Genomic DNA, 144,179 nt, shown 5'->3' with positions numbered 1-144,179 from the left:
CTGTATGTCTCTTCCAAGGGGCATTTAAACTGTCTTGTTGAGCTACATCGACCTCCACCGCTTTTCCAATTGGCATTTAAAACGTCTTGTTAAGCTACTGCGACCTGCACTTCTCTTCCAAGGGGCATTTAAACTGTCTTGCTGAGCTACAGCGACCTCCACCGCTCTTACAAGGGGCATTTAAACTGTCTTTTTAAGCTACTGCGACCTGCACGTCTCTTCCAATGGGCATTTAAACTGTCTTGTTTAACTACTGCGATCTCCACCGCTCTTCCAAGGGGCATTTAAAACGTCTTGTTAAGCTACTGCGACCTGCTCGTCTCCTCTAAGGGGCATTTAAACCGTCTTGTTAGGATACTGTAACCTCCACCACTTTTCCAAGTGGCATTTAAAACGTCTTGTTAAGCTACTGCGAACTGCACGTCTCTTCCAAGGGGCATTTAAACAGTCTTATTAAGCTACTGCGACCTGCACATCTCTTCCAAGGGGCATCTAAACTGTCTTGTTAAACTACTGTGTCCTGCACGTTTCTACCAAGGGGCATTTAAACCATCTTATTAAGCTACTGCGACCTGCACGTCTCTTCCAAGGAGCATTTAAACTGTCTTGTTAAGCTACTGCGACCTGCACGTCTCTTCCAAGGGGCATTTAAACCGTCTTGTTAAACTACTGTGACCTGAACGTTTCTAACAAAGGGCATTTAAACCGTATTATTAAGCTACTGCTACCTGCACGTCTCTTCCAAGGGGACATTTAAACCGTCTGGTTAAGCTACTGCGACCTGCACGTCTTTTCCCTGGGCTATTTAAAACGTCTTGGTAAGCTACTGCGACCTGCAAGCCTCTTCCAAGGGGTATTTAAACCGTCTTGTTAAGCTACTGCGACCTCCACCGCTCTTCCAAGGGCCATTTAAACCGTCTTGGTAAGCTACTGCGACCTGCAAGCCTCTTCTAAGGGGTATTTAAACCGTCTTGTTAAGCTACAGCGACCTGCACGTCTCTTCCAAGGGGCATTTAAACCGTCTTGTTAAGCTACTGCGACCTGCTCGTCTCTTCTAAGGGGCATTTAAACCGTCTTGTTAAGCTACTGCGACCTGCACGTCTCTTCCAAGACGCATTTAAACCGTCTTGTTAAGCTACTGCGACCTGCACGTCTCTTCCAAGGGGCATTTAAACCGTCTTGTTAAGCTACTTCGACCTCCACTGCTCTTCCAAGGGTCATTTAAACCGTCTTGGTAAGCTACTGCGACCTGCAAGCCTCTTCTAAGGGGTATTTAAAATGTCTTGCTAAGCTACTGCGACCTGCACTTCTCTTCCAAGGGGCATTTAAACCGTCTTGTTAAGCTACTGTGACCTGAACGTCTCTTCCAAGGGGCATTTAAACCGTCTTATTAAGCTACTGCGACCTGCACGTCTCTTCCAAGGGGCATTTAAACTGTCTTGTTAATCTACTGCGACCTCCACCGCTCTTCCAATTGGCATTTAAAACGTCTTGCTAAGCTACTGCGACCTGCACGTCTCTTCAATGGGGCATTTAAACCATCTTGTTGAGCTACTGCGACCTGCATGTCTCTACCATGGGCCATTTAAACCATCTTGGTAAGCTTCTGTGACCTGCAAGCCTCTTCCAAGGGGCATTTAAACTGTCTTGTTAAGCTACTGCGATCTGCACGTCTCTTCCAAGCGGCATTTAAGCCGTCTTGTTAAGCTACTGCGACCTCCACCGCTCTTCCAAAGGCCATTTAAACCGTCTTGGTAAGCTACTGCGACCTGCAAGCCTCTTCTAAGGTCTACTTAAACCTTCTTGTTAAGCTACTGCGACCTGCACGTCTCTTCCAAGGGGCATTTAAACTGTCTTGTTAAACTACTGCGACCTGCACGTCTCTTCCAAGGGGCATTTAAACTGTCTTGTTAAGCTACTGCGACCTCCACCGCTCTTCCAAGGGGCATTTAAACCGTCTTGTTAAGCTACTGCGACCTGCTCGTCTCTTCTAAGGGGCATTTAAACCGTCTTGTTAAGCTACTGCGACCTGCACGTCTCTTCCTAGAGGCATTTAAACTGTCTTGTTAAGCTACTGCGACCTGCACGTCTCTTCAAGGGGGCATTTAAACCGTCTTGTTGAGCTACTGCGACCTGCATGTCTCTACCATGGGGCATTTAAATCGTCTTGGTAAGCTACTGCGACCTGCATGTATCTTCCAAGGGGCATTTAAACAGTCTTGTTAAGCTGCTGCGTCCTGCATGTCTCTTACAAAGGGCATTTAAACTGTCTTGTTAAGCTACTGCAACCTCCACCACTCTACCAAGTGGCATTTAAACCGTCTTGTTAAACAACTGTGATCTGAACGTTTCTACCAAGGGGCATTTAAACCGTCTTATTAAGCTACTGCGACCTGCACGTCTCTTCCAAGGGGCATTTAAACCGTCTTGTTAAACTACTGCGACCTGCACGTCTCTTCCAAGGGGTCATTTAAACCATCTTGTTAAGCTACTGCGACTTGCACGTCTCTTCCAAGGGTCATTTAAACCGTCTTGTTAAGCTACTGCAACCTGCACGTCTCTACCAATGGTCATTTAATACGTCTTTTTAAGCTACTGCGACCTGCATGTCTCTGCCAAGGGGCATTTAAACCATCTTTTTAAGTTACTGCGACCTGCACGTCTCTTCCAAGGGGCATTTAAACAGTCTTGTTAAGCTACTGCGACCTTCACGTCTCTTCCAAGGGCCATTTAAACCGTCTTGGTAAGCTACTGCGACCTACAAGCCTCTTCCAAGGCGCATTTCTACCGTCTTGTTAAGCTACTGCGACCTGCACGTCTCTTCCAAGGGGGATTTAAAACATCTTGTTAAGCTACTGCGACCTGCACGTCTCTTCCAAGGGGCATTTAAACTGTCTTGTTAAGCTACTGCGACCTCCACCGCTCTTCCAAGGGGCATTTAAACCGTCTTGTTAAGCTACTGCGACCTGCACGTCTCTTCCAAGGGGAATTTAAATTGTCTTGTTAAGCTACTGCGACTTGCACTTCTCTTCCAAGGGACATTTAAACGGTCTTGTTAAGTTACTGTGACCTCCACCACTTTTCCAAGGGGCATTTAAACCGTCTTGTTAAGCTAATGCGAATTGCACGTCTCTTCCAAGGGGCATTTAAACTGTCTTGTTAAGCTACTGCGACCTTCAATGCTCTTCCAAGGGGCATTTAAACCGTCTTATTAAGCTACTGCGACCTGCACATCTCTTCCAAGGGGCAATTAAACTGTCTTGTTAAGCTACTGCGACCTGCACGTCTCTTTCAAGGGGCATTTAAACCGTCTTGTTAAGCTACTGCCAACTGCACGTCTCTTCCAATGGGTATTTAAGCCGTCTTGTTAAGCTACTACGACCAGCATGTCTCTACCAAGGGGCATTTAAACAGTCTTGTTAAGCTACTGCGACCTGCACGTCTCTGACAAGGGGTCATTTAAACAGTCTTGTCAAGCTGCTGTGACCTGCATGCCTTTTCCAAGGGGCATTTAAACAGTCTTGTTAAGCAACTGCGACCTGCACGTCTCTTCCATTGGGCATTTAAACTGTCTTGTTGAGCTACAGCGACCTCCACCGCTCTTACAAGTGGCATTTAAACTGTCTTGTTAAGCTACTGCGACCTGCACGTCTCTTCCAAGGGGCATTTAAACGGTCTTGTTAAGCTACTGCGACCTCCACCGCTCTCCAAGGGGCATTTAAACCGTCTTGTTAAACTACTGTGACCTGAACGTTTCTACCAAGGGGCATTTAAACCGTCTTATTAAGCTACTGCTACCTGCACGTCTCTTCCAAGGGGACATTTAAACAGTCTTGGTAAGCTACTGCGACCTGCAAGCCTCTTCCAAGGGGCATTTAAACTGTCTTGTTAAGCTACTGCGACCTGCACGTCTCTTCCAAGCGGCATTTAAGCCGTCTTGTTAAGCTACTGCGACCTCCACAGCTCTTCCAAGGGCCATTTAAAACGTCTTGTTAAGCTACTGCGACCTGCTCGTCTCTTCCAAGGGGCATTTAAACTGTCTTGTTAAGCTACTGCGACCTGCACGTCTCTTCCAAGGGGCATTTAAACTGTCTTGTTAAGCTACTGCGATCTCCACCGCTCTTCCAAGGGGCATTAAAACCGTCTTGTTAAGCTACGGCGACCTGCACGTCTCTTCTAAGGGGCATTTAAAACGTCTTGTTAAGCTACTGCGACCTGCACGTCTCTTCCAAGGGGCATTTAAACCGTCTTTTTAAGCTACTGCGACCTCCACCGCTCTTCCAAGGGCCATTTAAACCGTCTTGGTAAGCTTCTGCGATCTGCAAGCCTCTTCTAAAGGGTATTTAAAACGTCTTGCTAAGCTACTGCGACCTACACGTCTCTTCCAAGGGGCATTTAATCCGTCTTGTTAAGCTACTGTGACCTGAACGTCTCTTCCAAGGGGCATTTAATCCGTCTTATTAAGCTACTGCGACCTGCACGTTTCTTCCAAGGGTCATTTAAACTGTCTTGTTAATCTACTGCGACCTGCACGTCTCTTCAATGGGGCATTTAAACCGTCTTGTTGAGCTACTGCGACCTGCATGTCTCTACCATGGGCCATTTAAACCGTCTTGTTAAGCTACTGTGACCTGCAAGCCTCTTCCAAGGGGCATTTAAACTGTCTTGTTAAGCTACTGCGACCTGCACGTTTCTTCCAAGCGGCATTTAAGCCGTCTTGTTAAGCTACTGCGACCTCCACCGCTCTTACAAGGGCCATTTAAACCGTCTTGGTAAGCTAAAGCGACCAGCAAGCCTCTTCTAAGGGGTATTTAAACCGTCTTGTTAAGCTACTGCGACCTGCACGTCTCTTCCAATGGGCATTTAAACTGTCTTGTTAAGCTACTGCGACCTGCACGTCTCTTCCAAGGGGCATTTAAACAGGCTTGTTAAGCTACTGCGACCTGCACGTCTTTTCCAAGACGCATTTAAACCATCTTGTTAAGCTACTGCGACCGGCACGTCTCTTCCAAGGGGCATTTAAACCGTCTTGTTAAGCTACTGCGACCTCCACCGCTTTTCCAAGGGCCATTTAAACCGTCTTGTTAAGCTACTGCTACCTGCTCGTTTCTTCTAAGGGGCATTTAAACCGTCTTGTTAAGCTACTGCGACCTGCACGTCTCTTACAAGACGCATTTAAACCGTCTTGTTAAGCTACTGCGACCTGCACGTCTCTTCCAAGGGTCATTTAAATCGTCTTGTTAAGCTACTGCGACCTCCACCGCTCTTCCAAGGGCCATTTAAACCGTCTTGTTAAGCTACTGAGACCTACACGTCTCTTCCAAGGGCCATTTAAACCGTCTTGGTAAGCTACTGCGACCTGCAAGCCTCTTCTAAGGGGCATTTAAACCGTCTTGTTAAGCTACTGCGATCTGCACGTCTCTTCCAACGGGCATATAAACTGTATTGTTAAACTATTGGGACCTGAACGTTTCTACCAAGGGGCATTTAAACCGTCTTATTAAGCTACTGCGACCTGCACGTCTCTTCCAAGGGGCATTTAAACCATCTTGTTAAGCTACTGCGACCTGCACGTCTCTTCCAAGGGGCATTTAAACCGTTTTGTTAAGCTACTGTGACCTGCACGTCTCTTACAAGACGCATTTAAACTGTCTTGTTAAGCTACTGCGACCTGCACGTCTCTTCTAAGGGGCATTAAAATCGTCTTGTTAAGCTACTGCGACCTCCACCGCTCTTCCAAGGGGCATTTAAACCGTCTTGTTAAGCTACTGCGACCTGCTCGTCTCTTCTAAGGGGCATTTAAACCGTCTTGTTAAGCTACTGCGACCTGCACGTCTCTTACAAGACGCATTTAAACCGTCTTGTTAAGCTACTGCGGCCTGCACGTCTCTTCCAAGGGGCATTTAAATCGTCTTGTTAAGCTACTGCGACCTCCACCGCTCTTCCAAGGGCCATTTAAACCGTCTTGTTAAGCTACTGCGACCTGCACGTCTCTTCCAAGGGCCATTTAAACCGTCTTGGTAAGCTACTGCGACCTGCAAGCCTCTTCTAAGAGGCATTTAAACCGTCTTGTTAAGCTACTGCGATCTGCACGTCTCTTCCAATGGGCATTTAAACCGTCTTGTTAAGCTACTGTGACCTGAACGTCTCTTCCAAGGGGCTTTTAAACCGTCTTATTAAGCTACTGCGACCTGCACGTCTCTTCCAAGGGGCATTTAAACTCTCTTGTCAAGCTACTGCGACCTGCACGTCTCTTCCAAGGGGCATTTAAACTGTCTTGTTAAGCTACTGCTACCTCCACCGCGCTTCCAAGGGGCATTTAAACTGTCTTGTTAAGCTACTGCGACCTGCTCGTCTCTTCTAATGGGCATTTAAACCGTCTTGTTAAGTTACTGCGACCTGCACGTCTCTTCCAAGACGCATTTAAACCGTCTGGTTAAGCTACTGCGACCTGCACGTCTCTTCCAAGGGTCATTTAAACCGTCTTGTTAAGCTACTGCGACCTCCACCGCTCTTCCAAGGGCCATTTAAACCGTCTTGGTAAGCTACTGCGAGCTGCAAGACTCTTCTAAGGGGTATTTAAACCGTCTTGCTAAGCTACTGCGACCTGCACGTCTATTCCCAGGGGCATTTAAACTGTCTTGTTAAGCTACTGCGACCTGCATGTCTCTTCAATGGGGCATTTAAACCGTCTTGTTGAGCTACTGCGACCTGCATGTCTCTACCATGGGGCATTTAAACCATCTTGGTAAGCTACTGCGACCTGCACGTATCTTCCAAGGGGCATTTAAACAGTCTTGTTAAGCTGCTGCGTCCTGCATGTCTCTTACAAAGGGCATTTAAACTGTCTTGTTAAGCTACTGCAACCTCCACCGCTCTACCAAGTGGCATTTAAACAGTCTTGTTAAACTACTGTGACCTGAACTTTTCTACCAAGGGGCATTTAAACCGTCTTATTAAGCTACTGCGACCTGCACGTCTCTTCCAAGGGGCATTTAAACCATCTTGTTAAGCTACTGCGACCTGCACGTCTCTTCCAAGGAGCATTTAAACCGTTTTGTTAAGCTACTGTGACCTGCACGTCTCTTCCAATGGGCATTTAGACTGTCTTGTTGAGCTACAGCGACCTCCACCGCTTTTCCAATTGGCATTTAAAACGTCTTGTTAAGCTAAAGCGACCTGCACGTCTCTTCCAAGGGGCATTTAAACTGTCTTGTTGAGCTACAGCGACCTCCACCGCTCTTACAAGGGGCATTTAAACTGTCTTGTTAAGCTACTGCGACCTGTACGTCTCTTCCAAGGGGCATTTAAACTGTCTTGGTAAGCTACTGCGACCTGCAAGACTCTTCTAAGGGGTATTTAAACCGTCTTGCTAAGCTACTGCGACCTGCACGTCTCTTCCAAGGGGCATTTAAACTGTCTTGTTAAGCTACTGCGACCTGCACGTCTCTTCAATGGGGCATTTAAACCGTCTTGTTGAGCTACTGCGACCTGCATGTCTCTACCATGGGGCATTTAAACCATCTTGGTAAGCTACTTCGACCTGCACTTATCTTCCAAGGGGCATTTAAACTGTCTTGTTGAGCTACAGCGACCTCCACCGCTTTTCCAATTGGCATTTAGTACGTCTTGTTAAGCTACTGCGACCTGCACGTCTCTTCCAAGGGGCATTTAAACTGTCTTGTTGAGCTACAGCGACCTCCACCGCTCTTACAAGGGGCATTTAAACCGTCTTTTTAAGCTATTGCAACCTCCACCGCTCTTCCAATGGCCATTTAAACCGTCTTGGTAAGCTACTGCGACCTGCAAGACTCTTCTAAGGGGTATTTAAACCGTCTTGCTAAGCTACTGCGACCTGCACGTCTCTTCCAAGGGGCATTTAAACTGTCTTGTTAAGCTACTGCGACCTGCATGTCTCTTCAATGGGACATTTAAACCGTCTTGTTGAGCTACTGCGACCTGCATGTCTCTACCATGGGGCATTTAAACCATCTTGGTAAGCTACTGCGACCTGCATGTATCTTCCAAGGGGCATTTAAACAGTCTTGTTAAGCTGCTGCGTCCTGCATGTCTCTTACAAAGGGCATTTAAACTGTCTTGTTAAGCTACTGCAACCCCCACCGCTCTACCAAGTGGCATTTAAACCGTCTTGTTAAACTACTGTTACCTGAACGTTTCTACCAAGGGGCATTTAAACCGTCTTATTAAGCTACTGCGACCTGCACGTCTCTTCCAAGGGGCATTTAAACCATCTTGTTAAGCTACTGCGACCTGCACGTCTCTTCCAAGGGGCATTTAAACCGTTTTGTTAAGCTACTGCGACCTGTATGTCTCTTCCAAGGGGCATTTAAACTGTCTTGTTGAGCTACATCGACCTCCACCGCTTTTCCAATTGGCATTTAAAACGTCTTGTTAAGCTACTGCGACCTGCACTTCTCTTCCAAGGGGCATTTAAACTGTCTTGCTGAGCTACAGCGACCTCCACCGCTCTTACAAGGGGCATTTAAACTGTCTTTTTAAGCTACTGCGACCTGCACGTCTCTTCCAATGGGCATTTAAACTGTCTTGTTTAACTACTGCGATCTCCACCGCTCTTCCAAGGGGCATTTAAAACGTCTTGTTAAGCTACTGCGACCTGCTCGTCTCCTCTAAGGGGCATTTAAACCGTCTTGTTAGGATACTGTAACCTCCACCACTTTTCCAAGTGGCATTTAAAACGTCTTGTTAAGCTACTGCGAACTGCACGTCTCTTCCAAGGGGCATTTAAACAGTCTTATTAAGCTACTGCGACCTGCACATCTCTTCCAAGGGGCATCTAAACTGTCTTGTTAAACTACTGTGTCCTGCACGTTTCTACCAAGGGGCATTTAAACCATCTTATTAAGCTACTGCGACCTGCACGTCTCTTCCAAGGAGCATTTAAACTGTCTTGTTAAGCTACTGCGACCTGCACGTCTCTTCCAAGGGGCATTTAAACCGTCTTGTTAAACTACTGTGACCTGAACGTTTCTAACAAAGGGCATTTAAACCGTATTATTAAGCTACTGCTACCTGCACGTCTCTTCCAAGGGGACATTTAAACCGTCTGGTTAAGCTACTGCGACCTGCACGTCTTTTCCCTGGGCTATTTAAAACGTCTTGGTAAGCTACTGCGACCTGCAAGCCTCTTCTAAGGGGTATTTAAACCGTCTTGTTAAGCTACTGCGACCTCCACCGCTCTTCCAAGGGCCATTTAAACCGTCTTGGTAAGCTACTGCGACCTGCAAGCCTCTTCTAAGGGGTATTTAAACCGTCTTGTTAAGCTACAGCGACCTGCACGTCTCTTCCAAGGGGCATTTAAACCGTCTTGTTAAGCTACTGCGACCTGCTCGTCTCTTCTAAGGGGCATTTAAACCGTCTTGTTAAGCTACTGCGACCTGCACGTCTCTTCCAAGACGCATTTAAACCGTCTTGTTAAGCTACTGCGACCTGCACGTCTCTTCCAAGGGGCATTTAAACCGTCTTGTTAAGCTACTTCGACCTCCACCGCTCTTCCAAGGGTCATTTAAACCGTCTTGGTAAGCTACTGCGACCTGCAAGCCTCTTCTAAGGGGTATTTAAAATGTCTTGCTAAGCTACTGCGACCTGCACTTCTCTTCCAAGGGGCATTTAAACCGTCTTGTTAAGCTACTGTGACCTGAACGTCTCTTCCAAGGGGCATTTAAACCGTCTTATTAAGCTACTGCGACCTGCACGTCTCTTCCAAGGGGCATTTAAACTGTCTTGTTAATCTACTGCGACCTCCACCGCTCTTCCAATTGGCATTTAAAACGTCTTGCTAAGCTACTGCGACCTGCACGTCTCTTCAATGGGGCATTTAAACCATCTTGTTGAGCTACTGCGACCTGCATGTCTCTACCATGGGCCATTTAAACCATCTTGGTAAGCTTCTGTGACCTGCAAGCCTCTTCCAAGGGGCATTTAAACTGTCTTGTTAAGCTACTGCGATCTGCACGTCTCTTCCAAGCGGCATTTAAGCCGTCTTGTTAAGCTACTGCGACCTCCACCGCTCTTCCAAAGGCCATTTAAACCGTCTTGGTAAGCTACTGCGACCTGCAAGCCTCTTCTAAGGTCTACTTAAACCTTCTTGTTAAGCTACTGCGACCTGCACGTCTCTTCCAAGGGGCATTTAAACTGTCTTGTTAAACTACTGCGACCTGCACGTCTCTTCCAAGGGGCATTTAAACTGTCTTGTTAAGCTACTGCGACCTCCACCGCTCTTCCAAGGGGCATTTAAACCGTCTTGTTAAGCTACTGCGACCTGCTCGTCTCTTCTAAGGGGCATTTAAACCGTCTTGTTAAGCTACTGCGACCTGCACGTCTCTTCCTAGAGGCATTTAAACTGTCTTGTTAAGCTACTGCGACCTGCACGTCTCTTCAAGGGGGCATTTAAACCGTCTTGTTGAGCTACTGCGACCTGCATGTCTCTACCATGGGGCATTTAAATCGTCTTGGTAAGCTACTGCGACCTGCATGTATCTTCCAAGGGGCATTTAAACAGTCTTGTTAAGCTGCTGCGTCCTGCATGTCTCTTACAAAGGGCATTTAAACTGTCTTGTTAAGCTACTGCAACCTCCACCACTCTACCAAGTGGCATTTAAACCGTCTTATTAAACAACTGTGATCTGAACGTTTCTACCAAGGGGCATTTAAACCGTCTTATTAAGCTACTGCGACCTGCACGTCTCTTCCAAGGGGCATTTAAACCGTCTTGTTAAACTACTGCGACCTGCACGTCTCTTCCAAGGGGTCATTTAAACCATCTTGTTAAGCTACTGCGACTTGCACGTCTCTTCCAAGGGTCATTTAAACTGTCTTGTTAAGCTACTGCAACCTGCACGTCTCTACCAATGGTCATTTAATACGTCTTTTTAAGCTACTGCGACCTGCATGTCTCTGCCAAGGGGCATTTAAACCATCTTTTTAAGTTACTGCGACCTGCACGTCTCTTCCAAGGGGCATTTAAACAGTCTTGTTAAGCTACTGCGACCTTCACGTCTCTTCCAAGGGCCATTTAAACCGTCTTGGTAAGCTACTGCGACCTACAAGCCTCTTCCAAGGCGCATTTCTACCGTCTTGTTAAGCTACTGCGACCTGCACGTCTCTTCCAAGGGGGATTTAAAACATCTTGTTAAGCTACTGCGACCTGCACGTCTCTTCCAAGGGGCATTTAAACTGTCTTGTTAAGCTACTGCGACCTCCACCGCTCTTCCAAGGGGCATTTAAACCGTCTTGTTAAGCTACTGCGACCTGCACGTCTCTTCCAAGGGGAATTTAAATTGTCTTGTTAAGCTACTGCGACTTGCACTTCTCTTCCAAGGGACATTTAAACGGTCTTGTTAAGTTACTGTGACCTCCACCACTTTTCCAAGGGGCATTTAAACCGTCTTGTTAAGCTAATGCGAATTGCACGTCTCTTCCAAGGGGCATTTAAACTGTCTTGTTAAGCTACTGCGACCTTCAATGCTCTTCCAAGGGGCATTTAAACCGTCTTATTAAGCTACTGCGACCTGCACATCTCTTCCAAGGGGCAATTAAACTGTCTTGTTAAGCTACTGCGACCTGCACGTCTCTTTCAAGGGGCATTTAAACCGTCTTGTTAAGCTACTGCCAACTGCACGTCTCTTCCAATGGGTATTTAAGCCGTCTTGTTAAGCTACTACGACCAGCATGTCTCTACCAAGGGGCATTTAAACAGTCTTGTTAAGCTACTGCGACCTGCACGTCTCTGACAAGGGGTCATTTAAACAGTCTTGTCAAGCTGCTGTGACCTGCATGCCTTTTCCAAGGGGCATTTAAACAGTCTTGTTAAGCAACTGCGACCTGCACGTCTCTTCCATTGGGCATTTAAACTGTCTTGTTGAGCTACAGCGACCTCCACCGCTCTTACAAGTGGCATTTAAACTGTCTTGTTAAGCTACTGCGACCTGCACGTCTCTTCCAAGGGGCATTTAAACGGTCTTGTTAAGCTACTGCGACCTCCACCGCTCTCCAAGGGGCATTTAAACCGTCTTGTTAAACTACTGTGACCTGAACGTTTCTACCAAGGGGCATTTAAACCGTCTTATTAAGCTACTGCTACCTGCACGTCTCTTCCAAGGGGACATTTAAACAGTCTTGGTAAGCTACTGCGACCTGCAAGCCTCTTCCAAGGGGCATTTAAACTGTCTTGTTAAGCTACTGCGACCTGCACGTCTCTTCCAAGCGGCATTTAAGCCGTCTTGTTAAGCTACTGCGACCTCCACAGCTCTTCCAAGGGCCATTTAAAACGTCTTGTTAAGCTACTGCGACCTGCTCGTCTCTTCCAAGGGGCATTTAAAACGTCTTGTTAAGCTACTGCGACCTGCACGTCTCTTCCAAGGGGCATTTAAACCGTCTTTTTAAGCTACTGCGACCTCCACCGCTCTTCCAAGGGCCATTTAAACCGTCTTGGTAAGCTTCTGCGATCTGCAAGCCTCTTCTAAAGGGTATTTAAAACGTCTTGCTAAGCTACTGCGACCTACACGTCTCTTCCAAGGGGCATTTAATCCGTCTTGTTAAGCTACTGTGACCTGAACGTCTCTTCCAAGGGGCATTTAATCCGTCTTATTAAGCTACTGCGACCTGCACGTTTCTTCCAAGGGTCATTTAAACTGTCTTGTTAATCTACTGCGACCTGCACGTCTCTTCAATGGGGCATTTAAACCGTCTTGTTGAGCTACTGCGACCTGCATGTCTCTACCATGGGCCATTTAAACCGTCTTGTTAAGCTACTGTGACCTGCAAGCCTCTTCCAAGGGGCATTTAAACTGTCTTGTTAAGCTACTGCGACCTGCACGTTTCTTCCAAGCGGCATTTAAGCCGTCTTGTTAAGCTACTGCGACCTCCACCGCTCTTACAAGGGCCATTTAAACCGTCTTGGTAAGCTAAAGCGACCAGCAAGCCTCTTCTAAGGGGTATTTAAACCGTCTTGTTAAGCTACTGCGACCTGCACGTCTCTTCCAATGGGCATTTAAACTGTCTTGTTAAGCTACTGCGACCTGCACGTCTCTTCCAAGGGGCATTTAAACAGGCTTGTTAAGCTACTGCGACCTGCACGTCTTTTCCAAGACGCATTTAAACCATCTTGTTAAGCTACTGCGACCTGCACGTCTCTTCCAAGGGGCATTTAAACCGTCTTGTTAAGCTACTGCGACCTCCACCGCTTTTCCAAGGGCCATTTAAACCGTCTTGTTAAGCTACTGCGACCTGCTCGTTTCTTTTAAGGGGCATTTAAACCGTCTTGTTAAGCTACTGCGACCTGCACGTCTCTTACAAGACGCATTTAAACCGTCTTGTTAAGCTACTGCGACCTGCACGTCTCTTCCAAGGGTCATTTAAATCGTCTTGTTAAGCTACTGCGACCTCCACCGCTCTTCCAAGGGCCATTTAAACCGTCTTGTTAAGCTACTGAGACCTACACGTCTCTTCCAAGGGCCATTTAAACCGTCTTGGTAAGCTACTGCGACCTGCAAGCCTCTTCTAAGGGGCATTTAAACCGTCTTGTTAAGCTACTGCGATCTGCACGTCTCTTCCAACGGGCATATAAACTGTATTGTTAAACTATTGTGACCTGAACGTTTCTACCAAGGGGCATTTAAACCGTCTTATTAAGCTACTGCGACCTGCACGTCTCTTCCAAGGGGCATTTAAACCATCTTGTTAAGCTACTGCGACCTGCACGTCTCTTCCAAGGGGCATTTAAACCATTTTGTTAAGCTACTGTGACCTGCACGTCTCTTACAAGACGCATTTAAACTGTCTTGTTAAGCTACTGCGACCTGCACGTCTCTTCTAAGGGGCATTAAAATCGTCTTGTTAAGCTACTGCGACCTCCACCGCTCTTCCAAGGGGCATTTAAACCGTCTTGTTAAGCTACTGCGACCTGCTCGTCTCTTCTAAGGGGCATTTAAACCGTCTTGTTAAGCTACTGCGACCTGCACGTCTCTTACAAGACGCATTTAAACCGTCTTGTTAAGCTACTGCGGCCTGCACGTCTCTTCCAAGGGGCATTTAAATCGTCTTGTTAAGCTACTGCGACCTCCACCGCTCTTCCAAGGGCCATTTAAACCGTCTTGTTAAGCTACTGCGACCTGCACGTCTCTTCCAAGGGCCATTTAAACCGTCTTGGTAAGCTACTGCGACCTGCAAGCCTCTTCTAAGAGGCATTTAAACCGTCTTGTTAAGCTACTGCGATCTGCACGTCTCTTCCAATGGGCATTTAAACCGTCTTGTTAAGCTACTGTGACCTGAACGTCTCTTCCAAGGGGCTTTTAAACCGTCTTATTAAGCTACTGCGACCTGCACGTCTCTTCCAAGGGGCATTTAAACTCTCTTGTCAAGCTACTGCGACCTGCACGTCTCTTCCAAGGGGCATTTAAACTGTCTTGTTAAGCAACTGCTACCTCCACCGCTCTTCCAAGGGGCATTTAAACTGTCTTGTTAAGCTACTGCGACCTGCTCGTCTCTTCTAAGGGGCATTTAAACCATCTTGTTCAGTTACTGCGACCTGCACGTCTCTTCCAAGACGCATTTAAACCGTCTGGTTAAGCTACTGCGACCTGCACGTCTCTTCCAAGGGTCATTTAAACCGTCTTGTTAAGCTACTGCGACCTCCACCGCTCTTCCAAGGGCCATTTAAACCGTCTTGGTAAGCTACTGCGAGCTGCAAGACTCTTCTAAGGGGTATTTAAACCGTCTTGCTAAGCTACTGCGACCTGCACGTCTATTCCCAGGGGCATTTAAACTGTCTTGTTAAGCTACTGCGACCTGCATGTCTCTTCAATGGGGCATTTAAACCGTCTTGTTGAGCTACTGCGACCTGCATGTCTCTACCATGGGGCATTTAAACCATCTTGGTAAGCTACTGCGACCTGCACGTATCTTCCAAGGGGCATTTAAACAGTCTTGTTAAGCTGCTGCGTCCTGCATGTCTCTTACAAAGGGCATTTAAACTGTCTTGTTAAGCTACTGCAACCTCCACCGCTCTACCAAGTGGCATTTAAACAGTCTTGTTAAAGTACTGTGACCTGAACTTTTCTACCAAGGGGCATTTAAACCGTCTTATTAAGCTACTGCGACCTGCACGTCTCTTCCAAGGGGCATTTAAACCATCTTGTTAAGCTACTGCGACCTGCACGTCTCTTCCAAGGGGCATTTAAACCGTTTTGTTAAGCTACTGTGACCTGCACGTCTCTTCCATTGGGCATTTAGACTGTCTTGTTGAGCTACAGCGACCTCCACCGCTTTTCCAATTGGCATTTAAAACGTCTTGTTAAGCTAAAGCGACCTGCACGTCTCTTCCAAGGGGCATTTAAACTGTCTTGTTGAGCTACAGCGACCTCCACCGCTCTTCCAATGGGACATTTAAACTGTCTTGTTAAGCTACTGCGACCTGTACGTCTCTTCCAAGGGGCATTTAAACTATCTTGGTAAGCTACTGCGACCTGCAAGACTCTTCTAAGGGGTATTTAAACCGTCTTGCTAAGCTACTGCGACCTGCACGTCTCTTCCAAGGGGCATTTAAACTGTCTTGTTAAGCTACTGCGACCTGCACGTCTCTTCAATGGGGCATTTAAACCGTCTTGTTGAGCTACTGCGACCTGCATGTCTCTACCATGGGGCATTTAAACCGTCTTGTTAAGCTACTGCGACCTGCACTTATCTTCCAAGGGGCATTTAAACTGTCTTGTTGAGCTACAGCGACCTCCACCGCTTTTCCAATTGGCATTTAAAACGTCTTGTTAAGCTACTGCGACCTGCACGTCTCTTCCAAGGGGCATTTAAACTGTCTTGTTGAGCTACAGCGACCTCCACCGCTCTTACAAGGGGCATTTAAACCGTCTTGTTAAGCTACTGCGACCTCCACCGCTCTTCCAATGGCCATTTAAACCGTCTTGGTAAGCTACTGCGACCTGCAAGACTCTTCTAAGGGGTATTTAAACCGTCTTGCTAAGCTACTGCGACCTGCACGTCTCTTCCAAGGGGCATTTAAACTGTCTTGTTAAGCTACTGCGACCTGCATGTCTCTTCAATGGGACATTTAAACCGTCTTGTTGAGCTACTGCGACCTGCATGTCTCTACCATGGGGCATTTAAACCATCTTGGTAAGCTACTGCGACCTGCATGTATCTTCCAAGGGGCATTTAAACAGTCTTGTTAAGCTGCTGCGTCCTGCATGTCTCTTACAAAGGGCATTTAAACTGTCTTGTTAAGCTACTGCAACCCCCACCGCTCTACCAAGTGGCATTTAAACCGTCTTGTTAAACTACTGTTACCTGAACGTTTCTACCAAGGGGCATTTAAACCGTCTTATGAAGCTACTGCGACCTGCACGTCTCTTCCAAGGGGCATTTAAACCATCTTGTTAAGCTACTGCGACCTGCACGTCTCTTCCAAGGGGCATTTAAACCGTTTTGTTAAGCTACTGCGACCTGTATGTCTCTTCCAAGGGGCATTTAAACTGTCTTGTTGAGCTACATCGACCTCCACCGCTTTTCCAATTGGCATTTAAAACGTCTTGTTAAGCTACTGCGACCTGCACTTCTCTTCCAAGGGGCATTTAAACTGTCTTGCTGAGCTGCAGCGACCTCCACCGCTCTTACAAGGGGCATTTAAACTGTCTTTTTAAGCTACTGCGACCTGCACGTCTCTTCCAATGGGCATTTAAACTGTCTTGTTTAACTACTGCGATCTCCACCGCTCTTCCAAGGGGCATTTAAAACGTCTTGTTAAGCTACTGCGACCTGCTCGTCTCCTCTAAGGGGCATTTAAACCGTCTTGTTAGGATACTGTAACCTCCACCACTTTTCCAAGTGGCATTTAAAACGTCTTGTTAAGCTACTGCGAACTGCACGTCTCTTCCAAGGGGCATTTAAACAGTCTTATTAAGCTACTGCGACCTGCACATCTCTTCCAAGGGGCATCTAAACTGTCTTGTTAAACTACTGTGTCCTGCACGTTTCTACCAAGGGGCATTTAAACCATCTTATTAAGCTACTGCGACCTGCACGTCTCTTCCAAGGAGCATTTAAACTGTCTTGTTAAGCTACTGCGACCTGCACGTCTCTTCCAAGGGGCATTTAAACCGTCTTGTTAAACTACTGTGACCTGAACGTTTCTAACAAAGGGCATTTAAACCGTCTTATTAAGCTACTGCTACCTGCACGTCTCTTCCAAGGGGACATTTAAACCGTCTGGTTAAGCTACTGCGACCTGCACGTCTCTTCCAAGACGCATTTAAACCGTCTTGTTAAGCTACTGCGACCTGCACGTCTCTTCCAAGGGGCATTTAAACCGTCTTGTTAAGCTACTGCGACCTCCACCGCTCTTCCAAGGGTCATTTAAACCGTCTTGGTAAGCTACTGCGACCTGCAAGCCTCTTCTAAGGGGTATTTAAAACGTCTTGCTAAGCTACTGCGACCTGCACTTCTCTTCCAAGGGGCATTTAAACCGTCTTGTTAAGCTACTGTGACCTGAACGTCTCTTCCAAGGGGCATTTAAACCGTCTTATTAAGCTACTGCGACCTGCACGTCTCTTCCAAGGGGCATTTAAACTGTCTTGTTAATCTACTGCGACCTCCACCGCTCTTCCAATTGGCATTTAAAACGTCTTGTTAAGCTACTGCGACCTGCACGTCTCTTCAATGGGGCATTTAAACCATCTTGTTGAGCTACTGCGACCTGCATGTCTCTACCATGGGCCATTTAAACTGTCTTGTTAAACTACTGCGACCTGCACGTCTCTTCCAAGGGGCATTTAAACTGTCTTGTTAATCTACTGCGACCTCCACCGCTCTTCCAAGGGGCATTTAAACCGTCTTGTTAAGCTACTGCGACCTGCTCGTCTCTTCTAAGGGGCATTTAAACCGTCTTGTTAAGCTACTGCGACCTGCACGTCTCTTCCTAGAGGCATTTAAACTGTCTTGTTAAGCTACTGCGACCTGCACGTCTCTTCAATGGGGCATTTAAACCGTCTTGTTGAGCTACTGCGACCTGCATGTCTCTACCATGGGGCATTTAAATCGTCTTGGTAAGCTACTGCGACCTGCATGTATCTTCCAAGGGGCATTTAAACAGTCTTGTTAAGCTGCTGCGTCCTGCATGTCTCTTACAAAGGGCATTTAAACTGTCTTGTTAAGCTACTGCAACCTCCACCACTCTACCAAGTGGCATTTAAACCGTCTTGTTAAACAACTGTGATCTGAACGTTTCTACCAAGGGGCATTTAAACCGTCTTATTAAGCTACTGCGACCTGCACGTCTCTTCCAAGGGGCATTTAAACCATCTTGTTAAGCTACTGCGACCTACACGTCTCTTCCAAGGGGCATTTAAACCGTTTTGTTAAGCTACTGTGACCTGCATGTCTCTTCCAAGGGGCATTTAAACTGTCTTATTAATCTACTGCGACCTCCACCGCTCTTCCAATTGGCATTTAAAACGTCTTGTTAAGCTACTGCGACCTGCACGTCTCTTCCAAGGGGCATTTAAACTGTCTTGTTAAGCTACTGCGACCTGCACGTCTCTTCAATGGGGCATTTAAACCGTCTTGTTGAGCTACTGCGACCTGCATGTCTCTACCATGGGCCATTTCAACCGTCTTGTTAAGCTACTGCGTCCTGCTCGTCTCTTCTAAGGGGCATTTAAACCGTCTTGTTAGGCTACTGTAACCTCCACCACTTTTCCAAGTGGCATTTAAACCGTCTTGTTAAGCTACTGCGAACTGCACGTCTCTTCCAAGGGGCATTTAAACAGTCTTGTTAAGCTACTGCGACCTGCACGTCTCTTCCAAGGGGCATTTAAACTGTCTTGTTAAACTACTGTGTCCTGCACGTTTCTACCAAGGGGCATTTAAACCATCTTATTAAGCTACTGCGACCTGTACGTCTCTTCCAAGGGGCATTAAAACTGTCTTGTTAAGCTACTGCGACCTGCATGTCTCTTCCAAGGGGCATATAAACCGTCTAGTTAAACTACTGTGACCTGAACGTTTCTAACAAGGGGCATTTAAACCGTCTTATTAAGCTACTGCTACCTGCACGTCTCTTCCAATGGGACATTTAAACCGTCTGGTTAAGCTACTGCGACCTGCACGTCTTTTCCAAGGTCCATTTAAACCGTCTTGGTAAGCTACTGCGACCTGCAAGCCTCTTCTAAGGAGTATTTAAACCATCTTGTTAAGCTACTGCGACCTCCACCGCTCTTCCAAGGGCCATTTAAACCGTCTTTGTAAGCTACTGCGACCTGCAAGCCTCTTCTAAGGGGTATATAAACCGTCTTGTTAAGCTACTGCGACCTGCACGTCTCTTCCAAGGGGCATTTAAACTGTCTTGTTAAGCTACTGCGACCTGCACGTCTCTTCCAAAGTGGCATTTAAACAGTCTTATTAAGCTACTGCGATCTCCTCCGCTCTTCCAAGGGGCATTTAAACCGTCTTGTTAAGCTACTGCGACCTGCTCGTCTCTTCTAAGGGGCATTTAAACCGTCTTGTTAAGCTACTGCGACCTGCACGTCTCTTCCAAGACGCATTTAAACCGTCTTGTTAAGCTACTGCGACCTGCACGTCTCTTCCAAGGGGCATTTAAACCGTCTTGTTAAGCTACTGCGACCTCCACCGCTCTTCCAAGGGCCATTTAAACCGTCTTGGTAAGCTACTGCGACCTGCAAGCCTCTTCTAAGGGGTATTTAAAACGTCTTGCTAAGCTACTGCGACCTGCACGTCTCTTCCAAGGGGCATTTAAACCGTCTTGTTAAGCTACTGTGACCTGAACGTCTCTTCCAAGGGGCATTTAAACCGTCTTATTAAGCTACTGCGACCTGCACGTCTCTTCCAAGGGGCATTTAAACTGTCTTGTTGAGCTACTGCGACCTGCATGTCTCTACCATGGGCCATTTCAACCATCTTGTTAAGCTACTGCGACCTGCTCGTCTCTTCTAAGGGGCATTTAAACCGTCTTGTTAGGCTACTGTAACCTCCACCACTTTTCCAAGTGGCATTTAAACCGTCTTATTAAGCTACTGCGAACTGCACTTCTCTTCCAAGGGGCATTTAAACAGTCTTGTTAAGCTACTGCGACCTGCACGTCTCTTCCAAGGGGCATTTAAACTGTCTTGTTAAAATACTGTGTCCTGCACGTTTCTACCAAGGGGCATTTAAACCATCTTATTAAGCTACTGCGACCTGTACGTCTCTTCCAAGGGGCATTAAAACTGTCTTGTTAAGCTACTGCGAAATGCATGTCTCTTCCAAGGGGCATATAAACCGTCTTGTTAAACTACTGTGACCTGAACGTTTCTAACAAGGGGCATTTAAACCGTCTTATTAAGCTACTGCTACCTGCACGTCTCTTCCAATGGGACATTTAAACCGTCTGGTTAAGCTACTGCGACCTGCACGTCTTTTCCAAGGTCCATTTAAACCGTCTTGGTAAGCTACTGCGACCTGCAAGCCTCGTCTAAGGGGTATTTAAACCATCTTGTTAAGCTACTGCGACCTCCACCTCTCTTCCAAGGGCCATTTAAACCGTCTTTGTAAGCTACTGCGACCTGCAAGCCTCTTCTAAGGGGTATATAAACCGTCTTGTTAAGCTACTGCGACCTGCACGTCTCTTCCAAGGGGCATTTAAACTGTCTTGTTAAGATACTGCGACCTGCACGTCTCTTCCAAAGGGGCATTTAAACTGTCTTGTTAAGCTACTGCGATCTCCACCGCTCTTCCAAGGGGCATTTAAACCGTCTTGTTAAGCTACTGCGATCTGCTCGTCTCTTCTAAGGGGCATTTAAACCGTCTTGTTAAGCTACTGCGACCTGCACGTCTCTTCCAAGACGCATTTAAACCGTCTTGTTAAGCTACTGCGACCTGCACGTCTCTTCCAAGGGGCATTTAAACCGTCTTGTTAAGCTACTGCGACCTCCACCGCTCTTCCAAGCGCCATTTAAACCGTCTTGGTAAGCTACTGCGACCTGCAATCCTCTTCTAAGGGGTATTTAAAACGTCTTGCTAAGCTACTGCGACCTGCACGTCTCTTCCAAGGGGCATTTAAACCATCTTGTTAAGCTACTGTGACCTGAAAGTCTCTTCCAAGGGGCATTTAAACCGTCTTATTAAGCTACTGCGACCTGCACGTCTCTTCCAAGGGGCATTTAAACTGTCTTGTTAATCTACTGCGACCTCCACCGCTCTTCCAATTGGCATTTAAAACGTCTTGTTAAGCTACTGCGACCTGCACGTCTCTTCCAAGGGGCATTTAAACTGTCTTTTTAAGCTACTGCGACCTGCACGTCTCTTCAATGGGGCATTTAAACCGTCTTGTTGAGCTACTGCGACCTGCATGTCTCTACCATGGGCCATTTAAACCGTCTTGTTGAGCTACTGCGACCTGCACGTCTCTTCCAAGCGGCATTTAAGCCGTCCTGTTAAGCTATTGCGACCTCCACCGCTATTCCAAGCGCCATTTAAACCGTCTTGGTAAGCTACTGCGACCTGCAAGCCTCTTCTAAGGTGTATTTAAACCGTCTTGTTAAGCTACTGCGACCTGCACGTCTCTTCCAAGGGGCATTTAAACTGTCTTGTTAAGCTACTGCGACCTGCACGTCTCTTCCAAGGGGCAATTAAACTGTCTTGTTAAGCTACTGCGACCTCCACCGCTCTTCCAAGGGACATTTAAACCGTCTTGTTAAGCTACTGCGACCTGCTCGTCTCTTCTAAGGGGCATTTAAACCGTCTTGTTAAGCTACTGCGACCTGCACGTCTCTTTCAAGACGCATTTAAACCGTCTTCTTAAGCTACTGCGACCTGCAAGCCTCTTCTAAGGTGTATTTAAACCGTCTTGTTAAGCTACTGCGACCTGCACGTCTCTTCCAAGGGGCAATTAAACTGTCTTGTTAAGCTACTGCGACCTCCACCGCTCTTTCAAGGGCCATTTAAACCGTCTTGGTAAACTACTGCGACCTGCAAGCCTCTTCTAAGGGGTATTAAAACCGTATTGCTAAGCTACTGCGACCTGTACGTCTCTTCCAAGGGGTATTTAAACTGTCTTGTTAAGTTACTGCGACCTGCACGTCTCTTCAATGGGGCATTTAAACCGTCTTGTTGAGCTACTGCGACCTGCATGTCTCTACCATGGGCCATTTAAACCGTCTTGGTAAGCTACCGCGACCTGCAAGCCTCTTCCAAGGGGCATTTAAACTGTCTTGTTAAGCTACTGCGACCTGCACGTCTCTTCCAAGCCTCATTTAAGCCGTCTTGTTAAGCTACTGCGACCTCCACCGCTCTTCCAAGGGCCATTTAAACAGTCTTGGTAAGCTACTGCGACCTGCAAGCCTCTTCTAAGGGGTATTTAAACCGTCTTGTTAAGCTACTGCGACCTGCACGTCTCTTCCAAGGGGCCTTTAAACTGTCTTGTTAAGCTACTGCGACCTGCACGTCTCTTCCAAGGGGCATTTAAACTGTCTTGTTAAGCTACTGCGACCTCTACCGCTCTTCCAAGGGGCATGTAAACAGTCTTGTTAAGCTACTGCGACCTGCTCGTCTCTTCTAAGGGGCATTTAAACCGTCTTGTTAAGCTACTGCGCCTTGCACGTCTCTTGCAAGACGCATTTAAACCGTCTTGTTAAGCTACTGCGAACTGCACGTCTCTTCCAAGGGGCATTTAAACAGTCTTGTTAAGCTACTGCGACCTCCACCGCTCTTCCAAGGGCCATTAAAACCATCTTGGTAAGCTACTGCGACCTGCAAGCCTCTTCTAAGTGTATTTAAACCGTCCTGCTAAGCTACTGCGACCTGCACGTCTCTTCCAAGGGGCATTTAAACTGTCTTGTTAAGCTACTGCGACCTGCACGTCTCTTCAATGGGGCATTTAAACCGTCTTGTTGAGCTACTGCGACCTGCATGTCTCTACAAGGGGCATTTAAACTGTCTTGGTAAGCTACTGCGACCTGCACGTATCTTCCAAGGAGCATTTAAACAGTCTTGTTAAACTGCTGCGTCCTGCATGTCTCTTACAAAGGGCATTTAAACTGTATTGTTAAGCTACTGCAACCTCCACCACTCTACCAAGTGGCATTTAAACCGTCTTGTTAAACTACTGTGACCTGAACGTTTCTACCAAGGGGCATTTAAACCGTCTTATTAAGCTACTGCGACCTGCACGTCTCTTCCAAGGGTCATTTAAACCATCTTGTTAAGCTACTGCAACCTGCACGTCTCTTCCAAGGGGCATTTAAACCGTTTTGTTAAGTTACTGTGACCTGCATGTCTCTTCCAAGGTGCATTTAAACCGTCTTGTTAAGCTACTGAGACCTCCACCGCTCTTCCAAAGGGACATTTAAACCGTCTTGTTAAGCTACTGCGACCTGCACGTCTCTTCCAGGGGCCGTTTAAACCGTCTTGGTAAGCTACTGCGACCTGCAAGCCTCTTCTAAGGGGCATTTAAACCATCTTGTTAAGCTACTGCGATCTGCACGTGTCTTCCAATGGGCATTTAAACCGTCTTGTTAAGCTACTGTGAATTGAACGTCTCTTCCAAGGTGCTTTTAAACAATCTTGTCAAGCTACTGCGACCTGCACGTCTCTTCCAAGGGGCATTTAAACTGTCTTGTTAATCTACTGCGACCTCCACCGCTCTTCCAGTTGGCATTTAAAACGTCTTGTTAAGCTACTGTGACCTGCACGTCTCTTCCAAGGGGTATTTAAATTGTCTTGTTAAGCTACTGCGACTTGCACTTCTCTTCCAAGGGACATTTAAACGTTCTTGTTAAGCTACTGCGACCTGCACGTCTCTTCAATCTGGCATTTAAACCATCTTGTTAAGCTACTGCGACCTGCACGTATCTTCCAAGGGGCATTTAAACCGTCTTGTTAATCTACTGCTACCTGCATATCTCTACCAAGGGGCATTTAAACCATCTTGTTAAGCTACTGCGACCTGCACGTATCTTCCAAGGGGCATTTAAATAGTCTTGTTAAGCTGCTGCGACCGGCATGTCTCTTCCAAATGGCTTTTAAACTATCTTGTTAAGCTACTGCGACCTACAAAGCTCTTCCAAGGGGCATTTAAACCGTCTTTTTAAGCTACTGCGACCTGCACGTCTCTTCCAAGGGGCGTTTAAACCGTCTTGTTAAACAACTGCGACCTGCACGTCTCTTCCAAGGGGCATTTAAACCATCTTGTTAAGCTACTGCGACTTGCACGTCTCTTCCAAGGGTCATTTAAACCGTCTTGTTAAGCTACTGCGACCTGCACGTTTCTACCAATGGTCATTTAAACCGTCTTGTTAAGCTACTGTGACCTGCATGTCTCTGCCAAGGGGCATTTAAACCGTCTTTTTAAGCTACTGCGACCTGCACGTCTCTTCCAAGGGGCATTTAAACCGTCTTGTTAAGCTACTGCGATCTGCACGTCTCTTCCAATGGGCATTTAAACGGTCTTGTTAAGCTACTGTGAACTGAACGTCTCTTCCAAGGGGCTTTTAAACCGTCCTATTAAGCTACTGCGACCTGCACGTCTCTTCCAAGGGGCATTTAAACTGTCTTGTCAAGCTACTGCGACCTGCACGTCTCTTCCAAGGGGCATTTAAACTGTCTTGTTAATCTATTGCGACCTCCACCGCTCTTCCAATTGGCATTTAAAACGTCTTGTTAAGCTACTGCGACCTGCACGTCTCTTCCAAGGGGCATTTAAACTGTCTTGCTAAGCTACTGCGACCTCCACCGCTCTTCCGAGTGGCATTTAAACCTTCTTGTTAAGCTACTGCGACCTGCACGTCTCTTCCAAGGGGCATTTAAACTGTCTTGTTAAGCTACTGCGACCTCCACCGCTCTTCCAAGGGGCATTTAAATTGTCTTGTTAAGCTACTGCGACCTGCGTGTCTCTTCCAAGGGGCATTTAAATTGTCTTGTTAAGCTACTGCGACTTGCACTTCTCTTTCAAGGGGCATTTAAACCGTATTGTTAAGCTACTGCGACCTGCACGTCTCTTCCAAGGGGCATTTAAATTGTCTTGTTAAGCTACTGCGACCTACACCGCTCTTCCAAGGGGCATTTAAACCGTCTTGTTAAGCTACTGCGACCTGCACTTCTCTTCCAAGGGACATTTAAATGGTCTTGTTAAGTTACTGCGACCTGCACGTCTCTTTAATGGGGAATTTAAAAAGTCTTGTTAAGCTACTGCGACCTGCATGTCTCTACCAAGGGGCATTTCAACCGTCTTGTTAAGCTACTGCGACCTGCACGTATCTTCTAAGGGGTATTTAAATTGTCTTGTTAAGCTACTGCGACCTGCATGTCTCTTCCAAAGGGCATTTAAACTGTCTTGTTAAGCTACTGCGTCCTACACCGCTCTTCAAAGGGGCATGTAAACCGTCTTGTTAAGCTACTGCGAACTGAACGTCTCTTCCAAGGGGCATTTAAACCGTCTTGTTAAGCTAATGCGACCTGCACGTCTCTTTCAAGGGACATTTAAACTATCTTATTAAGCTACTGCGACCTGCATTTCTCTTCCAAGGGGTATTTAAACTGTCTTGCTAAGCTTCTGCGACCTCCACCGCTCTTCCATGGGGCATTTAAACCAACTTGTTAAGCTACTGCGACCTGCACGTCTCTTCCAAGGAGCATTTAAACTGTCTTGTTAAGCTACTGCGACCTCCACCGCTCTTCCAAGGGGCATTTAAACCGTCTTGTTAAGCTACTGCGACCTGCACGTCTCTTCCAAGGGGCATTTAAATTGTCTTGTTAAGCTACTGCAACCTCCACCGCTCTTCCAAGGGGCATTTAAACCGTCTTGTTAAGCTACTGCGACTTGCACTTCTCTTCCAAGGGGCATTTAAACCGTCTTGTTAATCTACTGCGACCTGCATATCTCTACCAAGGGGCATTTAAACTGTCTTGTTAAGCTACTGCGACCTGCACGTATCTTCCAAGGGGCATTTAAATAGTCTTGTTAAGCTGATGCGACCTGCATGTCTCTTCCAAAGGGCATTTAAACTGTCTTGTTAATCTACTGCGACCTGCATATCTCTACCAAGGGGCATTTAAACCGTCTTGTTAAGCTACTGCGACATGCACGTATCTTCCAAGGGGCATTTAAATAGTCTTGTTAAGCTGCTGCGACCTGCATGTCTCTTCCAAAGGGCATTTATACTCTCTTGTTAAGCTACTGCGACCTACAAAGCTCTTCCAAGGGGCATTTAAACCGTCTTTTTAAGCTACTGCAACCCGCACGTCTCTTCCAAGGGGCGTTTAAACCGTCTTGTTAAACTACTGCGACCTGCACGTCTCTTCCAAGGGGCATTTAAACCATCTTGTTAACCTACTGCGACTTGCACGTCTCTTCCAAGCGACATTTAAACCATCTTGTTAAGCTACTGCGACCTGCACGTCTCTTCCAAGGGGCATTTAAACCATCTTGTTAAGCTTCTGCGACCTGCACGTCTCTACCAAGGGTCATTTAAACCGTCTTGTTAAGCTACTGCGACCTGCACTTCTCTACCAATGGTCATTTAAACCGTCTTGTTAAGCTACTGCGACCTGCATGTCTCTGCCAAGGGGCATTTAAACCATCTATTTTAGCTACTGCGACCTGCACGTCTCTTCCAAGGGGCATTTAAACAGTCTTGTTTAGCTGCTGCGACCAGCACGTCTCTTCCAAGGGGGATTTAAAACATCTTGTTAAGCTACTGCGACCTGCACTGCACGTCTTTTCCACAGGGCATTTAAACAGTCTTGTTAAGCTACTGCGACCTCCACCGCTCTTCCAAGGGGCATTTAAACCATCTTGTTAAGCTACTACGACCTGCACGTCTCTTCCACGGGGCATTTAAACCATCTTGGTAAGCTACTGCGACATGCAAGCCTTTACTAAGGGGCATTTAAACCCTTTTGTTAAGCTACTGCGACCTGCATGTCTCTTCCAAGGGGCATTTAATCTGTCTTGTTAAGCTACTGCGACCTCCACCTCTCTTCCAAGGGGCATTTAAACCGTCTTGTTAAGTTACTGTGACCTGCACGTCACTTCCAAGGGGCATTTAAACCGTCTTGTTAAGCTACTGCGATCTGCATGTCTCTTCAAAGGGGCATTTAAACCGTCTTGTTAAGCTACTGCGAATTGCACGTCTCTTCAAAGGGGCATTAAAACTGTCTTGTTAAGCTACTGCGACCTTCAACGCTCTTCCAAGGGGCATTTAAACCATCTTATTAAGCTACTGCGACCTGCACGTCTCTTCCAAGGGGCAATTAAACCATCTTGTTAAGCTACTACGAACTGCACGTCTCTTTCAAGTGTCATTTAAACCGTCTTGTTAAGCTACTGCGACCTGCACGCCTCTTCCAATGGGTATTTAAGCCTTCTTGTTAAGCTATTGCGATCTGCATGTCTCTACCAAGGGGCATTTAAACAGTCTTGTTAAGCTACTGCGACCTGCACGTCTCTGACAACTGGCATTTAAACAGTCTTGTTAAGCTGCTGTGACCTGCATGTCTGTTCCAAGGGACATTTAAACTGTCTTGTTAAGCTACAGCGACCTCCACCGCTCTTCCAAGGGGCATTTAAACTGTCTTGTTAAGCTACTGCGACCTGCACGTCTCTTCCAAGGGGCATTTAAACTGTCTTGTTTAGCTACTGCGACCTCCACCGCAGCTTCCAAGGGGCATTTAAACCGTCTTGTTAAACTACTGCGACCTGCACGTGTCTTCCAAGGGTCATTTAAACCGTCTTTTAAAGCTACTGCGACCTGCACGTATCTTCCAAGACGCATTTAAACCATCTTTTTAAGCTACTGCGACTTGCAAGCCTCTTCCAAGGGGCATTTAAACTGTCTTGTTAAGCTACTGCGACCTGCACTTCTCTTCCAAGCGGCATTTAAACCGTCTTGTTAAGCTACTGCGACCTCCACCGCTCTTCCAAGGGCCATTTCAACTGTCTTGGTAAGCTACTGCGACCTGAAAGCCTCTTCTAAGGGGCATTTAAACCGTCTAGTTAAGTTACTGCGACCTGCACGTCTCTTCCAAGGGGCATTTAAACCGTCTTGTTAAGCTACTGTGACCTGAACGTCTCTTCCAAGTGGCATTTAAACCGTCTTATTAAGCTACTGCGACCTGCACGTCTCTTCCAAGGGGCATTTAAACTGTCTTGTCAAGCTAATGCGACCTACACGTCTCTTCCAAGGGGCATTTAAACTGTCTTGTTAATCTACTGCGACCTCCACCGCTCTTCCAATTGGAATTAAAACGTCTTGTTCAGCTACTGCGACCTGCACGTCTCTTCCAAGGGGCATTTAAACTGTCTTGTTAAGCTACTGCGACCTCCACCGCTCTTCCAAGTGGCATTTAAACCGTCTGGTTAAGCTACTGCGACCTGCACGTCTCTTCCAAGGGGCATTTAAACCGTCTTATTAAGCTACTGCAACCTCCACCGCTCTTCCAACTGGCATTTAAACCGTCTTGTTAAGCTACTGCGACCTGCACGTCTCTTCCAAGGGGCATTTAAACCGTCTTGTTAAGCTAATGCGACCTGCATGTCTCTTCCAAGGGACATTTAAACCATCTTATTAAGCTACTGTGACCTGCACGTCTCTTCCAAGGGTTATTTAAACTGTCTTGTTAAACTTCTGCGACCTCCACCGCTCTTCCATGGGGCATTTAAACCATCTTGTTAAGCTACTGCGACCTGCACGTCTCTTCCAAGGGGCATTTAAATGGTCTTGTTAAGCTACTGCGACTTGCACTTCTCTTCCAAGGGACATTTAAACGGTCTTGTTAAGCTACTGTAACCTCCACCGCTCTTCCATGGGGCATTTGAACCATCTTGTTAAGAGACTGCGACCTGCACGTCTCTTCCAAGGGGCATTTCAACTGTCTTGTTAAGCTACTGCGACCTCCACCGCTCTTCCAAGGGGCATTTAAACCGTCTTGTTAAGCTACTGCGACCTGCATGTCTCTTCCAAGGGGCATTTAAATTGTCTTGTTAAGCTACAGCGACCTGCACGTCTCTTCAATGGGGCATTTAAACCATCTTGTTAAGCTACTGCGACCTGCATGTCTCTACCAAGGGGCATTTCAACGGTCTTGTTAAGCTACTGCGACCTGCACGTATCTTCCAAGGGGTCATTTAAACTATCTTATTAAGCTACTGCGACCTGCACGTCTCTTCCAAGGGGTATTTAAACTGTGTTGTTAAGCTTCTGCGACCTCAACCGCTCTTCCATGGGGCATTTAAACCATGTTGTTAATCTACTGCGACCTGCACTTCTCTTCAATGGGGCATTTAAACCATCTTGTTAAGCTACTGCGACCTGCATGTCTCTAACAAGGGGCATTTCAACGGTCTTGTTAAGCTACTGCGACCTGCACGTATCTTCCAAGGGGCATTTAAACTATCTTATTAAGCTACTGCGACCTGCACGTCTCTTCCAAGGGGTATTTAAACTGTCTTGTTAAGCTTCTGCGACCTCAACCGCTCTTCCAAGGGGCATTTAAACAGTCTTGTTAAGCTACTTCGACCTGCACGTCTCTTCCAATGGGCATTTAAACCGTCTTGGTAAGTTACTGCGACATGCAAGCCTTTACTAAGGGGCATTTAAACCCTTTTGTTAAGCTACTGCGACCTGCATGTCTCTTCTAAGGGGCATTTAATCTGTCTTGTTAAGCTACTGCGACCTCCACCTCTCTTCCAAGGGGCATTTCAACCGTCTTTTTAAGCTACTGCGACCTGCACGTCTCTTCCAGGGGGCATTTAAACCTTCTTGTTAAGCTACTGCGACTTGCACGTCTCTTCCAAGGGGCATATAAACTGTCTTGTTAAGCTACTGCGACCTTCAACGCTTTTCCAAGGGGCATTTAAACCATCTTATTAAGCTACTGCGACCTGCACGTCTCTTCCAAGGGGCATTTAATCCGTTTTGGTAAGCTACTGCGACCTGCAAGCCTATTCCAAGGCGCATTTAAACCATCTTGTTAAGCTACTGCGACCTGCACATCTCTTCCAAGGGGCAATTAAACCATCTTGTTAAGCTACTACGACCTGCACGTCTCTTTCAAGGGGCATTTAAACCGTCTTGTTAAGCTACTGCGACCTGGATGTCTCTTCCAATGGGTATTTAAGCCTTCTTGTTAAGCTACTGCGACCTGCACGTCTCTGACAAGTGGCATTTAAACAATCTTGTTAAGCTGCTGTGACCTGCATGTCTGTTCCAAGGGGCATTTAAACAGTCTTGTTAAGCTACTGCGACCTGCACGCCTCTTCCAAGGGGCATTTAAACTGTCTTGTTAAGCTACAGTGACCTCCACCGCTCTTAAAAGGGGCATTTAAACAGTCTAGTTAAGCTACTGTGACCTGCATGTCTCTTCCAAGAGGCATTTAAACTGTCTTGTTAATCTGCTACGACCTCCACCGCTCTTCCAATTGGCATTTAAAACGTCTTGTTAAGCTACTGCGACATGCACGTCTCTTCCAAGGGGCATTTAAACTGTCTTGTTAAGGTACTGCGACCTCCACCGCTCTTCCAAGTGGCATTTAAACCGTCTTGTTTAGCTTCTGCGACCTGCACATCTCTTCCAAGGGGCATTTAAACTGTCTTGCTAAGCTACTGCGACCTCCACAGCTCTTCCAAGGTGCATTTAAACCATATTGTTAAGCTACTGCGACTTGCACATCTCTGCCAAGGGGCATTTAAATTGTCTTGTTAAGCTACTGCGACTTGCACTTCTCTTCCAATTGACATTTAAACGGTCTTGTTAAGCTACTGTAACCTCCACCACTTTTCCAAGGGGCATTTAAACCGTCTTGTTAAACTACTGCGACTTGCACGTCTCTTCCAAGGGGCATTTAAACTGTCTTTTTAAGCTACTGCGACCTTCAATGCTCTTCCAAGGGGCATTTAAACCGTCTTATTAAGCTACTGCGACCTGCACATCTCTTCCAAGGGGCAATTAAACCGTCTTGTTAAGCTACTGCGACCTGCACTTCTCTACCAAGGTTCATTTAAACCGTCTTGTTAAGCTACTGCGACCTACACGTCTCTACCAATGGTCATTTAAACCGTCTTGTTAAGCTACTGTAACCTGCATGTCTCTGCTAAGGGGCATTTAAATCGTCTTTTTAAGGTACTGCGACCTGCACTTCTCTTCCAAGGGGCATTTAAACAGTGTTGTTAAGCTGCTGCGACCAGCATGTCTCTTCCAAGGGGCATTTAAACAGTTTTGTTCAGCTACTGCGACCTGCACGTCTCTTCCAAGGGCCATTTAAACCGTCTTGGTAAGCTACTGCGACCTGCAAGCCTCTTCCAAGGCCCATTTATACCGTCTTGTTAAGCTACTGCGACCTGCACGTTTCTTCCAAGGGGGATTTAAAACATCTTGTTAAGCTACTGCGACCTGCACGTCTTTTCCACGGGTCATTTAAACAGTCTTGTTAAGCTACTGCGACCTCCACCGCTCTTCCAAGGGGCATTTAAACCATCTTGTTAAGCTACTGCGAACTGCACGTCTCTTCCAAGGGGCATTTAAACCGTCTTGGTAAGCTACTGCGACATGCAAGCCTTTACTAAGAGGCATTTAAACCCTTTTGTTAAGCTACTGCGACCTGCACGTCTCTTCCAAGGGGCATTTAATCTGTCTTGTTAAGCTACTGCGACCTCCACCTCTCTTCCAAGGGGCATTTCAACCGTCTTGTTAAGCTACTGCGACCTGCACGTCACTTCCAAGGGGCATGTAAACCGTCTTGGTAAGCTACTATGATCTGCATGTCTCTTCAAAGGGGCATTTAAACCGTCTTGTTAAGCTACTGCGACTTGCACGTCTCTTCCAAGGGGCATTAAAACTGTCTTGTTAAGCTACTGCGACCTGCAACGCTCTTCCAAGGGGCATTTAAACCATCTTATTAAGCTACTGCGACCTCCACCGCTCTTCCAAGGGCCATTTCAACTGTCTTGGTAAGCTACTGCGACCTGCAAGCCTTTTCTAAGGGGCATTTAAACCGTCTAATTAAGTTACTGCGACCTGCACGTCTCTTCCAAGGGGCATTTAAACTGTGTTGTTAAGCTACTGTGACCTGAACTTCTCTTCCAAGTGGCATTTAAACCGTCTTATTAAGCTACTGCGACCTGCACGTCTCTTCCAAGGGGCATTTAAACTGTCTTGTCAAACTAATGCGACCTGCACGTCTCTTCCAAGGGGCATTTAAACTGTCTTGTTAATCTACTGCGACCTCCACCGCTCTTCCAATTGGCATTTAAAACGTCTTGTTAAGCTACTGCGACCTGCACGTCTCTTCCAAGGGGCATTTAAACTGTCTTGTTAAGCTACTGCGACCTCCAACGCTCTTCCAAGTGGCATTTAAACCGTCTTGTTAAGCTACTGCGACCTGCACGTCTCTTCCAAGGGGCATTTAAACCGTCTTATTAAGCTACTGCAACCTCCACCGCTCTTCCAAGTGACATTTAAACCGTCTTGTTAAGCTACTGCGACCTGCACGTCTCTTCCAAGGGGCATTTAAACTGTCTTGTTAAGCTAATGCGACCTCCACCGCTCTTCCAAGGGGCATTTAAACCGTCTTGTTAAGCTACTGCGACCTGCACGTCTCTTCCAAGGGCCTTTAAATGGTCTTGTTAAGCTACTGCGACCTGCACTTCTCTTCCAAGGGACATTTAAATGGTCTTGTTAAGTTACTGCGACCTGCACGTCTCTTCAGTGGGGCATTTAAACCATCTTGTTAAGCTACTGCGACCTGCACGTCTCTTCCAAGGGGCATTTCAACTGTCTTTTTAAGCTATTGCGACCTCCACCGCTCTTCCAAGGGGCATTTAAACCGTCTTGTTAAGCTACTGCGACCTGCACGTCTCTTCCAAGGGGCATTTAAATTGTCTTGTTAAGCTACTGCGACTTGCACTTCTCTTCCAAGGGACATTTAAAAGGTCTTGTTAAGCTACTGCGACCTGCACGTCTCTTCAATGGGGCATTTAAACCATCTTGTTAAGCTACTGCGACCTGCATGTCTCTACCAAGGGGCATTTCAACCGTCTTGTTAAGCTACTGCGACCTGCACGTATCTTCCAAGGGCCATTTAAATAGTCTTGTTAAGCTGCTGCGACCTGCATGTCTCTTCCAAAGGGCATTTAAACAGTCTTGTTAAGCTACTGCGACCTACACCGCTCTTCCAAGGGGCATTTAAACCGTCTTGTTAAGCTACTGCGAACTGCACGTCTCTTCCAAGGGTCATTTAAACCGTCTTGTTAAGCTAATGCGACCTGCACGTCTCTTTCAAGGGACATTTAAACTATCTTATTAAGCTACTGCGACCTGTACGTCCCTTCCAAGGGGTATTTAAACTGTCTTGTTAAGCTACTGCGAACTCCACCGCTCTTCCATGGGGCATTTAAACCATCTTGTTAAGCTACAGCGACCTGAACGTCTCTTCCAAGGGGCATTTAAACTGTCTTGTTAAGCTACTGCGACCTCCACCGCTCTTCCATGGGGCATTTAAACCATCTTGTTAAGCTACTGCGACCTGCACGTCTCTTACAAGCGGCATTTAAACTGTCTTGTTAAGCTACTGCGACCTCCACCGCTCTTCCAAGGGGCATTTAAACCGTCTTGTTAAGCTACTGCGACCTGCACGTCTCTTCCAAGGGGCATTTAAATTGTCTTGTTAAGCTACTGCGACTTGCACTTCTCTTCCAAGGGACATTTAAACGGTCTTGTTAATCTACTGCGACCTGCATATCTCTACCAAGGGGCATTTAAACCGTCTTGTTAAGCTACTGCGACCTGCACGTATCTTCCAAGGGGCATTTAAATAGTCTTGTTAAGCTGCTGCGACCTGCATGTCTCTTCCAAAGGACATTTAAACTGTCTTGTTAAGCTACTGCGACCTACAAAGCTCTTCCAAGGGGCATTTAAACCGTCTTTTTAAGCTACTGCGACCTGCATGTCTCTGCCAAGGGGCATTTAAACCATCTTTTTAAGCTGCTGCGACCTGCATGTCTCTTCCAAGGGGCATTTAAACAGTCTTGTTAAGCTACTGTGACCTGCACGTCTCTTCCAAGGGGCATTTAAACAGTCTTGTTAAGCTGCTGCGACCTGCATGTCTCTTCCAAGGGGCATTTAAAAAGTCTTGTTAAGCTACTGTGACCTGCACGTCTCTTCCAAGGGCCATTTACACCGTCTTGGTAAGCTACTGCGACCTGCAAGCCTCTTCCAAGGCGCATTTATACCATCTTGTTAAGCTACTGCGACCTGCACGTCTCTTCCAAGGGGGATTTAAAACATCTTATTAAGCTACTGCGACCTGCACGTCTCTTCCAAGGGGGATTTAAAACATCTTGTTAAGCTACTGCGACCTGCACGTCTCTTCCAATGGGTATTTAAGCCTTCTTGTTAAGCTACTGCGACCTGCATGTCTCTACAAAGGGGCATTTAATCTGTCTTGTTAAGCTACTGCGATCTGCACATCTCTTCAAAGGGGCATTTAAACCGTCTTGTTAAGCTACTGCGACCTCCACCTCTCTTCCAAGGGGCATTTCAACCGTCTTGTTAAGCTACTGCGACCTGCACGTCTCTTCCAAGGGGCATTTAAGCCGTCTTGTTAAGCTACTGCGATCTGCACATCTCTTCAAAGGGGCATTTAAACCGTCTTGTTAAGCTACTGCGACTTGCACGTCTCTTCCAAGGGGCATTTAAACTGTCTTGTTAAGCTGCTGCGACCTTCAACGCTTTTCCAAGGGGCATTTAAACCATCTTATTAAGCTACTGCGACCTGCACGTCTCTTCCAAGGGGAAATTAAACCATCTTGTTAAGCTACTACGACCTGCACGTCTCTTTCAAGGGGCATTTAAACCGTCTTGTTAAGCTACTGCGACCTGCACGTCTCTTTCAATGGGTATTTAAGCCTTCTTCTTAAGCTACTGCAACCTGCATGTCTCTACCAAGGGGCATTTAAACAGTCTTGTTAAGCTACTGCGACCTGCACGTCTCTGACAAGTGGCATTTAAACAGTCTTGTTAAACTGCTGTGACCTGCATTTCTGTTCCAAGGGGCATTTAACCCCTTAATAACATCTGACGTACTAATACGCGTCTGTGCCCTGGGATTTAAGAGCCAGACCCGTATTAGTACGTCATGGCGATCGCGCGCGCACACAGGCTGTGCGGGCGCGATCGCCGCCGGGTGTCAGCTGATTGTCACAGCTGACACCCGGTACTATGTGCAGGGAGCGGTCACGCACCGCTCCCAGCACATTAACCCCCGCGATGCTGCGATCGAAGTCGATCGAAGTCGATCGCGGCATTGCGGGGGCAAGGGGAGGTGATCGCCGATACTCACCTCCTCTTCCGGCTTCCAGCGCAGTCTGCAAAGGCTTCCCGGGTGTTGCCATGACGACCCGATGTCGTCATGACAACATCCGGGTCACCAGAGAGCAGGAAGATTGCTTGGACATGCGCAGTGCATCTCCAAGCAATCTTCACACTGTGCACTTCTGACAGCCTTCATGGCATAGGGATGGTGCTCCATTCCTGTGCCATGCAGGCGATCAGAAAAAAAAAAGTGAAAGTCCCAGAGTGGGACAAAGTAATAAAGTGTATAAACTGTGTGAAAGTGGGAAAAAAAAAAAAAAAAAATGTGCAAAAATATTATAAAAAAATAAAAAAAATAATACACCAAAAATAAAAATATAATGTACCCATCAATAAATATTATTATAAAAAAAATAAAAAAAAAACAATAAAAGTACACATATTTGGTATCGCCGCGTCCGGAACAACCTGACCTATAAAACTGTCCCACTAGTTAACCCCTTCAGTGAACACGGTAAAAAAAAAAAAAAAAAAAACAAGCAAAAAACAATGCTTTATCACCATACCGCCAAACAAAAAGTGGAATAACACGCGATCAAAAAGACGCATATAAATAAAAATGATACCGCTGAAAACGTCATCTCGTCCCGCAAAAAACAAGCCGCCATATAGCTCCATCAGCCGAAAAATAAAAAAGTTATAGCTCTCAGAATAAAGCGATACTAAAAAATATTTTTTTCTATAAAATAGCTTTTATTGTGTATAAGCGCCAAAACATAGAAAAATTATACAAATGTGGTACCGCTGTAAACGTACTGACCCAAAGAGTAAAGCTGCCTCATCAATTTTACCACACGCGGAACAGAATAAAAAAAAAAAAAAAAAAACAATTCCTGAATTGTTGGTTTTTGTTTATTCTGCCTCCCAAAAATCGGAATAGAAAGCGATCAAAAAATGTCACGTGCCTGAAAATGGCACCAATAACAACGTCAAGTCATCCCGCAAAAAACGAGCCGTCACATGACTGTCTGCCAAAATTTGGAAAAATTATAGCTCTCAAAATATGGCGATGCAAAAACTAGATTTTACAAAAAATGCGTCTTTTAGTGTGTGACAGCTGTCAGTCATAAAAACCCCATATGATTCTGGCATTGCTGTAATCACACCGACCCGAAGAATAAAGTCGTCTAATCACTTATACCGCACAAGGAACGGCGTCAAAAATAAACTCTTGAGTTAGGATTGGGCTAGGGTTAGGGCTGGGTTTGGGGCTAGGGTTGTGCTGGGGCTAGGGTTGTGCTGGGGCTAGGGTTGTGCTGGGGCTAGGGTTGTGCTAGGGTTAGGGCTGGGGTTGGGATTTTTTTCAAAAGTAAGAAAAAAAGATGACGATATGGCGACTAGTGTTGAGAGCAAGTGCTCGCTACTTGAGTTTGCATCGGGTGCTCTGGTATGCATTTAGTATCGTGGGTATTTGAGTGACATGCTCGAGTCTCTGCCCCATATGCTTCGCGGCCAAAAAACTTTACGGGGAATGCCTGCCATGCACGAGCAATCCCCGCATGTTTTTTTTTGGGTGTCTAATAACCGTGAAACATGCGGAGCAGGGACTCGAGCATGTCACTCGAGCACACGCTGTACATGGTGCATACCTGAGTACCCGATGCAAACTCAAGTAGCGAGCACTTGCGCTCAAGAATAATGAAAACTTATTCAATATGATGACCTAATGTAAACAAATAATGTGCCGTACCTCTGGGTTCAAAATGTTCACTATACACCTTAATAAAATCTTTGAGGGGTATAGTTTCCAAAATGGGGACACTTGTGGGGGAGCTCCACTGTTTAGGCACATCACGGGCTCTCCAAACGCGACATGGTGTCCGCTAACAAATTGAATGGAAAATCGGCTCAAATTGTTAGCGGACGCCATGTTGCGTTTGGAGAGCCCCTGTGTGTCCAAACATTGGAGCTCCCCCACAAGTGACCCCATTTTGGAAACTAGACCCCCCAAGGCACCTATCTAGATGCATAGTGAGCACTTAGAACCCCCAGGTGCTTCACAAATTGATTCGTAAAAATGAAAAAGTGAAAATAAAACACTTTTTCATTTTTATGAATCAATTTGTGAAGCACCTGGGGTTCCAAGTGCTCACTATGAATCTAGATAGGTGCCTTGGGGGGTCTAGTTTCCAAAATGGGGTCACTTGTGGGGGAGCTCCAATGTTTGGGCACACAGGGACTCTCTAAATGCAACATGGTATCCGCTAACAAATTGAATGGAAAATCGGCTCAAATTGTTAGCGGACACCACATTGCGTTTGGAGAGCCCCTCTGTGCCCAAACTTTGGAGCTCCCCCACAAGTGACCCCATTTTGGAAACTAGACCCCCCAAGGCACCTTTCTAGATGCATAGTGAGCACTTGGAACCCCCAGGTGCTTCACAAATTGATTCGTAAAAATGAAAAAGTGAAAAAAAAAACACTTTTTCATTTTTATGAATCAATTTGTGAAGCACCTGGGGTTCCAAGTGCTCACTATGAATCTAGATAGGTGCCTTGGGGGGTCTAGTTTCCAAAATGGGGTCACTTGTGGGGGAGCTCCAATGTTTGAGCACACAGGGACTCTCCAAATGCAACATGATATCCGCTAACAAATTGTCGGCTCAAATTGTTAGCGGATATCATGTTGCATTTGGAGAGTCCCTGTGTGCCCAAACATTGGAGCTCCTCCACAAGTGACCCCATTTTGGAAACTAGACCCCCCAAGGCACCTATCTAGATGCATAGTGAGCACTTGGAACCCCTAGGTGCTTCACAAATTAATTCGTAAAAATGAAAAAGTGTTTTTTTTTTCACTTTTTCATTATTACGAATCAATTTGTGAAGCACCTGGGGGTTCCAAGTGCTCACTATGCATCTAGAAAGGTGCCTTGGGGGGTCTAGTTTCCAAAATGGGGTCACTTGTGGGGGAGCTCCAAAGTTTGGGCACAGAGGGGCTCTCCAAACGCAATGTGGCGTCCGCTAACAATTTGAGCCGATTTTCCATTCAATTTGTTAGCGGATACCATGTTGCATTTAGAGAGTCCCTGTGTGCCCAAACATTGGAGCTCCCCCACAAGTGACCCCATTTTGGAAACTAGACCCCCCAAGGCACCTATCTAGATGCATAGTGAGCACTTGGAACCCCTAGGTGCTTCACAAATTGATTCGTAAAAATGAAAAAGTGTTTTTTTTTTCACTTTTTCATTATTACGAATCAATTTGTGAAGCACCTGGGGGTTCCAAGTGCTCACTATGCATCTAGAAAGGTGCCTTGGGGGGTCTAGTTTCCAAAATGGGGTCACTTGTGGGGGAGCTCCAAAGTTTGGGCACAGAGAAGCTCTCCAAACGCAATGTGGTGTCCGCTAACAATTTGAGCCGATTTTCCATTCAATTTGTTAGCGGATACCATGTTGCATTTAGAGAGTCCCTGTGTGCCCAAACATTGGAGCTCTCCCACAAGTGACCCCATTTTGGAAACTAGACCCCCCAAGGCACCTATCTAGATGCATAGTGAGCAGTTGGAACCCCCAGGTGCTTCACAAATTGATTCATAAAAATGAAAAAGTGTTTTTTTTTTCACTTTTTCATTGTTACGAATCAATTTGTGAAGCACCTGGGGGTTCCAAGTGCTCACTATGCATCTAGATAGGTGCCTTGGGGGGTCTAGTTTCCAAAATGGGGTCACTTGTGGGGGAGCTCCAATGTTTGGGCACACAGCAGCTCTCCAAACGCAACATGGTGTCGCTAACAATTTGAGCCAATTTTGCGTTAAATTTGTTAGCGGACACCATGTTGCATTTAGAGAGCCGCTGTGTGCCCAAATATTGGAGCTCCCCCACAAGTGACCCCATTTTGGAAACTAGACCACCCAAGGCACCTATCTAGATGCATACTGAGCACTTGGAACCCTCAGGTGCTTCACAAATTGATTCATACAAATGAAAAAGTGTTTTTTTTTTCACTTTTTCATTGTTACGAATCAATTTGTGAAGCACCTGGGGGTTCCAAGTGCTCACTATGCATCTAGATAGGTGCCTTGGGGGGTCTAGTTTCCAAAATGGGGTCACTTGTGGGGGAGCTCCAATGTTTGGGCACACAGGGACTCTCTAAATGCAACATGGTGTCCTCTAACAAATTTAACGGAAAATCGGCTCAAATTGTTAGCGACACCATGTTGCGTTTGGAGAGCCGCTGTGTGCCCAAACATTGGAGCTCCCCCACAAGTTACCCCATTTTGGAAACTAGACCCCCCAAGGCACCTATCTAGATGCATTGTGAGCACTTGGAACACTCAGGTGCTTCACAAATTGATTCATAAAAATGAAAAAGTGTTTTTTTTTTTCACTTTTTCATTGTTACGAATCAATTTGTGAAGCACCTGGGGGTTCCAAGTGCTCACTATGCATCTAGAAAGGTGCCTTGGGGGGTCTAGTTTCCAAAATGGGGTCACTTGTGGGGGAGCTCCAAAGTTTGGGCACACATGGGCTCTCCAAACACAACATGGCGTCCGCTAATTATTCAAGCAAATTTTACAATCAAAAAGTCAAATAGCGCTCCTTCCCTTCCGAGCCCTGCCGTGCGCCCAAACAGTATTTTTTCCCCAAATATTGGGTATCTGCGTGCCCAGGGGAAATTGCACAACAAATTTTGGGGTCCATTTTTTCTTGTTACCCCTGTGAAAATAAAAAAAATTGGGTCTAAATTAACATTTTTGTGAAAAAAGTTAAATGTTCATTTTTTTCTTCCACATTCAAAAAATTCCTGTGAAGCACCTGAAGGGTTAATAAAGTTCTTGAATGTGGTTTTGAGCACCTTGAGGGGTGCAGTTTTTAGAATGGTGTCACTTTTGGGTATTTTCTGTCATAAAGACCTCTCAAAGTGACTTCAAATGTGATGTGGTCCCTAAAAAAATGGTTTTGTAAATTTTGTTGGAAAAATGAGAAATCGCTGGTCAACTTTTAACCCTTATAGCTCCCTAACAAAAAAAAATTTTGGTTCCAAAATTGTGCTGATGTAAAGTAGACATGTGGGAAATGTTATTTATTAACTCTTTTGTGTGACATATCGCTCTGATTTCAGGGCTTAAAAATTCAAATTTTGAAAATTGCAAAATTTTCAAAATTTTCGCCAAATTTCCGTTTTTTTCACAAATAAACGCAAGTGATATCGAAGAAATTTTTCCACAATCATGAAGTACAATATGTCACGAAAAAACAATCTCAGAATCAGGGGGATCCGTTGAAGCGTTCGAGAGTAATTACCTCATAAAGTGACAGTGGTCAGAATTGTAAAAATTGGCCCGGTCATTAACGTGCAAACCACCCGCGGGGCTTAAGGGGTTAAACAGTCTTGTTAAGCTACTGCGACCTGCACGTCTCTTCCAAGGGGCATTTAAACTGTCTTGTTAAGCTACAGCGACCTCCACCGCTCTTACAAGGGGCATTTAAACTGTATTCTTAAGCTACTGCGACCTGCACGTCTCTTCCAAGGGCCATTTACACCGTCTTGGTAAGCTACTGCGACCTGCAAGCCTCTTCCAAGGCGCATTCATACCGTCTTGTTAAGCTACTGCGACCTGCACGTCTCTTCCAAGGGGGATTTAAAACATCTTGTTAAGCTACTGCGACCTGCACGTCTTTTCCACGTGGCATTTAAGCAGTCTTGTTAAGCTACTGCGACCTCCACCGCTCTTCCAAGGGGCATTTAAACCATCTTGTTAAGCTACTGCGACCTGCACGTCTCTTCCAAGGGGCATTTAAACCATCTTGGTAAGCTACTGCGACATGCAAGCCTTTACTAAGGGGCATTTAAACCCTTTTGTTAAGCTACTGCGACCTGCATGTCTCTTCTAAGGGGCATTTAATCTGTCTTGTTAAGCTACTGCGACCTCCACCTCTCTTCCAAGGGGCATTTCAACCGTCTTGTTAAGCTACTGCGACCTGCACGTCTCATCCAAGGGGCATTTAAACCGTCTTATTAAGCTACTGCGACCTGCACATCTCTTCCAAGGGGTAATTAAACCGTCTTGTTAAGCCACTGCGACCTGCACGTCTCTTTCAAGGGGCATTTAAACCTTCTTGTTAAGCTACTGCGACCTGCACTTCTCTACCAAGGGTCATTTAAACCGTCTTGTTAAGCTACTGCGACCTGCACGTCTCTACCAATGGTCATTTAAACCGTCTTATTAAGCTACTGTGACCTGCATGTCTCTGCTGAGGGGCATTTAAACCGTCTTTTTAAGCTACTGCGACCTGCACGTCTCTTCCAAGGGGCATTTAAACAGTCTTGTTAAGCTGCTGCGACCAGCATGTCTCTTCCAAGGGGCATTTAAACAGTCTTGTTAAGCTACTGCGACCTGCACGTCTCTTCCAAGGGCCATTTAAACCGTCTTGGTAAGCTACTGCGACCTGCAAGCCTCTTCCAAGGCCCATTTATACCGTCTTGTTAAGCTACTGCGACCTGCACGTCTCTTCCATGGGGGATTTAAAACATCTTGTTAAGCTACTGCGACCTGCACGTCTTTTCCACGGGTCATTTAAACAGTCTTGTTAAGCTACTGCGACCTCCACCGCTCTTCCAAGGGGCATGTAAACCATCTTGTTAAGCTACTGCTAACTGCACGTCTCTTCCAAGGGGCATTTAAACCGTCTTGGTAAGCTACTGCGACATGCAAGCCTTTACTAAGGGGCATTTAAACCCTTTTGTTAAGCTACTGCGACCTGCACGTCTCTTAGAAGGGGCATTTAATCTGTCTTGTTAAGCTACTGCGACCTCCACCTCTCTTCCAAGGGGCATTTCAACCGTCTTGTTAAGCTACTGCGACCTGCACGTCACTTCCAAGGGGCATTTAAACCGTCTTGGTAAGCTACTATGATCTGCATGTCTCTTCAAAGGGGCATTTAACCCGTCTTGTTAAGCTACTGCGACTTGCACGTCTCTTCCAAGGGGCATTAAAACTGTCTTGTTAAGCTACTGCGACCTGCAACGCTCTTCGAAGGGGCATTTAAACCATCTTATTAAGCTACTGCGACCTCCACCGCTCTTCCAAGGGCCATTTCAACTGTCTTGGTAAGCTACTGCGACCTGCAAGCCTCTTCTAAGGGGCATTTAAACAGTCTAGTTAAGTTACTGCGACCTGCACGTCTCTTCCAAGGGGCATTTAAACCGTGTTGTTAAGGTACTGTGACCTGAACTTCTCTTCCAAGTGGCATTTAAACCGTCTTATTAAGCTACTGCGACCTGCACATCTCTTCCAAGGGGCATTTAAACTGTCTTGTCAAGCTAATGCGACCTGCACGTCTCTTCCAAGGGGCATTTAAACTGTCTTGTTAATCTACTGCGACCTCCACCGCTCTTCCAATTGGCATTTAAAACATCTTGTTAAGCTACTGCGACCTGCATGTCTCTTAAAAGGGGCATTTAAACTGTCTTGTTAAGCTACTGCGACCTCCACCGCTCTTCCAAGTGGCATTTAAACCGTCTTGTTAAGCTACTGCGACCTGCACGTCTCTTCCAAGGGGCATTTAAACTGTCTTGTTAAGCTAATGCGACCTGCACGTCTCTTCCAAGGGACATTTAAACCATCTTATTAAGCTACTGTGACCTGCACGTCTCTTCCAAGGGGTATTTAAACTGTCTTGTTAAACTTCTGCGACCTCCACCGCTCTTCCATGGGGCATTTAAACCATCTTGTTAAGCTACTGCGACCTGCACGTCTCTTCCAAGGGGCATTTAAACTGTCTTGTTAAGCTACTGCGACCTCCACCGCTCTTCCAAGGGGCATTTAAACCGTCTTGTTAAGCTACTGCGACCTGCACGTCTCTTCCAAGGGGCATTTAAATTGTCTTGTTAAGCTACTGCGACTTGCACTTCTCTTCCAAGGGACATTTAAACGGTCTTGTTAATCTACTGCGACCTGCATATCTCTACCAAGGGGCATTTAAACCGTCTTGTTAAGCTACTGCGACCTGCACGTATCTTCCAAGGGGCATTTAAATAGTCTTGTTAAGCTGCTGCGACCTGCATGTCTCTTCCAAAGGACATTTAAACTGTCTTGTTAAGCTACTGCGACCTACAAAGCTCTTCCAAGGGGCATTTAAACCGTCTTTTTAAGCTACTGCGACCTGCATGTCTCTGCCAAGGGGCATTTAAACCATCTTTTTAAGCTGCTGCGACCTGCATGTCTCTTCCAAGGGGCATTTAAACAGTCTTGTTAAGCTGCTGCGACCTGCATGTCTCTTCCAAGGGGCATTTAAAAAGTCTTGTTAAGCTACTGTGATCTGCACGTCTCTTCCAAGGGCCATTTACACCGTCTTGGTAAGCTACTGCGACCTGCAAGCCTCTTCCAAGGCGCATTTATACCGTCTTGTTAAGCTACTGCGACCTGCACGTCTCTTCCAAGGGGGATTTAAAACATCTTATTAAGCTACTGCGACCTGCACGTCTCTTCCAAGGGGGATTTAAAACATCTTGTTAAGCTACTGCGACCTGCACGTCTCTTCCAATGGGTATTTAAGCCTTCTTGTTAAGCTACTGCGACCTGCATGTCTCTACAAAGGGGCATTTAATCTGTCTTGTTAAGCTACTGCGACCTCCACCTCTCTTCCAAGGGGCATTTCAACCATCTTGTTAAGCTACTGCGACCTGCACGTCTCTTCCAAGGGGCATTTAAGCCGTCTTGTTAAGCTACTGCGATCTGCACATCTCTTCAAAGGGGCATTTAAACCGTCTTGTTAAGCTACTGCGACTTGCACGTCTCTTCCAAGGGGCATTTAAACTGTCTTGTTAAGCTGCTGCGACCTTCAACGCTTTTCCAAGGGGCATTTAAACCATCTTATTAAGCTACTGCGACCTGCACGTCTCTTCCAAGGGGAAATTAAACCATCTTGTTAAGCTACTACGACCTGCACGTCTCTTTCAAGGGGCATTTAAACCGTCTTGTTAAGCTACTGCGACCTGCACGTCTCTTTCAATGGGTATTTAAGCCTTCTTCTTAAGCTACTGCGACCTGCATGTCTCTACCAAGGGGCATTTAAACAGTCTTGTTAAGCTACTGCGACCTGAACGTCTCTGACAAGTGGCATTTAAACAGTCTTGTTAAACTGCTGTGACCTGCATTTCTGTTCCAAGGGGCATTTAAACAGTCTTGTTAAGCTACTGCGACCTGCACGTCTCTTCCAAGGGGCATTTAAACTGTCTTGTTAAGCTACAGCGACCTCCACCGCTCTTACAAGGGGCATTGAAACTGTCTTGTTAAGCTACTGCGACCTGCACGTCTCTTCCAAGGGCCATTTACACCGTCTTGGTAAGCTACTGCGACCTGCAAGCCTCTTCCAAGGCGCATTCATACCGTCTTGTTAAGCTACTGCGACCTGCACGTCTCTTCCAAGCGGGATTTAAAACATCTTGTTAAGCTACTGCGACCTGCACGTCTTTTCCACGTGGCATTTAAGCAGTCTTGTTAAGCTACTGCGACCTCCACCGCTCTTCCAAGGGGCATTTAAACCATCTTGTTAAGCTACTGCGACCTGCACGTCTCTTCCAAGGGGCATTTAAACCATCTTGGTAAGCTACTGCGACATGCAAGCCTTTACTAAGGGGCATTTAAACCCTTTTGTTAAGCTACTGCGACCTGCATGTCTCTTCTAAGGGGCATTTAATCTGTCTTGTTAAGCTACTGCGACCTCCACCTCTCTTCCAAGGGGCATTTCAACCGTCTTGTTAAGCTACTGCGACCTGCACGTCTCTTCCAAGGGGCATTTAAACCATCTTATTAAGCTACTGCGACCTGCACATCTCTTCCAAGGGGTAATTAAACCGTCTTGTTAAGCCACTGCGACCTGCACGTCTCTTTCAAGGGGCATTTAAATCTTCTTGTTAAGCTACTGCGACCTGCACTTCTCTACCAAGGGTCATTTAAACCGTCTTGTTAAGCTAATGCGACCTGCACGTCTCTACCAATGGTCATTTAAACCGTCTTATTAAGCTACTGTGACCTGCATGTCTCTGCTGAGGGGCATTTAAACCGTCTTTTTAAGCTACTGCGACCTGCACGTCTCTTCCAAGGGGCATTTAAACAGTCTTGTTAAGCTGCTGCGACCAGCATGTCTCTTCCAAGGGGCATTTAAACAGTCTTGTTAAGCTACTGCGACCTGCACGTCTCTTCCAAGGGCCATTTAAACCGTCTTGGTAAGCTACTGCGACCTGCAAGCCTCTTCCAAGGCCCATTTATACCGTCTTGTTAAGCTACTGCGACCTGCACGTCTCTTCCAAGGGGGATTTAAAACATCTTGTTAAGCTACTGCGACCTGCACGTCTTTTCCACGGGTCATTTAAACAGTCTTGTTAAGCTACTGCGACCTCCACCGCTCTTCCAAGGGGCATGTAAACCATCTTGTTAAGCTACTGCTAACTGTACGTCTCTTCCAAGGGGCATTTAAACCGTCTTGGTAAGCTACTGCGACATGCAAGCCTTTACTAAGGGGCATTTAAACCCTTTTGTTAAGCTACTGCGACCTGCACGTCTCTTAGAAGGGGCATTTAATCTGTCTTGTTAAGCTACTGCGACCTCCACCTCTCTTCCAAGGGGCATTTCAACCGTCTTGTTAAGCTACTGCGACCTGCACGTCACTTCCAAGGGGCATTTAAACCGTCTTGGTAAGCTACTATGATCTGCATGTCTCTTCAAAGGGGCATTTAACCCGTCTTGTTAAGCTACTGCGACTTGCACGTCTCTTCCAAGGGGCATTAATACTGTCTTGTTAAGCTACTGCGACCTGCAACGCTCTTTCAAGGGGCATTTAAACCATCTTATTAAGCTACTGCGACCTCCACCGCTCTTCCAAGGGCCATTTCAACTGTCTTGGTAAGCTACTGCGACCTGCAAGCCTCTTCTAAGGGGCATTTAAACAGTCTAGTTAAGTTACTGCGACCTGCACGTCTCTTCCAAGGGGCATTTAAACCGTGTTGTTAAGGTACTGTGACCTGAACTTCTCTTCCAAGGGGCATTTAAACCGTCTTATTAAGCTACTGCGACCTGCACATCTCTTCCAAGGGGCATTTAAACTGTCTTGTCAAGCTAATGCGACCTGCGCGTCTCTTCCAAGGGGCATTTAAACTGTCTTGTTAATCTACTGCGACCTCCACCGCTCTTCCAATTGGCATTTAAAACGTCTTGTTAAGCTACTGCGACCTGCATGTCTCTTAAAAGGGGCATTTAAACTGTCTTGTTAAGCTACTGCGACCTCCACCGCTCTTCCAAGTGGCATTTAAACCGTCTTGTTAAGCTACTGCGACCTGCACGTCTCTTCCAAGGGGCATTTAAACCGTCTTATTAGGCTACTGCAACCTCCACCGCTCTTCCAAGTGGCATTTAAACCGTCTTGTTAAGCTACTGCGACCTGCACGTCTCTTCCAAGGGGCATTTAAACTGTCTTGTTAAGCTAATGCGACCTGCACGTCTCTTCCAAGGGACATTTAAACCATCTTATTAAGCTACTGTGACCTGCACGTCTCTTCCAAGGGGTATTTAAAGTGTCTTGTTAAACTTCTGCGACCTCCACCGCTCTTCCATGGGGCATTTAAACCATCTTGTTAAGCTACTGCGACCTGCACGTCTCTTCCAAGGGGCATTTAAACTGTCTTGTTAAGCTACTGCGACCTCCACCGCTCTTCCAAGGGGCATTTAAACGGTCTTGTTAAGCTACTGCGACCTGCACGTCTCTTCCAAGGGCCTTTAAATGGTCTTGTTAAGCTACTGTGACCTGCACTTCTCTTCCAAGGGACATTTAAACGGTCTTCTTAAGCTACTGTAACCTCCACCGCTCTTCCATGGGGCATTTGAACCATCTTGTTAAGCTACTGCGACCTGCACGTCTCTTCCAAGGGGCATTTCAACTGTCTTTTTAAGCTACTGCGACCTCCACCGCTCTTCCAAGGGGCATTTAAACCGTCTTGTTAAGCTACTGCGACCTGCACGTCTCTTCCAAGGGGCATTTAAATTGTCTTGTTAAGCTACTGCGACTTGCACTTCTCTTCCAAGGGACATTTAAAAGGTCTTGTTAAGCTACTGCGACCTGCACGTCTCTTCAATGGGGCATTTAAACCATCTTGTTAAGCTACTGCGACCTGCATGTCTCTACCAAGGGGCATTTCAACCGTCTTGTTAAGCTACTGCGACCTGCACGTATCTTCCAAGGGCCATTTAAATAGTCTTGTTAAGCTGCTGCAACCTGCATGTCTCTTCCAAAGGGCATTTAAACTGTCTTGTTAAGCTACTGCGACCTACACCGCTCTTCCAAGGGGCATTTAAACCGTCTTGTTAAGCTACTGCGAACTGCACGTCTCTTCCAAGGGTCATTTAAACCGTCTTGTTAAGCTAATGCGACCTGCACGTCTCTTTCAAGGGACATTTAAACTATCTTATTAAGCTACTGCGACCTGCACGTCCCTTCCAAGGGGTATTTAAACTGTCTTGTTAAGCTTCTGCGAACTCCACCGCTCTTCCATGGGGCATTTAAACCGTCTTGTTAAGCTACTGCGACCTGCACGTCTCTTCCAAGGGGCATTTAAACTGTCTTGTTAATCTACTGCGACCTCCACCGCTCTTCCAATTGGCATTTAAAACGTCTTGTTAAGCTACTGCGACCTGCATGTCTCTTAAAAGGGGCATTTAAACTGTCTTGTTAAGCTACTGCGACCTCCACCGCTCTTCCAAGTGGCATTTAAACCGTCTTGTTAAGCTACTGCGACCTGCACGTCTCTTCCAAGGGGCATTTAAACCGTCTTATTAGGCTACTGCAACCTCCACCGCTCTTCCAAGTGGCATTTAAACCGTCTTGTTAAGCTACTGCGACCTGCACGTCTCTTCCAAGGGGCATTTAAACTGTCTTGTTAAGCTAATGCGACCTGCACGTCTCTTCCAAGGGACATTTAAACCATCTTATTAAGCTACTGTGACCTGCACGTCTCTTCCAAGGGGAATTTAAACTGTCTTGTTAAACTTCTGCGACCTCCACCGCTCTTCCATGGGGCATTTAAACCATCTTGTTAAGCTACTGCGACCTGCACGTCTCTTCCAAGGGGCATTTAAACTGTCTTGTTAAGCTACTGCGACCTCCACCGCTCTTCCAAGGGGCATTTAAACCGTCTTGTTAAGCTACTGCGACCTGCACGTCTCTTCCAAGGGCCTTTAAATGGTCTTGTTAAGCTACTGCGACTTGCACTTCTCTTCCAAGGGACATTTAAACGGTCTTCTTAAGCTACTGTAACCTCCACCGCTCTTCCATGGGGCATTTGAACCATCTTGTTAAGCTACTGCGACCTGCACGTCTCTTCCAAGGGGCATTTCAACTGTCTTTTTAAGCTACTGCGACCTCCACCGCTCTTCCAAGGGGCATTTAAACCGTCTTGTTAAGCTACTGCGACCTGCACGTCTCTTCCAAGGGGCATTTAAATTGTCTTGTTAAGCTACTGCGACTTGCACTTCTCTTCCAAGGGACATTTAAAAGGTCTTGTTAAGCTACTGCGACCTGCACGTCTCTTCAATGGGGCATTTAAACCATCTTGTTAAGCTACTGCGACCTGCATGTCTCTACCAAGGGGCATTTCAACCGTCTTGTTAAGCTACTGCGACCTGCACGTATCTTCCAAGGGCCATTTAAATAGTCTTGTTAAGCTGCTGCAACCTGCATGTCTCTTCCAAAGGGCATTTAAACTGTCTTGTTAAGCTACTGCGACCTACACCGCTCTTCCAAGGGGCATTTAAACCGTCTTGTTAAGCTACTGCGAACTGCACGTCTCTTCCAAGGGTCATTTAAACCGTCTTGTTAAGCTAATGCGACCTGCACGTCTCTTTCAAGGGACATTTAAACTATCTTATTAAGCTACTGCGACCTGCACGTCCCTTCCAAGGGGTATTTAAACTGTCTTGTTAAGCTTCTGCGAACTCCACCGCTCTTCCATTGGGCATTTAAACCATCTTGTTAAGCTACTACGACCTGAACGTCTCTTCCAAGGGGCATTTAAACTGTCTTGTTAAGCTACTGCGACCTCCACCGCTCTTCCATGGGGCATTTAAACCATCTTGTTAAGCTACTGCGACCTGCACGTCTCTTACAAGCGGCATTTAAACTGTCTTGTTAAGCTACTGCGACCTCCACCGCTCTTCCAAGGGGCATTTAAACCGTCTTGTTAAGCTACTGCGACCTGCACGTCTCTTCCAAGGGGCATTTCAATTGTTTTGTTAAGCTACTGCGACTTGCACTTCTCTTCCAAGGGACATTTAAACGGTCTTGTTAATCTACTGCGACCTGCATATCTCTACCAAGGGGCATTTAAACCGTCTTGTTAAGGTACTGCGACCTGCACGTATCTTCCAAGGGGCATTTAAATAGTCTTGTTAAGCTGCTGCGACCTGCATGTCTCTTCTAAAGGGAATTTAAACTGTCTTGTTAAGCTACTGCGACCTACAAAGCTCTTCCAAGGGGCATTTAAACCGTCTTTTTAAGCTACTGCGACCTCCACCTCTCTTCCAAGGGGCGTTTAAACCGTCTTGTTAAACTACTGCGACCTGCACGTCTTTTCCAAGGGGCATTTAAACCATCTTGTTAAGCTACTGCGACTTGCACTTCTCTTCCAAGGGTCATTTAAACCGTCTTGTTAAGCTACTGCGACCTGAACGTCTCTACCAATGGTCATTTAAACCGTCTTGTTAAGCTACTGCGACCTGCATGTCTCTGCCAAGGGGCATTTAAACCATCTTTTTAAGCTACAGCGACCTGCACGTCTCTTCCAAGGGGCATTTAAACAGTCTTGTTAAGCTGCTACGACCTGCATGTCTCTTCCAAGGGGCATTTAAACAGTCTTGTTAAGCTACTGTGACCTGCACGTCTCTTCCAAGGGCCATTTACACCGTCTTGGTAAACTACTGCGACCTGCAAGCGGGCATTGATAATGTCTTTTTATTCCACTGTGACCTCTACCACTCTTCCAAGGGGCATTAAAACTGTCTTGTTAAGCTACTATGTACTCCACGTCTCTTCCAGGAGGCATTGATATTGTCTTTTTATTCCACTGCGACCTCCACCACTCTACCAAGGGGCACTGATATTGTCTTTTTATTCCACTGCGACCTCCACCACTCTTCCGAGGGGCATTAAAACCGTCTTGCTAAGATATTGTGACCTCCACGTCTCTTTCATGGGGCATTGATATTGTCTATTTATTCCACTGTAACCTCCACCACTCTTCCAAAGGGCATTAAAACCGTCTTTTTAAGCTACTTTGACCTCCACGTCTCTTCGAAGGGGCCTTAAAACAGTCTTGTTAAACCTCTCTGATTTCCATAACTCTTCCAAGGGGCATAATAACCATCTTGTAAAGCTACTGTGACCTCCACGTTTCTACCACGGGGTATTGGTATTGTCTTTTTATTCCACTGCGACCTCCACCACTCTTCCAAGGGGCATTGATATTGTCTTTTTAATCCATTGCGACCTCCACCACTCTTCCAAGGGGCATTGATATTGTCTTTTTATTCCACTGCGACCTCCACCACTCTTCCAAGGGGCATTAAAACCGTCTAGTAAGCTACTCTGACCTCCAAGTCTCTTCCATGGGGCATTGATATTTTTTTATTCCACTGAAACCTCCACCACTTTTCCTAGGGGCATTAAAACCGTGTTGTTAAGCTACTGTGACCTCCATGTCTCATCCAAGGGCCATTAAAAGCGTCTTGTCAAACTGCTCTGAATTCGACAGCTTTTTCAAGGGGCATTAAAACCGTCTTGTTTTGCTACTGTGACCTCCACGTCTCTTCCACGGGGCATTGATATTGTTTTTTTATTCCACTGCGACCTCCACCACTCTTCCAAGGGTCATTAAAACAGTCTTGTTAAGCTACTGTGACCTCCACGTCTCTTCTATGTGGCACTGATATTGTTTTTTTATTGCACAGTAATCTCCACCGCTTTTCCAATGGCATTAAAGACGTCTTGTTAAGTTTCTGTGACCTATACGTCTTTTCCACGGGGCATTGATATTGTCTTTTTATTCCACTGCGACATCCACCACTTTTCCAAGGGGCATTAAGACCGTCTTGTTAAGATACTGTGAGATCCATGTCTCTTCCAGGGGGCATTGATATTGTTTTTTGGTCCAAAGTGACCTCCACCACTCTTCCAAATGGCAATAAAACCATCTTGTTAGGCTACTGTGACCTCCACGTCTCTTCCACGGGGCATTGATATTGTCTTTTTATTCCACTGTGACCTCCACCACTCTTCCAAGGGGCATTAATAATGTCTCTTTATTCCACTGTGACCTCCACCACTCTTCCAAGGGGCATTAAGACCGTGTTGTTAAGCTACTGTGACCTCCACGTCTCTATCATGAGCAATTGATATTGTTTTTTTCTCCACTGTGACCTCTGTCACTCTTCCAAGAGGCATTAAAACCAACTTGTTAAGCTTCTATGACCTCCACGTCTCTTCCACGGGGCACTGATATTGTCTTTTTATTCCACTGCGACCTCCACCACTCTTCCAAGGGGCATTGATATTGTCTTTTTATTCCACTGCAACCTCCACCTCTCTTTCAAGGGGCATTAAAACTGTCTTGTCAAGCTACAGTGACCTTTACGTCTCTTCCACCGGACATTGATATTGTCTTTTTATTCCACTGCGACCTCCACCACTCTTCCAAGGGGAATTAAAACCAACTTGTTAAGCTACTGTGACCTCCTCGTCTCTTCCTCGGGGCGTTGATATTGTCTTTTTATTCTACTGCGACCTCCACCACTCTTCCAAGGTGCATAGATTTTGTCATTTTATTTCACTGCCACCTCCACCACTCTTCCAAGGGCCATTATAACTGTCTTGTTAAGCTACTGTGACATCCACGTCTCTTCCATGGGGCATTGATATTGTCTTTTTATTGCACAGTAACCTCCACCTTTCTTCCAAGGAGCATTAAAACCATCTTGTTAAGCTTCTGTGACCTCCACGTCTCTTCCAAGGGGCATTAATATTGTCTTTTTATTCCACTGCAACCACCACCACTCTTCCATGGGTCATTGATATTGTCTTTTTATTCCACTGCAACCTACACCACTCTTCCAAGGGTCATTAAAACCTACTTGTTAAGCTCCTTTGACCTTCATGTCTCTTCCACGGGGCATTGATATTGTCTTTTTATTTCACTGTAACCTCCACCACTCTTCCAAGGGGCATTAAAACTGTCTTGTTAAGCTACTGTGACCTGCACGTCTCTTCCCCAGGGCATTGATATTGTCTTTTTATTTCAATGAGACCTCCACCACTCTTCCAAGGGGCATTGATATTATCTTTTTATTCCACTGCTACCTCCACCACTCTTCCAAAGGGTATTAAAATGTTCTTGTTAAACTACTGTGACCTCCAAGTCTCTCCCACGGGGAATTTATATTGTCTTTTTATTCTGCTGTGACGTCCACCTCTTTTCCAAGGTGCATTAAAATCATTTTGCTAAGCTACTGTGACCATCACGTCTCTTCCACGGGGCATTAAAATTGTCTTTTTATTCCACTGTATCCTCCACCACTCTTCCAAAGGACTTTAAAACCGTCTTGTTAAACTACTCTGACCTCCACGTCTCTTCCATTGGGCATTGATATTGTCTTTTTATTCCACTGTAACCTCCGCCACTCTTCCAAGGGGCATTAAAACCATCTTGTTAAGCTACTGTGACATCCACGTGTCTTCCACGTGGCACTGATATTGTCTTTTTATTCCACTGTAACCTCCACCACTCTTCCATCGGGCGTTAAAACTGTTTTGTTAAGCTACTGTGACCTCCATGTCTCTTCCAAGGGTCATTGATATTGTCTTTTTATTCAACTGCGAACTCCACGACTCTTCCACGGGTCATTGATATTGTCTTTTTATTCCACTGCAACCTACCCAACTCTTCCAAGGGACATTAAAACCTTCTTTTTAAGCTACTGTGACCTCCATGTCTCTTAAACGGGCCATTGATATTGTCTTTTTATTCCACTGTAACCTCCACCACTGTTCCAAGGTGCATTAAAACTGTCTTGTTAAGCTACTGTGACCTCCACATCTTTTCCACTGGGCATTGATATTGTCTTTTTATTCCTCTGCGACCTCCACCGTTCTTGAAAGGGGCATTGATAATGTCTTTTTATTCCACTGCGACCTCCACCACTCTTGCAAGGTGCATTAAATCCATCTTGTTAATTTACTGTGACTTCCAAGTCTCTTCCACGGGGCATTGATATTGCTTTTTAATTCCACTGCGACATCTACCACTCTATCAAGGGGCATTGATATTGTCTTTTTATTCCACTGTGACCTCCACCACTCTTCCATGAGGCATTAAAACCGTCTTGTTAAGCTACTGTGACCTCCACGTCTCTTCCACGGGGCATTGATATTGTTTTTTAATTCCACTGCGACATCTACCACTCTACCAAGGGGCATTAATATTGTCTTTTTATTCCATTTCGACCACCACCACTCTTCCGAGGGGAATTAAAACCGTCTTGCTAAGATACTGTGACCTCTACGTCTCTTTCAAGGGGTATTGATATTGTCTTTTTGTTCCACTGTAACCTCTATCAGTTTTCCAACTGGCATTAAAAGAGGCTTGTTAAGCTACTGTGACCTCCACGTCTCTTCCATGGGTCATTGATATTGTCTTTTTATTCCCCAGCGACATCCACCAACCTTCCAAGGGGCATTAAGAATGTCTTGTTAAGCTACTGTGACCTCCACGTCTCTTCCAGGGGGCATTGATATTGTTTTTTTGTTCCAAAGTGACCTCCACCACTCTTCCAAATGGCCTTAAAACCATCTTGTTAGGCTACTGTGACCTCCACGTCTCTTCCACGGGGCATTGATATTGTCTTTTTATTAAACTGCGACCTCCACCACTCTTCCAAGGGGCATTGATAATGTCTTTTTATTCCACTGCGACCTCCACCACTCTTCCAAGGGGCATTAAAACTGTCTTGTTAAGCTACTGTGTACTCCACGTCCCTTCCATGAGGCATTGATATTGTCTTTTTATTCCACTGCGACATCCACCACTCTTCCAAGGGGCACTGATATTGTCTTTTTATTCCACTGCGACCTCCACCACTCTTCCGAGGGGCATTAAAACCGTCTTGCTAAGATATTGTGACCTCCACGTCTCTTTCATAGGGCATTGATATTGTCTATTTATTCCACTGTAAGCTCCACCACTCTTCCAAAGGGCATTAAAACCGTCTTTTTAAGATACTGTGACCTCCACGTCTCTTCGAAGGGGCATTAAAACCGTCTTGCTAAACCTCTGTGAATTCCACAGCTCTTCCAAGGGGCATTAAAACCAGCTTGTAAAGCTACTGTGACCTCCACGTTTCTACCACGGGGTATTGGTATTGTCTTTTTATTCTACTGCGACCTCCACCACTCTTCCAAGGGGCATTGATATTGTCTTTTTAATCCATTGCGACGTCCACCACTCTTCCACGGGGCATTGATATTGTCTTTTTATTCCACTGCGACCTCCACCACTCTTCCAAGGGGCATTAAAACCATCTAGTAAGCTACTCTGACCTCCAAGTCTCTTCCATGGGGCATTGATATTTTTTTATTCCACTGAAACCTCCACCACTTTTCCTAGGGGCATTAAAACCGTGTTGTTAAGCTACTGTGACCTCCATGTCTCATCCAAGGGCCATTAAAAGCGTCTTGTCAAACTGCTCTGAATTCGACAGCTTTTTCAAGGGGCATTAAAACCGTCTTGTTTTGCTACTGTGACCTCCACGTCTCTTCCACGGCGCATTGATATTGTTTTTTTATTCCACTGCGACCTCCACCACTCTTCCAAGGGTCATTAAAACAGTCTTGTTAAGCTACTGTGACCTCCACGTCTCTTCTTTGTGGCACTGATATTGTTTTTTTATTGCACAGTAATCTCCACCGCTTTTCCAATGGCATTAAAGACGTCTTGTTAAGTTTCTGTGACCTATACGTCTTTTCCACGGGGCATTGATATTGTCTTTTTATTCCACTGCGACATCCACCACTTTTCCAAGGGGCATTAAGACCGTCTTGTTAAGATACTGTGAGATCCATGTCTCTTCCAGGGGGCATTGATATTGTTTTTTTGTTCCAAAGTGACCCCCACCACTCTTCCAAATGGCATTAAAACCATCTTGTTAGGCTACTGTGACCTCCACGTCTCTTCCACGGGGCATTGATATTGTCTTTTTATTCCTCTGTGACCTCCACCACTCTTCCAAGGGGCATTAATAATGTCTCTTTATTCCACTGTGACCTCCACCACTCTTCCAAGGGGTATTAAGACCGTGTTGTTAAGCTACTGTGACCTCCACGTCTCTATCATGGGGCATTGATATTGTTTTTTTCTCCACTGTGACCTCTGTCACTCTTCCAAGAGGCATTAAAACCAACTTGTTAAGCTTCTATGACCTCCACGTCTCTTCCACGGGGCACTGATATTGTCTTTTTATTCCACTGCGACCTCCACCACTCTTCCAAGGGGCATTGATATTGTCTTTTTATTCCACTGCAACCTCCACCTCTCTTTCAAGGGGCATTAAAACTGTCTTGTCAAGCTACAGTGAACTTTACGTCTCTTCCACCGGACATTGATATTGTCTTTTTATTCCACTGCGACCTCCACCACTCTTCCAAGGGGAATTAAAACCAACTTGTTAAGCTACTGTGACCTCCTCGTCTCTTCCTCGGGGCGTTGATATTGTCTTTTTATTCCACTGCGACCTCCACCACTCTTCCAAGGTGCATAGATTTTGTCTTTTTATTTCACTGCCACCTCCACCACTCTTCCAAGGGCCATTATAACTGTCTTGTTAAGCTACTGTGACATCCACGTCTCTTCCATGGGGCATTGATATTGTCTTTTTATTGCACAGTAACCTCCACCTTTCTTCCAAGGAGCATTAAAACCATCTTGTTAAGCTTCTGTGACCTCCACGTCCCTTCCAAGGGGCATTAATATTGTCTTTTTATTCCACTGCAACCACCACCACTCTTCCATGGGTCATTGATATTGTCTTTTTATTCCACTGCAACCTACACCACTCTTCCAAGGGTCATTAAAACCTACTTGTTAAGCTCCTTTGACCTTCATGTCTCTTCCACGGGGCATTGATATTGTCTTTTTATTTCACTGTAACCTCCACCACTCTTCCAAGGGGCATTAAAACTGTCTTGTTAAGCTACTGTGAACTGCACGTCTCTTCCCCAGGGCATTGATATTGTCTTTTTATTTCAATGAGACCTCCACCACTCTTCCAAGGGGCATTGATATTATCTTTTTATTCCACTGCTACCTCCACCACTCTTCCAAGGGGTATTAAAATGTTCTTGTTAAACTACTGTGACCTCCAAGTCTCTCCCACGGGGAATTTATATTGTCTTTTTATTCTGCTGTGACGTCCACCTCTTTTCCAAGGTGCATTAAAATCATTTTGCTAAGCTACTGTGACCATCACGTCTCTTCCACGGGGCATTAAAATTGTCTTTTTATTCCACTGTATCCTTCACCACTCTTCCAAAGGACTTTAAAACCGTCTTGTTAAACTACTCTGACCTCCACGTCTCTTCCATGGGGCATTGATATTGTCTTTTTATTCCACTGTAACCTCCGCCACTCTTTCAAGGGGCATTAAAACCATCTTGTTAAGCTACTGTGACATCCACGTGTCTTCCACGTGGCACTGATATTGTCTTTTTATTCCACTGTAACCTCCACCACTCTTCCATTGGGCGTTAAAACTGTTTTGTTAAGCTACTGTGACCTCCATGTCTCTTCCAAGGGTCATTGATATTGTCTTTTTATTCAACTGCGAACTCCACGACTCTTCCACGGGTCATTGATATTGTCTTTTTATTCCACTGCAACCTACACAACTCTTCCAAGGGACATTAAAACCTTCTTTTTAAGCTACTGTGACCTCCATGTCTCTTAAACGGGCCATTGATATTGTCTTTTTATTCCACTGTAACCTCCACCACTGTTCCAAGGTGCATTAAAACTGTCTTGTTAAGCTACTGTGACCTCCACATCTTTTCCACTGGGCATTGATATTGTCTTTTTATTCCTCTGCGACCTCCACCATTCTTGAAAGGGGCATTGATAATGTCTTTTTATTCCACTGCGACCTCCACCACTCTTGCAAGGTGCATTAAATCCATCTTGTTAATTTACTGTGACTTCCAAGTCTCTTCCACGGGGCATTGATATTGCTTTTTAATTACACTGCGACATCTACCACTCTATCAAGGGGCATTGATATTGTCTTTTTATTCCACTGTGACCTACACCACTCTTCCATGAGGCATTAAAACCGTCTTGTTAAGCTACTGTGACCTCCACGTCTCTTCCACGGGGCATTGATATTGTTTTTTAATTCCACTGCGACATCTACCACTCTACCAAGGGGCATTAATATTGTCTTTTTATTCCACTTCGACCACCACCACTCTTCCGAGGGGAATTAAAACCGTCTTGCTAAGATACTGTGACCTCTACGTCTCTTTCAAGGGGTATTGATATTGTCTTTTTGTTCCACTGTAACCTCCATCAGTTTTCCAAAGGGCATTAAAAGAGGCTTGTTAAGCTACTGTGACCTCCACGTCTCTTCCACGGGTCATTGATATTGTCTTTTTATTCCCCAGCGACATCCACCAACCTTCCAAGGGGCATTAAGACCGTCTTGTTAAGCTACTGTGACTTCCACGTCTCTTCCAGGGGGCATTGATATTGTTTTTTTGTTCCAAAGTGACCTCCACCACTCTTCCAAATGGCCTTAAAACCATCTTGTTAGGCTACTGTGACCTCCACGTCTCTTCCACTGGGCATTGATATTGTCTTTTTATTAAACTGCGACCTCCACCACTCTTCCAAGGGGCATTGATAATGTCTTTTTATTCCACTGCGACCTCCACCACTCTTCCAAGGGGCATTAAAACTGTCTTGTTAAGCTACTGTGTACTCCACGTCCCTTCCATGAGGCATTGATATTGTCTTTTTATTCCACTGCGACATCCACCACTCTTCCAAGGGGCACTGGTATTGTCTTTTTATTCCACTGCGACCTCCACCACTCTTCCGAGGGGCATTAAAACCGTCTTGCTAAGATATTGTGACCTCCACGTCTCTTTCATGGGGCATTGATATTGTCTATTTATTCCACTGTAAGCTCCACAACTCTTCCAAAGGGCATTAAAACCGTCTTTTTAAGATACTGTGACCTCCACGTCTCTTCGAAGGGGCATTAAAACCGTCTTGTTAAACCTCTGTGAATTCCACAGCTCTTCCAAGGGGCATTAAAACCAGCTTGTAAAGCTACTGTGACCTCCACGTTTCTACCACGGGGTATTGGTATTGTCTTTTTATTCTACTGCGACCTCCACCACTCTTCCAAGGGGCATTGATATTGTCTTTTTAATCCATTGCGACGTCCACCACTCTTCCAAGGGGCATTGATATTGTCTTTTTATTCCACTGCGACCTCCACCACTCTTCCAAGGGGCATTAAAACCGTCTAGTTAAGCTACTCTGACCTCCAAGTCTCTTCCATGGGGAATTGATATTTTTTTATTCCACTGAAACCTCCACCAATTTTCCAAGGGGCATTAAAACCGTGTTGTTAAGTTACTGTGACCTCCATGTCTCTTCCAAGGGGCATTAAAACAGTCTTGTCAAACCGCTCTGAACTCGACAGCTTTTCCAAGGGGCATTAAAACTGTTTTTTTATGCTACTGTGACCTCCACTTCTCTTCCACGGGGCAGTGATATTGTCTTTTTATTCCACTGCGACCTCCACCACTCTTCCAAGGGTCATTAAAACAGTCTTGTTAAGCTACTGTGACCTCCACGTTTCTTCCACGGGGCATTGATATTGTCTTTTTATTCCACGGCGACGTCCACCACTCTTCCAAGGGTCATTGATATTGTCTTTTTATTCCACTGTGAGCTCCACCACTCTTCCAAGGGGCTTTAAATCCGACTTGTTAAGCTACTGTGACCAGCACGTCTCTTCTATGGGGCACTGATTTTGTTTTTTTATTGCCCAGTAATCTCCACCACTTTTCCAAGGGGCTTTAAAGACGTCTTGTTACGTTTCTGGAACCCATACGTCTTTTCCACAGGGCATTGATATTGTTTTTTTATTCCACTGCGACCTCCACCACTCTTCCAAGGGTCATTAAAACAGTCTTGTTAAGCTACTGTGACCTCCACGTCTCTTCTATGGGGCACTGATATTGTTTTTATATTGCACAGTAATCTCCACCGCTTTTCCAATGGCATTAAAGACGTCTTGTTAATTTTCTGTGACCTATACGTCTTTTCCACGGGGCATTGATATTGTCTTTTTATTCCACTGCGACATCCACCACTTTTCCAAGGGGCATTAAGACCGTCTTGTTAAGATACTGTGACATCCATGTCTCTTCCAGGGGGCATTGATATTGTTTTTTTGTTCCAAAGTGACCTCCACCACTCTTCCAAGGGGCATTAATAATGTCTCTTTATTCCACTGTGACCTCCACCACTCTTCCAAGGGGCATTAAAACCGTGTTATTAAGCTACTGTGACCTCCACGTCTCTATCAGGGGGCATTGATATTGTTTTTTTCTCCACTGTGACCTCTGTCACTCTTCCAAGAGGCATTAAAACCAACTTGTTAAGCTTCTATGACCTCCACGTCTCTTCCACGGGGCACTGATATTGTCTTTTTATTCCACTGCGACCTCCACCACTCTTTCAAGGGGCATTGATATTGTCTTTTTGTTCCACTGCAACCTCCACCTCTCTTTCAAGGGGCATTAAAACTGTCTTGTCAAGCTACAGTGATCTTTACGTCTCTTCCACCAGACATTGATATTGTCTTTTTATTCCACTGCGACCTCCAACACTCTTCCAAGGGGCATAGATTTTGTCTTTTTATTCCACTGCCACCTCCACCACTCTTCCAAGGGGCATTATAACTGTCTTGTTAAGCTACTGTGACATCCACGTCTCTTCCATGGGGCATTGATATTGTCTTTTTATTGCACAGTAACCTCCACCTTTCTTCCAAGGAGCATTAAAACCATCTTGTTAAGCTTCTGTGACCTCCACGTCTCTTCCAAGGGGCATTAATATTGTCTTTTTATTCCACTGCAACCACCACCACTCTTCCATGGGTCATTGATATTGTCTTTTTATTCCACTGCAACCTACACCACTCTTCCAAGGGTCATAAAAACCTACTTGTTAAGCGCCTTTGACCTTCATGTCTCTTCCACGGGGCATTGATATTGTCTTTTTATTTCACTGTAACCTCCACCACTCTTCCAAGGGGCATTAAAACCGTCTTGTTAAGCTACTGTGACCTCCACGTCTCTTCCCCAGGGCTTTGAAATTGTCATTTTATTTCAATGAGACCTCCACCACTCTTCCAAGGGGCATTGATATTATCTTTTTTTTCCACTGCTACCTCCACCACTCTTCCAAGGGGTATTAAAACGTTCTTGTTAAACTCCTGTGACCTCCAAGTCTCTCCCACGGGGAATTTATATTGTCTTTTTATTCTGCTGTGACGTCCACCACTTTTCCAAGGTGCATTAAAATCATCTTGCTAAGCTACTGTGACCATCACGTCTCTTCCACGGGGCATTGAAATTGTCTTTTTATTCCACTGTATCCTCCACCACTCTTCCAAAAGACTTTAAAACCGTCTTGTTAAACTACTCTGACCTCCACGTCTCTTCCTTGGGGCATTGATATTGTCTTTTTATTCCACTGTAACCTCCGCCACTCTTCCAAGGGGCATTAAAACCATCTTGTTAAGCTACTGTGACATCCACGTGTCCTCCACGTGGCACTGATATTGTCTTTTTATTCCACTGTAACCTCCACCACTCTTCCATCTGGCGTTAAAACTGTTTTGTTAAGCTACTGTGACCTCCATGTCTCTTCCAAGGGTCATTGATATTGTCTTTTTATTCAACTGCGAACTCCACGACTCTTCCACGGGTCATAGATATTGTCTTTTTATTCCACTGCAACCTACACAACTCTTCCAAGGGACATTAAAACCTTCTTGTTAAGCTACTGTGACCTCCATGTCTCTTAAACGGGCCATTGATATTGTCTTTTTATTCCACTGTAACCTCCACCACTGTTCCAAGGTGCATTAAAACTGTCTTGTTAAGCTACTGTGACCTCCACATCTTTTCCACTGGGCATTGATATTGTCTTTTTATTCCTCTGCGACCTCCACCATTCTTGAAAGGGGCATTGATAATGTCTTTTTATTCCACTGCGACCTCCACCACTCTTCCAAGGTGCATTAAATCCATCTTGTTAATTTACTATGACTTCCAAGTCTCTTCCACGGGGCATTGATATTGTTTTTTAATTCCACTGCGACATCTACCACTCTACCAAGGGGCATTGATATTGTCTTTTTATTCCACTGTGACCTCCACCACTCTTCCATGAGGCATTAAAACCGTCTTGTTAAGCTACTGTGACCTCCACGTCTCTTCCACGGGGCATTGATATTGTTTTTTAATTCCACTGCGACATCTACCACTCTACCAAGGGGCATTAATATTGTCTTTTTATTCCACTTCGACCTCCACCACTCTTCCGAGGGGAATTAAAACCGTCTTGCTAAGATACTGTGACCTCTATGTCTCTTTCAAGGGGTATTGATATTGTCTTTTTGTTCCACTGTAACCTCCATCAGTCTTCCAAAGGGCATTAAAAGAGGCTTGTTAAGCTACTGTGACCTCCACGTCTCTTCCACGGGTCATTGATATTGTCTTTTTATTCCTCAGTGACATCCACCAACCTTCCAAGGGGCATTAAGACCGTCTTGTTAAGCTACTGTGACCTCCACGTCTCTTCCAGGGGGCATTGGTATTGTTTTTTTGTTCCAAAGTGACCTCCACCACTCTTCCAAATGGCATTAAAACCATCTTGTTAGGCTACTGTGACCTCCACGTCTCTTCCACGGGGCATTGATATTGTCTTTTTATTAAACTGCGACCTCCACCACTCTTAAAAAGGGGCATTGATAATGTCTTTTTATCCCACTGCGACCTCCACCACTCTTCCAAGGGGCATTAAAACTGTCTTGTTAAGCTACTGTGTACTCCACTTCTCTTCCATGAGGCATTGATATTGTCTGTTTATTCCACTGCGTCCTCCACCACTCTTCCAAGTGGCACTGATATTGTCTTTTTATTCCACTGCGACCTCCACCACTCTTCCGAGGGGCATTAAAACCGTCTTGTTAAGATACGGTGACCTCTACGTCTCTTTCACGGGGTATTGATATTGTCTTTTTGTTCCACTGTAACCTCCATCAGTCTTCCAAGGGGCATTAAAACCGTCTTGTTAAGCTACTGTGACCTCCACGTCTCTTCCACAGGGCATTGATATTGTCTATTTATTCCACAGCGACATCCACCACCCTTCCAAGGGGCATTAAGACCATCTTGTTAAGCTACTGTGACCTCCACGTCTCTTCCAGGGGTCATTGATATTGTTTTTTTGTTCCAAAGTGACCTCCACCACTCTTCCAAATGGCATTAAAACCATCTTGTTAGGCTATTGTGAACTCCACGTGTATTCCACAGGGCATTGATATTGTCTTTTTATTAAACTGCGACCTCCACCACTCTTCCAAGGGGCATTGATAATGTCTTTTTATTCCACTGCGACCTCCACCACTCTTCCAAGGGGCATTAAAACTGTCTTGTTAAGCTACTGTGTACTCCACATCCCTTCCATGAGGCATTGATATTGTCTTTTTATTCCACTGCGACATCCACCACTCTTCCAAGGGGCACTGATATTGTCTTTTTATTCCACTGCGACCTCCACCACTCTTCCGAGGGGCATTAAAACCATCTTGCTAAGATATTGTGACCTCCACGTCTCTTTCATGGGGCATTGATATTGTCTATTTATTCCACTGTAACCTCCACCACTCTTCCAAAGGGCATTAAAACCGTCTTTTTAAGATACTGTGACCTCCACGTCTCTTCGAAGGGGCATTAAAACCGTCTTGTTAAAACGCTCTGAATTCCACAGCTCTTCCAAGGGGCATTAAAACCAGCTTGTAAAGCTACTGTGACCTCCACGTTTCTACCACGGGGTATTGGTATTATCTTTTTATTCCACTGCGACCTCCACCACTCTTCCAAGGGGCATTGATATTGTCTTTTTAATCCATTGCGACGTCCACCACTCTTCCAAGGGGCATTGATATTGTCTTTTTATTCCACTGCGACCTCCACCACTCTTCCAAGGGGCATTAAAACCGTCTAGTTAAGCTACTCTGACCTCCAAGTCTCTTCCATGGGGAATTGATATTTTTTTATTCCACTGAAACCTCCACCACTTTCCCAAGGGGCATTAAAACCATGTTGTTAAGCTACTGTGACCTCCATGTCTCTTCCAAGGGGCATTAAAACCGTCTTGTCAAACCGCTCTGAACTCGACAGCTTTTCCAAGGGGAATTAAAACCGTTTTGTTATGCTACTGTGACCTCCACTTCTCTTCCACGTGGCATTGATATTGTCTTTTTATTCCACTGCGACCTCCACCACTCTTCCAAGGGTCATCAAAACAGTCTTGTTAAGCTACTGTGACCTCCACGTTTCTTCCACGGGGCATTGATATTGTCTTTTTATTCCACGGCGACGTCCACCACTCTTCCAAGGGTCATTGATATTGTCTTTTTATTCCACTGTGAGCTCCACCACTCTTCCAAGGGGCTTTAAAACCAACTTGTTAAGCTACTGTGACCTCCACGTCTCTTCTATGGGGCACTGATATTGTTTTTTTATTGCCCAGTAATCTCCACCACTTTTCCAAGGGGGTTTAAAGATGTCTTGTTACGTTTCTGGAACCCATACGTCTTTTCCACAGGGCATTGATATTGTCTTTTTATTCCACTGCGACATCCACCACTTTTCCAAGGGGCATTAAGACCGTCTTGTTAAGCTACTGTGACCTCCACGTCTCTTCCAGGGGGAATTGATATTGTTTTTTTTGTTCCAAAGTGACCTACACCACTCTTCCAAATGGCATTAAAACCATCTTATTAGGCTACTGTGACCTCCACGTCTCTTCCACGGGGCATTGATATTGTCTTTAAATTCCACTGCGACCTCCACCACTCTTCCAAGGGGCATTGATAATGTCGTTTTATTCCACTGCGACCTCCACCACTCTTCCAAGGGGCATTAAAACCGTGTTGTTAAGCTACTGTGACCTCCACGTCTCTATCAGGAGGAATTGATAATGTTTTTTTCTCCACTATGACCTCTGTCACTCTTCCAAGAGGCATTAAAACCAACCTGTTAGGCTTTTATGACCTCCACGTCTCTTCCACCGGGCACTGATATTGTCTTTTTATTCCACTGCACCCTCCACCTCTCTTCCAAGGGGCATTAAAACCGTCTTGTCAAGCTACAGTGACCTTTACGTCTCTTCCACCGGACATTGATATTGTCTTTTTATTCCACTGCGACCTCCACCACTCTTCCAAGGGGAATTAAAACCATCTTGTTAAGCTACTGCGACCTCCAAGTTTCTCCCACGGGGAATTTATATTGTCTTTTTATTCTGCTGTGACGTCCACCACTTTTCCAAGGTGCATTAAAATCATCTTGCTAAGCTACTGTGACCATCACGTCTCTTCCACGGGGCATTGAAATTGTCTTTTTATTCCACTGTATCCTCCACCACTCTTCCAAGGGGCATTAAAATCATCTTGTTAAGCTACTGTGAACTCCACGTGTCTTCCACGTTGCACTGATATTGTCTTTTTATTCCACTGTAACTCCACCACACTTCCAAGGGGCGTTAAAACTGTTTTGTTAAGCTACTGTGACCTCCATGTCTCTTCCAAGGGTCATTAATATTGTCTTTTTATTCCACTGCGAACTCCACGACTCTTCCTCGGGTCATTGATATTGGTTTTATATTCCACTGCAACCTACACAACTCTTCCAAGGGACATTAAAACTTTCTTGTTAACCTACTGTGACCTCCATGTCTCTTAAACGGGGCATTGATATTGTCTTTTTATTCCACTGTAACCTCCACCACTCTTCCAAGGGGCATTAAAACTGTCTTGTTAAGCTGCTGTGACCTCCACTTCTTTTCCACGGGGCTTTGATATTGTCTTTTTATTCCTCTGCGACCTACACCACTCTTGAAAGGGTCATTGATAAAGTCTTTTTATTCCACTGCGACCTCCACCACTCTTCCAAGGGGCATTAAATCCATCTTGTTAATTTACTGTGACTTCCAAGTCTCTTCCACATGGCATTGATATTGTTTTTTAATTCCACTGCGACATCTACCACTCTACCAAGGGGCATTGATATTGTCTTTTTATTCCACTGTGACCTCCACCACTCTTCCATGAGACATTAAAACCGTCTTGTTAAGCTACTGTGACCTCCATGTCTCTTTCACGGGGCATTGATATTGTCTTTTTGTTCCACTGTAACCTCCATCAGTCTTCCAAGGGGCAATAAAACCGTCTTGTTAAGCTACTGTGACCTCCACGTCTCTTCCACGGGGCATTGATATTGTCTTTTTATTCCACAGCGACATCCACCACCCTTCCAAGGGGCATATAGACCGTCTTCTTAAGCTACTGTGACTTCCATGTCTCTTCCAGGGGGCATTGATATTGTTTTTTTGTTTCAAAGTGACCTCCACCACTCTTCCAAATGGCATTAAAACCATCTTGTTAGGGTACTGTGACCTCCACGTCTCTTCCACGGGGCATTGATATTGTCCTTTTATTCCACTACGACCTCCACCATTCTTCCAAAGGGTCATTGATAATGTCTTTTTATTTCACTGCGACCTCCACCACTCTTCCAAGGGGCATTTAAACCATCTTGTTAAGCTACTGTGTACTCCACGTCTCTTCCACGAGGCATTGATATTGTATTTTTATTCCACAGCGACCTCCACCACTGTTCCAAGGGGCACTGATATTGTCTTTTTATTCCACTTCGACCTCTACCACTCTTCCGAGGGGAAATAAAACCGTCTTGCTAAGATACTGTGACCTCTACGTCTCTTTCACGGGGTATTGATATTGTCTTTTTGTTCCACTGTAACCTCCATCAGTCGTCCAAGGGGCATTAAAACCTTCTTGTTAAACCACTCTGAACTCCACAGCTTTTCCAAGGGGCATTAAAACCGTCTTGTTAAGCTACTGTGACCTCCATGTCTCTACCAAGGGGCATTGATATTGTCTTTTTATTCCACTGCAACCTCCACCACTCTTCCAAGGGGCATTAAAACCATCTTGTTAAGCTACTGCGAACTCCTCGTCTCTTCCAAGGGGAATTAAACCATCTTGTTAAACCACTCTGAACTCCACAGATCTTACAATGGGCATTAAAACCGTCTTGTTAAGCTACTGTGACCTCCACCTCAATTCCATGAGGCATTGATATTGTCTTTTTATTCCACAGCGACATCCACCACCCTTCCAAGGGGCATTAAGACCGTCTTGTTAAGCTACTGTGACCTCCACGTCTCTTCCAGGGGGCATTGATATTGTTTTTCTGTACCAAAGTGACCTCCACCACTCTTCCAAATGGCATTAAAACCATCTTTTTAAGCTACTGTGACCTCCACGTCTTTTACAAGGGGCACTGAAACCATCTTGTTAAACCACTCTGTACTCCACATCTCTTCCAAGGGGCATAAAAACCGTCTTGTAAAGCTACTGTGACCTCCATGTCTCTTCCTTGGGGAATTGATATTGTCTTTTTTTTCCACTGCGACTTCCACCACTCTTTCATGGGGCATTAAAACTGTCTTGTTAAGCTACTGGGACTTCCACGTCTCTTCCACGGGGCATTGATATTGCCTTTTTATTCCATAGTGACCTCCACCACTCTTCCAAGGGGTATTAAAACCGTCTTGTTAAGCTACTGTTACCTCCATGTATCTTCCCGTGGGCATTGATATTGTCTTTTTATTCCACTGTAACATCCACCACTTTTCCAAGGGTCATTAAAACCATCTTGTTAAGCTATTGTGACCTTCACGTCTCTTCCACAGGGTATTGATATTGTCTTTTTATTCCACGTCTCTTCCACAGGGCATTAATATTGTCTTTTTATTCCACTGCGACCTCCACCACTCTTCCAAGGGGCATTGATTTTGTCTTTTTATTCCACTGCGACCTCCACCATTCTTCCAAGGGGCATTATAACTGTCTTGTTAAGCTACTGTGACATCCACATATCTTCCATGGGGCATTGATATTGTCTTTGTATTGCACAGTAACCTCCACCTTTCTTCCAAGGGGCATTAAAACCATCTTGTTAAGCTTCTGTGACCTCCACGTCACAGAAGCTTCCAATGCCAAGGGGCATTAATATTGTCTTTTTATTCCACTGCGACCACCACCACTCTTCCATGTGTCATTGATATTGTCTTTTTATTCCAGTGCAACCTACACCACTCTTCCAAGGGGCATTAAAACCTACTTGTTAAGCTATTGTGACCTTCATGTCTCTTCCACGGGGCATTGATATTTGTAACGGGTCTGGGAGGTGGAACCTCTGAGCTACTATACAAGGGGGCGGTCCTTGTAAGGGAGCGGGTGGCGACCAGGGTAGACGGGCAGGCAGTCACAGCAGGTGACTGGGACAGTCTCTGAATGAACGGACAGGAGGTCACGGCAAGTGACCGGGACAGTCTCTGGATGAACGGGCAGGAGGTCACGGCTAGTGACCGGGGCAGTCTCTGGATGAACGGGCAGGAGGTCACGGCAAGTGACCGGGGCAGTCTCTGGATGAACGGGCAGGAGGTCACGGCAAATGACCGGGGCAGTCTCTGGGTAAAGGATTGGTACGACCTGTGGCGGCAGATGATAGACGTGAGCTCCCAGGTGAGCAGGCGAGAGTCTCTGGATAATCGGGTGGTCACAGCATGTGACGGCGGAGCCTCCAGGAAGACCAACAGACAGGTAGCAGATGAGCGCTCCCAGGTGAGCGGGCAGGAGTCTCTGGACAAGCGGGTGGTCACAGCACGTGACGGCAGAGCCTCCTGGTAGGCTAGCAGACAGGCAGCAGATGAGCGCTCCCAGGTGAGCGGGCAAGCTGGTCCTTAGACAGACTGACAGGAGTTGGAAGGCAGACCGTCGGACCTCAGGCAAGCAGGCAGGTAGAAGATGTGTGCTCCCAGGTGAGCGGGCAAGCTGGTCCTTAGACAGACTGACAGAAGTTGGAAGGCAGACCGTCGGACCTCAGGCTAGCAGGCAGGTAGCAGGATATCAGGCAGGAATTAGACAGTAGACTGGCAGGAATCTGGCAGGAATCTGTCAGGTATCTGGCAGGTATCTGGCAGGTAACTGGCAACGGGACCTGAGGGCTGAAGCAGAGTAGTGAACAGTGCTACAACATTGCTCGGGCACCTCCATTTTGGAGGAGGTGCCTTTTATATGGGAGGTCCTCCGGCAATTGGCCAGGGACTCCTTAGGACGGCGCGTGCGGTCCCTTTAAGAGAGGGGGAGCGCGCGCGCGTGTGCCCTAAGCACACTGCCGGGGAAGGAGCGCGTGCCGGAAGCAGCGGGGAGAGAAGCGCTGGAGGACGCCGCGCCAGGAGCGGGGAGGTGAGAGGGACGGCGTCTCTGCCTAGAACGGGGCAGAGACGCCGATGCTACATTACCCCCCCCTTTAGGCCCCCTCTTTTTTTGGCCAGAAAGAAATTTCTCAAGGAGAAGCGGGGCGTTGATGTTCTCCCTGGGTTCCCAAGTTCTCTCCTCAGGACCAAACCCCTTCCAATCAACCAGAAAAAAGGTTTTTCCTCTTACCCTCTTGGAGGCCAGAATACTCTTTACCTCAAAGATGTCATCAGCGGAAACCAGAGCAGGAGGGGCACCTGGATTTTTGGAAAAAAAGTTAAAGACAACGGGTTTGAGGAGAGATACGTGGAAGGAGTTGGGGATCCGTAGGGTGGCCGGGAGTTTTAATTTGTAGGCCACAGGGTTAATTTGCCTGAGGACTTCGAAGGGGCCGATGAATCGAGGACCCAACTTGTAGGAGGGTACTTTGAGCCGCACATGTTTGGATGAGAGCCAAACCTTGTCTCCCGGACGGAATTTGGGCGGATCCAGACGTCTCTTATCAGCATATTTCTTCATCCGCTCAGAGGAGAGAAGAAGAGCGGACCTGGTGCTCTCCCAAATAGTAGAAAATTCGCTGACAAGAGACTCCGCAGCAGGGTTGTCCACAGAAACGGAGACAGGAAGTGGAATCCGGGAATGTTGGCCACCGACTATAAAGAAAGGGGATTTGGAAGAGGACTCGCTCTCATGGTTGTTATAAGAGAACTCGGCCCATGGTAGGAGATCCACCCAGTCCGAGTGGTGAGCATCAACGAAGTGCCGGAGGTAGCTGGACAAGATCTGATTGATCCGCTCCACTTGACCATTGGACTGAGGGTGGTAAGCGGAGGAGAAATCCAGGGTAATGTCCAGCAGCTTACATGTGGCTCTCCAGAAGCGAGAGGTGAACTGAACCCCACGATCCGACACGATGTGGAGGGGCAGACCATGGAGACGGAAGATGTGACGGATAAAGTCTTTAGCCAGCTCGGGTGCAGACGGAAGACCAGGCAGGGGAATGAAGTGGGCCATCTTAGAAAAACGGTCAGCGACAACCCAAATGACAGTACAACCGGCAGAAACTGGAAGGTCGGTGATAAAGTCCATAGCGATGTGTTGCCAAGGAGCAGCAGGTACGGGAAGGGGCAGGAGATGGCCGGCAGGTAGATGTCGGGGAACTTTGTTACGGGCACAGGACGAACAGGCCGCGACGAAGTCTACCACGTCCTTACGCAGGGTAGGCCACCAGTAATGCCGGGTAATTAGTTGGAAGGTCTTCTTTTGGCCAGCATGGCCAGCTAGTTTAGAAGAATGTCCCCAGCGAAAAACCCTCTCCCGATCTGGCACAGCTACGAACGTCTTACCTGGTGGAAGACGAGTCAGATCCAAGGGGGCCACATTCATCACCTTGGAGGAGTCGATGATGTGCGTAGGTTCCTCCTCTTGATCGGAGGACAGGAAGGACCGGGACAAGGCATCAGCTTTGACGTTCTTGTCCGCCGGACGGAAATGAAGAATGAAGTCAAAGCGGGCAAAAAACAACGACCACCGGGCCTGGCGAGGATTGAGTCTCTGGGCATTTTGGAGATATGCCAGGTTTTTGTGATCCGTGTAGATAATTACCGGGTAGAGAGCCCCTTCAAGCAGATAGCGCCACTCTCCCAGTGCCAATTTGATGGCTAGCAATTCCCGGTCTCCAATGGAGTAGTTGCGCTCCGACGAGGAGAAGATTTTGGAGAAGAAGCCGCACGTTACCATTCTCCCGGTAGAAGACTTCTGGGTGAGCACCGCTCCGGCTCCGGAGGAGGAGGCATCAACCTCCAGGTAGAATTGTTTATTACAGTCCGGACGGTGCAGGACGGGAGCAGAGGCGAAGGCTTTCTTTAGGGAAAGGAAGGCCTCCTCGGCTTCAGGCGACCATGTCCTGGGGTTAGCCCCCTTACGGGTAAGTGCAGATATGGGAGCAGTCCGAGACGAGAAGTGTGGGATGAAAAGACGATAATAATTAGCGAAGCCCAGGAATCGCTGTATCGCCTTCAAACCTTCAGGACGAGGCCATTTTAGAACGGAAGAGAGCTTCTCGGGATCCATTTGCAGACCTGTTTGGCAGATCACATAGCCCAAGAACGGAAGGGAGGTCTGATCGAAGAGGCACTTCTCGTATTTGGCGTAAAGGTGGTTCTGCCGAAGCCTAAGCAGGACCTGCCGAACATCCCTCCGGTGTGTGGGGAGATCCGGAGAGAAGACCAAGATATCGTCCAGGTATACCACTACGCAGGAGTACAGGAGGTCACGGAAGATGTCGTTGACTAGTTCCTGAAAGACCGCGGGAGCATTACACAGACCGAAGGGCATCACAAGGTACTCGTAGTGACCGTCCCGGGTATTGAATGCCGTCTTCCACTCGTCTCCTTGACGGATACGGACCAGATTATACGCTCCTCATAGATCCAGCTTGGAGAAGATCCTGGCGCCCTTGAGACGGTCAAACAATTCGGAGATGAGTGGGAGGGGATATTTGTTTTTTACCGTGATGAGATTGAGTCCTCTGTAGTCAATACAGGGACGTAGCGAGCCGTCTTTCTTTTTGACAAAGCAGAATCTGGCTCCAGCCGGGGAGGTAGATTTTCGGATAAATCCCCTAGCCAGATTCTCTTCAATGTACTCAGACATGGCTCGGGTCTCGGCTGCAGACAACGGGTAGATACGCCCACGGGGAGGAGTGGTGCCAGGTACCAGGTCGATCGGGCAATCGTATGGCCTATGGGGTGGCAACGTCTCAGCTTCCTTTTTACCGAAGACGTCCGCATAGGGCCAGTAGGGAGCCGGGAGACCAGGTAAGTTAGCTGGAGTAGGCTGAGGGCGAAGTGGACGGACCGGGACCAGGCAGGTCCTATGGCAGTCAGGACCCCATCGGAGTACTTCACCGGACCGCCAGTTCAATACGGGTTCATGTGTCTGGAGCCAAGGTAGACCTAGCAACAGGGAGTGAGAAAGTCCGGACAGCACATGGAATGAGATCTCCTCAGAGTGCAGCATTCCCACCTGCAGGGTTATGGGTTCGGTGACGAGCAGGATGGTCTCCGAGAGAAGTCTTCCATCCACGGAGGCGACTGACAATGGTTCAGCCAGGGACTTGGTGGGAATATGGTATCTCTCTACCAGAGACTGGGAGATGAGGTTTACAGCAGCTCCAGAATCCAGATGGGCGAGTTCAAAGAGACGGTTTTCTCCCCAAGCAATAGAGACCGGTAAGGTCAGAGACGGAGAGGGCTTACTTTTGTCTAGGACGACCTCTCCGAGTGGTCCTAGACACTGGCGTTTCCCGGCTTTTCCGGGCAGGAACGGATGAAGTGCTTCATACCGCCACAATAGAAACAGCTTCCCTCGGCTCGGTGAGATTCTTGGCGAGAACCGACCATCTTGGTCTGGTCGACCTGCATAGGCTCAGGAGAGTGTAGCTGAGGAGAGACGGAGGGAGTGACGGGTTTCTGAAAAGTAGGAGCTAGACGTGGAAACCTCCTCTCACGGGTGACCTCTTTGGCACGCTCCTGGAACCGCAGGTCACTCCGGGTGGCAAGAGTTATTAGGTCATCGAGAGTGGTAGGAATGTCCCGACCGGCAAGTTCATCTTTAATACGGCCGGACAGACCCTCCCAGAAGACGGAAACCAGAGCGTCATTATCCCAGGCCAGCTCCGAGGCAAGGGTATGGAACCGTATGGCATATTGGCCCACGGTGAGACTTCCCTGACAGAGGCGTAGCAGAGATGATGCGGATGAGGTCTTCCGTCCGGGTTCGTCGAAGACTTTCCGGAAAGCCGTGAGAAAGGCAGGCAAGTCGGACACCAGGGGGTCTCCTCTCTCCCATAGAGGATTTAGCCAGGCCAGGGCCTCTCCGGTGAGATGGGACATGATGAAGGCAATTTTGGCCCGGTCGGAGTTAAACTGGTGAGACAGGAGTTCAAAGTGCAGGGTGCACTGATTTATGAAGCCCCGAGCCTGGGCGGAGTCGCCTCCGAAACGAGGAGGTGCAGAAAGCCGGGGTCCGGGGTAGGATACCATGTTATTAGTGGGCAGTGGAGCTGCCGGATTGCGAGTCATGGCACTGGCGGTGGTTGCAGGCAGAGCAGTCAGAGTGTCCAGGCGAGAATTGACATTCCGCAGGTGACCCAGGATGGACTCCTGTTGGGACCTCTGACGGGACAGTTCATGACACAGGTCCGAGAGCGAGGGAGCTTGGGTGCCACCGGGTTCCATGGCCCGAGCAAACTGTAACGGGTCCGGGAGGCGGAACCTCTGAGCTACTATACAAGGGGGCGGTCCTTGTAAGGGAGCGGGTGGCGACCAGGGTAGACGGGCAGGCAGTCACAGCAGGTGACTGGGACAGTCTCTGAATGAACGGACAGGAGGTCACGGCAAGTGACCGGGGCAGTCTCTGGATGAACGGGCAGGAGGTCACGGCAAGTGACCGGGGCAGTCTCTGGATGAACGGGCAGGAGGTCACGGCAAGTGACCGGGGCAGTCTCTGGATGAACGGGCAGGAGGTCACGGCAAGTGACCGGGGCAGTCTCTGGGTAAAGGATTGGTACGACCTGTGGCGGCAGATGATAGACGTGAGCTCCCAGGTGAGCAGGCGAGAGTCTCTGGATAATCGGGTGGTCACAGCATGTGACGGCGGAGCCTCCAGGAAGACCAACAGACAGGTAGCAGATGAGCGCTCCCAGGTGAGCGGGCAGGAGTCTCTGGACAGGCGGGTGGTCACAGCACGTGACGGCAGAGCCTCCTGGTAGGCTAGCAGACAGGCAGCAGATGAGCGCTCCCAGGTGAGCGGGCAAGCTGGTCCTTAGACAGACTGACAGGAGTTGGAAGGCAGACCGTCGGACCTCAGGCAAGCAGGCAGGTAGAAGATGTGCGCTCCCAGGTGAGCGGGCAAGCTGGTCCTTAGACAGACTGACAGAAGTTGGAAGGCAGACCGTCGGGCTAGCAGGCAGGTAGCAGGATATCAGGCAGGAATTAGACAGTAGACTGGCAGGAATCTGGCAGGAATCTGGCAGGTATCTGGCAGGTAACTGGCAACGGGACCTGAGGGCTGAAGCAGAGTAGTGAACAGTGCTACAACATTGCTCGGGCACCTCCATTTTGGAGGAGGTGCCTTTTATATGGGAGGTCCTCCGGCAATTGGCCGGGGACTCCTTAGGACGGCGCGCGCGGTCCCTTTAAGAGAGGGGGAGCGCGCGCGCGTGCGCCCTAAGCACACTGCCGGGGAAGGAGCGCGTGCCGGAAGCAGCGGGGAGAGAAGCGCTGGAGGACGCCGCGCCAGGAGCGGGGAGGTGAGAGGGACGGCGTCTCTGCCTAGAACGGGGCAGAGACGCCGATGCTGCAATATTGTATTTTTATTAAACTGTAACCTCCACCACTCTTCCAAGGGGCATTAAAACCGTCTTGTTAAGCTATTGTGACCTCCACGTCTATTCCCCGGGGCATTGATATTGTCTTTTTATTCCAATGAGACCTCCAGCACTCTTCCAAGGGGCATTGATATTATCTTTTTATTCCACTGCTACCTCCACCACTCTTCCAAGGGGTATTAAAACCTTCTTGTTAAACTATTGTGACCTCCAAGTATCTCCCACGGGGAATTTATATTGTCTTTTTATTCCAATGAGACCTCCACCACTCTTCCAAGGGGCATTAATATTGTATTTTTATTCCACTGTAACCTTCATCACTTTTGCAAGGGGCATTAAAACCGCTTTGTTAAGCTACTGTGACCTCCACGTCTCATCCAAGAGGCATTAATACCGTCTAGTTAAACCGCTCTGAACTCCACTGCTCTTCCAAGGGGCATTAAAACCGTCTTGTTAAACAACTGTAACTTCCAAATCTTATCCAAGGGGCATTAAAACCGTCTTGTTAAAGCACTCTGAACTCCACAACTCTTACAAGGGGCATTAAATCCGTCTTGTTAAACTGCTTTGACCTCCACGTCTCTTCCACGGGGCATTGATATTGTTCTTTTATTCCACTGCGACCTACATCACTCTTCCAAGTGGCATTAAAACAGTGTTGTTAAGCTACTGTGACCTCTATGTCTCTTCCACGGGACATTGATATTGCCTTTTTATTCCACTGCGACCTCCAACACTTTTCCAAGGGGAATTAAAACCATCTTGTTAATCTAATGTGACCTTAACGTCTCTTCCTCGGGGCATTGATATTGTCTTTTTATTCCACTGCGACCTCCACCACTCTTCCAAGGGGCATTAAAACCGTGTTGTTAAGCTACTGTGACCTTCACGTCTCTTCCACGGGGCATTGATATTGTCTTTTTATTCCACTGTCACCTCCACAACTCTTCAGAGGGGAATTAAAACTGTCTTGTTAAGCTACTTTGAGCTCCATGTCTCTTTCATGGGGCAATAAAACCGTCTTGTTAAACCACTCTGAACTCCACTACTCTTCCAAGTGGCATTAAAACCGTCTTGTTAAGCTACTGTGACTTCCACAGCTCTTCCAAGGGGTATTATTATTGTCTTCACTACTCTTTCAAGAGGCATTGATATTGTCTTTTTATTCCACTGTGACCTACACGACTCATCCCCGGGTCATTGATATTGTCTTTTTATTCCACTGCGACCTCCACCACTCTTCCAAGGTGCATTAAAACCATCTTGCTAAGCTACTGTGACCTCCACGTCTCTTCCAGGGTGCATTGATATTGTCTTTTTGTTCCACTGTAACCTCCAACACTCTTCCAAGGGGCGTTAAAACTGTCTGGTTAAGCTACTGTGACATCTACGCCTCTTCCACAGGCCATTGATATTGTCTTTTTATTCCACTGCGACCTCCACCACTCTTCCACGGTGCATTGATATTGTCTTTTTTTTCCACTGCAACCTCCACCACTCTTCTAAGGGGCATTTAAACTGTCTTGGTAAACTACTGTGACCTCCCAGTTTCTTACAAGTGGCATTAAAACCATCTTGTTAAACCACTTTGTACTCCACAGCTCTACCAAGGGGCATAAAAACAGTCTAATTAAGCTACTGTGAACTCCACTTCTCTTGCAAGGGCCAAAAAAATCGTCTTGTTAAGCTATTGTGACCTTCACCACTCTTCCAAGGCACATTAAAACCGTCTTGTTAAGCTACTGTGACCTCCATCTCTCTTCCACAGGGCATTGATATGGTCCTTTTATTCCACTGTATCCTCCACCTCTCTTCCAAGGGGCATTAAAACCACCTTGTTAAGCTATTGTGACCTCCACGTCTCTTGCAAGGGGCATTAAAACCGACTTGTTAAGCTACTGTGAACTCCACCTCTCATAGGGCATTGATATTGTCTTTTTATCCCACTGTAACCACCAATACTCTTCCAAGGGGCATTAAAACCGTCTTGTTAAGCAACTGTGACCTCTACGTCTCTTCCAAGGGGCATTGATATTATCTTTTTACTCTACTGCGACCTCCACCACTCTTCCAAGGGGCATTAAAACACTCTTGTTAAACTACTGTGACCTCTACATCTCTTCCAAGGGGCATTAAAAACGTCTTCTCAAACTACTCTGAACTGCACAGTTCTTACAAGGGGCATTAAAACCATCTTGTTAAGCTATTGTGACCTCCACGTCTTTTCCACGGGGCTTTGATATTGTATTTTTATTCTACAGGGACCTCCATCGCTCTTCCAAGGGGCCTTAAAACCGTCTTGTTTAGCTTCTGTGACCTCCACTTCTCTTCCACGGGGCATTGATATTGTGATTTTATTCCTCTGAGACCTCCACCACTCTTCCAAGGGGCATTAAAACTAACTTGTAGAGGATACTGTGACCTTCTCTTCTCTTCCACGGGACATTGATATTGCCTTTTTATTCCACTGTAACTTCCACCACTGGTCCAAGGGGCATTAAACCGTCTTGTTAAGCTACTGTGACCTCCACATCTCTTCCCTGGGGCATTGATATTGTGTTTTTATTCCACTGCGACCTCCAACACTCTTCCGAGGGGCATTGATATTGTATTTTCATTCCACTGCGACCCCCACCACTCTTCGAAGGGGCATTGATATTGTCTTTTTATTCCACTGCGTTCTTCACCACTCATCCCCGGGTCATTGATATTGTCTTTTTATTCCACTTCGACCTCCACCACTCTTCAAAGGTGCATTAAAACCGTCTTGCTAAGCTACTGTGACCTCCACTTCTCTTCCAGGGGGCATTGATATTGTCTTTTTGTTCCACTGTAACCTCCACCACTCTTCCAAGGGGCATTAAAACAAACTTGTAAGACTACTGTGACCTTCTCTTCTCTTCCACAGGACATTGATATTGCCTTTTCATTCCACTGTAACTTCCACCACTGGTCCAAGGGGCATTAAACTGTTTTGTTAAGATATTGTGACCTCCACGTCTCTTCCACGCGGCATTGATATCGTCTTTTTATTTCACAGCAACCTTCACCACTCTTCCAAGGGGCATAAAAACCATCTTGTTAAGCTTCTGTGACCTCCAAGTCTCTCCCACGGTGCATTGACATTGTCTTTTTATTCCACTGCGACCTCCACCACTCTTCCAAGGGGAATTGAAATCATCTTGTTAAGCTATTGTGACCTCCATGTCTCTTCCACAGGGCATTGTTATTGTCTTTTTATTCCACTGTAACCTCCACCACTCGTCCAAGGAGCATTGATATTGTCTTTTTATTCCACTGCGACCACCATCACTCTTCCAAGCGTTATTAAAACAGTCTTGTTAAGCTACTCTGACCTCGAAGTTTCTTCCACGGGGCACTGATATTGACTTTTTATTGCACTGCGATCTCCACCACTCTTCCAATGTGCATCAAAACCGTCTTCTTAAGCTACTGTGACCTTTACGTCTCTTCCACGGTACATTGATATTGTCTTTTTATTCCACTGCGACCTCCAGCACTCTTCCAATGCCCATTCATATTGTCTTTTTTTCCCACTGCGACTTCCACCACTCTTCCAAGGGGCATTAATACCATCTTGTTACCCTACTGTGACCTCCACGTCTCTGTCACCGGGCATTGATATTGTCTATTTATTCCACTGTAGCCTCCTCCACTATACCAAGGGGCATTAAAACCGTCTTGTTAAGCAACTGTGACCTCCATATCTCTTGCAAATAGGTTTAAATCCGTCTTGTTAAACCATTCTGAACTCCACAGCTCTTCCAAGGGGCATTAAAACCGTATTGCAAAGCTACTGTGACCTCCACGTCTCTCCCACGGTGCGTTGATATTGTCTTTTTATTCCACTGCGACCTCCACCACTCTTCCAATGGGCATTGATATTGTCTATATATGCCACTGCGACATCCACCACTCTTCCAAGGGGTATTAAAAACAACTTGTTAAGCTAGTGTGACCTCCACGTCTATTCCATGGGGCATTGATATTGTCTTTTTATTGCACTGTAACCTCCACCACTCTTCCAAGGGGCATTAAAGCAGTATTATTAAGCTTCTGTGAACTCCAAGTCTCTTCCACGGGGCATTGATGTTATCTTTTTATTCCACTGCGACCTCCACCACTCTTCCAAAGGGCATTAAAACTGTCTTGTTAAGCTACTGTGACCTCCAAGTCTCTTCCATGGGGCATTGATATTGTCTTTTTATTCCACTGCGACCTCCACCGCTCCTCCAAGGGGCATTATATCCATCTTGTTAAGCTACTGTGACCTCCACGTCTCTTCCACGGGGCATTGATATTGTCTATTTATTCCAATGCGACCTCCACCACTGTTCCAAGGGGCATTGATATTGTCTTTTTATTCCACTGCGACCTCCACCACTCTTCAAAGAGGCATGAAAACCATCTTGTTAAGCTACTGTGACCTCCACGTCTCTTCCACAGGGCATTGCTATTGTCTTTTTATTGCACTGTAACCTTCACCACTCTACCAAGGGGTCATTAAAACAGAATAATTAAGCTACTGTTACCTCCATGTCTGTTACAAGGGGCATTAAAACCGTCTTGTTAAACCACTCTGAACCCCACCACTCTTCCAAGGGGCAGTAAAACCGTCTTCTTAAGTTACTGTTACCTCAACGTCTCTTCCAAGGGGCATTAATATTGTCTTTTTATTCCACTGTGACCTCCACGTCTCTTCCACGGGGCATTGATATTGTCTTTTTATTCCACTGTTACCTCCACCACTCTTCCAAGGGGCAGTAAAACCGTCTTCTTAAGCTACTGTTACCTCCACCACTCTTCCAAGGGGCAGTAAAACCGTCTTCTTAAGCTACTGTTACCTCCACGTCTATTCCAAGGGGCATTAGAATTGTATTTTTATTCCACTGTGACCTCCACGTCTCTTCCACGGGGCATTGATATTGTCTTTTTATTCCACTCTTACCTCCACCACTCTACCAAGGGGCATTAAAACAGTCTTGTTAAGCTACTGTGACCTCCACATCTCTTCCAATGGTTATTAAAACCATCTTGTTAAACCACTCTGTACTCCACCACTCTTCCAAGGGGTGTTAAAACCGTTTTGGTAAGCTACTGTGACCTCCACCACTCTTCCAAGGGGCATAAAAACCGTCTTATTAAGCTACTGTGCTCACCATGTCTCTTACAAGGGGCATTAAAACCATCGTGTTAAACCACTCTGAAATCCACCACTCTTCCAAGGGGTGTTAAAACCATTTTGTTAAGCCACTGTGACTACCACAAATCTTCCAAGGGGCAATATTATTGTCTTTTTATTCCACTGCGACCTGCACCACTCTATCAAGCGGAATTGATATTGTCTTTTATTCCACTGCGACCTCCACCACTCTTCCAAGGGGCATTAACACCATCTTGTTAAGCTACTGTGACCTCCACGTCTCTTCCACGGGACATTGATATTGTCTTTTTATTCTACTGTAACCTTCACCACTCTTCCAAGGGGCATTAAAACCATCTTGTTATGCTATTGTGACCTCCATGTCTCTTCCAAGGGGCATTAAAACCATCTTCTTAAACCACTCTGAACTCCACAGGTCTACCAATGGGCATTAAAACCATCTGGTTAAGCTACTGTGACCTGCACGTCTCTTCCAAGGGGCATTAATATTGTTTTTTTATTCCACATCGACCTTCACCACTCCTCCAAGGGGAATTAAAACCGTCTTGTAAAGCTACTGTGACCTGCAGGTCGCTCCCACGGGGTATTGATATTGTCTTTACATTCCACTGCGACCTCCACCACTCTTCCAAGGGGCATTAAAATCATCTTGCTAAGCTACTGTGACCCCCACGTCTCTTTGAGGGGCATTGATATTGTTTTTTTATTCCACTGTAACCTCCACCACTCCTCCAAGGGGCATTGATATTGTCTTTTTTTTCCACTGCGATCTCCACCACTTTTCCAAGGGGCTTTAAAACCGTCTTGTTAAGCTACTAAGACCTCCACTTCTCTTCCAAGGAGGTTTAAATACGTCTTATTAAACCACTCTGAACTCCACAGATCTTCCAAGGGGCATTAAAACCATCTGGTTAAGCTACTGTGACCTCCACGTCTCTTCCAAGGGGCATTAATATTGTTTTTTTATTCCACATCGACCTTCACCACTCTTCCAAGGGGAATTAAAACCGTCTTGTAAAGCTACTGTGACCTGCATGTCGCTACCACGGGGTATTGATAATGTCTTTACATTCCACTGCGACCTCCACCACTCTTCCAAGGGGCATTAAAATCATCTTGCTAAGATACTGTGACCTCCACTTCTTTTTGAGGGGCATTTATATTGTTTTTTTATTCCACTGTAACCTCCACCACTCTTCCAAGGGGCATTGATATTGTCTTTTTTTTCCACTGCGACCTCCACCACTTTTCCAAGGGGCTTTAAGACCGTCTTGTTAAGCTACTAAGACCTCCACGTCTCTTCCAAGGAGGTTTAAATACGCCTTGTTAAACCACTCTGAACTCCACAGCTCTTCCAAGGGGCATTAAAACCGGCTTGTAAAGCTACTGTGACCTCCACGTCTCTTCCACGGTGCATTGATGTTGTCTTTTTATTCCACTGCGACCTCCACCACTCTTCCAAGGGGCATTGATATTGTCTACATATTCCACTGCGACCTCCACCACTCTTCCCAGGGGCATTGAAACAGTCTTGTTACGCTACTGTGACCTCCACATCTCTTCCACGGGGCATTGATATTTTCTTTTTATTCCTCTGCGACCTCCACCACTCTTCCAAGAGGCATTGATATTGTCTATTTATCCCACTGCGAACTCAACCACTCTTCCAAGGGGCATTAAAGCCGTCTTGTTAAGCTACTGTGACCTCCACGTCTCTTCCACGGGGCATTGATATTGTCTTTTTATTCCACAGCGACATCCACCACCCTTCCAAGGAGCATTAAGACCGTCTTGTTAAGCTACTGTGACCTCCACATCTCTTCCAGGGGGCATTGATATTGTCTTTTTATTCCACAGGACATCCACCACTCTTCCAAGGGGCATTAAACCCGTCTTGTTAAGCTACTGTGACCTCCATGTCTCTACCAAGGGGCATTAAAACCATATTCTTAAACCACTCTGAACACCACAGCACTAAAATGGGCATTAAAACCCTCTGGTTAAGCTACTGTGACCTCCACGTCGCTCCCACGGGGTATTGATATTGTCTTTACATTCCACTGCGACCTCCACCACTCTTCCAAGGGGCATTAAAATCAACTTGCTAAGCTACGGTGACCTCCACGTCTCTTCGAGGGGCATTGATATTGATGTTTTATTCCACTGTAACCTCCACCACTCTTACAAGGAGAATTAAAACCATCTTGTTAAGCTATTGTGACCTCCACGTCTATTCCAATGGGCATTAAAACCATCTTGCTAAGCTACTCTCACCTGCACGTCTCTTCCACGGGGTATTGATATTGTATTTTTATTCCACTGCGACCTCCACCACTCTTCCAAGGGGCATTGTTATTGTCTTTTTATTCCACTGTTACCTCCGCCACTCTTCCAAGGGGCATTAATACCATCTTGTTAAGCTCCTGTGACCTCAACGTCTCTTCCAAGGGGCATTAAAACCGTCTTGTTAAACCACTCTGAACTCCACAGCTCTTCCAAGGGGTATTAAAACCGTCTTGTTAAGCTACTGTGACCTTCACGTCTCTACCACGTGGCCTTGATATGGTCCTTTTATTCCTCTGCGACCTCCACCACTCTGCCAAGGGGCATTAAAACCGTCTTGTTAAGCTTCTGTGACCTCCACGTCTCTTCCACGGGGCATTGATATTGTGTTTTTATTCCACTGCAACCTCCACCACTCTTCCAAGGGGCATTAAAACCGTCTTGTTAAGCTACTGTGACCTCCACGTCTCGTCCATGGGGCATTAAACCCATCTTGTAAAACAACTCTGAACTCCACAGCTCTTCCAAGGGGCATTAAAACCGTCTTGTTTAGCTACTGTGACCTCCACGTCTCTTCCACGAGGCATTGATATGGTCTTTTTATTCTACAGCGACCTCCACCACTCTTCCATGGGGCATTGATATTGTCTTTTTTTTCCACAGTAACCTCGACCACTCTTTCAAGGGGCATTAAAACCATCTTGTTAAGCTACTGTGACGTCCACGTCTCTTCCAAGGGGCATTAAAACCATCTTGTTAAACCTCTCTGAACTCCACAGCTCTACCAAGGGGCATTAAAACCATCTGGTTAAGCTAATGTGACCTCCTCGTCTCTTCCACGGGACATTGATATTGTCTTTTTATTCCACAGCGACCTTCACCACTCTTCCAAGGTGCGTTAAAACCGTCTTGTAAAGCTACTGTGACCTCCAGGTCTCTCCCACGGGGCATTGATATTGTATTTATATTACACTGCGACCTCCACCACTCTTCCAAGGGGCATTAAAATCATCTTGCTAAGCTGCTGTGACCTCCACGTTTCTTCCAGGGGCTTTGATATATTTTTTTTATTCCTTTGTAACCTCCACCACAATTCCACGGGGCATTAAAACCATCTTCTTAAGCTGTTATGACCTCCACGTCTATTCTAAGCGGCATAAAACCGTCTTCTTAAGCTACTCTGACCTCCACGTCTCTTCCACGGGGTATTGATATTGTCTATTTATTCCACTGTGCCCTCTACCACTCTTCCCAAGGGCATTGATATTGTGTTTTAATTTCACTGCGACCTCCAACACTCTTCCCAGGGGCATTGATATTGTCTTTTTATTCCACTGCGACCTCCACCCCTCTTCCCTGGGGCAAAAAAAATGTCTTGTTAAGCTACTGTGATCTCCACTTCTCTTCCACGGGGCATTGATATTGTCTTTTTATGCCACTGTAATCTCCACCACTCCTCCAAGGGACATTAATACCGTCTTGTTTAGCTACTGTGACCTCCACGTCTCCTCCAAGGGGCATTAAAACCGTCTTGTTAAACAACTCTGAACTCCACAGATCTTTCGAGGGGCATTGATATTGTCTTTTTGTTCCACTGCGACCTTCACCACTCTTCCAAGGGGCATTAAAACCGTCTTGTTAAGCTACTATGACCTCCACATCTCTTCCACGGGGCATTGATATTGTCTTTTTATTTCACTGCGACCTCCACCACTCTTCCAAGGGGCATTGATATTGTCTATTTATTCCACTGCGACCTCCACCACTTTTCCCAGGGGCTTTGAAACCGTCTTGTTACGCTACTGTGACCTCCACATGTCTTCCACGGGGCATTGATATTGTCTTTTTATTCCTCTGCAACCTCCACCACTCTTCCAAGGGGCATTGATATTGTCTTTTTATTCCACTGCGACCTCCACCACTCTTCCAAGGGGCATTAAAGCTGTCTTGTTAAGCTACTGTGACCTCCACGTCTCTTACACGGTGCATTGATATTGTCTTTTTATTCCACAGCGACATACACCACCCTTCCAAGGGGCATTAAGACCGTCTTGTTAAGCTACTGTGACCTCCACGTCTCTTCCAGGGTGCATTGATATTGTCTTTTTATTCCACTGTAACCTTCACTACTCTTCCAAGGGGCATTAAAACCGTCTTGTTAAGCTACTGTGACCTCCATGTCTCTACCAAGGGGCATTAAAACCATCTTCTTAAACCACTCTGAACTCCACAGCACTAAAATTGGCATTAAAACCATCTGGTTAAACCACTGTGACCTCCACGCCTCTTCCAAGGGGCATTGATATTGTCTTTTTATTCCACAGCGACCTTCACCACTCTTCCAAGGGGAATTAAAACCGTCTTGTAAAGCTACTGTGACCTCCAGGTCGCTCCCACGGGGTATTGATGTTGTCTTTACATTCCACTGCGACCTCCATCACTCTTCCAAGGGGCATTAAAATCATCTTGCTAAGTTACTGTGACCTCCATATCTCTTCGAGGGGCATAGATATTGTTTTCTTATTCCACTGTAACCTCCACCACTCTTACAAGGGGTATTAAAACCATCTTGTTAAGCTATTGTGACCTCCACGTCTATTCCAATGGGCATTAAAGCCATCTTGTTAAGCTACTCTTACCTCCATGTCTCTTCCACGGGGTATTGATATAGTCTATTTATTCCACTGTGCCCTCTACCACTCTTCCCAAGGGCATTGATATTGTCTTTTAATTCCACTGCGACCTCCACCACTCTTCCCAGGGGCATTAATATTGTCTTTCTATTCCACTGCGATCTCCACCCCTCTTCCTTGGCGCAAAAAAAATGTGTTGTTAAGCTACTGTGACCTCCACGTCTCTTCCACGGGGCATTGATATTGTCTTTTTATTCCACTGTAACCTCCACCACTCTTCCAAGGGACATTAATACCGTCTTGTTAAGCTACTGTGACATCCATGTCTCATCCAAGGGGCATTAAAACCGTCTTGTTAAACAACTCTGAACTCCACAGATCTTTCGAGGGGCATTGATATTGTCTTTTTGTTCCACTGCGACCTTCACCACTCTTCCAAGGGGCATTAAAACCGTCTTGTTAAGCTACTATGACCTCCACATCTCTTCCACGGGGCATTGATATTGTCTTTTTATTTCACTGCGACCTCCACCACTCTTCCAAGGGGCATTGATATTGTCTATTTATTCCACTGCGACCTCCACCACTTTTCCCAGGGGCTTTGAAACCGTCTTGTTACGCTACTGTGACCTCCACATGTCTTCCACGGGGCATTGATATTGTCTTTTTATTCCTCTGCAACCTCCACCACTCTTCCAAGGGGCATTGATATTGTCTTTTTATTCCACTGCAACCTCCACCACTCTTCCAAGGGGCATTAAAGCTGTCTTGTTAAGCTACTATGACCTCCACGTCTCTTACACGGTGCATTGATATTGTCTTTTTATTCCACAGCGACATACACCACCCTTCCAAGGGGCATTAAGACCGTCTTGTTAAGCTACTGTGACCTCCACGTCTCTTCCAGGGTGCATTGATATTGTCTTTTTATTCCACTGTAACCTTCACCACTCTTCCAAGGGGCATTAAAACCGTCTTGTTAAGCTACTGTGACCTCCATGTCTCTACCAAGGGGCATTAAAACCATCTTCTTAAACCACTCTGAACTCTACAGCACTAAAATTGGCATTAAAACCATCTGGTTAAACCACTGTGACCTCCACGTCTCTTCCAAGGGGCATTGATATTGTCTTTTTATTCCACAGCGACCTTCACCACTCTTCCAAGGGGAATTAAAACCGTCTTGTAAAGCTACTGTGACCTCCAGGTCGCTCCCACGGGGTATTGATGTTGTCTTTACATTCCACTGCGACCTCCATCACTCTTCCAAGGGGCATTAAAATTATCTTGCTAAGCTACTGTGACCTCCATATCTCTTCGAGGGGCATTGATATTGTTTTCTTATTCCACTGTAACCTCCACCACTCTTACAAGGGGTATTAAAACCATCTTGTTAAGCTATTGTGACCTCCACGTCTATTCCAATGTGCATTAAAACCATCTTGTTAAGCTACTCTTACCTCCATGTCTCTTCCACGGGGTATTGATATTGTCTATTTATTCCACTGTGCCCTCTACCACTCTTCCCAAGGGCATTGATATTGTCTTTTAATTCCACTGCGACCTCCACCACTCTTCCCAGGGGCATTAATATTGTCTTTCTATTCCACTGCGATCTCCACCCCTCTTCCTTGGCGCAAAAAAAATGTCTTGTTAAGCTACTGTGACCTCCACGTCTCTACCACGGGGCATTGATATTGTCTTTTTATTCCACTGTAACCTCCACCACTCTTCCAAGGGACATTAATACCGTCTTGTTAAGCTACTGTGACATCCACGTCTCATCCAAGGGGCATTAATACCGTCTTGTTAAACAACTCTGAACTCCACAGATCTTTCGAGGGGCATTGATATTGTCTTTTTGTTCCACTGCGACCTTCACCACTCTTCCAAGGGGCATTAAAACCGTCTTGTTAAGCTACTATGACCTCCACATCTCTTCCACGGGGCATTGATATTGTCTTTTTATTTCACTGCGACCTCCACCACTCTTCCAAAGGGCATTAAAACCATCTTGTTAAGCTACTGGCACCTCCACGTGTCTTCCACTGGGCATTGATTTTGTCTTTTTTTTCCACTGCGATCTCCACCACTCTTCCAATTCGCATTGACATTGTCTTTTTTTTTCCACTGCGACCTCCACCACTCTTCCAAGGGGCACTAAAACCAGCTTGTTAAGCTACTGTGATCTCCACATCTCTGTCACCGGGCATTGATAATTTCTATTTATTCCACTGTAGCCTCCACCACTTTTCCAAGGGGCATTAAAATCGTCTTGTTAAGCTACTGTGACCTCCATGTCTCTTGCAAGGAGGTTTAAATCTGTCTTGTTAAACCACTCTGAACTCCACAGCTCTTCCAAGGGGCGTTAAAACCGTATTGTAAAGCTACTGTGACCTCCACGTCTCTTCCATGGTGCATTGATATTGTCTTTTTACTCCACTGCGACCTCCAACACTCTTCCAAGGGGCATTGATATTGTCTATTTATTCCACTGCGACCTCCACCACTCTTCCAAGGGGCATCACAACTGTCTTGTTAAGCTAGTGTGACCTCCACGTCTATTCCATGAGGCATTGATATTGTCTTTTTATTGCACTGTAACCTCCACCACTCTTCCAAGGGGCATTTAAGCAGTATTATTAAGCTACTGTGACCTCCACGTCTCTTCCACGGGGCATTGATATTGTCTTTTTATTCCACTGCGACCTACACCACTCTTCCAAGGGGCATTAAATCCATCTTGTTAAGCTACTGTGATCTCCACTTCTCTACCAAGAGGCATTGATATTGTCTTTTAATTCCTCTGCGACCTCCACCACTCTTCCAAGGGGCATTTATATTGTCTTTTTATTCCACTGTGACCTCCACCACTCTTCCAAGGGGCATGAAAACCGTCTTCTTAAGCTACAGTCACCTCCACGTCTCTTCCACAGGGCATTGATATTGTCTTTTTATTCCACTGTTACCTTCACCACTCTTCCAAGGCGCATTAAAACCATCTAATTAAGCTACTATGACCTCCATGTCTGTTACAAGGGGCATTAAAACCGTCTTGTTAAACCACTCTGAACTCCACCACTCTTCCAAGGGGCAGTAAAACCGTCTTGTTAAGCTACTTTGACCTCCACTTCTCTTCCAAGGAGGTTTAAATACGTCTTGTTAAACAACTCTGAACTCCACAGCTCTTCCAAGGGGCATTAAAACCGGCTTGTAGAGCTACTGTGACCTCCAAGTCTCTTCCACGGTGCATTGATATTGTCTTTTTATTCCACTGCGACCTCCACCACTCTTCCAAGGGGCATTGATATTGTCTATTTATTCCACTACGACCTCCACCACTCTTCCCAGGTGCTTTGAAACTGTCTTGTTACGCTACTGTGACCTCCACATGTCTTCCACGGGGCATTGATATTGTCTTTTTATTCCTCTGCTTCCTTCAGCACTCTTCCAAGGGGCATTGATATTGTCTTTTTATTCCACTGCGACCTCCACCACTCTTCCAAGGGGCATTAAAGCTGTCTTGTTAAGCTACTGTGACCTCCACGTCTCTTACACGGTGCATTGATATTGTCTTTTTATTCCACAGCGACATACACCACCCTTCCAAGGGGCATTAAGACCGTCTTGTTAAGCTACTGTGACCTCCACGTCTCTTCCAGGGTGCATTGATATTGTCTTTTTATTCCACTGTAACCTTCACCACTCTTCCAAGGGGCATTAAAAACATCTTGTTAAGCTACTGTGACCTCCATGTCTCTACCAAGGGGCATTAAAACCATCTTCTTAAACCACTCTGAACTCCACAGCTCTTTCGAAGGGCATTGATATTGTCTTTTTGTACCACTGCGACCTTTACCACTCTTCCAAGGGGCATTAAAACCGTCTTGTTAAGCTACTATGACCTCCACATCTCTTCCACGGGGCATTGATATTGTCTTTTTATTTCACTGCGACCTCCACCACTCTTCCAAAGGGCATTAACACTAGAACTACTGATGAAGTCATTTTGACTCCTTTCGTTTTTTATTTCTCTTCTGTGACTACATTTTTCAGAATTCCGACTTGAAACTCGGTGACTTTTCCTCAAATATGATGTGAAAAAAGATTTTGTGAGAATAAATAATTTTGGTGAAAAATTTGCGCGTTTTTTTCAAAATTTACCAAGAACTACTGAAGGGAGTCATTTTGACTCCCTACTATATTTTGAGGTCCTTTTGTCACTAAATGTTGCTATAAAGTTTTGTGCATAATTTTTTCACTCTGTCTTATTTACCCTGATGTTCATATAGATGTAGTTCAATTTACATGTCAACTTTTCACATTTTCCTTGTGTTTTACCTGCTTGTATTACTGTGTAATGCTGAACAAAATAGCTTGTTTACTCTAGGCTCTTATCTTATGCTAATGAACGGTGGTGTTTTTCTAAGGTCCTAGCAGGAGACAGTATTCTGGATAGTAACTTTACTTTCAGTTCAGCTGAAGAGACAAAGAGAACAGACGCAGACATACGAGCTCTGAAGACTCATACAGGTATGAATTGTTATGAAATAGTTTAGCTGTCTGTCAACTGATTCAGCCCACCTACTTTTGAAGGTGGCAGAACAGTTATTATTTCTTTTAGTTTTCATTTCATTTCTATTTTTCAGCAGGGAACTATATAGAATTATGGAATTTGTGAGGAATATGGAGAGAAGACGTTTGATAAAGCCTCAGGATATTCTGGCTACTTTGCAATCCATACCGGAGGATGAATCGGAATCCGAATTGCAGGAACATGTATTTGATTCTGACAGTGATGAAGATTTCATTCCTCAGAACATATCAAGTGAATCTGAAGACTCAGAAGGAACAAATCCAGAAGGTAAGTAGTTATGTGTATTTATTTGTTCTTCCACACACTGAGTTAGGGCCTGTGCACACTAGCAGAATTCTGGCTGAATAGCCATCTGGATATTCTTGCCGCAATACAGGCCGTACCTGCCCGCTCATGCCTGAAGCTCCGCTCCGAACCCTGGGCTGGAGCCGCTGTCAGGGACAGAGCAGCGCTTACTTAAGCGCGAGCACGGCTCCGTCCCAGACAGCGGCTCCAACCCGGGGTTCGGAGCTTCAGGTATGAAACTCCGCTCTGTACCTGAGCGGGCAGGTACGGGCTGGATTGTGGTGAGAATATCCGGTCGGATATTCCGCCGCTAATCCAGCCAGTGTGCACGGACCCTTACAAAACAAAAATTCTAAATATTCATCAACTTTTTTCCAGATATTCCAAGCACATCAACTGGGGATCGGGCTCATGCAGTTATGTTGCCTCGTGACCATCCTCCTGGTCGTGGACAGAAAAAATCAGCAAAACGTCCCAGAAATGAATGAACAACAGATAACGATGGCGGCGAAGGTAATGCAACAACAAACACCAGAGAAGGCGAATCTGAAGGAATACTAGTTTCAGCGGATGGTATTCAATGGAAACCTGTTGAAATTGGAGAACACTTGCCTGGTAGGCGTGACAGCCAAAATATTCTTCGAGAAGCACCTGGCCCTACAGGATACGCCAGAAGAAATATCATTATCGATAGTCATTTGAGCGCATGGCGTTTATTTTTTGATTCATATATATTGACACATATAAAGAACTGTACGCTTGCAGAAGCATGCAGGAACAATAATTTACAGTTTACTCTATCTGATGAGGAGCTAGATGCATTCATTGCGATATTCTATGCTCGTGGAATATCTGGCACGAACCGTCACTCGATTAGCAGTATTTGGTGTAATGACTGGGGAATACCGTTTTGCAAAGCGACAATGTCTAGGGACCGCTTTGTTGAAATTATGAGGTTTCTCAGATTTGATGAGAAATCTACTCGATCGGAGAGACTGCAAACGGACAAGTTTGCTCTATTTTCTACTGTGTGGGACAGGTTTATTGAAAATTGTATTGCGTGTTACAAACCTGGCCCATACATAACGGTGAATGAGCAACTTTTCCCAAGCAAAACTAGGTGTCCATTCACGCAGTACATGCCTTCCAAACCAGATAAATATGGCCACAAATATTGGCTAGCTGTTGATAAGAGGAGCAAATATCTGGCAAATGGCTTCCCTTATCTAGGCAAAGATGACACACGCCGTGCTGAGGACCGTTTAGCTGACCATGTGGTAATGAAGTTATTGGACCCGTTTTTGAAAAAAGGTCGCAATGTTACAACCGATAATTATTTTACTTCAGTAAAATTAGCTAAACAGCTAAAAAGCAAAGGAACAACCATCGTGGGAACACTGAACAAGATAAGGCGAGAAGTGCCTAAAGAAATAAAATCCATGAAAGAGGAATTGTACAACACTAAAGTGTTTAGAAATGAAGACAATTTTACACTTACAGTATATCAAGGAAAGCCCAACAAAAATGTTGTCATTTTGAGTTCCGTCCATCCAGATGTTGTTGTTGCGTCTGATTCTGCTAAAAAAACTCCAGAAACGGTAAAGTTTTACAATGAAACAAAATATGGAGTAGATGTAGTGGATCAGATGGCACGAAAATATACCACACGAACATGCACAAGGAGATGGCCTGTTCATGCATTTGAAAATGCCTTAGACTTTGCGGGTATAAATGCATGGATAATATTCAAGGAGATTACCCACCAAAAAATGTCACGCAAGGCATTTTTGCAAACGCTTGTGAGAGAGTTGAGTGGTCCTTATGTCACAGATAGGGAAAAGGGTTCACGTCCCAAGTTTCTACATGCTCAGAAGTGATGGTTCAAACAAAATTTTGCCAGATCAAAGAAAAGTGCAAGAAAAATAGATCTGTCGGAAATTGTAAGACTTGTGGTAAGTCTTTGTGTGGGCAATGTACTGCCATAAATCAAAGGCAATGCCTAAAATGCGAAACACCAAATGTTTAGAAGGTGAATTCTGCGCCATATTTTCAATTTTATGCTCCTCCACCTACATTTTCTCTGCTTTTTGTTCTTCAGTTGTTGTTTATATGTGTGCACTTGAATAAAAAAAAATGTTTGAAAAACGTCTATTATAATTATTGTTATTTTCTGTAGAAAAATAAGAAAAGCAGAAAAAAAACAATCAAAAGCATTACTGTTGGATCTCACAATAATAATACATTACAAAAAATATAATTATTAATAAATAACCACAAATGAAACTCTAAAAATAAACGAAAACAAGCAAGGAGTCAAAATGACTCCTTTCAGTAGTTCTAGGCGGGGTCACGAGTCCAGTAGTCCTAGTGTTAAAACCATCTTGTTAAGCTACTGGCACCTCCACGTGTCTTCCACTGGGCATTGATTTTGTCTTTTTTTTCCACTGCGACCTCCAGCACTCTTCCAATTCGCATTGACATTGTCTTTTTTTTTCCACTGCGACCTCCACCACTCTTCCAAGGGGCACTAAAACCAGCTTGTTAAGCTACTGTGATCTCCACGTCTCTGTCACCGGGCATTGATAATTTCTATTTATTCCACTGTAGCCTCCACCACTTTTCCAAGGGGCATTAAAACCGTCTTGTTAAGCTACTGTGACCTCCATATCTCTTGCAAGGAGGTTTAAATCTGTCTTGTTAAACCACTCTGAACTCCACAGCTCTTCCAAGGGGCGTTAAAACAGTATTGTAAAGCTACTGTGACCTCCACGTCTCTTCCATGGTGCATTGATATTGTCTTTTTACTCCACTGCGACCTCCAACACTCTTCCAAGGGGCAGTGATATTGTCTATTTATTCCACTGCGACCTCCACCACTCTTCCAAGGGGCATTACAACTGTCTTGTTAAGCTAGTGTGACCTCCACGTCTATTCCATGAGGCATTGATATTGTCTTTTTATTGCACTGTAACCTCCACCACTCTTCCAAGGGGCATTAAAGCAGTATTATTAAGCTACTGTGACCTCCACGTCTCTTCCACGGGGCATTGATATTGTCTTTTTATTCCACTGCGAACTCCACCACTCTTCCAAGGGGCATTAAATCCATCTTGTTAAGCTACTGTGATCTCCACGTCTCTACCACGAGGCATTGATATTGTCTTTTAATTCCTCTGCGACCTCCACCACTCTTCCAAGGGGCATTGATATTGTCTTTTTATTCCACTGTGACCTCCACCACTCTTCCAAGGGGCATGAAAACCGTCTTCTTAAGCTACAGTCACCTCCACGTCTCTTCCACAGGGCATTGATATTGTCTTTTTATTCCACTGTAACCTTCATCACTCTTCCAAGGCGCATTAAAACCGTCTAATTAAGCTACTATGACCTCCATGTCTGTTACAAGGGGCATTAAAACCGTCTTGTTAAACCACTCTGAACTCCACCACTCTTCCAAGGGGCAGTAAAACCGTCTTGTTAAGCTACTTTGACCTCCACTTCTCTTCCAAGGAGGTTTAAATACGTCTTGTTAAACAACTCTGAACTCCACAGCTCTTCCAAGGGGCATTAAAACCGGCTTGTAGAGGTACTGTGACCTCCACGTCTCTTCCACGGTGCATTGATATTGTCTTTTTATTCCACTGCGACCTCCACCACTCTTCCAAGGGGCATTGATATTGTCTATTTATTCCACTGCGACCTCCACCACTCTTCCCCGGGGCTTTGAAACTGTCCTGTTACGCTACTGTGACCTCCACATGTCTTCCACGGGGCATTGATATTGTCTTTTTATCCCTCTGCATCCTCCACCACTCTTCCAAGGGGCATTGATATTGTCTATTTATTCCACTGCGACCTCCACCACTCTTCCAAGGGGATTTAAAGCTGTCTTGTTAAGCTACTGTGACCTCCACGTCTCTTACACGATGCATTGATATTGTCTTTTTATTCCACAGCGACATACACCACCCTTCCAAGGGGCATTAAGACCGTCTTGTTAAGCTACTGTGACCTCCACGTCTCTTCCAGGGTGCATTGATATTGTCTTTTTATTCCACTGTAGCCTTCACCACTCTTCCAAGGGGCATTAAAAACGTCTTATTAAGCTACTGTGACCTCCACGTCTCTTCCACGTGGTATTGATATAGTCTTTTTATTCCACTGCGACCTCCACCACTCTTCCTCGGGGCATGGATATTGTCTTTTAATTCCACTGCGACCTCTATCACTCTTCCAAGGGGCATGGATATTGTCTTTTTATTCCAATGTAACTTCCACCACTATTCCAAGGGGCATTAAAACCGTCTTGTTAAGCTACTGAAACCTTTACGTCTCTTCCAAGGGGCATTAAAACCATCTTGTAAAGCTACTGTGACCTCCATGTCTCTACCAAGGGGCATGGATATTGTATTTTATTCCACTGCAACCTCCACCACTCTTCCAAGGGTCATTAAAACCGTCTTGTTAAGCTACTGTGACCTCCACATCTCTTCCACGGGGCATTGGTATTGTCTTTTTATTCCACTGCGACCTCCACCACTCTTCCAAGGGGCATTGATATTGTCTTTTTATTCCACTGTGACCTCCACCACTCTTCCAAGGGGCATGAAAACCGTCTTCTTAAGCTACAGTCACCTCCACGTCTCTTCCACAGGGCATTGATATTGTCTTTTTATTCCACTGTAACCTTCACCACTCTTCCAAGGCGCATTAAAACCGTCTAATTAAGCTACTATGACCTCCATGTCTGTTACAAGGGGCATTAAAACCGTCTTGTTAAACCACTCTGAACTCCACCACTCTTCCAAGGGGCAGTAAAACCGTCTTGTTAAGCTACTTTGACCTCCACTTCTCTTCCAAGGAGGTTTAAATACGTCTTGTTAAACAACTCTGAACTCCACAGCTCTTCCAAGGGGCATTAAAACCGGCTTGTAGAGCTACTGTGACCTCCACGTCTCTTCCACGGTGCATTGATATTGTCTTTTTATTCCACTGCGACCTCCACCACTCTTCCAAGGGGCATTGATATTGTCTATTTATTCCACTGCGACCTCCACCACTCTTCCCCGGGGCTTTGAAACTGTCCTGTTACGCTACTGTGACCTCCACATGTCTTCCACGGGGCATTGATATTGTCTTTTTATCCCTCTGCATCCTCCACCACTCTTCCAAGGGGCATTGATATTGTCTTTTTATTCCACTGCGACCTCCACCACTCTTCCAAGGGGATTTAAAGCTGTCTTGTTAAGCTACTGTGACCTCCACGTCTCTTACACGATGCATTGATATTGTCTTTTTATTCCACAGCGACATACACCACCCTTCCAAGGGGCATTAAGACCGTCTTGTTAAGCTACTGTGACCTCCACGTCTCTTCCAGGGTGCATTGATATTGTCTTTTTATTCCACTGTAACCTCCACCACTCTTCCAAGGGGCATTGATATTGTCTTTTTATTCCACTGCGACCTCCACCACTCATCCAAGGGGCAGAGCCGCGGTGAACCCTGACGGCCAGCCCCCCTCTCCCAATACTGGTGCCTGTCCGCTGGTGGGTCGAGCGAGCCCCCCTGTGGTGGAGGCAGCTCTAAGCTTTTTAATTTAAATTGTCTCTCTAATTTGAATGAATACACTTTAAATCCATTTACAAGGATCTATTGGAGGGCAAGTCTCATGCCAGCAGCCGCGTAATTCCAGCTCCAGTAGCGTCCACTAAAGCTGCTGCAGTTAAAAAGCTTTTATAAGGATCGAGCTCGGCTGTCCACCGCAAGGCATCCTACTGCCAGTCCCAGCCCCTATGCCTTGGGGTGCCTCCTGATGCTCTTCACTGAGTATCCCGTGGTCCCGAAGCATTTCCTTTGAAAAAATTAAGTGTCCAAACTACAGGTGGTGTAGCTTGCTTAACAGCCGGGATAATCCGCTGACTAGCAGACACTGCTACTAGGCACAAAGTATTTCCTGGGCTAGATGCAGTTAAAAATTTGTAATTAGATACTCTCGTTGGATGCTGAGAAAGCATTCCATAGAGTCTCCTGGCACGCCATATATGATTCTCTTAAAAAGCTTGGGGTAGGGGTCTAGGGGACCCTTTTATAGCCAAAATCACGGCCCTGTATCACAATGCGTCACCTAGGCTGAAGATAAATGGAACTGTAGCACCCTGAGGGCTCGGTTGCTACAGAGGTATTGCACCTCACCCAGAGGTGTGATATCTCACTCTCAGGTAAGGATGGAGTGTGGATCAGGACCAAACACCTGCATGCATTACACCACATTGCCGTGGGGCAGGGCGACCAATATGCCCCTGAGATGGGCACGACAGTCCCTGTCCCTGGCTGGAGTGGGGGGAGGGAACACTGAGGAAGGGGAACCCTATAGTGCAGGAGCAGGGAGGAAGCAGTTCCTGGGTGCATTGAGAAGGGAGTATAAAAGGTGGGCACCATCTTAGTTCAGTGCAGAGAAGTCTGAGCAGAAGTGGCAGGGAGCAGGGGCTCTGCATGAGCTCTGCTCCGGAGGCGGGCCTAGTAACAGAGGCCCAGGCCTGGAAGAGGGAGAAGGAAGGAAGAGGAGCGGAGAAGGCTCCAGGAACGAGGAATGAAGGGATTCCAGGGGTGCAGACGGGCGAGTCGCCACCGCACGCCCGAATCCACCTGCATGGAGGGGTCAGGCCAAAGGGGGAGACCGGTCCCCGAAACTAGTGGAGGCAGGAAACGACCCTCAGCTAGAAACCGGAGGCTGTGACATTTTATGTGGCGCAGCCCCTCGCTACACCCACTAGGAGGGCAGCACATAGGGTCAGGGAAATTGGCGCCAAGTTTACCAAGAGGAGGCCCGAGGCAGCCGGACAGAAGGGTTGGTAAGAAAGGCCAGAAAGAGGACACACAAAGGGGGTCCTGTGAAGCGCTCCAAAGTTATCTGGGAGTTGTCTGAGCCCCTCACCTGGTGAGCACAGTACGACGTGGGCAGCCGTTACCTGCAGACGTGGTCTGGATAATAAGAACTGTGAGTAAAGGCCCTGGACTGCATCACTGACTCCGTGTCGTTACTGCTGCTGCCCTGCACCATCACCCCCATCCTCCGCATACACTGCCCTGAGGCTATACTCCTCCCGTGGGGAGTTATGCTATGCTCTGCTGCACCCACAACACCAGCCTCAGCGGTCTGCTCTGCAGCGGCGGTTCACTCTGACCGCAATCCACGGGTGGCGTAGTCGGACATTTAAACATCAAAACCACATAAATAGTTCCGCCACTGGTTTGACCACCCTGAGCCATGGAACCGGGTCGCCGCCACGAAGACTACAACCACCAGCATCCACCAAAAAGGGTCCGGCTCCGGGTGTCCCAAGGCCCAGTGGGTGCATCAGAACATTTTCATCACCTTTCACAATCACCAATGGGACAAGGCAGGGATGTCCTCTGTCCCCTCTCTTATACATCCTAGTGACGGAGCACTTGCTCTCATCAATTCGCCATAACCCCAAAATTAGGTGGATTGAGGTGGGAGGCACCGAGTACAAGTGCTCTCTATTTGCTGATGATGTACTAGTATATATCACTCAATCACATATATCCATCCATGCTGTTATGGCTGAAATAGATCACTTTTGTTACATGGTCAAATTTTAAAATCAATGCAGCGAAGTCTGAGGCCCTCGATGTCTCCCTCCCCAAATCCATATAGGATTCCATCCAGTCCAACTTTCCCTTTGCCTGGCCCTCACAGGGTATCAAATACTTAGGAATTCCTATTCATAGAGACCTCTCCCATCTATGTTATCTTAATTTTGAGCCCTTTATTGAACAACTCCATACAGACCACGGTTGGCAAGTTAGAACTGTAAGATTCACTACGTGAACCACTGGTGTTTTGTGGAAAAGCACATGTACACTGTGTTCCAAATTATTATGCAAAAAGTGTTTAGGAGTGATAAGGGAAGAATTTGTTTGTTTGTCAGTTAAACTCATTGATGGTGATGTGTGTCAGGGCTCTTTATATCACTGTAAGCAATTGCAGACACCTGTGCTAATTAGTTTGGCAGGTGTGTCCAATGAAAGGCAAAACTACTTAAGAAGGCTGTCTCACATTATTAAGCAGCCTACATTTTCTGCCAAAATGGGAAAGAAAAAGGATGTGTCGGCTGCTGAGAAGCAACAAATTGTGGAGTGTTTAGGTCAAGGCATGACTACAATCAACATTGTGCGATGATCAGGATGAAGTGTCTTGGCAATCAAGAAGTATGTAGCTGATTCACAGTACACACGTGTGCGTGCTGATAAGGGCAAATTGAGGACTCTTTCCTACAGGCAATTACGTCAGGTTAAAAGAGCAGCGGCAAAAAAGCCTTGTCATAGCAGCAGACAAGTTTTTGAAGCTGCTGGTGCCTCCAACGTCCCCCGAACAACAAGATGCAGGGTCCTTCAGAGGTTTGCAGCTGTGCATATGCCATCCTGTCGACCTCCTCTATCCACTTCACACAAGCAGAAACGGCTCCAGTGGGCCAAACATTACATGAAGACTGATTTCAAAACTGTTTTGTTCACGGATGAGTGCTGTGCAGCTCTCGATGGTCCAGATGGATGGAGTGGAGGATGGCTGGTTGATGGACACCCCACGCAAACACGGCTACAGCGCCAACAAGGAGGAGGTGGAGTAATGTTTTGGGCTGGAATCATGGGGAGAGAGATTGTCGGCCCCTTTAGGATCCCTGAAGGCGCTAAAGATGAACTCCATAATGTATGTGGATTTTCTCAAACAGCACTTCCTGCCATGGTTCAAGAAGAAGAACCATGTATTTCACAGCAAGATCATTTTTTTGCATGATAATGCACCATCTCATGCTGCACATAAAACATCTGCATCTCTGGCTGATATGGGCATAAAAGGGGACAAACTTATGGTGTGACCCCCATGCTCCCCTGACCTCTACCCCATTCAGAACCTCTGGAGCATCATCAAAAGGAGTGTCTATGATGGCGGGAGGCAGTTCACATCTAAGCAACAGCTCTGGGAGGGTATTCTGTCCTCATGCAAAACAATTGAAGCAGAAACCATCCAAAACCTGACAAATTCAATGGACGAGAGAGTTCAGAAGCTCCTTTCGAACAAGGGGTCCTATGTGAAAATGTAACATCACCTAGAATAAAGTTTTGAGTTGAAAACTGTTTGATTTCAGTTTCTAATAACCTGCTAATGCTTATAATTTCAAAAATGACCATTTTTTTGGTCTTTATTAAAATGAAAAGGTTGATCGAAAAGTTTGGGGGATCTAAGAGTGTGGCAACCCAGTAGTCATGATTACTTCGAATTCTGACAATATGAGGGTCATGTTGCAGGTAGTGCAGCAAGAAGGCACTTATGTGTCTTGCGCATCTCGGAGCCCCAAAATTATTTTCCGGGCTAGATGCAGCTACAAATTATTATTAATTTTAAATCTGGTGGAGCTTAGTATAGATGGGCTAATAGGATCAGTGCTGCACACTGCTACAAAGCCCAAATTATTTTCCAGTCAAGATACAGATAAACATGATTAGTAATTTGAAAGCTTAAAACGGTTGGTAGGGTGATTTTAACCAATCATCAAGCTTTTACTCTCCCCAGGATGACACAGGGGTAGAAAAGTCGTTTCGGATCCATGATTTGTTCATCTTTATGAACGTGAGTCTGTCTACATTATCAGTGGAGAGCCGCGTGCGCTTATCTGTCAGCACACCACCAGCAGCGCTGAACACACGTTCAGACAGAACGCTGGCTGCGGGGCATGACAAGATCTCCAAGGCGTAAGTGGCTAGCTCCGGCCATTTATCCAGATTGGAAGCCCAAAAAGAGCAAGGGTCCAGTGACACAGTCATGGCTTCAATGTTTACTTGGAGATACTCCTGTACCATCGTCTCTAGGCGTTGACTATGTGTCAGACTTCTTGTCTCCTGTGGCCTTGCAAAGGATGTGCTAAAAAAGTGGTGAAATGATTCCGCAAAATTGATGTTACCAGCAGATACTGTGGTTCTGTTATGGTTTGAGTGCTGAACACTTGACGGCCCCACGGTTGGCAAGTTGGAACTGTGAGATTCACTACGTGCACCACTGGTGTTTTGTGGAAAAGCACATGTAAGATTCTGCAACAGTCTCTGCTGATACTCCTGCATGCGTGCATCCCTTTCTATGGCAGGAATAATTTCTGCAAATTTACTTTTGTACCGGGGATCTAACAGTGTGGCAACCCAGTAGTCAGGATTATTTCTAATTCTCACAATTCGAGGGTCATGTTGCAGGTAGTGCAGCAAGAAGGCACTCATGTGTGTTGCGCATCCAGGAGCACCAAGTCCCTGTTGTGTTGGTGGCGAGGTAACAATCATGCTTCCTTCCTCTGTCCTCTCCCCCCAACCTCGCACAACAGAAATGTGATCAAGGTCTCCCTCATCTGATGAGTCTTCCATCAGTTCGTCCTCCACTTCTTCCTGGGCTCCTGCACCTTCCTCACTAGTTTGGCTGCTACCATGCGCCCTGGTAAAACCATCTCCCCCACCCTCACATGCCTGCCGCATTGGTGCTGCCGACCGTCTGGACCTTGCAGATGTTAGCCCTTCCGCATACAACTCCTCCTCCTCTACTTCCTCCACCTCCTCTTGTGCCACCACCTGACTCCGAATTCTGTTTAACATGTGCTCCAGCATGTAAATCACCGGAATAGTCATGCTGATAATGGCATCGTCAGCACTAAACATCTTCGTCGCCATTTCAAAACTGTGCAGAAGGGTGCATAGGTCCCTGATCTGAGACCACTCCTCCAGCGTGATTTGCCCCACCTCCGGATCTCGTTGGCCCAGGCTATACGTCAGAACGTATTGCACCAGGGCTTGTCGGTGCTGCCACAGTCGCTGCAACATGTGCAGAGTTGAATTCCACCGGGTAGGCACATCGCATTTTAGCTGGTGAAGTGGCAGGCCCAAAGACTTCTGTAGAGATGTAAGTCGCTGAGCTGCGGGATGCGAACGGGGGAAGTGAGCACACAGCGACCGTGCCCTCGGCAGAAGGCCATCTAGTCTGGGATAGTGGGCTAAAAATTGCTGGACAACCAGGTTCAACACGTGAGCCATACAAGGCACGTGTGTGACATTGCCCCGGCGAAGGGCCGCACCCAGGTTTGCAGCATTGTCGCACACGGCCTTCCCTGGTTTCAGGTCCAGTGGAGACAACCATTCATGAAATTGGTTCTCCAGAGCTGACCACAACTCCTCAGCTGTGTGACTCACATTTCCCAGACATTTCAAAGTAAAAACCGACTGATGACGTTGAGCCCTGCTGCCAGCATAGTAAGGAGGTGTGCAGGATCCCTTCTGCGCCGTTAGAAAGCTTGTGGCATGACCAGACAGGCTTTGGGTGCAGGTGGAAGACCGAGAGGAGGTTGAGGAGGCAGAAGCAGTGGAGGAACTTTGACATAAAGAGGATTGACGCACAACTCGTGGGGACGGCAAGACTTGGACAGCAGCCCCTTGTCCTGCTGTCACCATAGTTACCCAGTGCCCAGTCAGCGACATGTAACGCCCCTGTCCATGCCTACTCGTCCAAGTGTCTGAGGTGAAATGCACCCTGTCACACACAGAGTTTCTCAAAGAAGCGGTGATGTTGTGTGCGACATGCTGGTGGAGCGCAGGCACACCTTTCTTTGAGAAGTAGTGCCGACTGGGCATCTGGTACTGGGGCACTGCGACGGACATAAGGTCTCGAAAATCCTCTGTGTCCACCAGGCAGAAAGGCAGCATTTCTGTAGCCAAGAGCTTGCAGATGGTGAAATTCAACCTCTTAGCTTTCTCATGGCTAGGAGGAAATGGTCTTTTACTTGTCCACATCTGAGGGACCGAGGGCTGGCTATTGTGCTTAGACGGGGTTGATAAGGGTGTCCCCGGCAAACTGCCGGTCTGTGAGGAAGATGCAGGCGGACATATTAGGTTGCCTTGATCCAAAGGTGGTGCTATCGATGTTGGACAGCGCTCAACACCAGCTGGTGTTACCACCTCCAAAGAAAATGATGACCTGCCAATCACGCTGGCTGTTGCGGGTAAAGAGGTGGCAGGTCTGCGCCCCAAAACAGGTGTGACTGCTGTCCCCCCAGTCACAGAGGATGAAGAGGCCGCGGATGCACAAGATATGGCAGACGGTGGTTGGCCCGGCCGGCTAGGCCGCATTGTAGCACACTGAGCTTCCCACTGCAACTTATGCTTCATGTCCATGTGCCGGTTCATGCATGAAGTACTCAAACTATGTATTTTTTGGCCTCTACTTAGCTTTTGCTGACAAATGTTACAGATAACACGAGTTGGGTCATCTTTATCGATCTGAAAAAATGCCCAGGCTATGCAAGGCTTAGCACCCATGCGACCTGAAGAGCCACCACGACTTGTGGTGAGAGGCAGAGTTGTGTTTGAGGATGCAGTTGTTGACGTGCTTCCAGTACTACGTCTCTGTCCAGGAAGGCGCAACCTGACCTCGTCGTCACTAGCATCTTCCTCCACCTCCTCTGCTGACCTCATCTCTTGGCTGACTGTGGGTTGACAGTAAGTGGGATCTCCAACCTCATCATCATCACCCTGTGCGTTATCACACCCGTCGTCCTCAGAGCCAACCTGTTCCTGCCCTGACAAAAAACTAAAGTTGTCGCTCCAATCAGGTATTTGAGTCTCATCATCGTCTTCCTCATTGTCTCCACCAACAGGAGTTACAGTTTGGGAATGAGGGTCTACATTATGGTCAGAACCTTCTGCGTCTGGTCCTGAATCCGATTCATAAAGATTCTGGGCATCAGTGCAGATCATCTCCTCGTCTGGATTCACAGAAGCGCTGGAGTCTACCTCTGATTCCCAGGCTATAGTATGAGTAAACAGCTCTGCAGACTCAACCATCTGTTCTACCTCATACTCAGACGGGCAGCTGGACATTTGGGAGCTGTGAGGAAGCAAGTGCGATTGGGGTGACACCTTTGAGGACTGGAGTATTTGTGATGTTGAAGTTGATGTGGAGGAGAGCCCACTTAAAGGAGCACTTGATATCCGTTGAAGCACCTGCTGTTTTTGTGCCTCATCTGGAATTTGTAGCGATTGGCGTGGCCGTAAGAAAGGGATCTTATCACATTGTCCGCTAAAAGAAGTAGACATTTTAGTTTGGCTGGAAGATGGTCTTTCTTCTGCAGATGTTACTGTTGCTTTAACACCTACCCCATGGACACAACCTTTTTTCCCCTTCCCAACACGCCTATTCCCCTTTCCACCAGCAGCAGGCCTTTTTCCACTCATTTTGGTGGTTAACTAATTCACAACTCTGGAGTTGTTTGCACAAAAAAACAATGGATGGGAACCGAGCAGAGCTGAGTGGCCAAACTGTGGTATTAGGCCAAAACTATTGGCTGGGTTAGATGCAGAAAAAAATTATATTCAATTTGCAACCTGATGGAGGTCAGTATAGATGGACTAATAGAGAAAGTCCCACACACAGCTAGAAGCCCAAATATTTTTTCAGAGGTAGATGCAGAAAAAAAATATATTCAGTTTGCAACCTGATGGAGGTCAGTATAGATGGACTAATAGAGAAAGTCCCACACACTGCTAGAAGGCCAAATATTTTTTCAGAGGTAGATGCAGAAAAAAATTATATTCAGTTTGCAACCTGATGGAGGTCAGTATAGATGGACTAATAGAGAAAGTCCCACACACTGCTAGAAGGCCAAATATTTTTTCAGAGCTAGATGCAGACAAAAAATTATTTTCAGTTTGCAACCTGATGGAGGTCAGTATAGATGGACTAATAGAACAAGTCCCACACACATCTAGAAGCCCAAATATTTTTTCAGAGGCAGATGCAGAAAAAAATTATATTCAGTTTGCAACCTGATGGAGGTCTGTATAGATGGATTAATAGAACAAGTCCCACACACAGCTAGAAGCCCAATATTTTTTCAGAGGTAGATGCAGAAAAAAAATATATTCAGTTTGCAACCTGATGGAGGTCAGTATAGATGGACTAATAGAGAAAGTCCCACACACTGCTAGAAGGCCAAATATTTTTTCAGAGGTAGATGCAGATAAAAATTATTTTTAATTTGCAACCTGATGGAGGTCAGTATAGATGGACTAATAGAGAAAGTCCCACACACTGCTAGAAGGCCAAATATTTTTTCAGAGCTAGATGTAGACAAAAAATTATTTTCAGTTTGCAACCTGATGGAGGTCAGTATAGATGGACTAATAGAACAAGTCCCACACACAGCTAGAAGCCCAAATATTTTTTCAGAGGTAGATGCAGAAAAAACATTATATTCAGTTTGCAACCTGATGGAGGTCTGTATAGATGGATTAATAGAACAAGTCCCACACACAGCTAGAAGCCCAATATTTTTTCAGAGGTAGATGCAGAAAAAAAATATATTCAGTTTGCAACCTGATGAAGGTCAGTATAGATGTACTAATAGAGAAAGTCCCACACACTGCTAGAAGGCCAAATATTTTTTCAGAGCTAGATGCAGACAAAAAATTATTTTTAATTCGCAACCTGATGGAGGTCAGTATAGATGGACTAATAGAGAAAGTCCCACACACTGCTAGAAGGCCAAATATTTTTTCAGAGCTGGATGCAGATAAAAATTATTTTTTATTTGCAACCTGATTGAGGTCAGTATAGATGGACTAATAGAGAAAGTCCCACACACTGCAAGAAGGCCAAATATTTTTTCAGAGCTAGATGCAGAAAAAAATTATATTCAGGTTGCAACCTGATGGAGGTCAGTATAGATGGACTAATAGAACAAGTCCCACACACAGCTAGAAGCCCAAATATTTTTTCAGAGGTAGATGCAGAAAAAAAATATTTTTAATTTGCAACCTGATGGAGGTCAGTATAGATGGACTAATAGAGAAAGTCCCACACACTGCTAGAAGGCCAAATATTTTTTCAGAGCTAGATGCAGACAAAAAATTATTTTCAGTTTGCAACCTGATGGAGGTCAGTATAGATGGACTAATAGAACAAGTCACACACACAGCTAGAAGCCCAAATATTTTTTCAGAGGTAGATGCAGAAAAAATTATATTCAGTTTGCAACCTGATGGAGGTCTGTATAGATGGATTAATATAACAAGTCCCACACACAACTAGAAGCCCAATATTTTTTCAGAGGTAGATGCAGAAAAAAAATATATTCAGTTTGCAACCTGATGGAGGTCAGTATAGATGGACTAATAGAACAAGTCCCACACACAGCTAGAAGCCCAAATATTTTTTCAGAGGTAGATGCAGATAAAAATTATTTTTAATTTGCAACCTGATGGAGGTCAGTATAGATGGACTAATAGAACAAGTCCCACACACAGCTAGAAGCCCAAATATTTTTTCAGAGGTAGATGCAGAAAAAAATTATATTCAGTTTGCAACCTGATGGAGGTCTGTATAGATGGATTAATAGAACAAGTCCCACACACAGCTAGAAGCCCAATATTTTTTCAGAGGTAGATGCAGAAAAAAAATATATTCAGTTTGCAACCTGATGGAGGTCAGTATAGATGGACTAATAGAGAAAGTCCCACACACTGCTAGAAGGCCAAATATTTTTTCAGAGCTAGATGCAGAAAAAAATTATATTCAGTTTGCAACCTGATGGAGGTCAGTATAGATGGACTAATAGAACAAGTCCCACACACTGCTAGAAGCCCAAATATTTTTTCAGAGCTAGATGCAGAAAAAAATTATATTCAGTTTGCAACCTGATGGAGGTCAGTATAGATGGACTAATAGAATGATGCTATGCCCAAAAGATTTTACTTCACTAGGTGCAGTAAAAAAAATGGTATTCTATACACAGGTGGTATATCTTGCAACACAGATAGGCTACTCCACTGACTAACACACTCTGCAATAGGCGAAAAAGGATTAGCTTTGCTAGATTCAGCCAAATGCTGTGAAAAAAACTTGCACAGCACTGGCACAGACCTGCCTGGCAAAAACTGATAGCAACTGATGTAACCTAGTCCTGAAAAGGACTGCAATTACAATTAGTCTTTACTCCCACAATCTATCTATTTAAGAGCACAGACCTGCCTGATAAAAGTCGTAGGAAATGCTGTAACCTAGTCCTTAAAAGGACTGCAATCACAACTATTCCCTACTCCCAAGCTATCTGTAGATTTGTGCGAAAATTGGCTTGAAATTAACAAGGTATAGCGCACACAGCAACAGCGGTGCCGTCTAACACGCAGCTGCAGCAGTGAGAAAATGGTGGCGACGGGGAAAATGGCTTGGTCTTATAGGGCAAGGACATGTGACATACACTGCCAATGACACATGCCCTTGCTTGTGTGAAAAAAGCACTTCGCTCCGTGTGTGCGCTGCTGATAGGCAGACAGATTGCACCTCCCCACTGTAAATGCGGGAAAGAGAAAAAAAAATGGAGATCTTCATTATTCCTGCAGAGATCCATCCCCTGCCCCTCCCCCCACCCCGCTGTACACTCAAACTGCGTATTAACATTAATTTTCATCATTACTGAGAAAAAATCCAGTTATGATTTTGGTGCACGAACAGTTATCGAACATAACCTCGAACAGCCGAATTTTTCTCAAATCGTTCATGTTCGCCGAACGGCTCGAACACCGCCCAAAACAGCTCGAATTTGAGATTGGTGAACAGTTCGAGTAGAACAACGCTCATCTCTACTCCACATCTCTTCCACTGGGCATTGATATTGTCTTTTTATTCCACTGCGACCTAAAACCACTCTTCCAAAGGGTATTAAAACCATCTTGTTAAGCTACTGTGACCTCCATGTCTCTTCCATGGGGCATTGATATTGTCTTTTTTTTCCACTGCGACCTCCACCACTCTTCCAAGTTACATTGAAATTGTCTTTTTTTTCCATTGCATCCTCCACCACTCTTGCAAGGGGCATTTAAACTGTCTTGTTAAGCTACTGTGACCTCCACGTCTCTTTCACCAGGCATTGATATTGTCTATTTATTCCACTGTAGCCTCCACCACTCTTCCAAGGGGCATTAAAACCGTCTTGTTAAGCTACTATGACCTCAATGTCTCTTCCATGGGGCATTGCTATTGTCTTTTTATTCCTCTGCGACCTCCACTACTCTTCCAATGGGAATTAAAACCATCTTGTTAAACTACTGTGAACTCCACGTCTCTAACTCGGGGCATTGATATTGTCTTTTTATTCCACTTCGACCTCCTCCACTATTGCAAGGGGGATTGACATTGTCTTTTTATTCCACTGCGACCTCCACCACTCTTCCAAGGGGCATTAAAACTGTCTTGTTAAGCTACTGTGACCTCCACGTCGCTTCCACGGGGCATTGATATTGTCTTTTTATTCCACTGCGACCTCTACCACTCTTCCAAAGGGCATTGATATTTTCTTTTTATTCCACTGCTGCCTTGACCACTCTTCCAAGGGGCATTAAAGCTGTCTTGTTAAGCTACTGTGACCTCCTCGTCTCTTCCACGAGGCATTGATATTGTCTTTTTATTCCACTGTAACCTCCACCACTCTTCCAAGGGGCATTAAAACCATCTTGTTAAGCTATTGTGACCTCCACATCTCTTCCAAGGGTTATTAAAACCGTCTTGTTAAACGACTCTGAACTTCACCACTCTTCCAAGGGGCATTAATATTGTCTTTTTATTCCACTGTGACCTGCACCACTCTACCAAGCAGAATTGATATTGCCTTTTTATTCCACTGCGATCTCCACCACTCTTCCACGGGTCATTGATATTGTCTTTTTATGCCACTGCGACCTCCACCACTCTTCCAAGGGGCATTAATATCATCTTGCTAAGCTACTGTGACCTCCACGTCTCTTCCAGGGGCATTGATATTGTTTTTTTATTCCATTGTAACCTCCATAGTCTTCCAAGGGACATTAAAACCGTCTTGTTAAGCTAATGTGATCTTTACTTCTCTTCCAAGGGGCCTTAAAACCGTCTTGTTAAACCACTCTGAACTCCACAGCTCTTCCAAGGGGCATTAAAACCGTCTTTTTAAGCTACTGTGACCTCCACGTCTCTACCAAGGGGCATTGATATTGTCTTTTATTCCACTGCGACCTCCACCACTCTTCCAAGGGGCATTAAAACCGTCTTGTTAAGCTACTGTGACCTCCACGTCTCTACCAAGGGGCATTGATATTGTCTTTTATTCCACTGCAACCTCCACCACTCTTCCAAGGGGCATTAAAACCGTCTTGTTAAGCTACTACGACCTCCATGTCTCTTCCAAGGGGCATTAAACCCATCTTGTTAAACCACTCTGAACTCCACAGCTCTTCCAAGGGGCATTAAAACCGTCTTGTTAAGCTACTGTGACCTCCACGTATATTACACGAGGCATTGATATTGTCTTTTTATTGCACAGCCACCTCCACCACTCTTCCAATGGGCATTAAAACCGTCTTGTTAAGCTACTATGACCTCCACATCTCTTCCACTGGGCATTGATATTGTCTTTTTATTCCACTTCGACCTGAACCACTCTTCCAAAGGGTATTAAAACCATCTTGTTAAGCTAATGTGACCTCCACATCTCTTCCACTGGGCATTGATATTGTCTATTTATTCCACTGTTGCCTCCACCATTCTTCCAAGGGACATTAAAAACATCTTGTTAAGCTACTGTGACCTCCACGTCTCTTCCAAGGAGGTTTAAATCCATCTTATTAAACCACTCTGAACTCCACAGCTCTTTCAAGGGGCATTAAAACCTTCTTGTAAAGATACTGTGACCTCAACGTCTCTTCCAAGGGTCATTGATATTGTCTTTATTCCACTGTTACCTCAACCACTCTTCCAAGGGGCATTATAGCCGTCTTGTTAAGCTACTGTGACCTCCACGTCGCTCCCACGGGGCATTGATATTGTCTTTTTATTCCACTGCCACCTCCACCACTCTTCCAAGGGGCATTGATATTGTCTTTTTATTCCACTGCGACCTCCACCACTCTTCCAAGGGGTCATTAAGGCTGTCTTGTTAAGCTTCTTTGACCTCCACGTCTCTTCCACGGGGCATTGATATTGTCTTTTTATTCCACTGTAAACTCCACCACTCTAACAAGGGGCATTAAAACAGTCTTGTTAAGCTACTGTGATCTTTTCGTCTCTTCCAAGGGGCATTAAAACCGTCTTGTTAAGCCAATATGAACTCCACAGCTCTTCCAAGGGGTATTAAAACCGTCTTGTTAAGCTACTGTGACCTCCACGTCTCTATCAAGGGGCATTGATATTGTCTTTTACTTCCACTGCAACCTCCACCGCTCTTCCAAGGGGCATTAAAACCGTCTTGTTAAGCTACTGTGACCTTCACGTCTCTTCCACGGGGCATTGATATTGTCTTTTTATTCCACTGCAACCTCCACCACTCCTCCAAGGGGCAATAAAACCATCGTGTTAAGCTACTGTGACCTTCACATCTCTTCCACTGGGCATTGATATTGTCTTTTTATTCCAGTGTGACCTAAAACACTCTTCCAAATGGTGTTAAAACCATCTTGTTAAGATAATGTGACCTCCACGTCTCTTCCACGTGGCATTGGTATTGCCTTTTTTTTCCACTGCGACCTCCACCACTCTTCCAAAGGGCCTTGATCTTGTCTTTTTTTCCACTGTGACCTCCACCACTCTTCAAAGGAGCATTTAAACCGTCTTCTTAAGCTACTGTGACCTCTACGTCTCTTTCTCCGGGCATTGATATTGTCTATTTATTCCACAGTTGCCTCCAACACTCTTCCAAGGGACATTAAAACCATCTTGTTAAGCTACTGTGACCTCCACGTCTCTTCCAAGGAGGTTTAAATCCGTCTTGTTAAACCACTCTGAACTCCTCAGCTCTTCCAAGGGACATTAAAACCGTCTTGTAAAGCTACTGTGACCTCAACGTCTCTTCCACATGTTATTGATATTGTCTTTTTATTCCACTGCGACCTCCACCACTCTTCCAAAGGGCATTGATATTGTCTATTTATTTCACTGCGACCTCCACCACTCTTCCAAGTGGCATTGAGACCTTCTTGTTACGCTTCTGTGACCTCGACGTCTCTTCCACAGGGCATTGATATTGTCTTTTTATTCCACTGCGACCTCCACCACTCTTCCAAGGGGCATTGATATTTTCTTTTTATTCCACTGCAATCTCCAGCACTCTTCCAAGGGGCATTAAAGCTGTCTTGTTAAGCTACTGTGACCTCCACGTCTCTTCCACGGGGCATTGATATTCTATTTTTATTCCACTGCTACCTCCACCACTCTTCCAAGGGGCATTAAAACCGTCTTGTTAAACTACTGTGACCTCCACGTCTCTTCCAAGGGTTATTAAAACCATCTTGTTAAACCACTATGAACTCCACCACTCTTCCAAGGGGCGTTAAAACCATTTTGTTAAGCTACTGTGACCTCCACCACTCTTCCAAGGGGCATTAATATTGTCATTTTATTCCACTGCAACCTACACTACTCTGCCAAGCGGAATTGATATTGTCTTTTTATTCCACTGCGACCTCCACCACTCTTCCACGGGTCATTGATATTGTCTTTTTATTCCACTGCAACCTCCACCACTTTTCCAAGGGGCATTAAAACTGTCTTGTTAAGCTACTGTGACCTGCACGTCTCTTCCACTGGACATTGATATTGTATTTTTATTCCACTGTAACCTCAACCACTCTTCCAAGGGGCATTAAAACCGTCTTTTTAAGCTACTTTGACCTCCACGTCTCTTCCAAGGGGCATTAAAACCATCTTGTTAAACCACTCTGAACTCCACAGTTCTACCAAGGGGCATTAAAACCAACTGTTTAAGCAACTGTGACCTCCACGTCTCTTCCACGGGGCATTGATATTGTCTTTTTATTCCACTGCAACCTCCACCACTCTTCCAAGGGGCATTAAAAAAGTCTTGTTAAGCTACTGCATCCTCCAACTCTCTTCCAAAGGGCATTAAACCCATCTTGTTAAACCACTCTGAACTCCACAGCTTTTCCAAGGGGCATTAAAACTGTCTTGTTAAGCTACTGTGACCTCCAGGTATATTCCACGAGGCATTGATATTGTCTTTTTATTTCACAGCAACCTCCACCACTCTTCCAAGAGGCGTTAAAACTGTCTTGTTAAGTAACTGTGACCTCGACATCTATTCCATTGGGCAGTGATATTGTCTTTTTATTCCACTGCGACCTAAACCACTCTTCCAAAGAGTATTAAAACCATCTTATTAAGCTAATGTGACCTCCACGTCTCTTCCACGCGGCATTGATATTGCCTTTTTTTTCCACTGTGACCTCCACCACTCTTACAAGGGGCATTGATATTGTCTTTTTTTCCACTGCGACCTCCACCACTCTTCCAAGGAGCATTTAAACCGTGTTCTTAAGCTACTGTGACCTCCACGTCTCTTTCACCGGGCATTGATATTGTCTATTTATTCCACTGTTGCCTCCACCACTCCTCCAAGGGACATTAAAACCATCTTGTTAAGCTACTGCGACCTCCACGTCTATTCGAAGGGGCATTAATCCCATCTTGTTAAACCACTCTGTACTCCACAACTCTTCCAAGGGGCATTAAAACCATCTTGTTAAGCTACTGTGACCTCCACGTCTATTCCACGAGGCATTGATATCGTCTTTTTATTCCACAGCGACCTCCACCACTCTTCCAAGGGGCATTCAAACCATCTTGTTAAGCTACTGTCAGCTACACATCTCTTCCACAGGGCATTGATATTGTCTTTTTATTCCACTGCGACCTCCACGTCTCTTCCAAGGGGCATTAAACCCATCTTGTTAAACCACTATGAACTCCACAGCTCTTCCAAGGGTCATTAAAACCGACTTGTTAAGCTACTGTGACCTCCACGTCTATTCGACGAGGCATTGATATTGTCTTTTTATTCCACAGCGACCTCCACCACTCTTCCAAGGGGCATTAAAACTATCTTGTTAGGCTACTGTGACCTCCACTTCTCTTCCACGGGGCATTGATATCGTCTTTTTATTTCACTGCGACCTCCACCACTCTTCCAAAGGGCATTAAAACCATCTTGTCAATCAACTGTGACTACCACGTCTCTTCCACGGTTCATTGATATTGGTTTTTTTTTCCACTGCGACCTCCACCACTCTTCCAAGGCGAATTGACATTGTCTTTTTTTTCCACTGCGACCTCCACCACTCTTCCAAGGGGCATTAAAAGCGTCTTGTTAAGCTACTGTGACCTCCACGTGTTTTTAACCGGTCATTGATATTGTCTATTTATTCCACTGTTGCCACCACCAATTTTCCAAGGGGCATTAAAACTGTCTTGTAAAGCTACTGTGATCTCCACGCCTCTTCCACGGGGCATCGATATTGTCATTTTATTCCACTGCGACCTCCACAACTCTTCCAAGGGGCATTGATTTTGTCTTTTTATTCCACTTCGACCTCCACAACTCTTCCAAGGGGCATTATAGCCATCTTGTTAAGCTACTGTGACCTCTACGTCTCTTCCACGGGATATTGATTTTGTCTTTTTATTCCACTGCGACCTCCACCACTATTCCAAGGGGCATTGACATTGTCTTCTTATTCCACTGCGACCTCCACCACTCTTCCAAGGGGCATTAAAACTGTCTTGTTAAGCTACTGTGACCTCCACTTCTCTTCCACGGGGCAATGATATTGCCTTTTTATCCAACTGTAACCTCCACTACTCTTCCAAGGGTCATTAAAACCGTCTTGTTAAGCTACTGTGACATCCACTTTTCTTCCACGGGTTATTAAAACCGTTTTGTTAATCACTCTGAACGCCACCATTCTTCCAAGGGCCGTTAAAACCGTTTTGTTAAGCCACTATGACCTCCACCACTCTTCCAAGGGGCATTAATATTGTGGTTTTATTTCACTGCAACCTGCACAACTCTTTCAAGCGGAATTGATATTGTCTTTTTATTCCACTGTAACCTCCACCACTCTTCCAAGGGGCATTAAAACCGTCTTGTTAAGCCACTGTGACCTCCATGTCTCTTCCAAGGGACGTTAAAACCATTTTGTTCAACCACTCTGAACTCCACAGCTCTACCAAGGGGCATTAAAACCATCTGGTTAAGCTATTGTGACCTCTACGTCTCTTACACTGGGCATTGAAATTGTCTTTTTATTCCACAGCGACCTTCACCAGTCTTCCAAGGGGCATTAAAACCGTCTTGTAAAGCTACTGTGTCTTCCAGGTCGCTAACATGAGGCATTGATATTGTCTTTATATTCCACTGCGACCCCAACACTCTTCCAAGGGGCATTAAAATCATCTTGCTAAGCTACTGTGACCTCCAAGTCTCTTCCAGGGGCATTGATATTGTCTTTATATTCCACTGCGACCCCAACACTCTTCCAAGGGGCATTAAAATCATCTTGCTAAGCTACTGTGACCTCCAAGTCTCTTCCAGGGGCATTGATATTGCTTTTTTATTCGACTGTAACCTTCACCACTCTTCCAAAGGGCATTAAAAACAACGTGTAAAGCTATTGTGACCTCCACGTCTATTCCAAGATGCATTAAAAACGTCTTTTTAAGCTACTCTGCCCTCCACGTCTCTTCCACGGGGTATTGGCATTGTCTTTTTATTCCACAGCAACCTCCACCACTCTTCCAAGGGGCATTAAAACCATCTTGTTAAGCTACTGTGACCTCCACATCTCTTCCACTGGGCATTGATGTTGTCTTTTTATTCCACTGCGACCTAAACCACTCTTCCAAAGGGTATTAAAATAATCTTGTTACGTTTACTGTGACCTCCATGTCTCTTCCACGGGGCATTGATATTGTCTTTTTTTTCCACTGCGACCTCCACCACTCTTCCAAGGGGCATTGATATTGTCTTTTTTTTCCACTGCGTCCTCCACCACTCTTCCAAGGTGAATTTAAACCGTCTTGTTAAGCTACTGTGACCACCACGACTCTTCCATGGTTCATTGATATTGCCTTTTTATTCCACAGTGACCTCCACCACTCTACTAAGGGGCATTAACCCCGTCTTGTTAGGCTACTCTGACCTCCACGTCTCTTCCAGGGGGCATTGATATATTTTTATTTTCCACTGTAACCTCCATCACTCTTCCAAGGGGCATTAAAACCATCTTATTAGGCTACTATGACCTCAACGTCTTTTCCACGGGGCACTGATATTGTCTTTTAATTCCACTGCGACCTCCACCACTCTTCCAATGGGCATTGATATTGTCTTTTTACTCCACTGCAACCTACACCCCTCTTCCAAGGGGCATTAAAACCATCTTCTTAAGCTACTGTGACCTTTACGTCTCTTCCACCGGACATTGATATTGTCGTTTTATTCCACTGCGACCTCCACCACTCTTCCAAGGGGAATTAAAACCATCTTGTTAAGCTACTGTGACCTCAACGTCTCTTTCTCGGGGCTTTGATATTGTCTTTTTATTCCACTGCAACCTGCACCACTCTTCAAAGGGGCATTGATATTGTCTTTTTATTCCACTACGACCTCCACCACTCTTCCAAGGGGCATTAAAACTGTCTTGTTAAGCTTTTGTAACCTCCAGGTATCTTCCACGGGGAATTGATATTGTCTTTTTATTCCACTGTAACCTCCAGCACTCTTCCATGGGGCATTAAACCGTCTTGTTAATCTTCTGTGACCTCCACTTCTCTTCCAATTGATATTAAAACCGTCTAGTTAAACCACTCTGAACTCCACCACTGTTCTAAGGGGCGTTAAAACCATTTTGTTAAGCTACTGTGACCTCTACATCTCTACCACAGGGCATTTATATTGTCTTTTTATTCTACTGCGACTTCCACCACTTTTAAATTGGGCATTAAAATCATCTTGCTAAGCTACTGTGACCTCCACGTCTCTTCCACGGGTCATTGATATTGTTTTTTTAATCCACTGTAACCTCCAACACTCTTCCAAGGCGCATTAAAACCACCTTGTTAAGTTATTTTGACCTCCACGTCTCTTCCAAGGGGCATTAAAACCGTCTTGTTAAGCTACTGTGACCCCCACGTCTTTTCCACAGGATATTGATATTGTCTTTTTATTCCACTGCGACATCCAGCACTCTTCAAAGGGGCATTGATATTGTCTTTTTATTCCACTTCGACCTCCACCAATCCTCCAAGGGTCATTGATATTGTCTTTTTATTTCGCTGCGACCTGAATCACTCTTCCAATGGGCATTAAAACCATCTAGTTAAGCTACTGTGACCTGCACGTCTCTTCCTCGGGGCATTGATATTGTCTTTTTATTCCACTGTATCCTCCACCACTCACACTAGGGGCATTAAAACCGTCTTGTTAAGCTACAGTGACCTCCACGTCTCTAACACTGGGCATTGATATTGTCTTTTTATTCCACTGCGACCTCCAACACTCCTCCAAGGGGCATTAAAACCGTCTTGTTAAGCTACTGTGACCTCCAAGTCTCTCGCACGGGGCATTGATATTGTCTTTTTATTCCACTGCGACCTCCACCACTCTTCCAAGGGGCACTAAAATCATCTTGTTAAGCTACTGTGACCTCCATGTCTCTTCCAAGTGGCATTGATATTGTCTTTTTATTCCACTGTAACCTCCACCACTCTTCGAAGGGGCATTAAAACCATCTTATTAAGCTATTGTGACCTCCACGTCTCTTCCAAGTGGCATTAGAACTGTCTTGTTAAGCTCCTGTGACCTCCACGTCTCTTCCACGGGGTATTGATATTGTATTTTTATTGCACTGAGACCTCCACCACTCTTCCATGGGGCATTAAAACTGTCTTGTTAAGCTACTGTGACCTCCACGTCTCTTCGACGGGGCATTGATATTGTCTTTTTATCATACTGTAACCTCCACCACTCTTCCAAGGGACATTAAAACCATCTTGTTAAGCAACTGTGACCTCCATGTCTCTTCTAAGGGGCATTAAAACCATCTTGTTAAACCACTCTGAAGTCCACAGCTCTTCCAAGGGACATTAAAACTGTCTTGTTAAGCTACTGTGCCCTCCACGTCTCTACCATGTGGCATTGATATTGTCTTTTTATTCCACTGCGACCTCCACCACTCTTCAAAGGGGCATTGATATTGTCTTTTTATTCCACTGCGACCTCCACCACTCTTCCAAGGGGCATTAAAACCGTCTTGTTAAGCTACTTTGATCTCCACGACTCTTCCACGGGGCATTGATATTGTTTTTTATTCCACTGTAACTCCACCAATCTTACAAGGGGCATTAAACCGTCTTGTTAACCTTCTGTGACCTCCACGTCTCTTCCAAGGGATATTAAAATCGTCTTGTTAAACCACTCTAAACTCCACCACTATTCCAAGGGGCGTTAAAACCATTTTGTTAAGCTACTGTGACCTCTACATCTCTTCCAAGGAGCATTAAAACGGTCTTGTTAAGCTATTGTGAACTCCACGTCTCTTCCAAGAGGCATTGATATTGTCTTTTTATTCCACTGTAACTTCCACTACTCTTCCAAGGGTCATTAAAACCGTCTTGTTAAGCTACTGTGACCTTCTCGTCTCTTCCCCGGGGCATTGATATAGTCTTTTTATTCCACTGCGACCTCCACCACTCTTCCACGGGGTATTGATATTGTCTTTTTATTCCACTGCGACCTCCACAACTCTTCCAAGGGGCATTGATATTGTATTTTTATTGCACTGAGACCTCCACCACTCTTCCATGGGGCATTAAAACCGTCTTGTTAAGCTACTGTGACCTCCACGTCTCTTCCACGGGGCATTGATATTGTCTTTTTATCATACTGTAGCCTCCACCACTCTTCCAAGGGACATTAAAACCATCTTGCTAAGCAACTGTGACCTCCATGTCTCTTCTAAGGGGCATTAAAATCATCTTGTTAAACCACTCTGAAGTCCACAGCTCTTCCAAGGGGCATTAAAACTGTCTTGTTAAGCTACTGTGCCCTCCACGTCTCTACCATGTGGCATTGATATTGTCTTGTTATTCCACTGCGACCTCCACCACTCTTCAAAGGGGCATTGATATTGTCTTTTTATTCCACTACGACCTCCACCACTCTTCCAAGGGCCATTAAAGCTGTCTTGCTAAGCTACTGTGACCTCCACTACTCTTCCACGGGGAATTGATATTGTCTTTTTATTCCACTGTAACTCCACCAATCTTACAAGGGGCATTAAACCATCTTGTTAAGCTTCTGTGACCTCCTCGTCTCTTCCAAGGGATATTAAAACCGTCTTGTTAAACCACTCTAAACTCCACCAATGTTCCAAGGGGCGTTAAAACCATTTTGTTAAGCTACTGTGACCTCTACATCTCTTCCAAGGAGCATTAAAACGGTCTTGTTAAGCTATTGTGAACTCCACGTCTCTTCCAAGAGGCATTGATATTGTCTTTTTATTCCACTGTAAATTCCACTACTCTTCCAAGGGTCATTAAAACCGTCTTGTTAAGCTACTGTGACCTCCATGTCTCTTCCCCGGGGCATTGATATAGTCTTTTTATTCCACTGCGACCTCCACCACTCTTCCAAGGGGCATTGATATTGTATTTTTATTCCACTGCGACCTCCACCACTCTTCCAAGGGGCATTAAAATCTTCTTGTTAAGCTACTGTGACCTCCAAGTCTCTCCCATAGGGCATTTATATTGTCTTTTTATTCTACTGCGACGTCCACCACTTTTCCATGGGGCATTAAAATCATCTTGCTAAGCTACTGTGACCTCCACGTCTCTTCCATGGGGCTTTGACATTGTTTTTTTATTACACTGTAACCTCCACCACTCTTCCAAGGCGCATTAAAACCATCTTGTTAAGCTATTGTGACCTCAACGTCTCTTCCAAGGGGCATTAAAACCATCTTGTTAAGCTACTGTGACCCCCACGTCTCTTCCGCAAGGTATTGATATTGTCTTTTTATTCCACTGCGACCCCCACCACTCTTCCAAGGGGCATTGATATTGTCTTTTTATTCCACTCTGACCTCCACCACTCTTCCAAGGGGCATTGATAATGTCTTTTTATTCCACTCTGACCTCCACCACTCTTCCAAGGGGCATTGATATTGTCTTTTTATTTCACTACGACCTCCACCACTCTTCCAAGGGCCATTAAAACTGTCTTATTAAGCTACTGTGACCTCCACATCTCTTCCACGGGGATTTGATATTGTCTTTTTATTCCACTGCGACCTCCACCTCTCTTCCAAGGGGCATTGATATTGTATTTTTATTCCACTGCGACCTCCACCACTCTTCCAAGGGGCATTAAAATCTTCTTGTTAAGCTACTGTGACCTCCAAGTCACTCCCACAGGCATTTATATTGTCTTTTTATTCTACTGCGATCTCCACCACTTTTCCATGGGGCATTAGAATCATCTTGCTAAGCTACTGTGACCTCCACGTCTCTTCCATGGGGCATTGATATTGTTTCTTTTATTCCACTGTAACCTCCAACACTCTTCCAAGGCGCATTATAACCATGTTGTTAAGCTATTGTGACCTCCACGTCTCTTCCAAGGGGCATTAAAACCGTCTTGTTAAGCTACTGTGACCCCCACGTCTCTTCCACAGGGTATTGATATTGTCTTTTTATTCCACTGCGACCTCCACCACTCTTCCAAGGGGCATTGATATTGTCTTTTTATTCCACTCTGATCTCCACCACTCTTCCAAGGGGCATTGATAATTGTTCTTTTTTTCCACTCTGACCTTCACCACTCTTCCAAGGGGCATTGATATTGTCTATTTATTTCACTACGACCTCAATCACCCTTCCAATGGGCATTAAAACCGTCTTGTTAAGCTACTGTGACCTCCACATCTCTTCCTTGGGGTATTGATATTGTCTTTTTATTCCACTGTAACCTCCACCACTCACACTAGGGGCATGAAAACCGTTTTGTTAAGCTACTGTGACCTCCACGTCTCTTCCAAGATGCATTAAAACAGTTTTGTTAAGCTACAGTGACCTCCACGTCTCTACCACTGTGCATTAATATTGTATTTTTATTCCACTGCGACCTCCAATACTCTTCGAAGGGGCATTAAAACCGTCTTGTTAAGCTACTGTGACCTCCAAATCTCTCCCAAGGGGCATTGATATTGTATTTTTATTCCACTGCGACCTCCACCACTCTTCCAAGGGACATTAAAATCATCTTGTTAAGCTATTGTGACCTCCACGTCTCTTCCACGGGGAATTGATATAGTCTTTTTATTCCACTACGACCTCCACCACTCTTCCAAGGGGCATTGATATTGTATTTTTATTCCACTGCGACCTCCACCACTCTTCCAAGGGGCATTAAAATCTTCTCGTTAAGCTACTGTGACCTCCAAGTCTCTACCACAGGGCATTTATATTGTTTTTTTATTCTACTGCGACCTCTTCAACTTTTCCATGGGGCATTTAAATCATCTTGCTAAGCTACTGTGACCTCCACGTCTCTTCCATGGAGCATTGATATTGTTTTTTTATTCCACTGTAACCTCCACCACTCTTCCAAGGCGCATTAAAACCATCTTGTTAAGCTATTGTGACCTCCAAGTCTCTTCCAAGGGGCATTAAAACAGTCTTGTTAATCTACTGTGACCCCCACGTCTCTTCCACAGGGTATTGATATTGTCTTTCTATTCCACTGCGACCTCCACCACTCTTCCAAGGGGCATTGATATTGTCTTTTTATTCCACTCTGACCTCCACCACTCTTCCAAGGGGCATTGATATTGTCTTTTTATTTCACTACGACCTCAATCACTCTTCCAAGTGGCATTAAATCCGTCTTGTTAAGCTACTGTGACCTCCACATCTCTTCCTTGGGGCATTGATATTGTCTTTTTATTTCACTGTAACCTCCACCACTCACACTAGGGGCATTAAAACCGTTTTGTTAAGCTACTGTGACCTCCACGTCTCTTCCAAGATGCATTAAAACAGTTTTGTTAAGCTACAGTGACCTCCACGTCTTTACCACTGGGCATTGATATTATCTTTTTATTCCACTGCGACCTCCAACACTCTTCGAAGGGGCATTAAAAGCGTTTTGTTAAGCTATTGTGACCTCCAGGTCTCTTCCAAGTGGCATTAGAACTGTCTTGTTAAGCTACTGTGACCTCCACGTCTCTTCCACAGAGTATTGATATTTTCTTTTTGTTCCACTGTGACCTATACCACTATTCCAAGGGTCTTGGTATTGTATTTTTATTCCACTGAGACCTCCACCACTCTTCAATGGGGCATTAAAACCATCTTGTTAAGCTAATGTGACCTCCACGTCTCTTCCTCGGGGCTTTGATATTGTCTTTTTATCATACTGTAACCTTCACCACTCTTCCAAGGGACATTAAAACCATCTTGTTAAGCTACTGTGACCTCCATGTCTCTTCTAAGGGGCATTAAAACCATCTTGCTTAACCACTCTGAACTACACAGCTCTTACAAGGGGCATTAAAACCGTCTTGTTAAGCTATTGTGCCCTCCACGTCTCTTCCACGGGGTATTGATATTGTCTTTTTATTCCACTCTGACCTCCACCACTCTTCCAAGCGGCATTGATATTGTCTTTTTTTTCCACTGCGACCTCCACCTCTCTTCCAAGGAGCATTAAAACTGTCTTGTTAAGCTACTGTGACCTCCACGTCTCTTTCACGGGGCAGTGATTTTGTCTATTTATTACATTGTAACCTCCACCACTTTTCCAAGGGGCATTGAAACCATCTTGTTAAGCTACTGTGACCTCCACTTTTTTTCCACGGGGCATTGATATTGCCTTTTATTCCACAGTGACCTTCACCACTCTTCAAAGAGGCATTAACCCCATCTTGTTAAGCTACTGTGACCTTTACATCTCTTCCACGGGACATTGATATTGTCTTTTTTTTCCACTGCGACCTCCACCACTCTTCCAAGAAGAATTAAACCATCTTGTTAAGCTACTGTGACCTCCCCATCTCTTCCTCGGGGCAAGGATATTGCCTTTTTTTTCCACTGCGACCTCCACCACTCTTCAAAGGGGCATTGATATTGTCTTTTTATTCCACTATGACCTCCACTACTCTTCCAAGGGGCATTAAAACTGTCATGTTAAGCTACTGTGCCCTCCACGTCTCTTCCACAGGGAATTGATATTGTCTTTTAATTCCACTGTAACCTCCACCACTCTTCCAAGGGGCATTAACAACGTCTTGTTAAGCTTCTGTGACCTCCACGTCTCTTCCAAGGGATATTAAAACCGTATTGTTAAACCACTCTGAACTCCACCACTGTTCCAAGGGCATTAAAACCATTTTGTTAAGCTACTGTGACCTCTACGTCTCTTCCAAGGGATATTAAAACCGTCGTGTTAAAACACTCTGAACTCCACAACTGTTCCAAGGGGCATTAAAACCATCTTGTTAAGCTACTGTGACCTCCACGTCTCTTCCCGGGGCATTGATATAGTTTTTTTATTCCCCTGCGACATCCACCACTCTTACAAGGGGCATTGATATTGTCTTTTTTTTCCGCTGCAACCTCCACCACTCTTCCAAGGTGCATTAAAACCTTCTTGTTAAGCAACTGTGACCTCCACGTCTCTTCCACGGGGCATTGAGACTGTCTTTTTATTCCAATGCGACCTCCACCACTCTTCCAAGGAGCATTAAAACCGTCTTGTTAAGCTGATGTGACCTCCACGTCTCTTCCCCGGGGTATTGATATTGTCTTTTTATTTCACTGCGACCTCGACCACTTTTCCAAGGGGCATTGATATTGTCTTTTTATTCCACTGCGACCTCCACCACTCTTTCAAGGGGCATTAAAATCGTCTTGTTAAGCTACTGCGACCACCAACTCTCTTCCACAGGGCATTGATATTGTCTTTTTATTCCACTGTAACTTCCACCACTCTTCCAAGGGGCATTAAAACCTTCTTGTTAAGGTACTGTGACCTCTACGTCTCTTCCAAGGGGCATTAAAAACATGTTGATAAACCACTCTGAACTCCACAGCTCTTCCATGTTTCATTAAAACCGTCTTGTTAAGCTACTGTGACCTCCACATCTCTACCACGTAGCATTGAAATTGTCTCATTATTCCACTTCGACCTACACCACTCTTACAAGGGGCATTAAAACCGTCTTGTTAAGCTACTGTGACCTCCATGTCTCTACCATGTGGAATTGATATTCTCTTTTTATTCCACTGCGACCTCCACCACTCTTCCAAGGGGTATTGAAACAGTCTGGATTAGCTACTGTAACCTTCACGTCTCTTCCACGAGGCATTGATATTGTCTTTTTTTTCCACTGCGACCTCCACAACTCTTACAATGGGCATTAAAACCGACTTGTTAAGCTACTGTGACCTCCTCGTATCTTCCAAGGGGGATTAAAACTGTCTTGTTAAGTACTGTGACATCCACGTCTCTTCCACGGGGCATTGATATTGTATTTTTATTCCACAGCGACCTCCAAAACTCTATCAAGGGGCATTAAAACCGTCTTTTTAAGCTACTGTGACCTCCTCATCTCTTCCAACGGGCATTGAAACCATCTTGTTAAACCACTCTGTACTCCACAGCTCTTCCAAGGGGCATTAAAACCGTCGTGTTAAGCTCCTGTGACATCCACGTCTCTTCCAGGGGGCATTGATATTGTCTTTTTATTCCACAGCGACCTCCATCACTCTTCCAAGGGGCATTAAAACCGTCTTGTTAAGCGTCTGTGACCTCCAAGTCTCTTCCACGGGGCATTGATATTGTCTTTTTATTCCACTGTGACCTCCACCACTCTTCCAAGGGGCATTAAAACCGTCTTGTTAAGCTACTGTGACCTCCAGGTCTGTTACAAGGGGCATTTTAACCATCTTGTTAAACCACTATGAACTCCACAGCTCTTCCAAGGGGCATTAACACCGTCTTGTTAAACTACTGTGACATCCACGTCTCTTCCACGGGGCATTGATATTGTCTTTTTTTTCCACTGTGATCTCCACCACTCTTCCAATGGGCATTAACACCGTCTTGTTAAGATACTTTGACCTCCACGTCTCTTCCCGGGGGCATTGATATTGTTTTTTATTCCACTGTGACCTTCACCACTCTTCCATGGGGCATTAAACCCGTCTTGTTAAGATACTTTGACCTCCACGTCTCTTCCCGGGGGCATTGATATTGTTTTTTATTCCACAGTGACCTCCGTCACTCTTCCAAGGTGCATTGAAACCATCTTGTTAGGCTACTATGACCTCCACGTCTCTTCCACGGGGCACTTATATTGTCTTTTTATTCCACTGGAACCCCCACCAATCTACCAAGGGGCATTGATATTGTCTTTTTATTCCACTGCAACCTCCACCCCTCTTCCAAGGGGCATTAGAACCGTCTTTTAGGCTACTGTGACCTTTACGTCTCTTCCACGGGACATTGATATTGTCTTTTTATTCCACTGCGACCTCCACCACTCTTCCAAGGGGAATTAAAACCATCTTGTTAAGCTACTGTGACCTACACTTCTCTTCCTCGGGGCATTGATATTGTCTTTTTATTCCACTGCGACCTCCACCACTCTTCAAACGGGCATTGATATTGTCTTTTTATTCCACTGTATCCTCCTCCACTCTTCCAAGGGGCATTAAAACCATCTTGTTAAACTATTTTGACCTCCACGTCTCTTTCAAGTGGCATTAAAACCATCTTGTTAAGCTACTGTGACCTCCACGTCTCTTTCCTGGGGCATTGATATTGTCCTTTTATTCAACTGCGACCTCCACCACTCTTCCAAGGGGCATTTATATTGTCTTTTTATTCCACTGTAACCTCCACCACTCTTCCAAGGGGCATTAAAGCGCTCTTGTTAAGCTAATGTGACCTCCACGTCTCTTGCACAGGGCATTGATATTGTCTTTTTTTTCCACTACGACCTCCACCACTCTTCCAAGGGGCGTTAAATCAGTCATGTTAAGCTACTGTGACTTCCATGTTTCTTCCACCGGGCATTGATATTGTCTTTTATTCCACTGTGACGTCCACCACTCTTCCAAGGGGCATTGATATTGTCTTTTTATTCAACTGTGACCTCCACCACTCTTCCAAGGGGCATTAAAACCGTCTTGTTAAGCCACTGTGACCTCCACATCTCCTCCACGGGGCATTAATATTGTCTTTTTATTCCACTGTAACCTCCATCACTTTTGCAAGGGGCTTTAAAACGGTTTTGTTAAGCTACTGTGACCTCCACGTCTCATCCAAGTTGCAATAACACCATCTTGTTAAACTACTCTGAACTCCACAGCTCTTTGAAGGGGCATTAAAACGGTCTTGTTAAGCTACTGTGACCTCCATATCTTATCCAAGTCGTATTAAAACTGTCTTATTAAACCACTCTGAGCTCCACAGCTCTACCAAGGGGCATTACATCCGTCTTGTTAAGCTACTGTGACCTCCATGTCTCTTCCACGGGGCATTGATATTGTCTTTTTATTCCACTGCGACCTCCACCACTCTTCCACGGGTCATTAATATTGTCTTTTTATTCAACTGTGACCTCCAGCACTCTTCCAAGGGGCATTAAAACCGTCTTGTTAAGCTAATGTGACCTCCACGTCTCTTCCATGGGGCATTGATATTGTCTTTTTTTTCTACTGTAACCTCCACCACTCTTCCAAGGGGCATTAAAGCCATCTTGTTAAGCTAATGTGACCTCTACATCTCTTCCACGGGGAATTGAAAATGTCTTTTTATTCCACTTCGACCTCCACCACTCTTCCAAGGGGCATTAAATCAGTCTTGTTAATCTACTGTGACTTCCATGTTTCTTCCACGGGCCATTGATATTGTCTTTTTATTCCACTGTGACCTCCACCAATCTTCCAAGGGGCATTGGTATTGCCTTTTTATTTCACTGTGACCTCCACCACTCTTCCATGGGGCATTGATATTGCCTATTTATTCCACTGTAACCTTCATCACTTTTGCAAGGGGCATTAAAGCCGTTTTTTTAAGCTACTGTGTGCTCCATGTCTCATCCATGTGGCATGAATGCCGTCTTGTTAAACCACTCTGAACTCCACAGCTCTTCCAAGGGGCATAAAAACCATCTTGTTAAGCTACTGTGACCTCCACATCTTTTCCAAGGGGCATTAAAACCGTCTTGTTAAATCACTCTGAACTCCACAGCTCTTCCAAGGGGCATTGAAACCGTCTTGTTAAGCTACTTTGAAATCCACGTCTCTTCTACTGGGCATTGATATTGTCTTTTTATTCCACTGTGATCTCCACCACTTTTCCACGGGGCATTATGACCGTCTTGTTAAGCTACTGTGACCTCTACGCCTCGTGCATGGGACATTGATATTGTCTTTATATTCCACTGCGTTCTCCACCACTCTTCCAAGGGGAATTAAAACCATCTTGTTAACCTACTGTGACCTTTACCTCTCTTCCTCAGGGCATTGATATTGTCTTTTTATTCCACTGCGACCTCCACCACTCTTCCAAGGGGGATTAATATTGTCTTTTTATTCCACTGCGACCTACACCACTCTTCCAAGAGGCATTGAGATTGTCTTTTTATTCCACTGAGACCTCCACCACTCTTCCACGGGTCATTGATATTGTCTTTTTATTCCCCTGCAACCTCCACCACTGTTCCGAAGGGCATTAAATTCGTCTTGTTAAGCTACTGTGTCCTCCACGTCTCTTCCCCGGGGCATTGATATTGTGTTTTTATTCCACTGCGACTTTCCACCACTCTTACAAGGGGCATTGATATTTTCTTTTTGTTCCACTGCGACCTCCACCACTGTTGCAAGGGGCATTAAAACCGTATTGTTAAGCTACTGTAACCTCCACGTCTCTTCCACGGTGCATTGATATTGTCGTTTTATTCCACTGTAACCTCCATAGTCTTCCAAGGGACATTAAAACCGTCTTGTTAGGCTACTGTGACCTCCTCGTCTCTTCCACGGGGCATTGATATTGCCTTTTTATTCCACTGTAACCTCCACCACTCTTCCAAGTGGCATTAATACCGTCTTGTTAAGCGACTGTGACCTCCACGTCTCTTCCTCGGGGCATTGATATTGTCTTTTTATTCCACTGCGACCTCCACCACTCTTCCAAGGTGCATTAAAACCGTCTTGTTAAGCTACTTTGATCTCCACGACTCTTCCACAGGGCATTGATATTGTTTTTTATTCCACTGTGACCTGCACCACTCCTCCAAGGGGCACTAAAATCATCTTTTTAAGCTACTATGACCTTCACGTCTCTTCCAAGGGGCAATTAAACAATCTTGTTAAACCACTCTGAACTCCACAGCTCTACCAAGGGGCATTAAAACCTTCTTGTTAAGCTACTGTGACCTCTACGTCTCTTCCTCGAGGCATTGATATTGTCTTTTTATTCCAACGCGACCTCCACCACTCTTCCAAGGGGCAATTAAAAACGTCTAGTTAGGCTATTGTGACCTCCTCTTCGCTTCCACGGGGCATTGATATTGCCTTTGTATTCCATTGTAACCTCATCCACTCTTCCAAGTGGCATTAAAACCGTCTTGTTAAGCGACTGTGACCTCCAAGTTTCTTCCTCGGGGCATTGATATAGTCTTTTTATTCCACTGTGAACTCCACCACTCTTCTTCGGGGCATTGATATTGTCTTTTTATTCCACTGTGACCTCCACTACTCTTCCAAGGGGCATTAAAACCGTCTTGTTAAGCTCCTGTGACCTCCACGTCTCTTCCATGGTGCATTGATATTGTCTTTTTACTTCACTATAACCTCCACCACTCTTCCAAGGGGCATGAAAACCGTCTTGTTAAGATACAGTGACCTCCACGTCTATTACAAGGGGCATTAAAGCAATCTTGTTAAACCACTCTGAACTCCACACCTCTTCCAAGGTGCATTAATACCGTCTTACTAAGCTACTGTGACACCCACGTCTCTTCCACGGGGCATTGATATTGTCTTTTTATTCCACTGTGACCTCCACCACTCTTCCAAAGGTCATTAAGACCATCTTGTTAAGCTACTATGACCTCCACGTCTCTTCCCCGGGGCATTGATATTGTGTTTTTATTCCACTGCGACTTTCCACCACTCTTCCAAGGGGCATTGATATTTTCTTTTTGTTCCACTGCGACCTCCACCACTGTTGCAAGGGGCATTAAAACCGTATTGTTAAGCTACTGTGACCTCCACGTCTCTTCCTCGGGGCATTGATATTGTCGTTTTATTCCACTGTAACCTCCATAGTCTTCCAAGGGACATTAAAACCGTCTTGTTAGGCTACTGTGACCTCCTCGTCTCTTCCACGGGGCATTGATATTGCCTTTTTATTCCACTGTAACCTCCACCACTCTTCCAAGTGGCATTAATACCGTCTTGTTAAGCGACTGTGACCTCCACGTCTCTTCCTCGGGGCATTGATATTGTCTTTTTATTCCACTGCGACCTCCACCACTCTTCCAAGGTGCATTAAAACCGTCTTGTTAAGCTACTTTGATCTCCACGACTCTTCCACAGGGCATTGATATTGTTTTTTATTCCACTGTGACCTGCACCACTCCTCCAAGGGGCACTAAAATCATCTTTTTAAGCTACTGTGACCTTCACGTCTCTTCCAAGGGGCAATTAAACAATCTTGTTAAACCACTCTGAACTCCACAGCTCTACCAAGGGGCATTAAAACCTTCTTGTTAAGCTACTGTGACCTCTACGTCTCTTCCACGAGGCATTGATATTGTCTTTTTATTCCAACGCGACCTCCACCACTCTTCCAAGGGGCAATTAAAAACGTCTAGTTAGGCTATTGTGACCTCCTCTTCTCTTCCACGGGGCATTGATATTGCCTTTGTATTCCATTGTAACCTCATCCACTCTTCCAAGTGGCATTAAAACCGTCTTGTTAAGCGACTGTGACCTCCAAGTTTCTTCCTCGGGGCATTGATATAGTCTTTTTATTCCACTGCGAACTCCACCACTCTTCTTCGGGGCATTGATATTGTCTTTTTATTCCACTGTGACCTCCACTACTCTTCCAAGGGGCATTAAAACCGTCTTGTTAAGCTCCTGTGACCTCCACGTCTCTTCCATGGTGCATTGATATTGTCTTTTTATTTCACTATAACCTCCACCACTCTTCCAAGGGGCATGAAAACCGTCTTGTTAAGATACAGTGACCTCCACGTCTATTACAAGGGGCATTAAAGCAATCTTGTTAAACCACTCTGAACTCCACACCTCTTCCAAGGTGCATTAATACCGTCTTACTAAGCTACTGTGACACCCACGTCTCTTCCACGGGGCATTGATATTGTCTTTTTATTCCACTGTGACCTCCAACACTCTTCCAAAGGTCATTAAGACCATCTTGTTAAGCTACTATGACCTCCACGTCTCTTCTATCGGGCAATGATATCGTCTTTTAAAACCACTGCGACCTATGCCACTCTTTCAAGTGGCATTGATATTGTCTTTTTTTTCCACTGCGACCGCCACCATTCTTCCAAGGGGCATTAAAACCGTCTTTTTAAGCTACTGTGAACCCCACGTATCTTCCATTGGGTATTGATATTATCTTTTTATTCCACTGTAACCTCCACCACTCTTCCAAGGGGCATTAAAACCATCTTGTTAAGCTACTGTGACCTACAAGTCTCTTCCAAGGGGCATTAAAACCATATTTTTAAACTACTCTGAACTCCACAGCTTTTCCAAGGGGCATTAAAACCGTCTTGTTAAGCTATTGTGACCTCCACGCCTTTTCCACGGGGCATTGATATTGTCATTTTATTCCACAGGGACCTCCACTACTCTACCTAGGGGCATTAAAACCGTCTTGTTAAGCTCTTGTGACCTCCACGTCTTTTCCACGGGTCATTGATATTGCCTTTTTATTCAAATGCGACCTCCACAACATTTCCAAAGGGCAATTAAAACCATCTTGTTAATCTACTGATATTGTCTTTTCTTTTCACAGCAACCTTCATCACTCTTCCTAGGGGCAACAAAACCGTCTTGTTATGCTATCGTGATCTCCCCATCTCTTCCACTAGGCAATGATATTGTCTTTTTATTCCACTGTAACCTTCACCACTCTTCCAAGGGGCTTTGATATTGTCTTTTTATTCCACTGCGACCTCCACCACTCTACCTAGGGGCATTAAAACCGTCTTGTTAAGCTACTGTGACCTCCACGTCTCTTCCACGGGGCACTAATATTGTCTTTTTATTCCACTGCGACTGCCACTTCTCTTCCAAGGGGCAATTATACTGTCTTTTTATTCCACTGCGACCTCCACCACCCTTCCAAGGGGCATTAAAACCTTCTTGTTAAGCTATTGTGACCTTTACGTCTCTTCCAAGGGGCATTGATATTGTCTTTTTATTCCACTGCGACCTCCACCACTCTTCCAAGGGGCATTAAAACCGTCTTGTCAAGCTACTGAGACCTCCACGTCTCTTCCACGGGGCATTGATATTGTCTTTTTATTCCAATGCAACCTCCATTACTCTTCCAAGGGGCATTAAAACCATCTTGTTAAGCTACTGTGATCTCCACGTCTCTTCCCCGGGACATTGATATTGCCTTTTTATTCAAATGCGACCTCCACAACACTTCCAAAGGGCAATTAAAACCATCTTGTTAATCTACTGTGATCTCCACGTATCTTACTCGGGGCATTGATATTTTCTTTTTATTCCACTCTGCCCTCACAACTCTTCCAAGGGGCATTGATATTGACTTTTTATTCCACGGCGACCTCCACCTCTCTTGCAAGGGGCATTAAAACTGTCTTGTTAAGCTGCTGTGAACTCCACGTCTCTTCCACTGGGCATTGATATTGTCTTTTTTTCCACTTTAACCTCCATTACTCTTCCACTGGGCATTAAAACCGTCTTGTTAAGCTACTGTGACCTCCACTTCTCTACCCCGGGGCATTGATGTGGTATTTTTATTCCACTGTGACCTCCACCACTTTTCCAAAGGGCATTGATATTGTCTTTTTATTCCACTGCGACCTCCACCACTCTTGCAAGGGGCATTAAAAACGTCTTGTTAAGCTACTGTGACCTCCACGTCTCTTCCAAAGGGCATTGAAACCATCTTGTTAAAACACTCTGTACTCCACAGCTCCTCCAAGGGGCCTTAAAACCATCTTGTTAAGCAACTGTGACATCCATATCTCTTACAGGGGGCATCGATATTGTCTTTTTATTCCACAGCAACCTCCACCACTCTTGCAAGGGGCATTAAAACCTTCTTGTTAAGCTAGTGTGACCTCCACGTCTCTTCCAAGTGGCATTGATATTTTCTTTTTTTTCCACTGCGACCTCCACCACTCCTCAAAGGGGCATTAAAACCGTCTTGTTAAGCTACTGTGACCTCCACGAATCTTCCATGGGGTATTGATATTGTCTTTTTATTCCACTGTAACCTCCACCACTCTTCCAAGGGGCATTAACACCGTCTTGTTAAGCTACTGTTACTTACATGTATTTTCCAAGGGTCATTGATATTGTCTTTTTATTCCAGAGGGACCTCCACCATTCTTCCAAGGGGAATTAAAACCTTCTTGTTTAACTACTGTGACCTACACGTCTCTTCCACGGGGCATTGATATTGTCTTTTTATTCCACTGCGACCTCCACCACTCTTCCAAGGGGCATTGATATTGTCTTTTTATTCCACTGTGACCTCCATCACTCTTCCAAGGGGCATTAAAACCGTCTTGTTAAGCTACAGTGACCTCCACGTCTACTCCACGTGGCATTGATATTGAAATTTAATTCCACTGTAACCTCCACCACTCTTCCAAGGGGCATTAAAACCATCTTGTTAAGCTACTGTGACCTCCGCGTCTCTTACTAGGGGCATTAAAACAATAGTGTTAAACCACTCTGAGCTCAACATCTCTTCCAAGGGGCATTAACACCATCTGGTTAAGCTACTGTGACTCCAACGTCTCTTTCACGGGGCATTGATATTGTCTTTTTATTCCACAGCGACCTCCACCACTCTTGCAAGGTTCAATAAAAACGTCCTGTTAAGCTACTGTGAACTGCACGTCCCTTCCACGGGGCTTTGATATTGTCTTTTTATTCCACTGCGACCTCCACCACTCTTCCAAAGGGCATTAAGACCATCTTGTTAAGCTACTGTGACCTCCACGTCTCTACCATGTGGAATTGATATTGTCTTTTTATTCCACAGTGACCTCCACAACTCTTTCAAGGGGTATTAAAACAGTCTGGTTAAGCTACTGTAACTTTCACGTCTCTTCCACGGGGCATTGATGTTGTCTTTTTTTTCAACTGCGACCTCCACCACTCTTCCAAGGGGCATTAAAACCTACTTCTTAAGCTACTGTGACCTCCTCGTCTCTTCCAAGGGGCAATAAAACCTTTTTGTTAATTACTGTGACATCCACGTCTCTTCCATTGGGCATTGATATTGTCTTTTTATTCCACAGCGACCTCCATCCCTCTTCCAAGGGGCATTAAAACCGTCTTGTTAAGCTACTATGACCTCCATGTCTCTTCCACGGGGCATTGCTATTGTCGTTTTATTCCACAGCGACCTCTTCCACTCTTGCAAGGGGAATTAAAAACGTCTTGTTAAGCTCCTGTTACCTCCACGTCTCTTCCAACGGGCATTAAAACCATCTTGTTAAACCACTCTGTACACCACAGCTCTTCCAAGGAGAATTAAAACCGTCTTGTTAAACTACTGTGACATCCACGTCTCTTCCAGGGGGCATTGATATTGTCTTTTTATTCCTCAGCGACCTCCACCACTCTTCCAAGGGGCATTAAAACCGTCTTGTTAAGCTACTGTGACCTCCAAGTTTCTTACTCGGGGCATTGATATTGTCTTTTCATTCCACTCCGACCTCCACCACTTTTCCAAGGGGTATTGATATTGTCTTTTGATTACCCTGCGACCTCCCCCACTCTTGCAAGGTGCATTAAAACTGTCTTATTAAGATACTGTGACCTCCACGTCTCTTCCATGGGGCATTGATATTGTCTTTTTATTCCACTGTAACCTCCACCACTCTTCCAAGGGGCATTGATAGTCTTTTTATTCCACTGCGACATTCACTACTCTTCCACGGGGCATTAAAACCATCTTGTTAAGCTACTGTGACCTCCACGTCTCTTCCAATCGGCAATAAAGTCATATTGTTTAACCACTCTGAACTCCACAGCTCTTCCAAGGGGCATTAAAACCGTCTTGTTAAGCAATTGTGACATCCACGTCTTTTCCACGGGGCATTGGTATTGTCTTTTTATTCCACAGGGACCTCTACCACTCTTCCAAAGGGAAATAAAACTGTCTTGTTAAGCTACTGTGACCTCCATGTCTCTACCAAGGGTCATTGATATTGTCTTTTTATTCCACTGCGACCTCCACCACTCTTCCAACGGGCATTAAAACCATCTTGTTAGGCTACTGTGACCTCCTCGTCTCTTCCACTGGGAATTGATATTGTCTTTTTATTCCACTGCGACCTCCACCACTCTTCCAAGGGGCATTAAAACCGTTTGTTAAGCGACTGAGACCTCCACTTCTCTTTCTCGGGGCCTTGATATTGTCTTTTTATTCCATTGCGACCTCCAACACTCTTCCAAGGGGCATTAAAACCGCCTTGTAAAGCTACTTTGACCTCCACATCTATTGCAAGGGGAATTAAAAGCATCTTGTTAAACCACTGTGAACTCCACAGCTCTACCAAGGGGCATTTAAACCGTCTTGTTAAGCTACTGTGACCTCTACGTCTCTTCCACGGGGCATTCATATTGTCTTTTTATTTCACAGCAACCTTCACCACTCTTGCAAGAGGCATGAAAACCGTCTTGTTCAGCTATCGTGATCTCCACGTCTCTTCCACGAGGAATTGATATTTTCTTTTTATTCCACTGTAACCTCCACCACTCTTCCAAGGGGCTTTGATATTGTCTTTTTATTCCACTGTGATCGCCTCACTCTTTTAAGGGGCATTAAGGTCGATTTGTTAGGCTACTGTGACCTCCACATCTCTTCCAACGGGCATTAAGTCCGTCTTGTTAAACCACTGTGAGCTCCACAGCTCTTCCAAGGGGCATGAAAACCGTCTTGTTAAGCTATCGTGATCTCCACGTCTCTTCCACGGGGTACTGATATTATCTTTTTATTCAACTGCGACTGCCACTTCTCTTCCAAGGGACATTGATATTGTCTTTTTATTCCACTGCGACCTCCACCTCTCTTCCAAGGGGAATTAAAACCGTCTAGTTAAGCTACTGTGACCTTTACATCTCTTCCACGGGGCATTGATATTGTCGTTTTATTCCACTGCAACCTCCACCACTCTTCCAAGGGACATTAAAACCGTCCTGTTAAGCTACTGTGACCTTCACTTCTCTTCTTCGGGGCATTGCTATTGTCATTTTATTCCACTGCGACCTCCACCACTGTTCCAAGGGGCATTGATATTGTCTTTTTATTCCACTGCAACCTCCACCACTCTTCCAAGAGGCATTAAAACCGTCTAACTAAGCTACTGTGACCTCCAAGTCTGTTCCAAGGGACATTAAAACCATCTTGTTAAACGACTCTGAATTCCACAGCTCTTTCAAGGGGCATTAAAACCATCTTGTTAAGCTACTGTGACATCCACGTCTCTTCCACGGGGCATTGATATTGTCTTTTTATTCCACAATGATCTCCACCACTCTTCCAAAGGGCATTAAAACCGTTTTGTTAAGCTACTCTGACCTCCACGTCTTTTCTACGGGGCCCTGATATTGTATTTTTATTCCAATTCGACCTCCAGCACTCTTCCAAGGGACATTAAAACCATCTTGCTAAGATACTGTGACCTCCACGTCTCTTCCAAGGGGCTATTTAACCATCTTGTTAAACCACTCTGAACTCCACAGCTCTTCCAAGGGGCATTAAAACCATCTTGTTAAGCTATTGTGACCTCCACATCTTTTCCACGGGGCATTGATATTGTCTTTTTATTCCACTGTGACGACCACGACTCTTTCAAGGGGCATTGATATTGTCTTTTTTTTCCACTGCGACCCCCACCACTCTACCAAGGGGCATTAAAACCGTCTTGTTAAGCTACTGTGACCTCCACGTCTCTTCCATGGGACATTGATATTGTCTTTTTTTTCCACTGTAACCTCCACCACTCTTCCAAGGGGCATTAAAACCATCTTGCTAAGCTACTGTGCCCTACACGTGTCTTCCAAGGGGCAATAATACCATCCTGTTAAACTACTCTGAACTGCAAAGCTCGTTCAAGCGTCATTAAAACCGTCTTGTTAATTTATTGTGACCTCCACTTCTATTCCACGATGCATTGATATTTTCTTTTTATTCGATAGTGACCTCCAATACTCTTCAAAGGGGCATTAAAACCGTCTTGTTAAGCTACTGTGACCTCCACGTCTCTTCCACGGGGCACTGATATTGTCTTTTTATTCCACTTCGACCTCCACCACTTTTCTAAGGTGAATTAAAACCATCCTGTTAAGCTACTGTGACTTCCAAGTTTCTTACTCGGGGCATTGATATTGTCTTTTCTTTCCACTCCGACCTCCACCACTTTTCCAAGGGGTATAGATATTGTCTTTTTATTACCCTGCGACCTCCACCACTTTTGCAAGGGGCATTAAAACTGTCTTATTAAGATACTGTGACCTCAACGTCTCTTCCATGGGGCATTGATATTGTCTTTTTATTCCACTTCGAACTCCACCACTCTTCCAAGGGGCATTGATATTGTCTTTTTATTCCACTGCGACCTCCATCACTCTTCCACGGGGCATTAAAATCATCTTGTTAAGCTACTATGACCTCCACGTCTCTTCCACGGGGCTATGATATTGTCTTTTTATTCCACTGTAACCTCCACCACTCTTCCAAGGGGCATTGATATTGTCTTTTTATTCCACTGCGACATTCACCACTCTTCCAAGGGGCATTAAAATCGTCTTGTTAAGCTACTGTGACCTCAAGGTCTCTTCCACGGGCACTGATGTTGTCTTTTTATTCCACTGCGACCTCCACCACTCTTCCAAGGGTCATTGATATTGTCTTTTTATTCCACTGCGAACTCCACCACTCTTGCAAGGGGCATTAAAGCCGTCTTGTTAAGCTACTGTGACCTTTACGTCTTTTCCAGGGGACAATAATATTGTCTTTGAATTCCACTGCGGCCTCCACCACTTTTGCAAGGGGTATTAAAACAATATTGGTAAGCTACTGTGACCTCCACGTCTTTTACTCGGGGCATTGATATTGTCTTTTTATTCCACTGTAACCTCCACCACTTTTCCAAGGGGCATTAAAACCATCTTGTTAAGCTACTGTGACCTCCACGTCTCTACCACGGGGCATTGATATTGTCTTCTTATTCCACTGCGACCTCCACCACTCTTCCAAGTGAATTAAAGCCATCTTCTTAAGCTACTGTGACCTCCACGTCTCTTCCTCGGGGCATTGATATTGTCTTTTTATTCCACTGCAACCTCGACCACTCTTCCAAGGGGCATTAAAACCGTGTTCTTAGGCTACTGTGACCCCCAAGTCTCTTCCAACGGGCATTAAAAACGTCTTGCTAAGCTACTGCACGTCTCTTCCAAGAGGCATTAAAACCGTCTTGTTAAACCACTCTGAACTCCACATCTCTTCCAAGGGGCATTACAACTGTCTTGTTAAGGTACTGTGACCTCCACGTCTCTTCCACAGGGCATTGATATTGTCTTTTTATTCCACTGCGACCTCCAACACTCTTCCAATGGGCATTAAAACCGTTTTGTTATGCTACTGTGACCTCAATGTCTCTTCCACGTGGCATTGATATTGTCTTTTTAAGACCCTGCGACCTCCACAACTATTCCAAGGGGAATTGATGTTGTCTTTTTATTCCACTGCGATCTCCACCACTCTTCCAAGGGGCATTGATATTGTCTTTTTATTCCACTGCGACCTCCACCACTCTTCCAAGGGGCATTAAAACAGTCTTGTTAAGTTACTGTGACCTCTATATCTCAACCACAAGACATTGATATTTTCTTTTTATTCCACTGCAATCTCCACCACTGTTCCAAGGGGCATTTTAACCGTCTAGTTAAGGTACTGTGACCTCCTCATCTCTTCCAAGGGGCACTAATGTTGTCTTTTTATTCCACTGCGACCTCCACCCGTCTTCCAAGCGGCATTGATATTCTCTTATTGCTCGACTGCGACCTCCACCACTCTTCCACGGGTCATTGATATTGTCTTTTTATTCCACTGCGACCTACACCACTCTTCCAAGGGGAATTAAAACCATCAAGTTAAGCTACTGTGATCTTAACGTCTCTTCCTCGGGGCATTGATATTGTCTTTTTACTCCACTGCGACCTAGAACACACTTCAAAGTGGCATTGATATTGTATTTTTATTCCTCTATAACCTTCACCACTCTTCCAAGGGGCATTAAAACCGTCTTGTTAAGCTACTGTGACGTCCACGTCTCTTCCAAGGGGCATTAAAACTATCTTGTTAAACCACTCTGAACTCCGCAGCACTACCAAGGGGCATTAAAACCATCTAATTAAGCTAATGTGACCTTCACATCCCTTCCACAGGGCACTGATATTGTCTTTTTATTCCACCGTATCCTCCACTACTCTTCAGAGGAGAATTAAAACCATCTTCTTAAGCTACTGTGACCTCCACTTTTTTTCCAAGGGGCATTAAAACTGTCTTGTTAAACCACTCTGAACTCCACCACTCTTCCAAGGGGCATTAATACCGTCTTGTTAAGCTACTGTGACCTCCACATCTCTTCCACGGGGCATTGATATTCTCTTTTCATTCCACTGTAACCTCCACCACTCTACCAAGGGGCATTAAAACTGTCTTGTTAAGCTAATGTGACCTCCACATCTCTTCCATGGGGTATTGATATTGTCTATTTATTCCACTGTAACCTCCACCACTCTTCCAAGAGGCATTAAAGCCGTCTTGTTAAGCTACTGTGACCTCCACGTCTCTTCCATGGGGCACTGATTTTGTCTTTTTATTCCCCTGTAACCTCCACCACTCTTCCAAGGGGTATTAAAGCATTCTTGTTAAGCTACTGTGACCTCCACGTCTCATCCCAGTAGCATTAATACTGTCTTGTTAAACCACTCTGAACTCCACAGCTCTTTCAAGGGGCATTAAATCCATCTTGTTAAGCTACTGTGACCTCCACGTTTCTTCCACGGGGCACTGATATTGTCTTTTTATTCCACTGCGACCTCCACCACTCTTCCAAGGGGCATTAAAACCGTCTTTTAAGCTACTGTGACCTTTACATCTCTTCCACGGGACATTGATATTGTCTTTTTATTCCACTGTAACCTCTACCACTCTGAACTCCACTACTCTTACAAGGGGCATTAAAACCAAATTTTTATTCCACTGTGAAGTCCACATCGCTTGTTAAGCTTCTGTGACCTTTACATCTCTTCCACGGGACATTGATATTGTCTATTTATTCCACTGCGACCTCCACCACTCTTCCAAGGGGAATTAAAACCATCTTGTTAAGCGACTGTGACGTCCACGTCTCTTACTCGGGGCATTGATATTGTCTCTTTATTCCACTGCCACCTCCACCACTCTTCCAAGGGGCATTGATTATGACTTTTTATTAAACTGCGACATCCACCACTCTTCCAAGGGGAATTAAAACTGTCTTGTTAAACTACTGTGACCTCCACGTCTCTTCCACGGGGCACTGATATTGTCTTTTTATTCCACTGTAACCTCCAACACTCTTCCAAGGGGCATTAAAACTGTCTTGTTAAACCCCTCTGCACACCACCACTCTTCCAAGGAGAGTTAAAACCATCTTGTTAAGCTATTGTGACCGCAAGGTCTCTTGCAAGGGGAATTAATATTGTCTTTTTATTCCACTGTGACCTCCACCACTCTTCCACGGGTCATTGATATTGTCTTTTTATTCCACTGCAACCTCCAACACTCCTCCAACGGTCATTAAAACAGTCTTGTTAAGCTACTGTGACCTCCACGTCTCTTCCACGGAGCATTGATATTGTAATTTTATTCCACTGCGACCTCCACAACTCTTCCAAGGGGCATTGATATTGACTTTTTATTCCACTGCGACCTTCACCACTCTTCTAAGGGGCATTAAAATCATCTTATTAAGCTACTGGGACCTCCACGTCTCTTCCACGTGGCATTGATATTGTCTTTTTATTCCACAGCGACCTCCACGACTCTTCCAAGGGGCTCTAAAACCGTCTTGGTAAGCTACTGTGACCTCCATGTCTTATCCAAGGGGCATTAAAACCATCTTGTTAAACCACTCTGAACTCCAAAGCTCTTCCAAGGGGCATTAAATCTGTCTTGTTAAGCTACTGTGACCTACACATCTCTTCCACGGGGCATTGATATTGTCTTTTTTTCCCACTGCGACCTCCACCACTCTTCCAAGGGGCATTAAAACCGTCTTGTTAAGCTACTGTGACCTCTATGTCTCTTCCATGGGACATTTATATTGTCTTTATATTCCATTGCCACCTCCACCACTCTTCCAAGGGGGATTAAAACCGTCAAGTTAAGCTACTGTGACCTTAAGGTCTCCTCCTCGGGGCATTGATATTGTCTTTTTATTCCACTGCGACCTCCACCCCTCTTCCATGGGGCATTGATATTGTCTATTTATTCCACTGTGACCCCCACCACTCTTCCAAGGGGCACTAAAACCGTCTTGTTAGGCTACTGTGACCTCCTAATCTCTTCCACGGGGCATTGATATTTCCTTTTCATTCCACTGTAGCCTCCACCACTCTTCCAAGGCGCATTAAAACCGTCTTGTTAAGCTACTATGACCTCCATGTCTATTGCAAGGCGCATTAAAACCATCTTGTTAAACCACTGAGAACTCCACAGCTCTACCAAGGGGCATTAAAGCCGTCTTGTTAAGCTACTGTGACCTCTACGTCTCTTCCACGGTGCATTGATATTGTGTTTTTATTTCACAGCAACCTTCACCACTCTTCCAAGGGGTATGAAATCCGTCTTGTTAAGCTAGCGTGATCTCCATGCCTCTTCCACGGGGCATTGATATTTTCTTTTTATTCCACTGTAACCTCCACCACTCTTCCAAGAGGCCTTGATGTTGTCTTTTTATTCCACTGCGATCTCCACCACTCTTCCAAGGGGCAATAAAACCTTCTAGATAAGCTACTGTGACCTCCATGTCTCTTCCACGGGGCCCTGATATTGTCTTTTTATTCCACTGCGACCGCCACTTCTCTTCCAAGGGGCATTGATATTGTTTTTTTTTTCCACTGCGACCTCCACCACTTTTCCAAGGGGAATAAAAACCATCTTGTTAAGCTACTGTGACCTCCACGTCTCTACCAAGGGTTATTAAAACCATCTTGTTAAACCACTCTGAACTCCACCACTCTTCCAAGGGGTATTAAAACCATCTTGTTAACCCACTCTCAACTCCTTAGCTTTTCCAAGGGGCATTAAAACCGTCTTGTTAAGCTACTGTGACATCCACATCTCTTCCACGTTGCATTGATATTGTCTTTTTATTCCACTGCTACCTCCACCACTCTTCCAAGGGGCATTAAAACCGTCTTGTTAAGCTACTGTGACCTCCACGTCTCTTCTACGGGGCATTGATATTGTCTTTTTATTCCACTGCGAACTCCACCACTCTTCCAAGGGGAATTGATATTGTCTTTTTATTCCACTGCGACCTCCACCACTCTTCCAAGGGCCATTGATATTGTCTTTCTATTCCACCGTGTCCTCCACCACTTTTCCAAGGGGCATTAAAGCCGTCTTGTTAAACCACTCTGAACTCGACAGCTCTTCCAAGGGGAATTAAAACCGTCTTGTTAAGCTACTGTGACCTCCACGTCTTTTAAACTGGGCATTGATATTGTCTTTTTTTTCCTCTGTGACCTCCACCACTCTTCCAAGGGACATTAAAACCATCTTGTTAAGCTTTTGTGACCTCCACGTCTCTTCCCCAGGGCATTGATATTGTCTTTTTATTCCACTGTAACCTCCACCACTCTTCCAAGGGGCATTAAAGACGTCTTGTTAAGCTACTGTGACCTCCACGTCTTTTCCAAGGGACATTAAAACCATCCTGATAAACCACTCCGAACTCCACAGCTCTACCAAGGAGCATTAAAACCATCTTGTTAAGCTAATGTGACCTCCACGTATTTTCCACGGGTCATTGATATTGTCTTTTTATTCCACTGTGACCTCCACCACTCTACCAATGGGCATTAAAACCGTCTTGTTAAGCTACTGTGACCTCCAAGTCTTTTCCAAGGGACATTAAAACCATCCTGATAAACCACTCCGAACTCCACAGCTCTACCAAGGAGCATTAAAACCATCTTGTTAAGCTAATGTGACCTCCACGTATTTTCCACTGGTCATTGATGTTGACTTTTTATTCCACTACGACGTCCACCACTCTTCGAACGGGCATCTATATTGTCTTTTTATTCCAATGCAACCTCCACCACTCTTCCAAGGGGCATTAAAACCATTTTTTAAGCTTCTGTGACCTCCAAGTCTCTTCCAAGAGTCATTGATATTGTCTTTTTAGTCCACTGTAGCCTCCACCACTCTTCCAATGCACATTAAAACCGTCTTGTTAAGCAACTGTGACCTCCACGTCTATTGCCAGACGCATTAAAACCATCTTGTTAAACGACTGTGAACTCCACAGCTCTACCAAGGGGCATTAAAACTGTCTTGTTAAGCTACTGTGACCTCTACGTCTCTTCCACCGGGCATTGATATTGTCTTTTTATTTCACAGCAACCTTCACCACTCTTCCAAGGGGTATGAAATCCATCTTGTTAAGCTAGCGTGTTTTCCATGCCTCTTCCACGGGGCATTGATATTTTCTTTTTATTCCACTGTAACCTCCACCACTCTTCCAAGGGGCTTTGATATTGTCTTTTTATTCCACTGAGATCTCCACCTCTCTTCCAAGGGGCAATAAAACCGTCTAGTTAAGCTACTGTGACCTCCATGTCTCTTCCACGGGGCACTGATATTGTCTTTTTATTCCACTGCGACCGCCACTTCTGTTCCAAGGGGCATTGATATTGTTTTCTTTTTCCACTGCGACCTCCACCACTTTTTCAAGGGGAATAAAAACCATCTTGTTAAGCTACTGTGACCTCCACGTCTCTTCCAAGGGTTATTAAAACCATCTTGTTAACCCACTCTGAACTCCTTAGCTTTTCCAAGGGGCATTAAAACCGTCTTGTTAAGCTACTGTTACATCCACATCTCTTCCACGGGGCATTGATATTGTCTTTTTATTCCACTGCTACCTCCACCACTCTTCCAAGGAGCACTAAAACCGTCTTGTTAAGCTACTGTGACCTCCACGTCTCTTCTACGGGGCATTGATATTGTCTTTTTATTCCACTGCGAACTCCACCACTCTTCCAAGGGGAATTGATATTGTCTTTTTATTCCACTGCGACCTCCACCACTCTTCCAAGGGCCATTGATATTGTCTTTCTATTCCACTGCATCCTCCACCACTTTTCCAAGGGGACATTAAAACCGTCTTGTTAAACCACTCAGAACTCGACAGCTCTTCCAAGGGGAATTAAAACCGTCTTGTTAAGCCACTGTGACCTCCACGTCTTTTAAACTGGACATTGATATTGTCTTTTTATTCCTCTGTGACCTCCACCACTCTTCCAAGGGACATTAAAACCATCTTGTTAAGCTATTGTGACCTCCACGTCTCTTCCCCAGGGCATTGATATTGTCTTTTCATTCCACTGTAACCTCCACCACTCTTCCAAGGGGCATTAAAGCCGTCTTGTTAAGCTACTGTGAACTCCACATCTTTTGCAAGGGACATTAAAACCATCCTGATAAACCACTCCGAACTCCACAGCTCTACCAAGGAGCATTAAAACCATCTTGTTAAGCTAATGTGACCTCCACGTATTTTCCACAGGTCATTGATATTGTCTTTTTATTCCACTGTGACCTCCACCACTCTTCCAAGGGGCATTAAAACCGTCTTTTTAAGCTACTGTGACCTCCACGTCTTTTCCAAGGGACATTAAAACCATCCTGATAAACCACTCCGAACTCCACAGCTCTACCAAGGAGTATTAAAACCATCTTGTTAAGCTAATGTGACCTCCATGTATTTTCCACTGGTCATTGATATTGACTTTTTATTCCACTACGACATCCACCACTCTTCGAAGGGGCATCTATATTGACTTTTTATTACAATGCAACCTCCACCACTCTTCCAAGGGGCATTAAAACAGTTTTGTAAAGCTACTGTGACCTCCAAGTCTCTTTCATGGGGCATTGATACTGTCTTTTTATTCCACTGTAACATCCACCACTCTTCCTAGGGACATTAAAACCGTCTTTTTAAGCTAATGTGACCTCCACGTCTCTTCCCCGGGGCATTGATATTGTCTTTTTATTCCACTGTGACCTCCACCACTCTTGCAAAGGGCATTGTTATTGTCTTTTTATTCCACTGTAACCTCCAACAATCTTTCAAGTGGCATTAAAACCATCTTGTTAAGCTACTGTGACCCCCACGTCTCTACCACAGGGCATTGATATTGTCTTTTTATTCCACATTGACCTTCACCACTCCTCCAAGGGACATTAAAACTGTCTTGTTAAGATACTGTGAACTCCAAGTCTCTCTGACGGGGCATTGATATTGTCTTTTTATTCCAATGAGAACTGCACCACTCTTCCAAGGGGCATTAAAATAATCTTGTTAATCTACTGTCACCTCAATGTCTCTTCCAAGGGGCATTGATATTGTATTTTTATTCCACTGCGACCCCCAACACTCTTCCAAGGGGCATTAAAACCGTTTTTTTAAGCTACTGTGTCCTCCAAGTCTCTTTCACGGGGCATTGATATTGTCTTTTTATTCCACTGTAACCTCCACCACTCTTCAGAGGGGAATTAAAACTGTCTTATTAAGCTACTGTGACCTCCACGTCTCTTCCAAGGGGCATTAAAACCGTCTTTTTAAGCTACTGTGACCTCCACGTCTTTTCCAATGGACATTAAAACCATCCTGATAAACCACTCCGAACTCCACAGCTCTACCAAGGAGTATTAAAACCATCTTGTTAAGCTAATGTGACCTCCATGTATTTTCCACTGGTCATTGATATTGACTTTTTATTCCACTACGACGTCCACCACTCTTCGAAGGGGCATCTATATTGACTTTTTATTACAATGCAACCTCCACCACTCTTCCAAGGGGCATTAAAACAGTTTTGTAAAGCTACTGTGAACTCCAAGTCTCTTTCATGGGGCATTGATACTGTCTTTTTATTCCACTGTAACATCCACCACTCTTCCTAGGGACATTAAAACCGTCTTTTTAAGCTAATGTGACCTCCACGTCTCTTCCCCGGGGCATTGATATTGTCTTTTTATTCCACTGTGACCTCCACCACTCTTGCAAAGGGCATTGTTATTGTCTTTTTATTCCACTGTAACCTCCAACAATCTTTCAAGTGGCATTAAAACCATCTTGTTAAGCTACTGTGACCCCCACGTCTCTACCACAGGGCATTGATATTGTCTTTTTATTCCACATTGACCTTCACCACTCCTCCAAGGGGCATTAAAACTGTCTTGTTAAGATACTGTGAACTCCAAGTCTCTCTGACGGGGCATTGATATTGTCTTTTTATTCCAATGAGAACTGCACCACTCTTCCAAGGGGCATTAAAATCATCTTGTTAATCTATTGTCACCTCAATGTCTCTTCCAAGGGGCATTGATATTGTATTTTTATTCCACTGCGACCCCCAACACTCTTCCAAGGGGCATTAAAACCGTTTTTTTAAGCTACTGTGTCCTCCACGTCTCTTTCACGGGGCATTGATATTGTCTTTTTATTCCACTGTAACCTCCACCACTCTTCAGAGGGGAATTAAAACTGTCTTGTTAAGCTACTGTGACCTCCACGTCTCGTCCAAGGGGCATTAAAACCGTCTTGTTAAACCACTCTGAACTCCATCACTCTTCCAAGGGGCATTAAAACCGTCTTGTTAAGCTACTGTGACCTCCTCATCTCTTTCAAGGGGGATTAATATTGTCTTTTTATTCCACTGCGACCTACACCACTCTTCCAAGAGGCATTGATATTGTCTTTTTATTCCACTGCGAACTCCACCACTCTTCCACGGGTCATTGATATTGTCTTTTTATTCCCCTGCAACCTCCACCATTCTTCCGAAGGGCATTAAATCCGTCTTGTTAAGCTACTGTGTCCTCCACGTCTCTTCCCCGGGGCATTGATATTGTCTTTTTATTCCACTGCGACTTACACCACTCTTCCAAGGGGCATTGATATTTTCTTTTTGTTCCACTGCGACCTCCACCACTGTTGCAAGGGGCATTAAAACCGTCTTGTTAAGCTACTGTGACCTCCACGTGTCTTCCACGGGGCATTGATATTGTCGTTTTATTCCACTGTAACCTCCATAGTCTTCCAAGGGACATTAAAACCGTCTTGTTAGGCTACTGTGACCTCCTCGTCTCTTCCACGGGGCATTGATATTTCCTTTTTATTCCACTGTAACCTCCACCACTCTTCCAAGTGGCATTAATACCATCTTGT

The sequence above is a fragment of the Phyllobates terribilis genome, unplaced genomic scaffold (assembly GCF_046119375.1).
Source record: "Phyllobates terribilis strain yellow unplaced genomic scaffold, ASM4611937v1 Scaffold_23__1_contigs__length_19252631, whole genome shotgun sequence".
NCBI classification, from domain to species: Eukaryota; Metazoa; Chordata; class Amphibia; order Anura; family Dendrobatidae; genus Phyllobates; species Phyllobates terribilis.
This window is presented reverse-complemented; position numbering follows the sequence as displayed.